Genomic DNA, 144,179 nt, shown 5'->3' on the forward strand with positions numbered 1-144,179 from the left:
TATTTGTTATTATCTGGACTTAATTCAGATCCTAGCAGCTGTGACAGCGATAGTGAAGAAAGAGTCCTTCAAGTTAGTTGTTTACATTGTATTCTTCTTGCCAATACTTGTAGTCTACTCACCCAGTGAAATGAGGTAGAAATGTAAGGAACTTTTGTATAGGAATTAATGCACCAGGCATGTGCTGCGTACCTGTGACAACTGTTACAAGACTTGTTAAACGACGACAGGAGTGATGAGCATGAGCGTTAGACAAGGAGCGGGAGCCTAGCAACTGTGAACAAGAAGCCACAGAAACTTGTAAGGAACATCCAGACGGAGAATTCGATGTCACCACTAATGCGATTATGGCAGAATTCTACAACTATTTAGTGGATGTTGGTGGTGCTTATATGAATACAAAGAGTGCGCAGCAATATGAAGCCCAAGTAAGGAGTGTCATTCGCGTGTGCAAGATTAAATCAACTGAGCAGCAGGAACATCAAGAACTGCCTGCATGCTGTTTGCGGTAACTCCTAGGCAGGGCCGGAGTTAATTTCTTAAAGTTGTGGCTAAACTATGCAGTAAACAAGTACCAACCTGATACCGTGAGATCGTAGCTCATGAGCCTGCACCTGTTGTTAAGATTTAAGTTAAGACCAAATGTGGACAGACCTCGTTTAGATTTTCGGCTGCGAGTGCCTGGAACAAACTGCCAAGAGACATTCGCAAGCTCGCAACACTTACACAATTTAAAGACAAAACATTCACTTATCTCATGAACATGGACAGTGCAAATCACACGTGTACAATTTAAATTTTTGTATATATTCATAGTTTTTAGATTTGTAATTGTAAATTTAATGCTAGTAATTTTTTATGCTTTTAAATTTTATGCTTTGTAAATTTTATGCTTTTATACTGGTCACCGATTGATACCAGTCAATCTCCTTGATTGACTGACCGGTCAACCAGGATAAATAAAGTTATTATTATTTCTAGTTCAAGAGGAAAAGTCTGTGCCTTGAGGTTATCAAGGCACGGTGCGACTTAATGACATTGTGATCTTCCACCCAAAAGAAGGAAGTAAGAACTAAAAAGGAAGCTGGAGAAATCGATGAGGATTATAGAAAACTACTTTCCAGTAAAAACCTTCACCAAGTATGTCACGGTAACCTGCATGTAAATGCTGTTAAACAACTTGCGTCACCCTCACTGGAAACAAATCAGGGCGATGATACCACAAAGATTGTCAGTGACAAGTCACACTGTGAGGTGCGAGATTGGTTACTCACGCATTTGCTGATTGATAACAGTGGAAGAAGTGAAAATAGGGCCAACATGACGACCAGGGAATTCAACGATGCTGTGCTTTACAAAGGTACAAATGACGACCCGGCAAGATACGAAGCTCTTTCAAAAGACCACAAGACGGCCAAAGTGTATGGTTCAGAGGGAAGGTATAGAGGTTAAAAAAAAGATCTGCACTACTGCAGTAAAAAAACTCCCTGGTTCTATGACGACCTATACCTTTTAAATTTAATATAGGTAAGAACAGTGAGCAGTCCATTTCTCACAGCAGATTCTAACGTGGACAACGTATTCATATCAATCAATGGCCTTGCATTGACGTCATCGCGGGTGTCAACCTCCACGTTCAGGACCCTCCAGAGGGAAGGTATAGCGGTTAAAGGAAAGATCTGCACTATAACAATCAGAAAAACCCTCACCACAGGTGTTCACGTTAACATGCCTGATCAGCAGGATCATTTGGTTGGGCTTGCGCAACACAAACCCCAAACCCAGGCAAAGTACTACTGCGTAAACAACAAAGTTAACGAAACTGACTTAGGACGGCAAGCACTAAAGAATCTTGTTGCTATGAAAAACATAAATTTCAATCCGGCAAAGAAGGAAACTATGGTGACGCTCAGCGAATAGCCTTTTGACTTCGACTGGAGGAGACGCTGGCCAGAAATCGGTTCGACCATCTGCCCGTTGTCTGATGTGCCAAGGAAACCACAGCCTAGAAGAATGCCTGGATTATATGAAGCTAAGTGTCCAATAGCGAGTAGCCTTCTTAAGATCGAAGGGGGTGTGTTTCGGCTGCCTTGAGAAGGGCCACTTATCGGAGTCTTGTGTGGCGAGGCTCAAATGCAAGAAATGCGCGAAATCCCATCCTACGTCTTTACATGAAGATTCGAAGAACAAGAAAGAACCTCCCAAAGAAGGCGATGCAGTCAATGAATCCGGAGTCCAAGCAGTCAGCAACTGCGTCAGTACCTCAGACGTCACTGTTGTCAATTCCATGATTCTCCCTGTATGGCTTCATCACAAAGACCGCCCGCAAACCGAGGTGTTGGTGTACGCCCTTCTAGACAACGCCAGCGATACAACCTTCATTAAAACGTCAACACTCGAAGACCTCAGTGAAGAGGGTCCTGAGGTAAGGCTTAAGTTATACACCCTGCATGGAAATGCAGAAATACCAGTTCAAAAGGTCGATGGTTTGGTGGTTGAGCGCTTCGATAAGAAGGTACAGTTAGAGCTCCCCAAGGCATACTCACGCGACAGCATCCCGGCCAGAAGAAATCAGATCCCACGCTCCGAGACGGCAAGCAGGTGGCCACACCTGCAGAGAATAAAAAACAAGATCCCTCCATACCAAGAACAACTGGAAGTGGGCATTCTGATTTGGATGCAACTGCCCCGAGCTATCAAGCCACGTGAGGTGATAACAGGAAAGGGAGATGACCCCTACGCGATCAAAACGCTACTAGGATGGGGCATCATTGGCCCAGTCACCCCAGTCAAGGAACTGCTAAACGATGTCAAGAATGAGGACATTAAATGTCACAGGATCGTCATTCAAGAAATTGGAGAGAACAAACGTATCGACAGCAAGTTTGTAATCAACGCACAAACAAAGGAGGTCATCAACCCCTATCAAGTCAAGGAGATGTTCGAAATAGACTTCTCGGAAAGAAACAATGGAGGCCAAGCGCTCTCCCAAGATGACCGAAGATTCTTAGCAAGGGTTAAAGAAGGCATACGCCATTGGGAAGATGGACATTACGAAATGCCCCTACCATTGAAGGACCCAAACACGAAGCTTCCAAACTATCGAGAGATGGCTTTCCACCGTCTTAAGCCCCTCAAGAGAAGATTTGCGTCTGATGCGAAGTACTGAAATGATTACGTAACTTTCATGGACAAAGTTATTCAAAGTGGCTATGCCGAGTTAGTGCCACAGGACAAGGTGCAAGAAGAAAAGAAAGCAGTATGGTATATCCCGCATCACGGGGTATACCATCCCAAGAAGCCAGACAAAATAAGAGTAGTGTTCGACTGTTCAGCTCAATTTGAAGGCCAGTCGCTGAACAAGAAGCTGTTACAAGGCCCAGATCTCACCAATAACCTAATGGGTGTCCTATGTCGATTTCGCCTAGAAGTAGTTGCCGTGATGTGTGACATAGAGGCCATGTTTTACCAGGTCAAGGTACCGGAGGAATGTAGAGACCTGTTACGCCTCCTGTGGTGGGAAGATGGAGACACATCGCGTGAACCTAAAGAATATCGAATGACAGTTCACCTGTTTGGAGCGGCATCATCGCCTGGGTGCTCGAATTTCGCTCTGAAGAGCACAGCCGACAATTATGAAGAGAAAGTGGGATCAGCCACCGCTGAATTCCTGCGCCGCGACTTCTACGTCGACGATGGACTGAAGTCAGTGCCGACAGTCGAGAAAGCAGTGGAGCATGTGAGAAGTGTAAAAGAAATGTGCAAGCGCGGCGGATTTAATCTCCACAAATTCGTCTTCAATAGTAAGGAAGTCATCCAATGCATACCAGTTGAAGACCGAGCAGAAGATATCAAGAAACTAGATCTGGATCAGGATATTCTTCCAATAGAACGCGCGCTCGGAATTCAGTGGTGTATCGAAAACGATTCCTTCAACTTTCGCATCACGCTGAAGGACAAGCCATGCACAAGAAGAGGGATATTATCAACCGTGAGTTCCATCTTCGACCCTCTGGGCTCTGTGGCTCCCGTTCTGTTGGAAGGCAAGAAGATACTACAAGAGCTGTGTAAGGAAGACACTGGATGGGATGATCCTGTTCCGAGCGCAATAAGGGCGAAATGGGAAAAATGGAGGTCAGACCTGCCTCTGTTGCAAGAATTCTCCGTCGCAAGGTGCTACAAACCCAAGAACTTTGGTCATGTGACCAAAACAGAATTACACCACTTCTCTGACGCAAGTAACAAGGGGTATGGACAGTGCTCCTACCTGCGACTTACCAATGATCAGGGCCAAATTCACTGCTCGTTTGTGATTGGAAAATCCAGAGTCACGCCGCTCAAGCCAGTGACCATCCCAAGACCGAATTAAGGGCTGCAGTAACCTCTGTAAGAGTCGGTGACCAACTAAGAAAGGAGCTACCGCTCGAAAACGCCGAAGAAATCTTCTGGACAGACAGCAAGGTGATACTTGGCTACATAGCTAATGAGTCAAGAAGATTCCACGTTTACGTGGCCAATCAGGTCCAGGAGATTCATGACAAGACCTCTCCAAAACAATGGAGATACGTCGAGACAAGAGCAAACCCTGCAGACGAGGCATCACGTGGTCTTGGTGCCCGAGAAATCCAAAATTCCAAATGGATTTCTGGTCCAGAATTCTTATGGAAGGAGAAAAGTCAGTGGCCTGATGCTATGAGAACTGACGAGAAGATTGTTGATGAAGTCTCCGAACAAGATCCCGAAGTTAAAAAGGGCGTCTGCATGGCAACAGCAACATCTGTCCCAGAAGTAACGCTTGTGGATCGCATTGAGTACTTTTCAGACTGGTTTCGCGCCAAGAAATCTGTTGCACTTTGCATTCGCTACATACGGAAACTGAAGCGTCTAGTGGAAGAAAAAAGAAGATCATCGTGTGGAGAACGCCCACCAAGTCTCAATGAAAGAGAAGGGAATACAGAAGGTTACCCTTTAACAGTGGATGAATTGCAGCACGCTGAGACTGTTATAATCAAGATTACCCAAGCCAAGTGACTTGAAATCAAGTCACTGTCAAAGAACCAAGAATTACAAGATCTCCAGGGAAGATCCATGCCAAGAAATGCAACTTCACTGCAAAACTCGACCCGTTTTTAGACCAAAACGGCGTACTTCGCGTGGGTGGCCGTATAAGACGAGCAAACCTGAAAGAGGATATCAAGTTCCCCATATTACTACCAAGAGACGGTCATATCACCAAGCTACTGGTCCAGTACTTCCACAAGATATGCAAGCATCAAGGAAGAACAACAACGCTCAATGAAATAAGATCAAATGGCTACTGGATCATCGGCGGTACCTCTTCAGTATCGCGCTACATTCTTAGTTGTATAAGATGTCGCAAGCTTCGAGGCCCCGCCCAATCCCAGAAAATGTCTGATTTGCCAGAAGACAGACTCCATCAAGCTCCACCATTCACGTATCGGGCCTTGGATCGTAAAAGACAAGAGAAAGGAGTTAAAGAGATACGGCGTCCTCTTCACATGCATGGCATCGAGGGCCATACACCTAGAGGTCGCGCACAGTCTCGAGACAGATTCGTTTATTCACGCTCTACGCCGTTTTATCTGTCGTCAAGGTCCCATTCGACAGATGAGAAGTGACCAAGGCACAAACTTTGTAGGCGCCAAGAAAGAACTCAAGGAAGCCCTAAGCGAATTAGATCAAGACAAGATTGGCAAGGAGCTTCTCTAGGACAATTGTGACTGGTTCAGCTTTAAGATGAATGTTCCCTCCGCCAGTCACATGGGAGGTGTCTGAGAACGCCAGATCAAAAGTGTACGTAACGTACTGTCGGTGCTACTAGATAATAATGGAACCCAACTCGACGACGAGTCCCTCAGCACATTCATGTGTGAAGCAGAAGCTATCATCAACAGTAGACCCCTCACGGTGGATGGCCTACGAGATCCAGACTCCCTAGCGCCCCTCACGCCAAACCATTTATTAACTATGAAATCTAAGATCGTGCTTCCACCTCCAGGAAAATTTCAGGACGCTGACAAGTATTCAAGAAAACGTTGGAGACGTGTTCAACACCTCGCGAATGAGTTCTGGTGTCGTTGGAAGAAAGAGTTCCTCCAGTCCCTTCAGCTACGCCAAAAATGGCTGAAACCGCAGCGGGACCTAAGAAGTAACGACATTGTGCTGATCAAAGATGATTGCCTTGCCCGCAATCACTGGCAACTCGCCCGTGTCACAAAGACCAACCGTGATGAAGACGGCCATGTGCGCACAGTGCAGCTCCTCCTTTCAGATCCAAACATCACTTCAAAGGGAGTGCGTACAAAGCCAGTACGACTGCTAGAGAGGCCAATACACAAGCTGGTGTTGCTGATGACAAGCAGCGAGGCTGAGGAACAAGAACCGGGGTGTATCCCCACCAAGGAGCCATGAACTTTCTATTTTATAGTTTGTAAGCTAGTTACTATTTTAGTTAAGTTTGTGAAATTGAACAATTTCAGGGGAGCCATGTAACGACCGCTGTATGGTCTATTGTAGTCTAGGGTTAACCGCATATGTTTCTGTTCATTGATACAAAGAACAATTAAGTCGTTTGTTTGATTTCCTGCTCTAAAGCACGTATTCAGTTAGTTTTGTTCAGTTGTTTCCACGCCTTCGTATCGAACACTAAGAAGAAGTAAGAAAACAAGAATTAAGACAAGAAGCAAGCCACAAGAGGCAAGCGCAGGACTGATATGTAAGTGAGGAAACTTCTACCTTTAGTTTTCGATCAAGCTTAGAAGTTTATTTTCTCGTTTTATTTGCTTTGTAAATTATTGCATGACTTAGCCATAGTGATTCGGAAATAAGTCGCCATTTTTACTTTTCATGTTAGCTTCGTTTTTGCCTTGTTTTAGTCATTGGTTAGTTTAGTTGTTATTGCTAGGGCCTCCCGACTAGGCCGTCGCCTCTTATTAGACTTTCTAACTAGAATTAAGTTAGCTTGTATGCGTTTCGCTTCTTGCGGGAAATGCCACGTGATTAACTAGTTTTGCACGAATCAATGACTTATCTTTAGTTAGTTTTAAGCTTATATACTTTATGTTAATCGAATTTCAGTTTACGGCTTTCGATGGTTGTACAACATTAAGATGTCAAGGGAATAAAAAGACGTGTATTCTACATCTGAGTGTTTCGATCACGAGCCCGTAGAATAGTCCTTACATTTTCGAAATCAAGACCGGCAACGACACCTCTTGAAACTCTTGAGAGTCGTCCACCGCTACAATGGCGGTTGCGCCCTTCATATGCTCTTGACTGTTCTTCACTGTTTGACGTGTGTAGAAGGTAAAACTTATAACTCTTGTAAAGGAAAACTCGAAACTCGAAGAGGAACTAGCCGCAGTTAACAACGAGGTCCAAAACCTTAAAATGCTACTCAAGCAACAGAGACCAGTCTAAGATCGAATGTGTTGTCAAACCAACCAAGACCAATGTTGCTTGTATTAAAAAAATGTAGATTTTATCAGCGAAGACCATCATGAAGCTAAAGATTTTCGAGAGAAGACACTTAAGGAGCTTGGAATTATCGGCTGGTGGTGTTGGCCTATTTTTTGCCAAAAACAAACTTACTTCGCTTGTGTGTAACTGTTTGATCTGTTAAATAAAAGTCAAAATTAAAATTCTCCCAATCAATAAAGATTGCATCTTTCAACCAATATAATCTTGATTTTTTTATGTTGCAGACACCATCGTTCTGAAGAGAAACCACTCAAAAAGGGCCTACCAATCCTGCATTAGGCACGATTTTTACATCAACCTGCGTAAAGTCTTCGGTGACTGGGTTATCCATCCTGTTACCTTTAATGCCTTCACCTGTGGTGGGAAATGTGGGATATCCACCCACAGTTTCTGAGGTCCTTTTAAAAACCATGCTGTCATAAGCTACATGTAAATGAGGAACGCGAGAGAAGACACTCCAGGAGCTGGTGGTGTTGGCCAATTTATTGCAAAAAAGAAGAAATACAGAATTTTAGAACGTGCATTGCATTTAATCTTCTACCGTAGGGCCAGAGAACATGCAATTTCCCTATTTATTAAATCTAATTGTCCAGTATCATTTTTATTTTTCTAGCAACCATGCTATTTGATGTATGATATCAATGCACAAGTTGCTCCAATAAACGTTCTTAATCAATTTACCAAAATCAGAACAATACATAACTATAACACCAGATCGCCCTCAAATGAGTGCTTTGCTGTAAAAACTTCAAAAACAAAAAAAAAATAAAAAAAATCTTTTACAAGAATAACCCAATTTCGATATGTTAAAATTCAGCCTAAAACAATAGACATCACTACGAGGCTCCGGGGAATAAACCCCACAAACTCTACAGTTTGGTCCCCGGAGCCTCATCCTGAGGTCTATTGTTTTAGGCTGAATTTTAATATATCGAAATTGGGCTATTGACATATTTATCTGGAATTCAATCCCACAATCCCTGAAAATCACTAAACAAATCTGAATTTCAAAATAAAATTAAAAAAACTACTCCTTGATGTTTTAAACTGTGAAGATAACTCTATTGAAGTCTCCAAACTGATGAAACATTTTATAAAATTAACATAGTCTGTATTATATAGTTATTAGTTAATGAAAATGAATTTTTCAACAATGACACGAGCATGGGACAAAGAAAAATTCTGAGTCCCGACAGGAATCGAACCCATGGCCCATGGCCTCCCAGATACCGGTTATCCCAACCGGTATCTGGGAGGCCATTGGTTCGATTCCTGTCGGGGACTCAGAATTTTTCTTTGTCCCATGCTCGTGTCATTTTTGAAAAATTCATTTTCATTATTTGTCAAAAATTTACCATCTTTATTATTTAGTTACTAGTTATTGCCTTTTAGCTTTTTGTGTGTGTGTGTAATTTATTATATTGTTAGTTTATTTTTCACTAATTAATTAAATAGTTAACTAATCAATTGTTTATATATCTTTTTCCCTTTTGTATTGAAGTATGTAAACCTTGTTTTTATTTTTACCCTCGCCTTGATAAGTCGTCTTTACTACTAGCGGGGCAAGCAATTTTGTAACAATATATTAAAAACAAATAAGTTCACGTTGAAAGTCAAGTTGTGTGTATGAAGAACCAACATCTTCAAATGCTGTGGGATACTGCCACGTCAGGAGGGGAGAAAAGCTTTTTCAATGTAGTGGATTTGTCAGCGAGACAAAGGGTTCAAAGCAGAGAAAAATGTGCTCTCATGTTTAAGTACTTTTGTGCATAGGGGAGAAGAAGCCTGGTACATCAATGGCTGGACACTCACCTGCCTATCAACGTGTCATCTGATCCTGATAATAAGGCCGCCACACCACAGTAAGTAGGTTTTCTTGATCCCTCTCTTCCAGCCGGCTCTTCAACCATTGACTCTGAAAGACAAAGTTCAGGGGAAATAGCAAATGATTGTCTGCCTGGTCCCTCTATTTCTGGTTCATTGTCAGCTAATCCATTAGTCACTTCTGATTCTGGGATAATTTTTGGATTGTGAGTCATCAGATCATCATAATAACGCAAATGTTTTACTTACTTTTTTTAGAGAAATTGAAAGACAGAAGACGGGAATTGTCAGAATATGAAAAGTTTGTCAATAGTTACATGGCCTCTATGACAGACCAGGATAAGCTACGGAGCATGGACATTGAAGCAACAGAAGCCATTTAGTGCCAGAGTGAAAAAAAAAAAACAGAAGAAACAAGAAGACGAAATAATTAGTATGGGTTTCCCTGGTGACTTCACCAATATGGAGCATGTGGATTTTGGATTGGTATCCCCACTTGGTAGCAGGTTCCCCCACCTGTCAACCTGCCATTTGAAAATGCATCTCACAGATGCAAATGGTAGGTTGGATGAAGCTGTTGACTCTCTTCTTGAGACTCAAACTCAAGATTACGGTGGCTTAGAAGGGACATCAACTTCTTTTTTTCCGCGACTTTTTTTTTTATTTGCGACTTCTCTTTTTTTATTCCCGACTTTTTTTTTTCCGTGAGTTCTTTTTTTATCTGCGACTTGTTGGTGTATGAGTGAAAGACAAAAGATGTGTAGGGTCATGGACCTTCCAACCTCCATCTTGGCCTCTTTGTTTGCTGCTTTGATGTTTACCAGGATTCATAACCAGTTCCCTCTATTAACTATGATTAACTACATTATTATGTACAGCCGTGCTGTATATTCTCATGAATGTGGTATTGGATATCACATTTTCTTATTGGTTTAAAAATACGTACATGTACTACCAGAAGTATTTTTATGATGCCACAACTCTGTGTGATGAACATTTGGTATCAGTGAAAAGGAAATTTCTCTTGAGAACTGCATGTGTATAGGTTTTTTATTCACTTTCAGGTCTTTGTTATGCTGGGCATGTGTGCGAATGCAAACTTTCTATCTTTAAAATGTTATATACAAATGTTATGTTATGACAGAACATTGATTTTATCTCAGTATTTGAAGTGGGGCATTTTTCTCAGGATAAAAACCTTTTGTATGTAAATAAATCATATTTTAATATAACTGACACCTCCTTTGGTGCAGGTGCATGCTGTTCTGTAATACAGTTAAAAGATGCATCATCTTGTATTTTTTCAGTGTTTGTTTTTAAGAGCACAAGATGATTTTTCTATTTGTTACATTATTTGATAGATGGATTGCAATGCAGTGTTAGCTGCCGACAAAAAGACATTATCTGACATGGGCATAGCAACCAAAGGTGACCTGTTAGCACTAAAGGCATTTTGTGAAGAGAAGAAAGGCAAATAAATTATTACAGACCAGAGGGAAAGGAAGAAAGCAGATCTAGCCTCATTGCTGAAGGAATCCTATTATAATTCTACAAATGCTGGTGGGTCAAGAAGTTCAAAGAAAAGAAAAGTGGGGGAACCGAAAAAAGTGGAACAAAAGCGAAAGTGGATGGAGATTGGATGGCTTCATCGTCAGAGCTCTGAAGAGAAGTTCACTATGATTCGCAGCAAGGATGGAGGTGGTACAATAAAATGCAGAGATGTTTGGTTCAAGTGGAAGAATGGATATTATTTTGTATGCCAAAAAACTGTTTTTTCCTAGACGAGAACGATGTGATCTTCAGTCTGGGAAACTTTGCACAGGAGGAAGTTGGTTCAACATTGGTCTTTCCAGAACTCACCGCCCAAGACAATAATCTGCCATTGGGTCAATATCCTTCCCTCAGATAACATGCACTCCATATGGAACTCACCACCCAAATAAGACATAATTATCTAGCACGAGGCTAATATCCTTCCCTCGGATAACATAAGTTTCATAACGAACTCACCAAGCAAGTAAGACAGAAACATCTAGCACAAGGTCAATATATGCTGCCCTACTAAGAATTCCTTAAGGGACTGACCACCCAAGTAAGACATAATAACCTAAGAACGAAGTTAATATCATGCCTTAAGATAACAAGAGTTCAATAACGAACTCACCAAGCAAGTAAGACAGAAACATCTAGCACCAGGTTAATATGCTGCCATCACATAACATGAGTTCCATAAGCAACTCACTACCTAAGTTACACAATTATCTAGCACAAGGTCAATATGCTGCCCTTAGTAAACAAGACTTCCATAAGGAACTCGCTATCGAAGCAAGACATAATAATCTAGCACAAGGTCAATATATGCCGCCCTTAGATAACGAGAATTCCTTTAGGAACTGACCACCCAAGTAAGAAATAATACTAGCTCGAGGTTAATATCCTGCTCTCAGATGAGAAGAGTTCCATAAGTAACTCACCATCCAATTTAAGAGAGTATAATCTAGCACAAGGTTATTAGAGACCTTTTGATTCGACTCAGAGTATGACTACGAGTACAAGTTTTCCAATTTACATGTAAGCCTAAAACTGGTAGCTGGACTTTTGTTGACGAGAAGATTTTTGTGAGAAGTCGTTCCCAAGAGTACGAGAAGACCACAGCTTCAGAAATGAGAGAGAGCAGTCAAGAGGTCATCGTGTGACAAAAAACGAAACCAAACTGACACTGCTGATAAAAATGCCTCAGAGGAAGAAGTGTCACCCAAAAAGAGGAACATCTCAAACAAGCATGGTTGACATGGTGTAGGAATGTGTAGCAATGGAGCAGATATATCAGGAGAGATTTGGAATTACGAGCAGCTGAGCTGTTACAGCAAAACAGGCTTATTCAGCAACAACAGATGACCATGGCAATGTTCAATACTCTTGATGAACTATTCAAAAACACCAAAAATTAAATTTCGCTTGAAAAAGTTCAAGTTTACATTATGTGCATATATTCACACAAAGTGATCTATTAAGCATAGACAATTTTTCAAAGACAAGAAACTTTAATTTCGTTACTTCACATTTAATAAGCTACTGCAGAGAGAAACTGTTGAATCATGTTGCCTTATTCCATGTACATGATTGCAATGTATAATAGGACTTTGTTGCTATTTTTGGCTAATGAACGACATCGTACAGTATTGTGCAAAAGTAATGCAAACAAAATTCGTCGAAATTCGTTTTTTGTTCTCGCGAATTTTCGTCGAAATTTCTTCGAATTATCGAGACATGTTTCGTTGCGCTCCACGCGAAAAAATCGCGAACTTCGTCGAAAATTTGAGACTGCGAAATTCGAAATAGCGAATTTTCGAGGTAGACAAACAATGACTTATCGAAATTCTAAGCAGCGAAATTCGCTGCATGTAGCTTTCACTCGACCATAGTTAATAAACTAACGCGAAGCGCGTTCCATCAAGGTCATAACAATTTAATAAATTATTTGAGCCGTGACAAAGTAAAATATAACTGAAACATTGCTTGGGGCAAATGAAAGTTCCTAAAACTTCAAAGAACACCACTGTAGAGGCTATATTTGCAACATAAACAAGCGCGATACTAATGTTTTCAGAAGCCGACTTCGAAGAAACAAGACAGGGGTTAAACAAATAAAAGGTTTACCACTGAAAACTTTTCAGCCTCTTTTGGATGTGAGAAAACTTTATTTATACCTTCACATAACTCAAACGAATTGCCTTGAGTAAGATTCTTGTTTACAGCTGTACATATTACGGTATATCAGTGAAAGCACATGGCGCGGCGACCACAAAGTTTACAGGTCGATCGTACAAGAAACTTTTCGAACATCTTACCTTGTAAAAAAGGTCCTACTTTGCACGCAAAAGTATCGAGAAAGTAAAAAATTTTTCACCGCCTCCATATCTACTCTTTCCTTCGATCTAGTGGCTCAATAAAATGGTGAAACGTACGCCAGCACACGCTCGCCATGTGACTTGTCCGCCATGTTGAATGTTGACACACTTGCTTTCGGCACGTGGAAGTCTGGGTTCAAGTATCACGGATTCAATATGGCGGATGTGTTTACATGTGCGATCGAAAAGAAGAGTATAAACTTTGCCACTTAAACATAGAAAAGGAGGAATCAAGTTTTATCTTTGAATCACAGACTAAGGTAGGGGGCTAATTGCTTGGTTGAGTTTTAAAAGGCTTTCTCCGGTAATGCTTAAAGTGAAATAAAACGATCTGTCTTAAAACAATGGTCATCGTCTTTTAGTTTGAATAGCAGCACCTCAAAGAGACATTCTTTATAGTCATGAAGCAGGGCAGAGCCATAGCTTTAGAAAAGGCCAATAGACATTCGAACACAGCGAAAACAGAGCTCGAAATTTCGAAGGGTGTATTTCGAACTAAGCGAATTTTCGAAGTCAATTTCGAGGCAAGCGAAATATGCTCGCGAAAATTCGCGACGTTTAAAACAATAGACGAAACGAAAAGTGCTACTTTTTCGCCGAAAATTCGCTTCGAACGAAATTTCGCAATTTTTTCGTCGAAAAGCCCCGAAAAGTTGCGAATTTCGACGAATTTCGTTTGCATTACTTTTGCACAGTACTGTAATTCCAAAGAACCAACAAAGCCTTCAAATTTTTTCGCATTTATTCACTGTCTGCTACTTGAAGGCAAGCTTTGTTGAACTATAGCCTAGTACATAGTCTGTCCTTCCCTGCAATTTTGTTTGTTTCTTTTGAATTGCAAAAGAAAATATCCTACCTAGCACACTGTCAATGTGCTGTCTTAAGGTAACATAATAATCTAGCAGGAGGTAAACATCCTGCCATCAAATAAGATAAGAAGAGTTCCATAAGGAACTCACCACCCAAGTAAGACAGAAAATTTAGCATGAGGTCAATACGCTGCCCTCGGATAACATGAGTTCCATAAGGAACTCACCACCCAAGGAAACCATAATGACCTATCACGAGGTTAATATCCTGCCCTCAGACAAGAAGATTTCCATGCGGAACTCACCACAAAAATAAGTTAGACAGTAAAATGTAGCATAAGGGCAATATGCTGCCGTCAGATAACGAGAGTTCCAAAAGGAATTCACCAAAAGAGTTCTATAAGAAACTCAGCACCCAAGTAAGATGGAATAATCTAGCACAAGGTCAATATGCTGCCATCACCATTGGTGAGTTCGTTATGGAACTCTTCTTATCTTAAGGCATGATATTAACTTCGTTCTTAGGTTATTATGTCTTACTTGGGTGGTCAGCCCCTGAAGGAATTCTTAGTAGGGCAGCATATATTGACCTCGTGCTAGATTATTATTACCTCTATCTTGGGTGCTGAGTTACTCTATCTATCTGATGGCATAGTATTGACCTCCTGCTAGATTATGTCTGTTGGATGCTGAGTTCCTTATGGTACTCATGTTATCTGTGGGCAGTATATTGACCTCATGCTAGATAATTGTGTCTTACTCGGGTGTTTTGTTCCTTATGTAATTCGTCTTATCTGGGGGCGGGATATTAACCTCATGCTACGTTATTGTGTCTTACTATGGTGGTGAGTTCATTATGGAACTCTTTTATATTAGGGCAGTATATTGACCTCGTGCTAGATTATTAAGATAACACGAGTTCCTTAAGGAACTCACCACCCAAGTAAGACATAATGACCTATCACGAGGTTAATATCCTGCCCTCAGATAAGAAGGGTTCCATAGGGAACTCACCACGCAAATAAGTTAGACAGAAAAACGTAGCACAAGTCAATATGCTGCCATCAGACAACAATAGTTCCATAAGGAATTCACTACCCAAATAAGACCAACAATCTAGCACGAGGTCACTATCCTGCCCTCAGATAATAAGTTCAATAAAAAACCCAATAGCCAAGTAAGACAGAAAAATCTTGCACAAGGTCAATATGCTGCCCACAAAGTTTCGCAAGAGCGATTATGAAGTTGAATTTGTGCAAAAAAATATAATTCTGCTGCCCAAACTCTAAATACTTTGCAGTTGTAACTAGCACAGATTGTTTCTCTGTTAATGAATCATATGTTTCATATGTTACGCCACAAAATGTTATAACTGACACAAAATGTAATAACTTTCGACGCAAAATGTAATAACTTTCGATGCAAAACGTAATAACGTCGGTATCGCAAAATGTAACAACTTTTGACGCAAAATGTAATACAAAAAAGTAATGCAAAATGTAATAGTGTTTGTGTTGGTGTATGTTTGTTCGTTGGTATATGTTTGTTTGAAACATTCAACATTCAACTTGGAGATTCGTTTCTTGATGCCTTAAGATGTTCCCAAGCAGTTTCAGGAACAACATTCAGAAGGCTCAAAATCAAAATAAACTGGCAGCCCAAGTCAACTCCAGAATTAAAATCTTGCAAGCGATGTGAGATTGCTGAACGAAATGTCACTGGTGCAGAATCGAAAAAGCAACTCTTATTAAATGTGGAGAAATGCATTTCCTCAACGTCAACATTTACTGGAATAAATATGCCAGGCTCTAGTGAATGCTCTTTCACAGACAGCGTGTTAAACTGCAGATCACCGCCATATAAACAACAACGAGCTTGAGTTACAAACGCGCGGCCTGATACATCTGTAAACTTTCACGGAGGAATCACAACACCGCCAGTAAATATAAATTCTCCTGATCAATATCAATCGCCGTTAGATCTTTTAATACAAGACAAGCAAGTTGAAGGGGAAAAAGAAAAGAAAAAGTAACCGAGCTTCAGCGGGAAGTGGAAAGAATTTTGGCTGTTTACGGTAAAAGCCCAGATGTTGATTATTCTAAACCAGCGTGTACAAATTGCCACCGCAGAGAGGGACATAACAGAGTAAACTGCCCGTATAAAGGCCATCCTTGTCTTTCTTCAATAGACTGCAGTCCGCAAAGAAATGCCTGCAGAAGTTAGAAAACACTCTGGCTAGGAAAACGGCTCTGAAAAATCAAACCACCAACTCTTTTTCGAGTGTTGTACGACCACATTTAATCAGTGAATGTAGAGCTCGCTATCTTACCTCTCAGGGTTTTGAGAACTGGCTACAAATTAACCTGGATCTGAAAAGGCTTGAAGCTCATTTCAAAGGCAAAATTCCGGGAAATGACACGAGCTTAATTGCAGCGCTGGACAGTGTATTCTTCGAGGGGTATGGTTTGGGGGGTAGACGTTTCTTTTAACACCAAGAAGTACAGAACCGTAGTTAATGGACTGCTTCACAAATGAAAACATTTATTTAGAAGACCAAGTTCTATCTCTTTATTTGTGTGTCGCAAAGACAGGGAGCTGGTTTGGACAAGAAATACAGAAATGAAAAATTCCACAACCTTTGAAGATGGCTACATTACACAAGATTATGTAAAAGTGATTCAACAAGAACAACCCATTCTGATCAAAGCAATGAAAAAAGCCGAGATCTTGGTTTTGAATCCACAGTCTATCGAGTTCTTATTGTGAGCAAAGAAAAATTCACCAGTGAAACCATTCCTGATTATTTGAGAGAAAGTGCCATGGAGATTGTAAAACAATCTCAACCTCTTGGAACTGGGCTTTAAATCCATGACTTAGCTCTAGCTGTGATTTTTTTTACGTTTTTCTAAAGCTTAACTTAAGGTGGCTCCATAGCATAATTACTTATGTCATACTTTGAAATGTGACTTTGCATTCGTTTGTAGTAATAGTTCACAAGAACTTAACAAATGCAATCAGCAATGATGAAATAGTATCCTACAACCATCTCTGTTAAAATAATGGGTTCAAGGCGAGAATTAAGACTACCCAAAGAAGTGCGTCTTTTTGTGTTTAGCTGGCCTTGACTGCTATTTTCTACAATTTTCTTCAGTGAAATCATCCAAAATTTTTTCAGTACATGGATACAACCTGGAAAAAAATCGTAAACAGGAAAAAAGTAAGGGTTGTTAAGGCAGATTCCTTGCTAGCTGTAAATTTGTGTATTTTCCCTCTGCCTAAAAACACGTCTTATAGATTTTTCTAAAAAACAAGCGCCACGTAAAGTAAAATAATTATAACCCCTCTGCCAACTTTTACAAAATTTCACAGAAGGAAACTCAAGAAAAGCTAGACGAAAGTTGCCATTTTTCCCCAGACATTTGTAACAAAAATGTCAGCAGAATAGAAATTATCCAAGATCGCTATTTGAGCATGCAGCAACGTTGAAACCACTAGGTGTTTGATTATAGTGTTACTGAGCGTTTGATGCAATTTCATGAAGAAATTAAACAGCATTGTACGGCCTTGGAAATCTATTACGGATAAATATATCCTTAGAAATGTTTAACCAGAGGATCAAATTACAAAAGGGTGTGCAAATTCATGAGAAGCTGAGCAAGAATTTAACGCATTGCAAACTTTGGGGGAGGGAGGGATGCTCAAGGGTTTTGTCTTGTCAACCTTAAACAAGCTTCCCCAAGTAAAACCCGATTTGGTGAGAACAGACAAGGGGTGGGAAGATTGGAAGATGGAAAAGTTTCATTCTTAAGGAGACCTTAACTCGAAAATAGGTATATGGAGTTAACATGCTCGCAATTTTGGCAAACAACTCTCAGAAACATGGTGTCATGCTGTGTTCAGGTTAATGACCAAGAAGCCATCCACCTAATCCAGACATATGTTGGTCTTACCAGCTTCGGGAATGCATGATATTAATCTTGTGCTAGATTGATATTTCTTTGTTATGTTGATGTCGAATCATCTAATAACTGCAAAAATGATGAGAGCAAGAAAACCAAGAGCTTTGCAAGGCCATGCAAAGCAAACGATGGAAAGGAAAAGAAGCCCTGTGACAATGGAATCTCCACGAAAGGATTTTTAGTTAAGCCTAAGATAAGCGAGTTGATTAAATTAGTAGGGGCAATCAGGCAATGTTTATAAGGAAAAATTGACGAGGTTAACTTGTAACGTTCGTTTAAGTTTAAGTGATTTAAGGTGGCTTGGTAGTTATTCAAGGCGCACTTATCCATGTCAAACATTTGGGCTTTAGCGTAATGGCTATGAAACTTTAGGAAATCAACAGCCAATAGCCAGCCTAGAGCAAAGCGGATCATGGAATTGTATCAAGCGAAAGAAAGGAACTGAAAGAAGGTAAGGGTTACCTGAAAGCAGATTACTGAGTGCACTGACGAGAAGGTGAGAGCCCATGCCCAGACCATTGTGGACATTATGCTCTTACTGATCCCCAGAGCACTGACTTCGAGGCTTCCTGCAACCACAGACACTATGTACAGTGCCATCAATGTGAATCACTGAAGATTGCAATGATCTCCGTATCAACCCACAGGATTCAGGTCATGTAAATTACCGTAAACAGTTGTTTTCAGGATAGAGTGCCAGTAAAAATTGAACGTCTTATAAATGTTAGAAGGAGCAAATACAATCTGCGAGGTGTAAATGTCTTGTCCCTCGAAATGAATGAATGAATGAATAAAAGCCCAAAATTGCTGGAGCATGGAGAAGTGGCATTTTAAAAAAAGTGAAAATATGCTGGTGTCTGACAATTAAAATAGATACTCACTTTTGACCACCCCTGAATATTTTACCTTGATATGGCAGGCAATTTTAATGATATTGCCTAAGAGCATATACCACCCCCTTTCCACATATTACCAAAGAAGGATGCCTTCTTTTTATCACTTCATGAAAAGAAATAATAAAATATGCATTATTTTTGTTATTTTTGAAGATAAAATGTAGTCCTCGGATCAGGGAAAAAAGGCTGCCCAATTTCTTGGCTTATTAAAAGCAGCTAGTCAAACTTTTATGCTCATTGTAAAAGACACATGTAATGCTATCATTCCACAAAAAATAGTGTGAATCAAGGATTTCGAATTTTATAACCTCCATACATAGATGGTCGGTTTTCTGTGACAGATGCACTTAAGGTGAATAGCACCAAATACGGCCTTAAATGTTTAAGTTATTACGCCGCGAAACAATGGAACACACTTCCTGAGAACTTATGCAGCCTAGGTGGAACTAAGGATTTTATATGCAATGTTCGAAATTTGACGTTTTTAAATTGTAAGAGTTATTTTGTAGGGCTTTTTACAGTCATGTCAATCAATTAAGGATGTTTTAATTTTTATATTTTTATTTTCAATCATGGTAATAATATTTTTTATAGTAGTTAGCATTTTTATATAGTATATTTTAATTAATTTAGTTTTTAAGTTTTAATTTGTGGAATAACTGTAAACTAGCCGTAAACCAAGCTTATTTCACGCTAACAAAGATCTATATTTCTATATTGTCAGAGATTGAGTCACCAGAAATCAGCTTGTATGAATAAGAACAAAAGGAACACCTGAATACCAAACAGGCACAGGATATGTTTTTTTTTTTTAATTTTTCTTTATTGAAACATACAACACTACATCACACTAAACGAGAAAAAAATAAAGAAATAAGCTGCACTTACATGAATTACAGAGGTACACTTAAGATATACACATGAATTAGCAACTTTCCATTATTATAAAATAGTTAAGTAAATTAAGCAAAGGGCATTGTTGAGATAGCATTCCAAATAAAACGTTTTGCATGGATAAGGGTATTTGTTGATTTGATAAAGAGTGCCAATAGGATTCAAAATCGGTCCAAAACTGCTTGTTACGGCCTGTTATAGCCAAATTCAGCTTTTATCGAGACAAGGAGTTTGTTTGGTCTTAAGGTAAAAATCTAAAAGGCACAGGAATTGGAATATCACACGATTTTCCCACAGAAATAGACAACATTCATGAGAAACTGTACCCGGTACTCCAAAAAGTAAAGCAAGCCAAGCAATCGGCATTCTTTAAAGTGGACAAATTAATTATTAACGGACAAGTTTATAGGGGTATCGAAACTGAAAACCTTCCTTAAATTTTTTTCAGGTCTTCAGTAGTGTAAGGCCGCATTTGCATTATCATATATATATTTCATTGCTACTGCTGGACACACATTCATTTATTTCACATATACTTGGGCCGAGTATCATGTCCACCATAAAGGGATTACCCATATACGACCGCTCTCATGTGGCTTTGATAGCTCAGTGGTAGAGCATTGCACTGGCAACGCAAAGGTCGTGGGTTCGACTCCCGCTCAGAGCCTGAAAATTTTTTTCAGGTCTTCAGTAGTGTAAGGCCGCATTTGCATTATCATATATATCTTCCTTACTATGGTTTGATAATGAATAGTAATTCTAAGTTTATGGAGATGGAGGGCTGAAAGAGCACATGGAAGAGTCAACAGCAAGGCACGCTACACAATACTATACTACTTTTGATTTATCTTTTTTAATAGTACATCTTATCAAAATGAGTTTAAACTTGTAAAATTCCTCAGAACCATTATTCAACCTGACAATAATATTATTGTGTGGTTTCAAAAAATATCCATACCGAAAACATTTTACTGTCCATACGGACCACTCATTGAGATCACAACAGTAATATTGGATTGTGTGAAATTGAACATAATGACAGTAATTTACATGGTAAATGACACAAAAATGGCCTTACTTACTTCCACCTTAACATACTGTTTTTAACTTTTAAGGCAAAAATGAATTCTTAAGAACACTTGTCTTTTGCTTTGTGACATTGATTTTCTTCAATGCAAACCCGTTTTTACTTATGAAACTGTTTCTTTTCTATATACAGCAACTGCACGAATGAGTGCAAGCAGCTTTACTGAAAGGAATCTAGCTGGAACATCTCGCCATCAAGCAAACACACCACGTAAGTATTATATAAATCAGTCTGGAGCCGAAACACCTTTCCGCACACATGTTTGAAAAGTGAAAAAAGCACACAACCATAAAACATATACATGTACGCACCAAACAAAGATAAAGAGCTCATTACTACTTTAAAAAATTAATTTAATAAGGGGGCGATCGCGTTACATTCCCTGTGTGGAAGGCCACAACTTGAGATGACGTTTGAAATTCCCAAAACAGAAAGAGAGGAACTTAGTTATGTGACAAGGAGGCAAACACTGGCTGAAACAAATCAATAATAGCTTGATGGTCACATTTCAGACTGATGGACGTGGCAGGGGGTTAATGGACATAAATGGAGAGGGGAGGCTTACTAAAAAATCTGCCTTAAAAGGTGTGCTTAATATTTTTCATGCACCTTTCAGTGAAGGCTTCAGCAACAGATGCAATATATGGTATAACTTAATAGGAACTACTGTACTAACATAAGTTTTAGTTGACATTACTGCTCTTATTTGTAACCCTTTCTGGACAACTGTACTTTAACTACACTCAATCTTAAACTACTTTAATGCATGAAGATTTCATTCTCTAACCAATTCATGTAAACATGACAAAGTTTGAGGTTTTTCAACCAAAAAAACCCAACAGCAAATTTTTGACTTTTAGATGCATTCAAAATTATTAAACCACTTTTTATCTATTATTGCTATTCAGGAACATCCAACGAAAATCCAGGATCTGGATTTCACTGCAGCATGTGCAGCTGTCAGCACAACTGAATGGGCTCACAAATCAGGTCAGCAGAATTGAATGCCTGCTTGCAAGGCCTTTGCCGCATCTACCTGTACTACATGCTCCCCAGTACAAAATAATATAGCACCTAGGCCTGTTGTTAATGTGCTCATTAAAAAGAATTCAAAGGCTTGCCCTGAAACCTTGAGCCAACTAAAACACAGGCACCTGAAAATGTTGGCAGTGGACCATCAATTCATCCAGTGGATTCAAATGACAGCATCATAGTTGGTAATCCCCAGCATGGTATTTATGTAAGTCAGGCAAGCATGGAAAAAATTCCTCGTAAAGAGGCCAAGAACTATGCCCTCAAATTGTTTCAACTCCTGTTCAGCAGGGAGGAAGCTGAGACATCTAGCGTTGAAGGGAAAGGAGACACGCTGAAAAAGTTGAATCCAAACAGGATGGATGCATTACGAGAAAGTACAAAAACACAGTTTCATAGCAAATGGGCAGAAATTGAGGCTTCCATCAATTGCAAAGGTCGAATGATGGTGAATGGACGGTGTTTAACTTGGGCTTAAAGACTTAAGCTCATGTTGCGAGTGTCAGTGTCAGACTGCTGCCTGGAATTAAATTGCCAGACATCAACAGCTAAGTGTGAGTTATCATTTTTATCTTATTTTCTGATGTACACGTATAATGGATCATATTAGCGGAGCTCCTTAGCGGCCCGTAAGGGCCGCAGAGCGGAGCACCATACTCATAAAAAAAAACACATGAAAAAAAAAACACATGAAAAAAAATAGGAAACCGTGCATCCGAGTTTTCATGGTCATCATGGCTAGCGGCATGACTCTCGGGCGCGTACGGCGGCGTACGTACGGTGTTGCGCACATCCGGGATCTTGAAAGGTCTTGACAACTCGCGCAGTACTGGCGCGAAATAATTTTGCAGTGTGAGGTCTATTGGCAAAGAAATTTTCAAAATTACTACGTATTTTTAAATCCTATTCAGCTAGTCTGAAAGTTAGAACTTGAGACAAACATATTTATTTTGGCTCCTTTTATGCCGATGACTACAAACGAGAGCAGGGTAAACTTAACTTCGAGGAAACAGGGTTTAAGCGATTTGCGACGGGAAAGAGATCGCGAGAGATCCAGAAAACCCGGACAGAAAGCAGGCGAAAAAGTATAGCAAAGCGCCTGTCCAACCTGGTAGCAAAGTAGCGAAGAAAAGCGACTAAAATAGCAAGAGAGGTGCCGAGAAAACAGGCAAAGAAATAGCGGAGAACAGGGGAACGGAGATAAAACGAGCAGACTAGTGTACCTACTGCGGCCAACTGGTGAAGGTGAGTACAAAACTGCAGTGTTTCCGTCATTTATACGCAAAGCTGTAAGCTTATATTTACGGCACATTTTACTTGCTTTCGCCACTAAGCATTTGCTTGTGACATGAACAATGTTGAAAAATACTATTCGTTAAAATTCAGTTTTACCAGGTTTTACTGATCAAATAGGAGGATTTGATTATGTAAACAAATAATTGTTGGGCCTTCGAGTAACGAATTCATAAAGAATATTACTTCAACACATCTCGAAGAAAATAAAGCTTACGATTTTAAAATGCTTGTGATATGATTATTTTGTTTTACAGTGCTGGAAGAGCAGCTGAGATGAGAATGAAAGTGATGTCAGTTTGCACGAAGCACCTGGAATTTCGTTAACTCCGAGTGAAATAGATCGATTCAGTGTATGCAGTTTATTGATATTCATGATGGAGGTAAAATTACTGTTCATTTAGTCAGAGTAAATAAACTTCAGCTTCATTACTTAGCTCTTTCGTTCCCAAATATATTAAATAATCCACTTGTCATGTAGTTCTGTTCACTATTGAGCGTTCATGTGGATTACATAATAATGTCAACAATTTTGAGATTTTGAGGTCTGTTTTGCTGGTTTCATTCAGAATGTCAACAGTAAATGTTATATTTGTCATAAAAAAATCGCAATCTTGTTGTGTAATTTGGAAAATGCACACAACAAAGGTTAATGACTACTGGAAAACTGGAATCTTTGTGAGTAAATTCATGCCATTTTAGACACTGTATGCAGCTGTGCATGCAAACTTATTATTAATTGTGTATCTTTAAAAATCTTAGTATTACTGTTAAGAGAAAAGCTTTTAAGATGTGGCAATGTTTTTCCTATGCATGTACATGTATATATAGGGGTAGAGGGGAGGGGGAGTATTTAAAGGCCAAACCTTTTAATTAAGAGGGGGTGTAAGGGTTTGCAGTGATGCTTTGAGTTTATTAAAATATTTACAGTAGAACCCTGCTAACTCGAACTCTGAAGGGAAACGAAAATGAGTTCGAGTTAGCGGGGTTTTTCGAGTTAGCGGGGTTGATTGAATATTTTATTTGCCAAGTTAATAATTGATAGTTTACTGATTTTTAAGCACTTCAGTATACAGTACTGTGCAAATTGAACTTATCTTGCCAGAAACTCTAAAGCGACCACACATTCTTTTGTTAATAGTGGAAAATGACTGTCAAATACATGATCTGTTCATTGCTATAATCAATGGGCAACCGTTGCGAGTTGCAAGTTCCGGAATTCGAGTTATCAGGGTAAAAAGTTTGACCCAAATTTTGTTAAAGGGAAACAAAATTTAGTTCGAGTTAGCGGGGTTTTCGAGTTATCCGAATTCGAGTTAACCGAGTAAAAATGACTGAAAAGTGGGGTCAAATCCAAGGGAAATGGAAGTGAGTTCGAGTAAGCAAGGTTGTTTGAGTTATCCGAGTTTGAGTTACCAGGGTTTTTTTCTGTAGTTGACTTCGCAGTTATCAGTAAAAAAAATAGTCTGTGCTGATACATCTCTGTTAAATATATAAGGTATCCTTTCGCATCCAGTAGTTTTGCTTCACTTTATACAAGCTTGCGTTAAGTGTTTTGTTTATAAATTATTGATATTCATGCCAATTAATCAATTTTAATTTAATCTGTGGCATTTGACTTTTTTCAGGGTTAACATGAGTTTCAGAGACACAAAAACAGAATGTGGACAAGGACATCAAAAGAAAACAGGAAGGATTAAGATTATCCAGCTTGATGTTTGGGTGTCTTCATGATGCCATTTTCAAGAGACTAGTAAATTACATGTAAATTGAAATCAAGAAAAGCTGCAAATGAGCAAAGTTTATATTTTAAATGTTAACGTATTTACAGTGTACTTCAGAAAACAACTTCTTGATTGACCTGTCTCTTTCACATCTTTTTAGATGTAACAAGGGCATTATGAAGTGATCTTTTTAAGAATATGCAGCCAAAACAGTAACAGCAGAAATGAATGGGAGTTTAAAATTTCTATTTTCAATGTTTTGGCTGGTAAGAAACCACATGTGACCAAGCTAAAATCTCTTTGGCCGGTTAACATGACCTGTAAGTGTCCAAATATTTTGAGCCCTCGACTACACAGGACTTACATGTAGTTGTCTAACTACTGTATATCATAAGATCTTTGGTTGACCTTGGGAGAGGTAGTGGAGTTAAAAAGCAATGTAATAATTTGAATTTGGATTGGTAATGCTGAAACTGGTGGTACTGTAATTCTAAAGTATAGACGTTAAAATCGTGATTGCAAGCAATATGCAATACCAATTTCATTCTTATGTGTTTTATGCTGTGTACAATTTATAAGAACAGCTATAATTATAAAATTAGTGAAATATTCTAAAGCCAGATAAAATTTGCAGTATCCATTAGGTACCATGAAGCAACCAAATTGTGACTCATTTGCTTACTTTGTGAACTCCATGACGAATGGGTAACATGACTCCACAAAAATGTGTACAATAAAGCATACAAATTTTTAAAAGAGCAGTTAAAGTATTGATGCTATATTTTTTTCTTGCATAGTTTTATACACAAGCAAACATGATTCTATTTTTTCTGCGTAATCAAAGAACAAAACTGAGTTTGAGACTCACAAACAATATTCTATCTTCCCCGAATTTTTGTTTTTTTATTTCTGTAAGTGAAGTGAAACCCCTTAAGAGGAAGGGGACTCAAAAAGACATGTAAAAGTAAAAAAGGTGCTATCATCCTTTTTTGGGGGGCGGGGGGGGGGGGGTGGGATGGGGTTACAGAATGTCCCTTCTTTGCTTCCAGTTAGTTTCACTCCGGTTTGCTTGTAGTTAGGTTCACCCCTGTTTGCTCGCAGTTAGCTTTATTCATCCGGTGTGCTTGGGATTAGCTTTTACTCTAGTTTGCTTGTGGTTAGCTTTCACTCCGGTTTGCTTGGCATTAGCTTATGGCAATATGCTGTAAACCCTTTGCTACATGTATGACCTCTGCCATTTCCATTCAAAATTAAAATATAGGCAAATAGTGAAAATAAAAATGAATGAATGAAAAAAAGAAAATTAACCATATTCTTAATGTAGATGTATATTATTTCCTTTATACTCTAAATGTTAAGTGATTTGCTAATTTACCACGTGATATGCCTATCTACCCCAACATGCAGCCCTACTACCCCCTCCTTATCTACACGAAGGTTACATAATTACCCGTTTTGCAGCATAATTTCCCATCCAGACTTCTGGATCATAATGCTGTCGGTGGAATTAAAACGTTTTGATTGATTTTGTTTGTTCTCGGCTTATTTGGTGTTGCTGTATACGGTACTCCCATATAAGGGCTATACGGGTATGTGCTGCTCAACAGGGTGTGCCTTTTGCCTCTCTGACTCTGAAACAGGGTATACAAATCACCCTTTTGACTGTGGAACACTATCAAGTTTAGCTATGAAACTCCGCTCCTCTCATTGGTTTTTCTCCAAGCCACAGACAAAGTCAAGTGAGCGCTTTGTGATGTATGCTAGTGTTTTTATATCTATCTTCATATATTTTTCATTGTGGATATTGTCTGGAACAGGGTCGCAAATTGAGCCGTTTTTCTCTGGAACAGGTCCAGAGTCTCAGCGACTCAGTGGCACACCCCTTTAGTAAATTTTAGGGAGTACCTCTTTCCCCCCCCCCCCCCGGGACACGGTAAAAAAAAGTAAGTAACAATATTAATATTTATAAAAAAAAATAAAACGAATATTATATTCTTAGCCTTAAAATTGTACAATGGCTTGAATTCAGGTTTCAATAAAGTGCAAAATAATTAACTGGGGTGCTGCGCTTTTAGGCTTGCCTAAATCTATATATTATCTATATATCCATAAAAAAGAGTCCGGAATAACTGGCATGTGATTGAGACGAGTCCTTCAAGTTAGTTGTTTACATTGTATTCGTCTTGCCAATACTTGTAGTCTACTCACCCAGTAAAATGAAGTACAATTGTAAGGAACTTTTGTATATGAATTAATGCACCAGGTATGTACTGTGTACCTGTGACAACTGTTACAAGACTTGGTAAACGACGACAGGAGTGATGACCATGAGCGTAAGACAAGGAGCGGGAGCCCAGCAACTGTGAACAAGAAGCCACAGAAACTTGTAAGGAACATCCAGATGGAGAATTCGATGTCGCCACTAATGCGATTATCACAGAATTCTACAACTATTTAGTGGATGTTGAGTGTGCTTAAAGGAATACCATACGAAGCCCAAGTAAGAAGTGTCACTCGCATGTGCGAGATTAAATCAACTGAGCAACAGGAACATCAAGAACTGCCTGCATACTGTTTGCGGTTACTCTGAGGCGGAGCCAGTCTTAAGGCCTGTGCCACATCTACATGTACTACAAGCTCCCCAGTACAAAATAATATAGCACCTAGTAAATGTGCTCATTAAAAATTATTCAAAGGCTTGCCCTGAAACCTTTAAGCCACCTAAAACACAGGCACCTGGAAATGTTGGCAGTGGACCATCAATTCATCCAGTGGATTCAAATGACAGCATCATGGTTGGCAATCCCCAGCATGGTATTTATGTAAGTCGGGCTAGCATGGAAAAAATTCCTCGTAAAGAGGCCAAGAACTATGCCCTCAAATTGTTTCAACTCCTGTTCAGCAGGGAGGAAGCTGAGACATGTAGCGTTGAAGGGAAAGGAGACATGCTGAAAAAGTTGAATCCAAACAGGATGAATGCATTACGAGAAAGTACAAAAACCCAGTTCCTAGCGAACCAGTCAAATGGGCAGAAATTGAGGCTTCCATCAATTGCAAATGTCGAAAAGTGAGGAATGGACGGTGTTTAACTTGGGCTTGAAGAACTATGAATTTGATGTCGCCACTAATGCGATTATCACAGAATTCTACAACTATTTAGTGGATGTTGAGGGTGCTTAAAGGAATACCATACAAAGCCCAAGTAAGAAGTGTCACTCGCATGTGCAAGATTAAATCAACTGAGCAACAGGAACATCAAGAACTGCCTGCATACTGTTTGCAGTATGTCACGGTAAACTGCATGTAAATGCTGTTAAACAACTTGCGTCATCCTCACTGGAAACAAATTAGGACGATGATACCACAAAGATTGTCAGTGACAAGTCTACACTGTGAGGTGCGAGATTGGTTACTCACGGATTTGCTGATTGATAACAGTGGAAGAAGTGAAAATAGGGCCAACATGACGACCAGGGAATTCAACGATGCTGTGCTTTACAAAGGTACAAATGACGACCCGGCAAGATACGAAGCTCTTGCAAAAGACCACAAGACGGCCAAAGTGTATGGTTCAGAGGGAAGGTATAGAGGTTACAGGAAAGATCTACACTACTACAATTAGAAAGTCCCTGGTTCTATGACGACTGTAATGTAAGTAAGAACAGTGAGCAGTCAGTTTCTCACAGCGGATTCTAATGTGGACAACATATTCATATCAATCAATGGCCTTGCATTGCTGTCATTTCAGGTGTCAACCTCCATGTTCAGGAACCTCCAGATTGAAGGTATAGAGGTTGAGGGAAAGATCTGCACTATTACCAATCAGAAAGTCCCTCACCACAGGTGTTCATGCTAACATGCCAGATCAGCAGGATCATTTGGTTGCGCTTACACAACACAAACCACAAACCCAGGCAAAGTACTACTGCGTAAACAACAAAGTTAACGAAACTGACTTAGGACGGCAAGAACTAAAGAATCTTGTTGCTATGAAAAACGTTAATTTCAATCTGGCAAAGAAGGAAACTATGGTGACGTAAGCGCCTTGGTTGACGCACTACTAAGTATACGAACTATTTCGAGAAGAACTGGATACGGGTGCCATTCAATAACAAGACATTGTTAAAAAGCTGAAGGAAATAAGTCTCTTTCAACGCGCACCCAAAAAGCAGTTGTTTTGAAGCTTCGTCGTATGAGACAGGAATGCATGGAGAATGTAGAACTTCCCACCGAGCAGATCACAAATAACGAGAAGGTTCTAAAGTTCCTTGACAACTGCCAAACAAATGCACCATAGACATAGAAAGCTGCTTCCCTCTTCAGTGAGTCTTTGCGCTTTTGGCACAAGTATTCAGACAAACAGACTTGCCATCTGACTAAATCAACAGAAGACCTAGTGACCAACAACGTGGTGAAGGAAGAGACTGTGTGGGAAAGAGTGACCAGTGATCCATGAGCTGTATAACTGTATAACATTACTGGAACTGAAAACGAAGAAGAAGTAAGAAAGCAAGTAATAAAAAGTAAACAATCGTTGAATGAAAAAAGAACATAAACAAGGCCTTATTATAGTTCTGAAATAGCATCTCGATCTGTGAAATACACAAAGTATTATTATAATAAGTATAAGTTTCAGCTAAAGTTACAATTAGTTAATGTCCTCTAAAACTCTGTGTTAACAAGAAAAATGATTCGGTTTAACTGTTACTTCTTTATCCATCATAAGAAATGACGAGAAAGAAGGTGGAATGGTCTTACATAACCCCCAGGCTTTCGGGCTAAAACTGCGAAATTCCCAAATGAATGATTATTTGCACAAGAGAATTTATTGAAAGAAAAAATAGAAAATGGACAGAAAGCCTTGGTACCATGTTTAAATGTTAATGTACCCGCCGAAGGGATTGTTCAACATACTTGATGTTTAATTTATATCATTTCTAATGCGTACAAACTCATACAAAGGACAGTAGATGTATTGTTATCATCCGCGAGGTGTCATCTCTCAAGCAGTCTAGTCTCCAAAAGTGTAAAAATCTTAGGTCGACAGTTTTTGTAAACAGTGGTAGACCAGGGGTGCTTACCATTTACACCGAAAAACCGGAATCTCCGGGTGGAAAATTAAATGGTACGCACCATTCAGTTCGGAACTTTTCGGGAAAAGTGGGCGGTCGTGTGAGGCGATCCACATTTCCCGCTCTTTTTGGGTTTCCCGGTCGGTGTGCGAACCATTTCAACTTCCCACTCTTTTCAAGATTTTTCTCGCAAGACAAAACAAAATGGCGGACCATGGGGGAAACGAAGGTGAGTTTGAAAACTGCTAAATAACATCTGTGAATGACCCATTTAAGTTAATATTACTAAGAGTTATTATGAGTCCCCTTCAATTAAAGCATTTTGATAGAAATAAAGACTGGCCTTTTCGCCTAAAATCTTAAAATGTTCAATGATTTCTAAGTATTCTCACAATTTCTGCCATCGTATCCGTACTAAAATTTCCCCTCGATCTTGTCAGTTTTATCAGCTTAGTTTTGTTCCCGACATTTCGCAGTGTATCATTTTCGGTGTTAAGGCTGTTAAGCTTAAGCCAAATCAAGCACAATTACATTCAAGAAAGACGCAAAAACATCAAACCGACAGGCCTAGGCCGCGAACCCTACAATATTTCTTTAAGTTCAAATTTAATACAACTTAAATTTAGACTTGATAACTTTAACCTCTGTAACTTTTAAGTTTGGTCTATGTCCTTGATTCGACTCTTTCTTTTAAAGGATGTTTTGTCATAATATTGATTATCAAGTCAAAAAAACTTCACGCTGCAGTTACAGGGAAGTTGAATGAGACTATGCTCACAAATAATTTGGAGCAGTATACTGGCACAGTGAACGCATATTCAATAAGTTGAAGGTTACATGTATATTGTTCAATTGAAGGAAGGTCGGTTATAAACATGCATGTTGATATAATAAATGGGGACATTTAATCTAATTATCATGCAAATCATACAGTACTGATTGACCAAAAGTAAAATTTAGCTTGTTTTAATTCATGTTTTTCTTTTTCTTCTTGAATGTTAAATAGGATCATCATCATCAACTAATCAGAATTTAGATCGATGAGAAGACAGACACGTTAATTTATTGATTTGTTGCTGGAAAGAGCACAAAGGTTTGTTTAACAATGGCAAAACCACAAAAAAGGAAGTATTCCAAAAAATCTCTGCAAGTTTCAACTCGAAAGCAGACTTGAAAGTTTCAGCAGATCAGTGTGCCCGAAAATGGGCAAAACTGGAAGCAAAACTTAAAGAGGTAACGGATCACAACAACAAAAGTGGTAATAGCCACAAAAATGGAAATATTACACTGACATACAAAATTGCATTGGCATGAATGCTGCAGTTAAGCCCACCTACACTCTGGAGTCCTCAGTAGTGCCAACTACTGAGGGCGATGAAAGTGATAGCTCCGCTGTTCATGATGGGCACGATGAGGACTCAGCTAGAACATCCCAAAAGAAGACCCACAAGAAAAGGCCAGCCAGAAAGAGGAAAAGCAGATCGTCTGCATCCGAGATGCTTTCATTCCTCCAGGAATACCAAGAGAAAAAAGAAGAAGTGGAAAACAAAAAAGTTAAGATGATGGAAGAGATGAATGTGGAAAAAAAATTGTTTTGGGCCAATTTCAGTGTTTGTTTTTAAGAGCACAAGATGATTTTTCTATTTGTTACATTATTTGATAGATGGATTGCAATGCAGTGTTAGCTGCCGACAAAAAGACATTATGTGCCATGAAAATAATAATAATAATAATAATAATCATTTCTATAGCACTATTTAGCTAGTCTTTCATAGCGCTTTACAATCACTATGCTAAAATATAAAAATAAAATATAAAAATACCTAACTAAATTAATCTATTGAGCTAAAATATCTATACATGCAGAGAGTGAAGTTTTAAAAGTTAAAAATTTAAAAACTAAAAATATCATGATTATTTAACTGGACTTAAAGTAAACGTGTATAAGAAATAAAAATTAAATGTCATAAGCTTCTTTAAAAAGATAAGTTTTTAGGTTCTTCTTAAAAATGTCTTCTGATGCTGATTTTCGGATGCTCAGTGGCAGGTTGTTCCACAGCCTTGGCGCAGCAGTGCTGAACGCCCGGTCTCCATAGGTCTTGAGTTTAGCCATGGGCTCAGTTAGCAGTTCTTGGCCACTGGAACGTAGTGACGGAGAGAACGTTCTAAAACTTAGCATGCTAGAAACATAGGATGGTGTTTTGTCGTTGAGTATGCTTTGTAGACTATTAACAGTAGTTTAAAAATAATACGGAATTGTACGGGTAGCCAGTGTAGCTTAAACATTATTGGGGTAATATAATCATATTTTCTTGTTAACGTGACAATGCGAGCAGCTGTATTTTGAACACGCTGTAATTTACAAATTAACTTTTTCGGAATACCATACAGAATTGAGTTGCAATAGTCGAGCTTGGAACCAATTAAAGCGTGAATGAGAATTTCCGCAGAGTCCTGAGTGAGATATTTGCGAATCTTTGATATGTTCCTGAGATGGTAATTTGCCTCATTGCATATCTTTTTCACATGTTGTTCCATACAAAGGCAATTGTCAATGATGACTCCTAGGTTGTGTGCAGAAGACTTAGGGGCAATGTACTCATCTCCAACCCGAATATGTTCAAGATCAGGGCAATGTCGAAATTTGTAGCTAATGACGACTAGTTCAGTTTTGTCCTGGTTAAGTTTCAATAAGTTGTTACACATCCAACGATCTATTTCTTCAACACAGCGTTCAACACGCAACTTTGCTTCTTCAAGGTCAACACAGCAATCAGTCTTGAAGGATATATAAAGTTGCGTGTCATCAGCATACAGATGATATAGCAAGTTGTGCTGCTTGATGATATCAGCAATCGGTGCAGTGTAGATGAGGTACAGCAGTGGGCCCAGTACTGACCCCTGAGGTACCCCGTGAAGCAAGGGTCGATTTGACGACAGGCCTTCCTCTACTTTAACAAACTGTTTACGTGAAGTTAGGTAAGACTTAAACCGGGCCAATGCAGTTCCTTTCACTCCAAAACGATTTGAGAGTCTAGATATTAGTATTGCATGATCAACCGTATCAAATGCTGCAGAAAGGTCTAATAACAGCAATATGACCGATTTGTTTTTAACAAGAGCACACGAGATGTCATTTTGTACTCTAAGAAGTGCTGTTCCAGTTGAGTGAAATTCCTTGTATGCTGACTGAAACGTCTCGTCAAGGTGGTTGGTCATAACATGTTTCGTTAGCTGAACTGCTGCACACTTTTCCACCAGTTTAGAAATAAACTTTAAATTTGAGATTGGTCGAAAGTTTGAAAGCTGCTTGAAGTCGGCAGTTGGTTTCTTTAAGGTTGGTGAAAGCGAAGCAATCTTTAGGGCATCAGGCATCATACCAGTTGCTAATGACGAATTAACAATCCTGGTGATAGCAGGAAGGAGTATAGAGAAGCAGCTCTTAATAATAGATGCCGGAAGCGGATCAAGAAAACAGGACTTGCTTAGAGGCTTATAAGCAAATTCTTTGACATCCTCTTGACTGACCTCGTGAAAGTTGTTTAATTCAGCAGCAATTGTAGGCAATTTATCATCATCAGCTAGCAATAGATTTCTGTTTCTCGCTACAAGGACGGTGGGAATCTTTTCAACTTTGGCAGTGAAAAAGTCAGCAAATGAATCAGCTAGTAAAGCATTGCTACGGGAAGGCGGGTATCGTGTCTCATGGGACTTCTGCATAAGCTTGTTTACAGTCCTAAACAGCATCCCTTGGTCTGAAGAATGATCATTAATAAGTGATGTGTAATAAGTAGATTTAAGGGAACCAAAGGTGACCTGTTAGCACTAAAGGCATTTTGTGAGGGAAAGGAAGAAAGCAGATCTAGCCTAATTGCTGAAGGGATCCTATTATAATTCTACAAATGCTGGTGGGTCAAGAAGTTCAAAGAAAAGAAAAGTGGGGGAACCGAAAAAAGTGGAACAAAAGCGAAAGCGGGTGGAGATTGGATGGATTCATCGTCAGAGCTCTGAAGAGAAGTTCACTATGATTCGCAGCAAGGTGGTAGAATAAAAAAAAGTCGCGGATAAAAAAGAGGTCGTGAGGAAAAAAAGAAGTCGCGAAGAAAAAAAAAGTCACCAATGGAAAAAAGAAGTAGCAATAAAAAAAAGAACTTGTGAAGAAAAAAAAAGTCTATGTCCCTTCCAGGCAACCGTACAAGATACAGTCATGTCTGTCATCAAATTAGGTGCCTAGTTTTAATATGAACCAAACTCAGGCTGAAATGCTCGTGCAAATGTTTCCCCAGTATTATAGGGAGGGAATCCTGGGGGCCTTTAAATTATTATATGTACGACACTGTGGATTTGCTTTTAAAGCTTCTGCCCAAGCAGAGCAGAAAGCAGCAAGATTCTACTGTACTTTCATTTTCTCAGACTGCATCTGTTGCTGTGGACAATATTCCAAATACCCAGGTAAACCCTTTTGCAATCGACTTGGGGTCCACATCAGGGACTGTTGTTACTGGAAGGAAGCATCGCTTTTGTAAGAAGTGTAGGCACCATGTGCTTTCAAAAGATGCCTTGATACTCATCTGTCGGCCAAAACCCTTCCTGTGGATATCCAGTGCCCCAAAATCTACAGATGAAAGGCAGTAATTAGAGCAATTTTTGTTTGACCTTAACTGATTTCTTGAGTGTTTTTATTTGTTTCATCTGTCAGTTAATTGAAAGGATAAATTTTCTTGCTAAAAATATCCTTAAATTGAGTGAGCCTTATTTGACTGACCTACTGGAATGCAGCAAAGCAAGTTTGTTAGCTGTATATGTGCATTTGCACATAATCCATACATTTTTTTCCCCTACACTAAGCAAACAAACAAACAAACAAACTAAAATCAGCATGCATTTGCTTTCATCCATTTGCTAAAACAAAGTTTGTCTGTGTCCACGTACAATCACTACAAGGTCACAAAAATCGCTCTAATGAAATAAGCCAATGGTGTTTGTTTGTTGTTGTTTTTTTTTGGGGGGGGGGGGCAGCATTGATATACCCAGTGGCGGTTGTTTAGGTCCAAGGTGTGAAGTGTCATGAGCTGTTGGAGACAGGAGAGGGCAGTTCTTATGCTTCAACAGCACTCCTCGATCGCCTGCAAGTTCGTCCTTATCAACGCCAAGTACACCAAATTGAAATGATGCTGAAAGCGGTTACCAAGCAAGTTGAAATATTTAAAGTGCAAGTGAGTTCTACCTTTGGGGACTTTTGCTAAAACACCAAAGTAACTAAAGTAGACAAGCATCAAGTACTCTCTTTGGAAAACCTGCACAGCATGCAGTGGTTTGCCAAGTATGCCCACCTAAAAGAAATTGAAACGGAAGATATGGTCACTAAGGATATCCCAAGGCTGTGCTCTAAGAAAAATTACAAGGAGCCCAAACGTTTCAAACTATGAGATCCAGGGTGCCCAGCATAAAGCGTATATGAAAGAAATAAGACTATCAAGTCGCCCAAAGGCAAAAGTTAGTCGCCTGAGGCACCCGGGCACCCTTAGAGCACAGCCCTGTATCCTACCAGTGCATCTCATCTTGGGAGCCATTGACTACACGAAAAACAAGACCGAGACTGCACCTTGTGGTGGAGCCCTTGGTGAGCCTACAGGAGAGAAGACCAAGCTCGGTTGGACCGTAATGTCCCCTGGAAAGGAAGTGGATTTATCTCCAATGTTCTTCACACAGACCTCACATGTAGACTGGTAGTTTGTGCAAACTGGATGTATTGGGGCTGGTAGATGCTTCCACTAGGGACCAAGCAGAGTTTATTTAGAGTTCAAAGGGCAGTTTTCACCACCACTACAGAACCAATTGAGGAGTTCTTTGGTTCCTGCTCGCTTCCACCCCGTTGCTATTGCAGGAGATATCAAACAGGCCTTTCTTCAGTTCAGAATCCGAAAAGAAGACCACAACACATTCAGATTTTATTGGTTAAAAGATAGGAACAACAGTCACACAGTAGAAGCACTAAGGTTTACCAGGGCCCTCTTTGGCCTCACCTGTTTTGCCATTTCTCTTTGGGGGAGTTGTGCAAAGTCTTCTGGAAAGCTGCAGAGGGAAGTACCCAAAAATTGTTTGTGAAATTGAGAAGAGCCTCTACGTAGATGATCTCATCAGTGGAGGGCCCACTCGAGCGTGGGCAGAAATAATCATGGAGATATTTGCTTAGGGGACATTTGAGTTGCACAAATGGAACACATGGTGATCACTTAACGCTCCAAGCAGCAGCTGATATATTTAATATACAAATCGTTGTGCATTCCACTCTCGGTGCAACGGCTACGCAGACGATTTCCCCTACGAATGGCTGTCCCATTGCGACATTTTATCTAGGTCACTTCGCTGAGGGAGCTGGAGAGTATTATGTGTGCTTGGCAGACAAAACAATTTCTGATCGCTCCGACACAGAGTACAATTGTCTTTCCCCCGTCCAAGATGAACAGTCCGATTTAGGTAGCAGATCAGGTTTAAATGCACCAGGGAAACAGTCCCAGAGCGATGCAGATCAATACGCTCCTGACATCATTACAACCCATGGTAACCGAACCCGTTTAGATGAAAATGAAGAGCAAGATACAAATAACCAATGTGGATATGAACAGCAGGGAAACGATCGTGCAAGTCAGTTTAACGAGTGTAATGCAGACTATGGTGCTGACATTAATCCTGATGTTTTGGAGGACATTACAGAAACAACAGCCTGGGGAAGTTCTCCAGAAATGCGAAGTTCTGAGCCGCCCTAAACAGAGTGTCCCCCCGTCCAAGATGAACAGTCCGAATTGGATGGGGCGGATCAGTCCCATACCAAAACAGATCGACACGCTCCAGACGTCAACACAGCCCATGGTGACCGAACCGGATTGCATGAGAATGGAGAGCAAGATACCAATAACGAATGTGGATATGAACAGCAGGAAAATGCTCATGCAAGTCAGTCAAACGGGTGTAATACAGACTATGGTTCTTTCCTTAATCCTGATGTTTTGGAGAACATTATAGAAACAACAGTGGGGAGATATCCACACATGCGGCAGACCCTGAGAGCTGTTTCCAGGTTTTTCAAACGGATTGTCGACAACATACAACATGTACCTTATCCACAAATTTACCTCCCAGAGCTAGCAGATGTTGCCGACATACACCATCTAAGTGTACGAAAAATAATAAACATAAAGGGAAAGAACAGTGAAGCAGTAATCGCTCTAAAACACATAATAAATGCTAAGAACTGGACAAATCCTTGGATTCCCTTTGTAGCTTACGGCTATGGGTGGTACGGCATCTCCAAGATTTACTGGAGAACCCACAATTAAAAGAGCCTTGAAATAGTTTAAACTTTCAGTTTACATTTTCAAGTTACATTTTTCCTTCCTCAGAGTTGCAGTCAGATTTCGTTTGAAATAAGATTCGCATCAATTTAATATATACTATCGAATTAGGTAGACTGTTTTTTCAGAGACGTGCAAAACAGTTGCCGTTGGTGACAAAGACGTGTGTTTTGGGTCACGTGGGTTACAGCTGTCAAATGAAAAGGTAAACGCACGTGAGCACATTTCCTTTGCTGACCTTTGCTCGTTGTCTCGCTCGCGCTTCAACCAGTTACGAGTACAAAATATCAGCAGTCGATCTTTCGCTTTCGTTACTACAAGTACAACATGATTCAGTTGAAAGTTTTTATAACATTTCTTTTTCCGAAGATAGGTGTGAAATAATAACGACCGATGAGAACAAGGTGGCTACCTTCGATGATCTGATGCAAATCTTACGGAGGAAATTAGAGTGTCTTCAATTTATTCCAGATGATGAATTGCGAATCCAGTACAAAGACGACAAAGATACCTTCGTCAACTTGAGACTTGGAGATTCGTTTCTTGATGCCTTAAGATGTTCCCAAGCAGTTTCAGGAACAACATTCAGAAGGCTCAAAATCAAAATAAACTGGCAGCCCAAGTCAACTACGGAATTAATATCTTGCAAGCGACGTGAGATTGCTGAACGAAATGTTACTGGTGCAGAATCGAAAAAGCAACTCTTATTTAATGCGGAGGAATGCAATTCCTCAACGTCAACATTTACTGGAATAAATATGCCAGGCTCTAGTGAATGCTCTTTCACAGACAGCGCGTTTAACTGCAGATTACCGCCACGTAACAACAATGAGCTTGAGTTATAAACGCACGGCCTGATACATCTGTAAACTTTCCAAACACCAAACAACCGAAAATACAATAGCTGGTGTTTGTGTTTCAATTAAAAAGTTAAAAGAGACGAGTAGCAGGGTTTAATTCCCGTTCTTATGTTACAATAGAACGTGACCTTTGTGTTTTCGCGCATTCTTCAGTTTGCAATATGTCGGATCCAAACTTTCCCTTTTGCTACCCTCCGGGTTATTTTTTCCACAACTTATATGAGTCGTATCCGTATCAGAATTCCCCGTTGACCCAAGCTTCTACTAGTTCTCCGCCAGGAGTCCCAGGACAAGTCAATGGCAGTCCGAGGCAGGAAGCAGTGGCAGTGGAGCTAGCACTCCAACAAACGCGGGGATTGCCAGCACGTCCAGTGGGTCCACTTCAACTGGAAGAAATAAGAAGCAGGGCAAGACTACGACACAAGACAGATGGACAGAGGAACAAGTGAAATACCTTGTTGATCTGTGGGAGGAAAATATTTTGAGGCTGGAGAGCCAACAGGGAAGGAAAGTGTGTGTCAAACGATGAATCGGTGGGTTGAGGGAGAACCCAAAAGTATGGATGCCTAGCGTGATTTCGTCTTTGCCTTCTAACCTTGTACAGTCAGAGAAAAGCTTGCCCCTCTAGTTGTATTTGGGCAAGAGACAAAATAATCAGCATCATCCTCAGCTAAGCATACATCTGAAAATGTAGGGGAAATGCTGCAGCTACAAAAAGCAGAAAACGTCTTGGGATCATGTTGTTAGACTCTTGTTATGAAATATGATTTCCCGCCAAGTACTGCAAAGTTCACAAGTTGCCGAAATGTAAACATTTCGGCTTTGTCAAATGTAAACAAAACGCTAGGGCGATAGCGTATGCACAACAGACAAATTGTTGGCGGACAAACTTTAGCAAAATCCTGTGGAGTTTGCCTTGGGACATTTGAAATGTCTGGCTCTGATGCGATTCGGCCCTAAGAGGGTTGAATGATTCTACCTAGACTAAGTTTTGTTGTTGTATTTGTGTTTTCTTACTACTTTTGACAATCTTCAGTTTTCTTTTTGTCTAACTACCGGTTGTTTCTTGCATACATTGTACATGTCCAAGTACATGTACATGTAGTGGTCGGGAACGTTTAGATAAAAATTCTCACAGGACCATTTCTTTGGTATTTTTTTTTCTATTTTCTCAAGATTATGAAAGTGAGTACAGTCAAAAAAAAAAACACAACCTTTTTTGAAAAAATGTCAACTTGATAGAGAAGCTGTCCCAAATGCTCCCCCGTTTAAAATTTATATGGCTAATGCCGTTTACGCCTGTACTAAAAGAAATGGTGAAGTAGCCTGCTCCCGATGTCACACTTCAGTCTCCAGAGAAAGACATGTACCTACAACTCTTTGATCCGAGAAATGTTACTCTGGAGTACAGTGGAGCTTCAGGAATCACAAAGGCCTTTTAATTGGAGTCCGTGTGACTCTTGGTAGTTACTGTGTATGTGAGACAGCTGTTGAATATTTTTTATTAACAGTTCCTTGATGTACGCTTGTTAAGATGAGTTGTGTCAGACAATTAAGACGGATTGTTTATTGTTGTGTTTAAAAATAGGTACAAAAATGTTATGTAGTTGAAATGGTTTGCTTTTTGAATTGAATTTTTTGAATTGTTTTTTTTTTTGGTAGGGGAGAAAACAGTACAAGTATCTCACAGAGATCAAATTTGTGAAGAAGGGAAATTCATAAGTTCCCTGGACCTACTTCTTGAGTTGCTTATTGGGTGTTGTTCATTTCCTGGTTGCTTAAAGGTAACAAAAGTAAAGTTTCATTTTCTCAGGATGACAGTTGTTGTAAACAGCTCCTGAGCATGTTATCATAAACATAGCTTCTGGGGTATGCACAGGCGCAGAGGGTGGTGACACGAATTTTGGACTGAAGCGAAGCTTCCGTCCTCTATCAGCCTTTCCTCGGTTGACTGACAATTTTCTGCAATTATTCACACAAATTAGCACAGAAACAAAACTCTAGTTCTATTATGATGATGAACGCAAGAATATGCATGTCCAGTTTGGTTACCTCACCTATTCAAAGTTAAATGAGCTATCAAAAAAGTACCAAGAGCATCAAGAATTACTCGGTGAAAAACCTGTGTCATAAAAAGAAAAGTGAAACACACTTCAGCATCAAAGAGGGTATAACTGTCCTTAGTTTGTAGGCGTGGAGCGTGGTGCAATTTGTGGAACTGTAATGGTGCTACCGCTGACCATATAAATTTCACTGTCAACAAGCTTAATGGCATAAACGTCAACAACTATTTTCCCAAAGGGTCAGAAGTGAACCATTTCGCAAATTACAGATCGGCTTTTTCAGAGAACAAGTTCTCCTTACGTGACAGACTTATGCATTACTGCTTTTCTTTTTCTTCTTTCGTTACCAAGATGATGGGGCAGATGTTACTGTTTTTCTTACTGCCTTGTAAAAAACAGCTGTCAAAAGCTGATCTGTAATTTGCAAAACAAAGCACTTATAACCTTTTTGCTCAGAGGTTTTGGGCAGAAATAATGTCTGCATCAAGTTGTATTTAGGAGTGTGAAGAAATAAGTTACATGACAGTCTACAAAGAGCTTGTTTTGCAAAATACAGATCTTGGAATTGATAAATTCTGCACTTATGGTGTTTTATTCCTCTTTTAGTTTATCACAAAAAGAAATTTGACTGTTGCAATACTTGATATACTATAAAATGTTTTTACTGTGGCCAGCACTGGTCATAAAATGCTGTCCAATCCCTTCATTTTTTCAACCTCTTGTTTCCAGGGCACCACTTTCTACTTTGACAAAATCCTTGTCAGTGACTTTACTTGCTAAGATTTATCGCTAAATCAGTGATATCTCTGTGGGGGCGGGCCCCCCCTTGCTCCTAAGGTTTTTGTAGATTGTTCATTAGAGCCTGGGACCAGCAAAAGGGCCTAGTTTTAAATGGACTGTGTCACAGATTTTAGCTACATTTAGGCATGGAAAATGACCACCAAAGCGCCATAGACGTGCCCATGAACCAAGCTGAATTTCACTGCGATTTCTAAGAGGTCTCAAGAACAAGAGCAGCATGTTGAAAAAGATTGTCTTTTTAAAAGGATTTTGTCGATTCTTATACCGAAGTCCTCAAAGCTGCATCACTATGTCAAAAAGGTTAGAAAGCTTTATAATACACGTCATATTTATGTAATCATAAACACGATCAAAAGATATTTTATTTAATAAAAGTTACTGTACCCAAGAAAACTTATTTGTTGTCTTTCAGTAGTCAGCTTTATTACGTGATAATGAAACTTAAGTGTAAAGCATGTTGATATTTATCATTGTTTTCTTGTAACAGTGAAAGTTATATGACTAATTATTTGAATTTCAAACTAAGTACATACATGCTCCTATTAAGCTCACTTAATTTACCTACACTCAAGCAAAAGATAAAATTATCGTCAATGACATGACTAACATTAGTACTCCACAACAGAGTAAATATTCATTTGTTGGATTGCAGACTAGATTATTATTAAGTTCGAAAGCAAAAAGGATGCTGCTCAGTCCACGGAAGAAATCACCAGTAAAAAAGCACAAGTGGACTTGCCGAGAGGAGCAAGGACTTGTAGAGTTTGTTGGCTTTGCCAAAATGGATCCCTCTTTCTGGAGTGAGGCCCAATTTAATAAACCTCCAGACTGGCCAGCATTTACGAAAAACCACAATTACTGGGCAAGTGCTGTCCAGCATATACAACAAACAACTTCTTTCAATATTCTTTTAACTAGTAAATATGAAAGCTTGAGTTAACTCAATTAGAACGACCTTGTTGTACTTATACACTGTGCTCATGACACCACCAATTTTATAACTTCTTATTTGATATTCATTTTAGTTAGTTAATTATTGAATTATAAGACACATTATTCATTCAAAATATTTCTCTGTTTCTGATTGGCTTTCAATCCCTGGTTATTTCCAGCTTACCGGCTAGCACCAACCAAGTTTGGAAGAAGGTTCTATTATACGACAACTGACGTCATTTTTTAATGATGTCAATTGTTCTACATCAAAAATTAACCGATCACAACCTGTTCCCCCGGGGGGGTTCCCACAGCATTAAATGATCGCAACTTGTGTAGTATGACGAGCAGAAAAATACCAACTTATTAGAGGACAAGGACAGTTTGAACACGAAAAAGGCAACAGAGGTGAGTCAAACGATCACGGAACACAGCAAGATAACCTTAGCTCTTTTTTGCAGAACAAAGCATAAAAGGATTATTGTTAAAGTACATGGCTCAGAATGCATCGCTGGAACAGTTGCAGGCTTGCGGCCTGAGTAACATCGCCTTGCAACTAGAATTTCAACGTCTGGTCAAAAAGAAATCGCTAGCCGACAGTTCAGGTGGTGATACTAACATAGTTAGCTTGTCCCCCTCTCTGACCTCAACTTGTATGTTAAGTAATGACTCCAGAGCAGATTCTAGTCTCAGTGGCCGCGAGCCATCATGAAAAGACAAAAACTATGAGCCTTCTTGATGCAAAATTTACAAGGCAAAGTAAGTTGGAGTCCTATACGTTTTATTTTATTAATTATATATATTTAGCTTGACTGTCTGCATTCAAGAAATAAGCAATCAAAGAATAGAAAATGCAGGTAAAGAATAGAAATGTGCTATAAATGTTGGCAGAAATATCTCAACATTTTTGCTTTCAATTAGTTGGGAAGAACGGCGGCAATAAACAATTGACACATGGACAACACATTGGCCACTGTGGTATGGCCACTGCAACGGAGTTTTTAAAATAGAAGAACATGTGCGTGTGTGGTACAGTTGCTGATCAACATGTCTCATCAAAATATATACAAGAAAGGTGTGATAAAAAGAAAATAATGAAAAACAAGGAAACACCTCTGCTACTAAGCATGCTGACAATAACTCAAAGCCCATTCCAAGCCAATATTGTATTCTTCTTTTTAAAAAAATAGCCTCTTAATTAGCACATTTTTACTTCGCTTTTGTTTTTCATTATTTTCTTTTTATCACACCTTTCTTGTATATATTTATCCATTTTGTATTCAATTTTTTTATCCGTCGAAGGCTGTAGAGCGACAGTCGAAAGCTCATTGTTTTTAATATTTTTAGCCAGTGAACGTTTGTTTTTATTATGTCTAATCCTGGCTGCGCTTCAATCTTTAAGTCTGTCTTAGTGTCGGCAAACTCAAACGAACTAAGTAGATCTTAAGTCTGTTGCAACATGACTTAAAGCTTGCTTAGGAAACCTGATAGCAAAAAAATCAAAAGCTCGCAGAGTTTTATCAGATACAAGTTCCCGCGCTGTAGGCACGAAAGCCCTAAAAGATCACGGCACGGCCACTTCTCATGAACAAGAATCAATTCTGAACATGTATCGCCGAGAAGAAGACACTTTTGAAGGGGCAGCACACAATTACACTACGGACTTTTCTCCTTATGCAACGTAAGTCGAGTGGCTTTGAGTGTTTATTCTTTTTTATTCTTTTACGCTTATGCCATTTTCTTTTCTTATGACATTACTTTTCCAAACAGGTCTGAAGCACGACTCCCGCATGTTTTTAATTCAGCCACACCACCACAATTTAGTCGGTCTCCTTCACCATTTATGCCACCATTTGGACTGTACTTTCCACCGATGATGGCTCCCGTGCCAGCTCCTACAGATCTTGCCAGTGACTCAAGTCCGTCTTCGGAAGGGTTGAAGCGAACGAGGACTGACTGGAACAGAGAGGAAACAAGCATTCTGCTCGAGAATTGATGTTCCCTCTACGATTCCCTGAAATCTGCTTCTACCAAACAGAAAAAAGTCCTTTGGAGTCAAATCCTGAATAAGTTTCTCAGCAAGAACAGCGGCAATAATATTTATCGCTAAATCAGTTGAATGGTAAGGTAAGGTAGGTAAAACTTTATTTTGACACGATAATAATAAAAGCTTAAAGCTTGTGGGGTCGTGTATTTAAATTAACTAAGCTAAGATTAAAATTACAATTCTTATATTTACAGTAAAATTAATTATTTAATTAAATACTAACTAGACTGTTGCTATGTATACTAAATGATTACAATAAACTAACTAAAAACTAATTATATATAAAATCACTGTGTCTGTGGCGGGTTGTTGAAGCTGACAGCTGCTGCAGATTGTGACTTAGATGCTGGGCCGCCAGCTGCGAAAAAAACAAGATCTGCTGCTCCTAAGGTTTGTGTAGATTGTTCATTAGAGCCTGGGACCAGCAAAAGGGCCTAGTTTTAAATGGACTGTGTCACAGATTTTAGCTAAATTTAGGCATGGAAAATGACCACCAAAGCGCCATAGACGTGCCCATGAACCAAGCTTAATTTCACTGCGATTTCTAAGAGGTCTCAAGAACAAGAGCAGCATGTTGAAAAAGATTGTCTTCTTAAAAGGATTTTGTCGATTCTTATACCGAAGTCCTCAAAGCTGCATCACTATGTCAAAAAGGTTAGAAAGCTTTATAATACACGTCATATTTATGTAATCATAAAAATGATCAAAAGATATTTTATTTAATAAAAGTTACTGTACCCAAGAAAACTTATTTGTTGTCTTTCAGTAGTCAGCTTTATTACGTGATAATGAAACTTAGGTGTAAAGCATGTTGATATTTATCATTGTTTTCTTGTAACAGTGAAAGTTATATGACTAATTATTTGAATTTCAAACTAAGTACATACATGCTCCTATTAAGCTCACTTACTTTACCTACACTCAAGCAAAAGATAAAATTATCGTCAATGACATGACTAACATTAGTACTCCACAACAGAGTAAATATTCATTTGTTGGATTGCAGACTAGATAATTATTAAGTTCGAAAGCAAAAAGGATGCTGCTCAGTCCACGGAAGAAATCACCAGTAAAAAAGCACAAGTGGACTTGCCGAGAGGAGCAAGGACTTGTAGAGTTTGTTGGCTTTGCCAAAATGGATCCCTCTTTCTGGAGTGAGGCCCAATTTAATAAACCTCCAGACTGGCCAGCATTTACGAAAAACCACAATTACTGGGCAAGTGCTGTCCAGCATATACAACAAACAACTTCTTTCAATATTCTTTTAACTAGTAAATATGAAAGCTCGAGTTAACTCAATTAGAACGACCTTGTTGTACTTATACACTGTGCTCATGACACCACCAATTTTATAACTTCTTATTTGATATTCATTTTAGTTAGTTAATTATTGAATTATAAGACACATTATTCATTCAAAATATTTCTCTGTTTCTGATTGGCTTTCAATCCCTGGTTATTTCCAGCTTACCGGCTAGCACCAACCAAGTTTGGAAGAAGGTTCTATTATACGACAACTGACGTCATTTTTTAATGATGTCAATTGTTCTACATCAAAAATTAACCGATCACAACCTGGTTCCCACAGCATTAAATGATCGCAACTTGTGTAGTATGACGAGCAGAAAAATACCAAATTATTAGAGGACAAGGACAGTTTGAACACGAAAAAGGCAACAGAGGTGAGTCAAACGATCACGGAACACAGCAAGATAACCGTAGCTCTTTTTTGCAGAACAAAGCATAAAAGGATTATCGTTAAAGTACATGGCTCAGAATGCATCGCTGGAACAGTTGCAGGCTTGCAGCCTGAGTAACATCGCCTCGCAACTAGAATTCCAACGTCTGGTCAAAAGAAATCGCTAGCCGACAGTTCAGGTGGTGATACTGACATAGTTAGCTTGTCCCCCTCTCTGACCTCAACTTGTATGTTGAGTAATGACTCCAGAGCAGATTCTAGTCTCAGTGGCCGCGAGCCATCATGAAAAGACAAAAAATATGAGCCTTCTTGATGCAAAATTTACAAGGCAAAGTAAGTTGGAGTCCTATACGTTTTATTTTATTAATTATATATATTTAGCTTGACTGTCTGCATTCAAGAAATAAGCACTTTTCATATTATAAGAAATGCAGGTAAAGAATAGAAATGTGCTATAAATGTTGGCAGAAATATCTCAACATTTTTGCTTTCAATTCGTTGGGAAGAACGGCGGCAATAAACAATTGACACATGGACAACACATTGGCCACTGTGGTATGGCCACTGCAACGGAGTTTTTAAAATAGAAGAACATGTGCGTGTGTGGTACAGTTGCTCATCAACATGTCTCATCAAAATATATACAAGAAAGGTGTGATAAAAAGAAAATAATGAAAAACAATGAAACACCTCTGCTACTAAGCATGCTGACAATAACTCAAAGCCCATTCCAAGCCAATATTGTATTCTTCTTTTTAAAAAAATAGCCTCTTAATTAGCACATTTTTACTTCGCTTTTGTTTTTCATTATTTTCTTTTTATCACACCTTTCTTGTATATATTTTATCCATTTTGTATTCAATTTTTTTATCCGTCGAAGGCTGTAGAGCGACAGTCGAAAGCTCTTTGTTTTTAATATTTTTAGCCAGTGAACGTTTGTTTTTATTATGTCTAATCCTGGCTGCGTTTCAATCTTTAATTCTGTCTTAGTGTCGGCAAACTCAAACGAGCTAAGTAGATCTTAAGTCTGTTGCAACATGACTTAAAGCTTGCTTAGGAAACCTGATAGCAAAAAAATCAAAAGCTCGCAGAGTTTTATCAGATACAAGTTCCCGCGCTGTAGGCACGAAAGCCCTAAAAGATCACGGCACGCCACTTCTCATGAACAAGAATCAATTCTGAACATGTATCGCCGAGAAGAAGACACTTTTGAAGGGGCAGCACACAATTACACTACGGACTTTTCTCCTTATGCAACGTAAGTCGAGTGGCTTTGAGTGTTTATTCTTTTTTATTCTTTTACGCTTATGCCATTTTCTTTTCTTATGACATTACTTTTCCAAACAGGTCTGAAGCACGACTCCCGCATGTTTTTAATTCAGCCACACCACCACAATTTAGTCGGTCTCCTTCACCATTTATGCCACTATTTGGACTGTACTTTCCACCGATGATGGCTCCCGTGCCAGCTCCTACAGATCTTGCCAGTGACTCAAGTCCGTCTTCGGAAGGGTTGAAGCGAACGAGGACTGACTGGAACAGAGAGGAAACAAGCATTCTGCTCGAGAATTGGGGTTCCCTCTACGAATCCCTGAAATCTGCTTCTGCCAAACAGAAAAAAGTCAAATCCTGAATAAGTTTCTCAGCAAGTGCCGCGAACTCGGACTTTCATCGAGCAAGAATGTTGAGCAGCTCAAGAAACGAATAAAAAACCTTGAGTATGAGTACCGCCAGGTCAGAACCAAAATGGCATCCACTGGGGAAGAGGGAGCAAAGAAGCTACAGGCTAACTGTTCTTTTTACTCAGAACTTGACGAAATACTAGGAACGTGCGACGCCATAAACCCCGATCGCATGACGATTAGTTCTTCACAGGTCATTCCCAACAAGAAGAAGTCAAACTCGGTTGTGTCAGTCACGGAACAGGGAGAAAGCTTCCAAACAGCACTACCTGGTACAAGTTCTGATTCTCCATTGCCTAACACAAGTTCTGCCTGGGATGACTCTCCACCAAAGTCGCAGGAGCAACCAAAAAAGGCAGAAGGCAAAGCCCCCAAGCGCAAACGAAAGACGCTGGCTTCCCCGCGTGATCAAGATGACGACCCCTACATGAAGGGGATTTGCGACATGTGGCGGTTATCAATGGAAAAACAAACCGAACGGTTTAACAGAACCATGGAGCTACAGCAGGCTGCTATACAGAGCCAAACAGAGCAGACCACGTCTGGACTTAAGACATTTTAAAGGACTGCTTGAAAAGTGATTGAAACTTGCAGCTGTTGCGTTTATTTGTTATCTCATTATACATTTTACATTTGCTTGTTGTGTTTTTGTTAGAAAGCTAGCCGGCCTCGGAAAACTCACATTGTTTATAATATTTTGGATAATAGAGAGACATGTGGTCAACCTTTTAGTGTATTTTTGTATTGTAATGCAGTAATTGAAAAAAAAGGGTAAATCACGCTTAATAAATGTGCAGTATATAACAGAAAACAATTGTCAGGACACTGTATAACCTGTATTAGAGCACGCCCTGAAAAACTAAATAATCTAGCACAGTTTGCCGTGTAGCTGATCCATCTTGTGCTTCATCATCGTCGCCTGCGTCATTTTGGTCGTCCGGAGGTGGACGATCGTTAACTGTCCCCTGCAGGTTGATGCTATAGTACTGTTTTCTGTTATAGTAATCTTCCTTGTTCTCTGGAGGTGCGTTGATTTCTATGTGGCAGCCGTCAATCGCTCCTACAATTTGTGGAAACTTGTATTCTTGTTCGAATTCGTCCATTGCTTCTTGCACTTCGTCTTCAGTGTAAGGGAATTGAATAAATTGTTCTTTTCTTTGACACAAAGCCTCTTCAAACTCTTGACATATCACTTTAGCAGTAGATTTTCCCAGGCCAAACTGCAGTCCACATGACCGATAACTGTTACCAGTGGAAAGTCTCCAAAGACCAACAGCAACACGCTTCTCTATGGATACAGGTTTGCGCATTCTCATTTCCTGTTTTATCAGATCACCACGAAGAACTCGGCAAAGTTCTTCGAACGTTTCGCTTTCCATTCAAAAGTTGGGTTTCAAAGGGTATTTAGCCTGGGTGATGCTAGCATAACATCAAACCAGTTCTGCGGTCTTGGCCAGGCCCACGCTCTTCTGCCTATACGACGAAAACGTTGTCTTTTATGGTGTACACTCAACAGAATTGCGGTCAAAAAACAGCAGGCTTTCGCTCTCTTGGACAAAATCTTCCACTATTCTTTCACGAAGGAACATAAGGTTTGTAAAGTGATTTGATTAATCAACCTTTGTAAATTTAATAAACACACAACAGTCGCAATCAAAGCGATGTTATGGCTTCTCGGTCTCATCTTGATCTTTGTCAAATCGCAAAAAATAGTTCGTGACTAAATTTACGGCAAGTTGCTTACCTTATCTGTGATTTCTATCGCTAATGATGACAGTTTTGCACGCAAAGAGTTTGTCTCCCAAAATACGTCTGAACGCTTAAGCAGACTTAGGCTAACTTAGCTTGACTAAAGCTAAGACAGACTTAGTGTGTAGTGTGAACCAAGTTTTCCCGGCTGGTCGTTCGGCTTCCCCATTTGTCAGTCGATGCTTTCTTCCCCATATTATTTTTGTGGGTCAACTCAACATTTCATTAAAGATTGTACTGAACTTCATGAAATGAAGTCTGCCAGGGCGCTAAACAAGACAGCTTAAATGTTGGGCTCAATGTTTTCGTGCTGCTGAAAAGTATTATATTTTTGTGGTTTCGGATGAATAAAGCTTTTCTTTGTGTGTGTGTTACATGTATCATTGTTTCGTTTTCCACCTCACTATAAATTTGTCATTTTTCTCCGGTACCAGTTTGGGTTAAATGTGGCTTGAAATGGGGTAAACTCTCCTCCTGGTTTATCTGGGTCAGGCTGTCATTCCTCCTTTTCTAGTAGCTGTAGTATCGGTGGTTCTTTCTTTTCTTTCTTTACCAGTGTTTTCATTTTCCCCTGTTTTTATGTTTTCTTTTGTAGAAGAAGCAAAGGATGTTTCCTCCTAGTTCCCCATGCACTTTCGATCCGATGCCTTGCGTCCAAGTTTCACACACAAGGGTCTCCCGCTGGGTAACCATGGATATGCAGCCACCTGATAGAGGAATGACAGCTCCATGTTTTGACCACGTTTTCGTTCAGGATATATGTGCTGAAAAATTTCTTCCTGATATTGCAAAATTGCCTTTTCGAGATACAGACATGTTCATCCCTGGTCAGCTTCATCAGTTTCCTGAGGTCTGGGAGCAGATCGCCACCTTTAGCTTATATGACAGAGTGGACTGTTTCTTTTCTTTTTTTATTCATTTTAGCCTTTGCCAGTGGTTCTAAAGCTTTTTACCCAATCAGTATCTTGCCCTTTTGTGTTCATATCCACAGCGGAGCAACTTGAAGCTTAAGTTAGCCCTATGTGCATCTACGCCACATTCTGGATAAAAAGCTTTTGTCTGATAAACTTCCCTCAATCGAGATGTTTGTTCTCATGAGAGACCAAGCCTTTCTTAAAACTCTGTTTTTCAGTGGGGATAGAGCAGGTGACCAGGGCAGGTGAAAACTCCAGTAATTCTCCATGTTCCAGATGGCGATGGTCTTCTGCTAAGCGAAATAGAAACGACCTTACGGGTGGTTTTCTGTTCCATTCTACGTCTTCAGATAGCGCCATTATTGACAAACCTTTTACGTCCTCGGCTGCAGATGCCCATCTGCCTGAGGGCGAGATTTGTGGGGCTGTATCACTCCACAGCTTCAGATATGGCTGTGCTATAACCCTTGCTCTTTCAGCTTCAAGATATAATGGGCCATGTTGGTTGGCAGAATCGTTCCACTGCAGCGTATTACCTGCAACTTTCAAAAGTCATGTCCACTAGTTCTCCTTCTTCTGTCTTTATTGGACAGACAGTAAACATTGAAGATCCGGGAATTTTCTATGACCGGTGCAATAACCTCAGGCATTTCACCCCAGCCTTTCCGCATTGATCTTTTCCTTTGAAGAATGGGAGAATAGTCTGCTTTAAGGCCAGCTTTCTTTGGAGATACAACTGTCTAGAAGTCGAGTTGGTGGATTTGGGGAGCCATTTTCACCCTTCCATATATATTCTTGTGTATTGCAGTGGAAATATTTTATTATTCAAACTGGCCAATACTTTCATGGAAGCTGATTAAGTGCTAAAATGTGAAAAAAAGTATGGGACTCGCACCGCAATACTATAAATATGAATTGTCCCATAAAATGGGCCTCTGTTTTCCCTAAACCCACAGCCACTTGTTGGAAGCATGTTGCTCTCTGTCTAAAATGGCTCGAGTTCCTGTACCACCACAGCTACCGGCACAGAATGCTATGTTTATGTGCGAAGACAGTGTTACATTTAAAAGGTCTAAAAGTGGTGGCTGGTGCGAGTGGGCTGATTTTGAATTGCAGCTCGTCACCCAGGTGGAACAACAAGAGGGTAAAAAAGGTAGCTGGATCGTTGCACGTGGTTCAGTATTAGGTCAAGAATTAGTGACAAGGTATTTAATCTTTATTTTTTATTTAATTGTAATTTGATAAAACTGATTTTTGGGTGTTTGTTTCAGCTTATTTTTTCCCTTTCATTCCCTCTTACATTGCAAGACTCAGTACGGCCCAGCAGCATCTCACTTCATTTCACAGGGATCCCCTTCCTTGCCTCCACCAGAGCTGGTAGCACTCCATCCGGGTTTGGAAATCTGGCTCATTTGTGCTTCTTCGACCCTGGTCACTTTAGGGCTGGCAATATTCATAATAAGCTGTCCATTGGTAGGATCTTCTTGATAAATCGCCTTTTTCTGAAATTGACCTGTTGAAGATTATTGGGGACGGAGTTCGTATCGACTGCTTCTTCAAGCCTTTTAGAGGGAATTTGATATCCTCCAGCTGTTATCATTAAAAATTCGCCTACCACAACCGGGTCTTCCCAGTTCATCTCTGATTCCATAATACAATGGGTGACAGAGGGGGTTTTAGCTGTTTGGGGCCCGGTAGATAGTGTGGCGCTCACACGGTTATTTTTGCCCTTGACTGTCAAGCCTTCAAATCCCCGGTTGTGTGATGATGAGTGATATTACAATTTATGGGTCAAAAATCCATTCTAATGAAGTTGTAGCATGCATGTCAACAAATGTTTTCACACTGGTGACAGAGATCACTGACCCTGGCAGACACTATTCTCAGGTAGACACTTTTCTCCAGCAAACAGCACTAGAAATCTCTATTCATACATGTAAATATTTTTTTGACAAAGGTTGTTAGGAAATCAATTTTTCCTTTGTTAGGCAGTGCTCCCGGGTACTTCCAGTGAGCAACAGCAAGATCCACAGGTAATTAAAAACTATTTCTTTTCATTTTATTATTTGAATCATGCCTTAAGATCCATTGGAAACCCTGTGCCAGTATCCACCTGAGGCTCCAAGGCAGTCACACATTTTTTAGTATTTTATCTATTAACTAGTGAATATAACTTACGTGTATTAAATACTAAATTTACTTCTTTTTCTTTATAGAGCAATTTATACCAAATGGTGGAAACACCAATAAACCCTTGAGGGATTGAAAGTCTTGTTTTATCATTTATTTACACATGCTGAAGTAAGACTTTTCTCCCTCAAGGGCTGTGCAACACGCAAAGTGCCTGGGGAAAAGAGTTGTGGTCAAGGGCTTCAAAGGCAGAAGCTTGACCTTATTTACTGTAAGTGGTAGACCTAAATAATGCAATACTGGATGGATGCAGGAAAGCATTTTTTAACATCACAAGACAAGAAGTGTTGCTGTTGAGTGCTGCGGATGGGATAGAAACAAAAAGTAAAGGAGCAAAAAGAACAAAAAAGAGGCTCCAGAGAAATGTTATCACAACAAATCAGCTAGCAGTAAATATCAGGCTGCTTAATAACAACTCAACTGCACAATACAAAAAAAAAAACAGTGACATCAACGGAGAATCTACAATCAGAGCATGCCAATGCAGGGCCATGGTCCCAACCCCCCCCCCCCCCCCTCTCTCTCTCCTTTTCTTATCAACTGCAAATAATTGTTTTCAACTAAATATAATTATATTTTAGCCTACAAATGTCTTCAATGGTTCACAGATCAGGTAGATGACACAGAAACCAGGATAGAACAAAGGTCAAAGCTTCAGTCCTTTCATTGTTTGAAATGAGAATAAGTCAGTGGATCCTGTGACCCCGCAGTCCACACATGATAGCTCCATCAAAAAGCCTCCAAGTGTATTCAGTATGGACTTTGCTGTGAATTTCTCTCAGGATGAAAGGGCAGTGGTTACGGTACTGGATTATCTGAAGTCATTTCACTATCAATTTTGTCAAAAAATTAATCATCTTTTTTTAATCTTTGACTTTGGAACACTTTTTCCATTTTTTTAAAGAAAAAGTCCACAAAAAGTACAAATTTTGTGAAGTTAACAGAAATTTTACATATATGGAATACAAACAAAACCAAAACAGCTGACATGTTCACCATTTTCTTCAATGTCTTTTATCACCGAAACAAACATATCAAAAGCACAGATTCGTTTGAGGTTGGCAAAAAAAAACCAAAATGACCATTCAAAGAAAAAATTATTCAAATGAGAATGAGAGATTTAGCAAAATCTCTTGAAACCAGAGAGACTTAGATACAGCTTGTTGAGAGAGACATCCAACAACTTGTAATTCATCTTTGCAGGTATGCTTCAGATATCACTTATAACTGACTTTTTAGGGCGCCCCATAAAGCAACACTGTAAACTCGGTGGCTCTTCTATGTACAACACAATGATAAAACCTCCCTGTTGCCGTCAACCACAGACAAAGGAAACACTCCGCATTCTATGGCTCTTTTGGGTGAAGGGGAGAGATACAATCACATTTCTCCTCTCTTGCCTTGGAAGTGTGGTGATATAATGCAAGGGTATTGTGTATTTGGCTGGGGTATTATTGCTAACCACAGTGTTGTAACACATTTTTAGTATAATACTTAGAAGATTTGTTTGCTTAAGTTTAAGCACTTTTTAGTAACTGTGACGCCCTCTCAGTCTTAAGTGTTGTGTTACGCGTCCCATGGTCCCCTGCCGGCCTCTCATACGGGACTTTGCAGTTAAAAGCGCCTCAGCGATTGAGAACGTTTTCGCAACGTAAGGACATTTTGTTTAGCCTATGTTTTGTAGTCTTGGCTAACTGTTTACTAAGCTTCGCCCGAAGCCGTACGCATGTACTATCCTCCACAGTCTTTGACAATCTTATCCGGAAAGTGTGGTAAGGAAATCCTGTGTCATGCCTTACTTTAAACTTGAACATTCAAGCTGTGATACTGTAAACGTAGTGGGATAAACCAGAGTAGAACTGTTTAGACGTCTGGATGGTACCTATGTTTCTCATACCCGATCTACCAAGAAAAGCGGCCGCTACAGTAACTTTATTGCCTTGCGAGGAGAAATTTGCATTTAGTGTTATAGCCACATCCTGTGACAAATATGAAATAGTTTGATTATACGTAATTGTCACGAAAGGGTACACCACAATGGTGTGAGGGCTACATTAGCCAAATTGCGATCGAAGTACTGGGTGCCAAAGGGCAGACAAGAAAGGAGCTAAAACTTTAGTTCATATTGGCAATAAAACAAGTGACTACTAGAAAAAAGTTGAAGAATGTTTACCTTGCTAACAATTAGCGAAGAATAATAAGCTGAAAAAAAGCTGCATTCAACGACATAAACAACATACTTCTGACATGTTGCCATAGTGGTTGTCTTCTGAGAAACCATGCATTTCGAACAAGAACTCTAATACAAGATCAAAGAAATATGGTTTATCAAAAACCATATAATGAGCAGAATTACCTCTTCTCCAAGCTTATGGAAAAAAAGGTGACAATTAGACGAATACAGAGAATGACTTACAATATACCTACACTGGGAAAGGTATGCAAGACTGCATTTAAAAAATGCTATGGATTGTCTTCGAGCAGAATAAAAGTGCTGTTGAAAAAGATCCATCTTAATAATCCAGAGGCCAGAGGGCACTGAGGCATTAACGCCAATATCAGGCGTGTTGCACATTATTATAGAGAGTTTGCGACAAGCAAAAAAGGTACAAATTTGAGTTTCTCATTGTTCCAAAGTATTATTAACAGTGAATTGAAATACTTAGTTTTAGAAAATCGAGGTAGGAGAAATGTCAAGCTTGCGACCAAAATAAAAATGAATTGAATAAGGAAAAGAATAAAACTGGACAGCACAGGTCTGAAGATAAATGTTTGGTCATAAAAAGTGTAAAGAATCTAGAATGTGCTTTAAAATGAAGTAAAAAAAACTTACAGGCATTTCAGTTTGTTTCATATAAATTGTTTCGCTTGAAACTATAATTTGGAAAGGTATAATGCTGTTATTCATCATAGATTTAAGTTGTGAATAATTGTTTTAGTGAGGGCATTTGCTTTGGTCAAGACATTAAATTAATGCTTAGATGATGTTTAGTTTGATGTTTATGTAATAATTTAATGTTTATATAATAATATAAACCTAGAATTGATCTGGGTTTAATATTTATGCGCTGCTTTTATCTTTTGTTTTTTAGTTTTGGTTGTAATAAAGATCCAATGCATAATCATGGCAAAAACCATAATCATAGCAGAAAGAGGGAGTTTTAGTACCAGCAAAGAGATAGCCTGTGAAGGAGGGAGTGTTGGTGATACTGTAGAGACATCCATGGAACTATGAAGGAGGCACTGGCTATATTATAGGGAGTCACTGCTAGAATATCTTATTCTAACAGTATATTACTTTCTTTTTTTAGAAAACCAGTTTCATACAGAAGGAATTTAAAGAAATTTACAACCATTTTATTTTCCAAAACATCGGTTACTCTTTGCTCACTCTTCAGTATTAATAACAAGCAAAGTGGAACAGCACCGCCATTGACCAGTTTTGAACCGAAAAGATTAAAGTTGACCCAAAATTTAGGAACAAACAATGGTAACAATAGCACCCTTGTCAAATTAAAAAGGCAGGTCCCCTCTCAAATGAGAATGGTGAGCTCCATAGGGTAGACTGATCTATTCTTGGACATCACATTTATACATTTGTACAATTCGTGTTTTCTTTCAGCATGAAAATGGCATTGGAGGTGGAGCATCCCTCGTTTATCCCCCAGAAGTGGTTGCCACCATCAGGCAGCTATATTCGGGGGATATAAAGGACTATCCTCCTAGAAGTGGCAAGGTAAAGAAAACTGACCATGTCTGAAGTTACAGAACAAGGTCTATAAAGTTTAACATTCTTTCTTTCACTATCCTACAGCGGAAGAACTTCTATGAAGTAGAATTTGAAGAGCTTCTCGAGATATACCATGAGAAAGAATTGAGGGAGATGGCCAAAAGAGTCGTTGAGTCCATTTCAGCAAGTACCCTTTGTAATATTCTGTCACAGTCAGTCTTGTCTATTCGTGGTGGTAGGGCAGGGGGATATAAAACTACTGGCTCTTTGCTTTGTTATGCTAAAAGGTAGGCTATATTTTTACCCCAGAATTCTATCCCAGCTCTGCAGGAATTGGGCAGCGAAGACGCAAATACAAGCAGGGAAGCTTCATTGTCACCTAAGAAGCAACGAAAGTAATAATTCGAAATGGAGAGCCATGCTTGGATATGCTGGAGGGTTTGCCAAATCTACAAAAACTACAAATTCAAACTTTACATTTTTGGATTGATTTTCATCAGATTGAGAAATAGGTACTAAAAAGTTACATGTAGATACGATAAAAAAAAAATTCCATAGTTTTCTCTCTTTCACGATTTTTGACCAATTGTTAGAAGTTGTTTAATAATTCATAATTGTCTGTTTTACAGTCCGATGAAAACCACTCCATTGTTTTTAATTTTCCAGATGAATAATTATTATTCAAACTTTACATTTTTATAATTTGTCCAAAAAGGAGATTTCAATTCAAAATTGATGCATGGGTGGAATGAAGTGAATTTAGGCCAGAACTACTTCAACTCAGTTAGATTTGCATTTCATGTTACAGTTTGTCAGGCAAATGGAAAACGTAATCAACCTCATGGCTGACCCATATTGGGAACTGTTTCGATCTTCCCAACAAACCAAGAGCCTGGAACAGGCTACCCTTCTCCAAGCTTATGGAAATAAAGGTAACAATTAGAGGAATACGGAAAGTGACTTACAATATACCTACGCTGGGAAACGTTTGCAGAACCCAAAAAAATGTGGTTTTTGCTGTTGAAAAAGATCCATCTTGATAAACCAGCCAGGATGTGATAATCTATTAGCATATTCAGTTTTAAATAAACAGTTTAGCACGCAAAGAATGATTACATGTTAAGTTTCGGCTTTGTGTTTCTAAGCTTTGTGCAGCATTTCTTTAAAACAGAAAACTGGTCTTGTACATTGTAGTCTTGCCGCTTGTGGTCCTGAAGCAATATTTGTGGGAAATACGGTGCAGAAGCTGCGGGCTCTTGAGTATGAAATAAATTTATCTTTGTCACTGACCACTATCATTACAACATACATGTACATGTTAGAACATTAGAGAAAGACGATTTTGTTTTCAACTAAGTAACAAGATTTTGCTTCTATTTAGAATCAAACCCTGAGCATTTAAAAGTATTTGAAGGGGCCAGAGATCAGTACCTCGTATATCTGCTTGATGTTGGTCTGAATCATGTCCATCCCTCGGAAAAAGAAATTGGTGCAATGACTGAACCAGACTTCAATGCCTGGCTAAAGACTTGCCTACAGGAGCAACATTAATTACAAATTTCAAAGATCAGCCCCAAAAAGGGAGCACCAAGCAGCAACACAAACAACTGTTTTACTGCTTTCCCTTAAGAACAACACAACTATTACTGGAATCGCTGCAATATTGGAACACTTTGGGCAAGAATTCGCCATTCCATGTGATCATGAAAAGGTGGTTTTGCCATATGACGAAAGTAAAAAGACATTTGATGTTGCAGCTGCCAGAAAGCACCACCAATTCTTGTGTTCCCTTCAAGAACACAAGGAGGAAATGATTGTTCTTCAAGAACACGTAACAAGCCTTGAGAAACATCTCCCTGACATTGAGGGAAGAACAAGATGTTGACGAAGAAGAACCACCATCTGTAAGGGGAAGAAAAAAGATTTCCGTGGCATGTTCCAGTGGCATTGCCTGCACAGTGTACGATCCTGGAGTTGCATCTACAGTACACTCCTACTATGGTTTGGGAATTGCAGGCCAATCTTTGGGTCAGCTAGTGGAGCGATCAACAAGAAATGTTGTTATTGTCAAAGTATCGATTTGGGACAAAGCCAGCATGTCAAGTTAGCAAATGCTGATATTCTCTCTGGTCAATTTTGACACCTTTAATCAACACTCAAGCACCCTTGCCTTTGCCCTGAAAGAAAAATAGCTGTGGTCAGAAACCAAAGTCATGATCCCAAACAGTACAGTCAGCTGTACCTCCTTTGTTCCAAATGTGTTTATATTTTTTCCACCTATTGCATGCTTTTATTATAGTTTTAAATGTAAATTGGACATCGTTTAGTGTGTTAATTTTTTGGGCTCTACGAGCCCAATTCTTCCAGTGTAAAGACCATTCACGAACTCTTAAATTGTGTAAAGACTTGTTATGTTTGTGCAGATACAACACAGCATGATATAGCACGTGATACCACATGGATATAATCAATCGTAAATAAGACTTTGATCAGTCCTTTATGCAAGCGAAGACGAGAACACAAGATCGCGTTTCTTATGAAGTTTTATGTTGTTGATAGGGACAAATTTCAAATTAAACAGAAATTATTTCAAATACAATCTCAAAGTTCATTATTTGGCACCCAACGTGGGACAATGAGCTCCTCGACGAGTGAAGTGAAACATCTATTATGACGACTACCGAAGGAAAGTAAGAGAGGTTGACATGATTGTGAGCAATATAAGGAAGTCACCATTACATTGTAATGAAAAATACGACAAAGGTTAACGACATTGTGGAGGATGAAACACTTGCAGCTTGTGAACAAGTTAAAAAAACTGGAAGTTATACATCGATTGTTGGAAACAAAACTCAAGGCTCTTGGAGACATAGATCAAGCTGGCTTGTTTAACCTCGGCGTTAGTAAGGTGAAAGATATGACTGTGTGCCCAAAACACAGAAACAATCTTGGCAGATACTGGCAGTCCCCGAGAACCTGTCAATACCCCGAACATTTTGGAAAGCTTAAGAAAGTTGAAGACGGAAAGGTGATCAATTTCATAGGAAATTGTTGGATACCTGGAGGGTGAGGGATTCCCTTTCATGGAGTACTAATACACATGAAGTTTGGCAATCGGCTACTACTCTTTGCACCAGCCAATTTGTTTGATGTTAACATCTATCCCATTTCAACTCGGGGTCCAGTGGCGAGCCATACTTCTCAGCCTACATCCAGTGACGCCATGGGCACTATTCACCTTGGCCACTTTGCAAAAAACCATGGCGGGCACCATGTCAGTTCGCCAGCATCATCCCAGAGCAATACAAGAAGCACATCAGATAACTTAGCCGATTGTTATGTTGTAAACTACCACCATTTCTTATATAGCTTATATTACTTACAGCAGTTTGGGAATACCATGATACAAAGGTAGACCTCTTGGCCCATCTTTCCTGCAGGTAACAACAGTGACATTATGATAATGAAAGATAGAACTGAGAACGAATTTTGTGACAGGTTAGTAGAAAGGCCTGGTACAGCAACCCTCCACCCAATTAAAAAGAGATGCGTCCGACCTGGAACAGACATCCACTCTGATGACTAAGCAGTTTACAAACCTTGCCAGATCAACAACATTGGCACACACCAAGTTGTATTACATTGTAGGCGCTTCATCAACCCAAGAACTGGGATCCATATGCAGGAAGAGTATTCCTATTGGAACAATCTTAAATTGGGCCAAAAAACATAGAGGGGGCAAAAGCGAGAGGACATGCAGTCCTACCAAGACAAAAGGGTGTAGTGAAGTGGAGAGGGGGATTTGCACCAGCAGATAATGCCATATTTTGGCTGTAGTCCCTTCACATTACCAATCCAGTGCTATACTTTGATAACAAGGGAATTATACACTCAATTTATCTCACTGGATTTTTTTTTTATGGATTTATTATTTTATTATTATTATTATTATTATTATTATGTTTATCATTTTTGTTCCTTTTTATTCATAAGAAGATAACTTTAATTTATTCGTATTTTGAGGCCATTTGTACGAATAAGTTTTATGCGTGTTCTTAATCATTTCCTATTTGACTCTTTCCTTTTTTAGTCTTGTGTTGCATGACGTCACGTGTCATGAGAATAATGCAGGGGGAACTAAGAATTCTTGCTGTACATGGTGTAAGACCTCACATAAGGTAACAAAGTGACAAAGTGACAGAATTTATTTTAAATTGTCGTGGTCTTATTCCAAGTGCAATTTGTAGACATTATTCTAAATGTTTGGGGCATTACATGTGGTTTTACTCCAAGTGCAGTTGCTACGCATGTTTTCTAAATGCTTGGGACATACTGTGATGTACTACACCACCACCGTCTTAAGTAAATGCCCAAAAATGCGATTATCAGATTTAAACAAAACAGATGCTTTTTGAATTTCGTTGACAGTTGCGTTTATTTTTAATCTTTTTGTTTGTTTTTCTTAGTAATAAAAGCCATCACACAAGAATTCCCGCCATTCCAGTCATATTGGTCAATCAGATAACAGCTACCATTCGTGACTGTATTGGGAATAGTGTGTTTGTGATTTTGGTACAACAATAGGGAAAAAGCGTGTCTTAAACAGGATTGTACCTTACAAAACTGTAGGTAAGTCGACAATTTGTCGGAAAAAGCTTTTTTCTCGTTATTATTCATTAAAATTATTCATTATAACATATTTACAATTAAAATTTAAAAAGAAAATACATCGACGTAAGATTATATTTAAAAAGACTACAAAATTTAACTGCTAAAATTATTTATTTTACCTTTGTCATGGTTTAGACCCTGCAATTCAAAAGAACGAGCAAGCTTCTATGCAACAACATTTTGTTGATTGCTTAGAAAATGGCACAGTGGTGCCATTTCCCAAGATTTCAAGAAGAGTACCTCTTTATTCGGGTAACAACAAATCATCTGTTGCTATTTACTGTGTATGTAGACAGCCCTACGCTAAAAAGGAATATGTTGAGTGCAGCAAATGCAAATCATGGTATCATCTTGGCACCAGTGTCCAAGTACCAGCATGTATATATAGTTCTAGAAAGTGGAGGTGTAACGAATGTTCCAAAATGTTATTACTGTCAAGTAGTGAAGTCTGTTGAGATTTTTTGTATTAAGTTGATAATTTCAACCCCTCCCAAGTTCAAATAATTTGTTTAACATTTGATGTAACTGAGACAGAACATGGAAGATTAGTCTAGTGGCGATTTTCAATTGTTGCAATGATTTTATTAAAAGGCACTGCTGCCATGTTTGTCTTATGACATAATTATCGGTATAATTGTAGAGGAGGTTATAGTACATTTGCTTTAAGAAGTGGTTGCAAAGAAAGCTTGAGGTGTAATATTGTTATGTTAAGGCCCGTTTACAAGGGTGTATTTTGTTGTGCAACTGCATGCAATTTTTCTCACGCCGAAATTGCATCAAGTTTCAACAATTTCAAATCCTGTGGTCATAACCACAAGATGTCCATTCGAAGTCTCTTGCCGCTTTTGTCAAGCAGATGTGACTTTGCTTGAGAATGCCTCAGTGAGATTTTGCTGTTTACCGCTTCCTGGTGGCAAAGACCGATTGCCCCCATGCGAAGTTTGTACGAATCATAAAGTTACATTTCTACCATTTTGTTTATTTATCTGCTTCTATCATGTAGATAGCTTCCACTCAATTTTTTTTTCATTTATTTGTTATCTATTTTGTGTGTGTGTTGCCTTTTAGTGAAAGATTTATTGTGCAGTTATCCACTTGTCAATAAATCCCAGAACTTCTCTTTAGTAAACCTGTTGACCAGGGACTGCTGAACAAGTTGACCATTTTTGTGTTTTGGATGTTGGGAACCATTTGAAGGACATAGCTAGTTACTAGCTAGAGTTCTTGTAAGTGTCCTCACTTTATTAGCTAAGTTTACTTGCATTGTATTGTGATTTTTGCATTCCTGTTTGACTGTAGAATGGTTCCTTCATGTGAGTGAATTCATGTAACCTGCTTTTATGTGGTAATGCGCCATGTAATATTCTTTGTTTTCACCCACATGACCTCCGCCTTAACAACGGTTGCTATCCGCCATGTTGGTGTTCAAACAACTCACTTGATAGAGAGATCACAGTGAGAAAGTAAGCCTTGTTTTGGATGTGGAAGTAGAAGTGACTGAGATAAAGAGATTGGATTTTATCGAATACCTTCAGTGATTACCAACAAAGGAGAATTTGAACAAGAACTGACTAGAGTGGAGAGAAAAATGGATAAAAGCGATCTGTCACGGAGACACAGAAGCAAAAAAGGTGCTAAACAGCGAACGGGTATGTGGAAAGCATTATGTTTCTGGGAAGCCAGCTCCTTACTGCCATAAACATGACGTAGATTGGGTGCCCACATTGCAACTTGAAAAATTATTGTCCTAAATTAGACCATCAAGCAAACGCAGAGAGAGCTGAAAGGACAAAGAAGCAAGAGCAACTTGCGGTCGAATGACAAGAACGCGAAGTGGCAGAGAAACATTGAAAGCTTCTGGAAAGCAGCCTTCCTGTTGCCCAAATCCACTTAAGTAAGCTAAGTACTTCAACAAAAGAAGAGGGAAGTTGAAACAAAGGGAATGAGGATGCCTTTTCTTCTGATTTGGTGGCCATAGCAGTTAGCGAAGGCAAAGAAATTGAACAGGAAACTGTTAAGGATGCTGCGTGCCAAACCACCCAGTTTGACTACGTGTTTCAGACAAGCAGATATCAAGCTCCAAATAAGGATTTCTTTGACACTGACGATAAAATTCGCTTCTACACTGGGCTACCATCTATGGAAGTATAAATGGTTTTTTTTGAGCATGTCTCTCCACATGTCACACGACAAACACAGTCTCTTAACCGATTTTAAGAGTTCATCATTGTACTAATGAAGCTAAGACTAAATGCACCATTGCTGGATCTCGCAGACCGGTTTGTTGTTTCAGTGTCAACAATTTCCAGAACAGTTTCCCACTGGATTGTTGTAATGGACATAAGGTTATTTCGCTTTGCGTACTGGCCAGACAGTGACCAACTGTGGAGAACGATGCCCTAGTGCTTTCAGTATGCATTTAGAAAGAAAACAACTGTCCTCATTGACTGCTTTGAAGTATTCATCGAAAGGCCTTCAAACTTGCTAGCCAGGGCACAGACATTTTCAAGTTACAAACATCACAAAACAATCAAAATTCTGGTAGGGATAACACCACAAGGAACTATTTCATTTGTTTCTAAAGCCTGGGGAGGTCGTGTCTCGATAAATTTTTAACTGAGAACTGTGGCTTCTTAGACAAACTGATTCCTGGAGACAGGGTGATGGTAGATCGGGGATTCACCTGCACTGAGAGTGTTGGACTGAAAAATGCTAAACTGGTTATACCAGCTTTCACGAAGGGCAAATCTCAGACCATGTGCCCAAACACATTAAGCATAAGCACTCCAATGAAATGAGTATGAAAAGCAAAAAGGTAATACTGTTAAAGATTACTTATAAGCTTGAAATAATTCTAATGTTTCGAATCCTAGAGAGGATGGATTGAAATAACAAAAACTTCCTTTTTTAAGGGCTTTAATTTAAATTACTGGTACTGGTACCCATAAAGAAGGGAATCCCCTTAGGCTAATTACATCTTGCTGTGGGACAGCAATAGAAACCTTTTCAGCTTTCACTGAATTCTATCTCGTGCCTCTTGCGCAAAGTTACCATCCTTCGTCAAGGATACCACCCATTCATTACAAAAGATTGAAGATCTCAACAAAACGGGTCCTTTCCCAAAAGAAAGTCTTTTTGTATCTTCGGGTGTTGTTGCCATGTTTCCTGATGTTGATAACCATTTAGGAATTAATGCCATAACAGAAGCCCTTAATTCCTGAACAACAAATTTTCCATCCACTATTGTAGAAGCGATTAAAATTTGTCTTCAACACAACAGTTCTCAATCATTTCAAAGATGAAAATTTTCTCCAAATTCATGGGATGGCCATGGGGCCCAAAATGCTGACATACATGTAGCCATGGGGGTTATAGACAAAAAATCAGGGATTAACAGACTAAACCTGTGGTGGAGATACAGGGATGATATTTTCGATCTATGGTATAAATACAATACTGTTATTTTTACCCGGCCAGGAGTTGTTTATATTTTTTATTAGTAAATAAAAGATATAATACTGTTATTTTTACCAGCGAGGAGTTGTTCCCCCTAAATTATTTATTAGTATATAAATGTTGTTTTGTTATTTTTTTAACTGATTAAAGTTTTATGCACTATTTTTCTATACAGTAGTATTAGATAGTAAATAATAAAGATGGTAAATTTTTAAGCTTGGTGATAAATAATGAAGAAATTGTTCAACATGACACGTCCTGCATACTGCTAGAATCAGCAATGTCGAAATCATCAAGTTTGTAGTAAATAATAAAGATGGTACTATTAGATTTTTTCATAAAATTTGCAAAAGTAGTAACCATAAAATTAAACTTGGCTGAAACACAATTCTGGAGGCACAATCCATTGGAGAGCTTTAGCAAACTTTTGTTTCACAAACAAAAGGTTTAATGAGCGGGAAAATAGCTGTGCACGAGTTCTATAACTCTTGGCTAATTTATTTGCCATCTTCTGAAAAACAACAACCTGTGTTTTGAACTGGATAATAATTTACTGAATAATCTGTGTACAGCCGTCCCCCTCCTAGAAACTAAATGTTTAGCAGTAGTAGTAGTAGCATTCTGCCCACATTTCGTATAAAGGTCGCATTGGTTTAATACAGCTAATGGTTTAATAGTGGGTAAAAGAGAAATGAAATAAGCTTACTTCACAGACTGGTTGGTTCAAATCATGCTTCTCCATTCTTGAACGTTTCTTTAGCAAGGAAGGACTGAAGACAAAAAAAAGCATGTTATAAACGCACTGAAGCTGTTGTTGTTGTGTTGGAAAACGACAAAACTTTAGAACAGAAGGCTGAATGAAGAGTTCGAGATATCTGACACTCCCCGCCTGCCTTCACACGTCAAACGATCGTCCGAGATTTTTTATTCTATTGGAGATAAAATTCCAAAAGAAAATGGTCGAGACTGTTTTCGAGTATGTCGAAGACTGCAATAGAACACAACAGAACATTGTACAGCTCACCTTATAACATGAAACCTTGCAGAGAAGTGGCATAAACATCGTTCGCAGACACTCTTCCCGGATTCTGTCGCGTTTCGCTCTCACTAGCACGTCATGTAAACCGACGCTAATATTCCCCTGCTTGTAAAATCTCGGATCCAGGTCCACCCGCTGAGAAGAGAAACAAGGGGGCGGAGGAGGGGGGGGGGGGACGAAGGGGGATATCATGCCCCAGTCAAACGTCTCAGGCAGTTTTATCCTGTCTATTTCAGCGAATTTCGTTCATATTGAAATGTTAGTATGAGCAAGGGTAGATAAAATAGTTATTTCATACGGTAATTTTTAATTGTAAATAATGCGCCAGATGGTAGAAAATTGTCTCCAATCCAATTATTTTGGAGACATCCGAGTAAGCATTCCTCACCCTCGGAAGGACAAAGTAAATGTAAATTAGAACAAAACGGTAGATTACGGTGAACGTCCTTGCGTATTTTACGGATTGTTCAAGTGAAAAGTAAGAATATAAGTAAGAAGTAAGAAAATAAATGCAGTATTCCTTCTTATTCCGACTCGGGTACGGAAGGTCGTGGGTTCGAGTCCCATCTGCGAACTCAGAATTTTTTTCTGAGTTCATTCTCCCCACACATCCATCCATTATTATTTATTCCTTCTTCGTATGTGAAAGGTTACCATTTTTCCATATACATGAAAGGTTACCTTTATTATCGAAATTGGTATATTATGAAAGGGTTCGGAGCTTGAAGCGGATGCTGTTTGAACTTTATGAAATGAAAGCTTTTGAATAGGGTGAGAACTGATATAATGAATCTAATAAACAATCTTTCCGCTTCACATTTGGTTTGTTTGGTTTTATTACAAAAAGAATCAGATACAGCTGTTTGAGTGAGTTTACATTCTTTATTCTTAATCTTAAACACAAGTTCGCATTTACGTTGGGGAAGACAAGGGAAAACGGGTGCTCGGATCCCACTCTACTCTAGCCTGCGTAGCAGGCGTCGAAAGAGGAGAGTGAGGGAGTTGAGAAGAGGGAGAGAAAGAGGGAAAAACGGGGGGGGGGGAGAACGCCTGCCACGCAGGCTAACTCTACTCTATCATACCCCTACTTGTGTCTACATATATCCTACATTCAGTCACGTGATCATGCTATTTATAATAGAATGCCAAAGATGAGTAGGTCCATACTCTTGTTTTACGAACACAGGTTATCCCAGGAAAAGGCTTTCAAATTAGAATGTGCTTAATAATTGTTCAGTAGAAAACAGTGAAAGAATAAATCGGATTTGTTGTTTTACGACAGAACATTTATAAAAAACAGTTCTGTACAGTTTATCTGCCATTGGATTCTCTTTACTGTTACACAGCATTGTTGCGTTAAAACTACACACTATTTATCTGCAGTCGAATCTATACTGTCTGTTTTATAGACTACTTCGCCAATGATAAGAAAGAGTTACCTCCATCTTGGGGACTAGTGCAAGCCTCGTCATCGCCAGACGACTTTTAAAACCTAGTAGCGATCCTTACTACCATGTCCATCGGTTTTTGCTTTTCCCGTAAATTTCGGATGCGGGTGTGCCGCGAAGGTTGTAACGCTATTTAAGGATAAAGAAAGCAAAAATTGATACCTTTTTAACGCCTAAAACCGAAAAGTTACACTCTATTCAAAAGGAGGAGAAGCGTTCCGTGACGACCCAAATAACAGCTTACCTCGCACGGCAAAACACAAATCTTCAGTTTATAAAAAACGCTTTACTAATACTTGAATGGATAGTTCAGTTTCAAGATCCCGTTTAGCTGGGCGTTTATTTGTTTATTTATTTATTTATTTATTTATTTATTTATTTATTACAATTTATGGCTAAGACTAAGGCTAAGAAAAACAAGGCCAAAGGATGAACTGCAAAAGAGTCAAGGACCCCATATTAAAGCAGATCACCTAAGATACTAAGATAAAAAATACAAAAAAGAAAGTGAAATTATAATAGTAACAAATAAGTAAACAAGAAAAGTATTTAAAAAATTTGCTGATCCATAAAAAACTTTCTAACTAATGCTTTACAGTGCGACTACTCGAACCGGGGCACCCTGAACAAAATTAACCAATCACAGTGTTAATTGAAAACAAAGGATAGTGACATTTTTTTGCAACGGACCAATAACGTTCTAGAACGTAAACAAAAGATTACCCACAAAATTTGAAGTGTCAACAACGTTACAAACAGATGTGGACCTCTCAGGAAACTTGCCTTGTTTTTGATTGGTTAGTTTTGATCCTTAATTTCCAAAGGTCATGGAGTTCTCGCGATTACATTTATAAAAATGCTTACAAATCAAACCATGAATCGTGAAATTTTGTTCACGGCCAGGAGGTGTGAATTGAAGATTCCACGCTGTGTTTACTAGTTTCACTCCTGGGGAGAAAATGAAGACCGTGAAATCAAAATCATGCCGTAATTATTTTTTATTTCGCTCCGTCTGTTGTCGTGAAATTGATGTGAGTCACCATGTGAAATGTAAACATTGCGTTGAATTATGTTGCGTGTTAACGGACTCATTTTCTGTTAGTTACTGCTCACAACATGCAATTCCATCCCATTTACGCGTCGTCGCTTGTCGTGAATAAAAACGTTCTTCATTATTCTTTACTGTGCTATCACCAACGAAGAACCTCTGAATAATTCTTTAGCCTGTGAATGAAGACTTTTGATCACAGTTTTTGATCGAATAATAAAACGAGCGCTGAAATTCGGTACACTCAGTGAAAATTTAGGATCGAAGCTAACCAATCAATACAAGGCAAGTTTCCTGAGAGGTCCGCATCTGTTTATAACGTTGTTGACACTTCAAATTTTGTAGGTAATCTTTTGTTTGCGTTCTAGAACGTTATTGGTCCGTTGCAAAAAAAATGTTTCTATCCTTTGTTTTCAATTGACACTGTGATTGGTTAATTTTGTTCAGGGTGTCCCGGTTCGAGTAGTCGCACTGTAAAAGAGTTCACACTTGTTGCATTTCAGCTGATAGAATTAAGGATCAAAGGATCACACCGGGAAAACAATGCCAATAGGAGCAAAAATCATAGCCTTTTTAAGGACCGAGAAGCACAAAAACCATCTATCCCGCAGAGATACCTATATAGCGGGAGTACCGGACTTTACCGGTACAATAATTTAAAATATTGTTAAGTAGCTTATTTAACAAATTGCAAATAGTTACTGTTATCAGCAGACGCACTTATTAAAAATATCGTTAGGATTAGCGTAAGGGTTAGGGTTTTATATTAGATACCAGGCAAAAGGGTCCAAAAAATGCATAAGATATATATATATCGTTAAATAATGTCAATCTTCGGAAGCTTTAGACTAGGATTGAGTTGTTAAGATTTATTACTAAGATTAATATTAATCCGAGAAATATTAATCTTACATAAGATTAATATTAATCCTAATGGATTAAGGCACGGCTCAAACCTCAGTAATAGATTAATTTTAATTATAATAATCTTTTACTGGATTTTAATATACAATCTCCGTTCACTGTCCAAAATCCACGCGCGCCATTGGTTAAAATCGATCACGTGATTTTGCTTAACCTGTCGTCAGCCAACTCCGACAGTGCGACTGCACAAAAATCATGCATTATTGAAAATGTCTTCAGCTTCAAGGCTTGCAGAAGTAGAAGAAAAAGATATTCCTCAAATTATCAACGATTCAATACAAAAAAATACCAAGAAGAAAACAACCTGGAGTGTTTCCACTTTTAAAGGTAAACTGTAGCTGAACAATTAAAGTTTTGTATGCGATTGACTTGCTGGCTTGTAAAAGCGATCGAGTCGCCTTGAACTAACCTGAGATCATGCCCTCCCTCCCTACTTACCACTCCCTCTCTCATCTTTGCAAGGGAAAAAAACGCCTGATCGCAGGTTACCTTGAACCAGCTTCTCGCTGATTGTATTTATCAACGAATTTATTTACAACTTATTTTGGATTTCTATAACTTACTATTGATCTTACCCTGTATAATTATATACTTCTCAAATTCTTATTCATTAAAAGTCTAGTTGAAAGCGCATTTAATCGTGTTTAACTTTTGCTTGCAGTGTACTCAGGTTGTATATTAAAAGGGTTAGAGACTGTTAGTTCGTGTTTTGTTTACAAATACACGCACGCGCTGGCCGCACAATGAACAAGAAATTTTCAATACTGTCTCTAACCCATAAAAAACAATCATTATGATTAATATTAATCCGATTGAGCTGAGCTGCTACTATCCACCCCGTCGGGGGCGGGGAGGGGGAGGGGGAAGACTATCAAAGCGTGTCTCTGGGGCGCGGGTTTGAGGGAAGATTCAACAGGGTTACACGAAGGAGTAAGTGAAAGCATGCGCGAAATCTGACTTGGAGTGAGCGAACCTACTCAGCGACTGGTCTTCAAATCTGAGGTAAGTGTTCTTATATTTTTCATCTTGTTCCGTATTCCAGTGTGTCAACATTTCGTGAAACAATCTTTTGCTATTTGAAAAGAAGCCGTTGTTTTTTACTAGCCTGTTTTAACCCTGTAAACCGAAGCGAAAAGGCCGAAGGTTCGGATTCTCCGTTGAAAAGTCTTGCAGAACGTTCATCAGTCAGTGATAGAATTTCAAAGAACTTTCGGTGTATACTCCTGACTGCAATTCTAGTACCTTTCGCAAGTTAGCGAACTTGTTAGCCTGCCGTCAAATTTTGTGGAAGAAAAGCATGTCGAATGAGTATTTTCTGCAAAGTGCTCTGACAAGTTATAATTCATGTAAGCTTTACGCATGTGAAGGTTGAGTGTGAACTCTTTACTGTACGTGCTTAATTCTTATAAATCCCGCTGCATTTTTGTGTTTCTTCGTAACTGACTGTGGTTAAAAGGCGAATTCATGAATTGTATTTGTATTTATTTTCAGTGACGCAACCTTCCTCTGTAGAAAGACGGCTCATCTTCGGCTGTCTTCGGATATGTAAAATGAATGGCGAGCGACATTTTTTCCTGTCCTACGAGGTAAGAGCTTTGTACCGTAAGCTTAGTTATCTTCTATAAAAGAAAAAATTAAATTAATTTGCTTCACACATTCTGGGATATTCAAAACTTGTTAAGCAGTTATTCCCATGGTAGTCAAGTGATATGGATATTCGACACGATTTGATTAAAATCGATAACAATCGATCAATTATACCGGAATTTGTTAAAAACTGATAAAAGATTTTGTTGTGCGTAATCAATAATAATCAATTTTTTAATGAGCGTCATCTATTTTATTGATGAAAATCCAATTTCTTGATAAAAGGTTATGGCATACCAATGGCTCTGTCTCATAACAATTTACCTCCAATACATCACAATATATGAATATGCAATCACCTTGGGAGCAAATTCGTCAAGAAGGGAGTGAAAACCTTCTAGGCAGCTTGTTTGGGCAAAACAAACATTGTTTGATTTTCCATTAAAAAACAAAGGAAAATGTTGTAAATAAAATTAACATTTCAAGTGGTGGGCGGGAGAAAGATTGAGAATATAATTGATCGTACTCAAGTAGAAGTAGTTTCTCTATCTCTAGTTTCACTATCTCTCTACCAACCTTAATCAAAGTATAAATTAATGTTATGTTAGTACTCATTCTTTGTTAGTATACAGTCTCTAAATGGCAGTCTACTGCTTAAATGATTTAAATAAATAAAAATAAATAAACTAGTAATACGTGACTCGCAGGGCCTCGCGAAGCTCTGGGTTGGCTCTTTCTGGTTCGTAAAGAGGTATAAAGCGTTGGGAAGCGCAGGCTATTTTCAAAATCATCGAAAAATTATTGGATAGTCGCATTTTGGATATTTATTTGAGGGCATTAAAAAAAAAAAGAACGAACGGCAGGAGGATTCGAACCCTCCGCCCGCGGGCCCCTGATATGATAGGTTTATAGCCTAAATATAGGCGTTGAGGGAGTATTGTCTGGAAATCAGTGTTATTTTAATCCGAAAAAAAAACTATAAAAATGAAAGGCTCAGGATTCGAACCCACAAAAGAATGAAAAAAAAAAAAAAAAAAGACATAGCTGGATTCGAACCCCCGGCCTCAGTCCCGAAGATCTGATTTGAAGTTCGACGCCTTACCATTAGGCCACCAGCGTGCGGCCGTGTGACGTCATTTCCGCCACACACCAAGCTCACAAATAAATAAAGAAATATATATATATGACCGTAAACTCCACACGAGATTTCATCCCGCCTGAGCCCTTAGAGGAACAAAATTATACACCCCGCTACGCTTGGCCTTCGGCCTCGCTTCGCGAGGAATCATTTTATTCAAGTCTCAATGTAATTAGCACTGTTGTGCTAATTGTGGACACTGTAAATAAATAAACAAATATTGCAAACTAAACATAAACGTGGTCAAAACCTCAAGAGCAAATTCTCCTATCACTGACCATGCTGGTTCAACCAACTTTTGTATTTGCCCACCATGGACTTTTTTTTTTGCATACTTCCAGACATTTACTTGTCGGTCTATAACAAAAGCTGTCAATGATACCATGACCCAGCCATCATTAGGTAGCTGCAACTGTTGAAAAAGAGCCCTGTTTTAATGTTACCTACTTTTTGCATTAGCCTATAGGAAACAGCTTACCGTATTTAAATAAAAAACCCTTAAAAATGTTAAGCTTACTTTCAGTAGATTATCTTTTATATGACTATAGGATTCTAACACTGTTATGTCACTTTCACCAAAAAATGCCAATTGTTTTTTATCCTTAACTAGCTTCCATGGCCAATAATGGACCTCTGGAAGACCATCTGAGAAAAACCTACAAATATGAACAAACTTTTCTTGATGATTCTCAGACTTGCTTTTAGCTTTGACAAGCTTAAGACATCTTGTAAGTGTGAGCTTTTTGTGTTTTTTTTTTTTTCGATGCATTTTGTCTGTGAGGCTTTGTCATGGAATATAACTTACATGCCCAAATTTAAGTTCCCATGAAGGGAATCAGTCTGGGAAATTTTATGGACTAAATAAACTTCTTTGGTGTTCTTTATTTGATTTGTATTCTATTGTATAACAGTACCTTATAGCACTCTTGAGAGGTTGGGTTGCAGAAATGTCATTAAACAGCATGTACTTACTTGGATTTTAGTAAATACTTTGTCAATCTTACAACTCCCCAAAATTTGACTTGCAAAAAAATCAATTTTTGTGAATACATATTGCAAAGAAACATAAAGTTGACAAAAATAAATAGGATAAATAAAAAACCCTTTTTTTAACACAAACGTTTCAGTATCAGGTGCTACTATATTAATGAAAGGACCAAATAAAAGGCAAACAAGTAAGAAAGAATAGGCAGCCTCAAAAAAGAAGAGCATGTTATGTTCAGACATGCCAGGTGTTCCAACATTAAAAATTAATAGATAAATTCAAACTTTTTTATCCCTTAAAGTTGAAAGCAAGTCATGTCATGCACTGTGCTATAGATATTGTAAAGTTATTGCACTTTTACAAGGGAATTCTTCCTCTGATCAGAGAAAATGTTTTAAATTTAAACTTCCAGGGTAAATGAAATGGGCAGGAGTGGCAAATTTCCTTCTGTGCCCCACAACAAACAAGGTAATGCCAAAACATTAAAAATGAAGTGAAATCAATATGAAAATCATCTTTGAATATCATTTACCTGTTGAACTTTTTTAACAACTACAGTTAATCAAATGTTATCTTTAGAACACCATGCAACATTATCTTGTTGACGTACTTAGTATGGGATTCATGGTTTTTGACAGAGATGTTACAAATTACCACTTTGTGTGTAAATGAAATGGGCTGGAGAACCAAATTGTCTTCCATGTCCTATGACAAAGTAGATTATGCTGGAAAGAATGTGAAGATACAGTGTAGTCAATATAAAAGCCAATCTCCAATGACTTGAAATTATTTACATTTGCAGTTTATTAAATCTTACTTTACTATGTACCAAAATTGAACAAATAAAAGGAAATTGCTAGTAGGCCAAAATATTGAAAGTCTCTGAAGCAGATGTGTGCAGCCAATTTTGCAATCTCCTTGTTCTTCCCCTTAATCACAATAGTTTATTAGTTACCTTTGTCATCTCTTTACATTATTACATTGTTTGCTTTTAAATCATTTTGGACAATTCCTTTTGGTGTGGATGTGTTCCACAGTTTTTGCCATGTTTTTAAATACACTTACCATCAACTTCTACGTAAATGACATTTGTTCGTTAAGAAAGCTTTGGAGGTGTTCTGATCTGATGCCCTTTTCCCGCTTGCTATGGTACTTCAATCTCGCCCATGCTGATTCAGCTTCTTGAGTCTGTATGCCTGCGAGAGAATCCACAAAATTGTTTTGGTGTACAACAGTCCCGTGTACACTTACATTGGGAACGTGCCTGTCCAAGTTTCGATAAGCACCCCAGTCATCAGAATGGACTTCTTAGTCAGGAAGGAGGACATGCTGAAGTATTTGACAAAGTGCAGCTCTGTCTCGTTGTCTTACCACCTCGAAATTTCCTCTACAAGGGCTATATTAGGGACCTTTAGCACCGACGCCGAGGACGTGGACGAGACCTTGTTTGACCGAGTGGGTCCTGGGACGGGACCGTCATTTACGGCGGGAAAAATAAATATTTAGCAGACCGCGCCGGCTACGAGGACGAGTATCTTCCAGTTGAAGTCCACAGAGAAAATGATGTCCTTCAAAGAATTTCGTGAGATGCTCATACTTCTCTACGCCGACAACATTGTTTCAGATGAAGAGTTTTTATTGCTTTACGATACCTTCAGTTCAAAAAATCCAGATTTCCCTCATGGAAACTACGAACGATTCGATTTGGATTCTATGAACTCCGCCGAATGCAAAGCAGAGTTTCGTGTTGAGAAGCAAGACCTTCCTCGCCTTGTTGCAGCACTCCAACTACCACCAGTGTTTAAATGCGAGCAGAGGAGTATTTGCGATGACATAGAAGCCTTATGTATGCTTCTCAAACGAGTTGCCTATCCATGCCGACTCAGTGATATGATTCCGCGCTTTGGCCGACCGGTTTCTGTTATAAGTTTGATCACTAATGATGTCATGGACTATATCTTTGACGTTCACGGCCACCTCATAACCCAATGGAATCGAGATCTTCTGAATCCTGGGGCTTTACAGCGTTATGCAGATGCTATATCAGGAAAAGGCGCCCCGCTTGACAATTGTTTTGGTTTCGTCGATGGGACAGTACGACCCATTTCAAGACCCGGAGAACATCAAAGAGTAGTTTATAATGGACATAAAAGGGTCCATGCCCTTAAATTTCAATCCCTGTCTCTACCAAATGGACTAATAGGAAACTTGTATGGACCAGTTGGTGAGTTTTTAATTTGATTCTCTTTTTAGTACTTATAATGAACTTTATTATTAAAACACAATCGATCACAAAATAAAATATGATATTGAAAGTTGTTTTTATTGTTTTTAGTTATACAAACTTCCCAAACTATTTCTATTCTCACCTCCTATTTTCTTTGTTTTAGGGGGGCGTAAACACGACGCCGGGATGTTGGCAGATTCTGGACTATTGCGTGACCTTCAACAGTATGCTTTCTCTCCAGTAGGCCAACCCATGTGTATATATGGAGATTTGGCCTACCCTCTCCGTGTGCATCTTCAAACCCCGTTTCGTCGTGTCCCACTTGCACCCGCGATGCAGGATTACAACGAAGCCATGAGCGCGTTAAGAATTTCAGTGGAATGGCTTTTCGGTGATGTCATTAACTCTTTCAAATTTCTTGACTTTAAAAAGAATTTGAAGATCGGCCTAAGCAATGTCGGTAAAATGTATGTTGTGTGCACACTACTTCGTAATGCCATAACATGCCTTTATGGTAATACCACCAGCGACTACTTTGGTATTGAGCCCCCCGCCCTGGAGCAATACTTTCAATAAAGTAAAATAGCTGTATATTTTTTTTTATGATACAGCTTTATTTTTCTGGACAAACGAAAAATGTAATGGGGCATGAAATGCAGATTGTAGGGGAGGGGACATTACAGGAACAAATAAAAAATCCCAACATATCTTTTGATCCCAACATATTTTTTTTATGATACAGCATTATTTTCCTGGACATACAATACATGTTATGGGGCAAAAAATGCAGATTGTAGGGAAGGGAGCATTACAGGAACAAATAAAACATACCAACAAACCCCCCCCCCCCTTCTACAAAGAATGGTCCTTTAACCCTTATTAGCCTTGGCCTTTTTTAGACTGGGGGTGGACTGAAAGTTCCCCACCCCCTCTTAAAAAATAGGAAAAAAATGCAAAAAGGGAAGGGATCATTCAGGGGTGGATCCAGGGGGATGGGTTGGGTGGCTACCCACCCCTTTGATTAACCAGAAAAATGAAAATAAATACATTAAAATAGACAATAAAGACAATAACACTGAGTAAGGTTTGATCTCTTCTGGTATGTTCTTCAAAACTTCTAAAAGATAAAACACAAAAATATAAATTTTGGTCAACCCTAAAGGAAAACATTTGGTTGTCATGAAAATCACATGTTACACTTAAAATTGTAACAAAACATGAATATTTAACTTTTTCAGTTCTTAACTCGGCACCCCATGGGGTGAAAGGGTTTACCTAGGTTTTCGTAAACTTCAACTTTATATCTCTTTTTAATTTTAAAAATTGACCATTAAATAAAATGTTAACCACAACATAGTTCTAAAAGGCTTAAGTGTGCAAATGTTTTTCTAAACAGCTCTTTTGCCTTCCTCTTATGAGGACTTGGGCAGGACTCTTTCCAGTGAACCCATGAGTACCTGGCTCTGCTGTTGTTGCTGCTGCAAAAAAAAACATTTGGAAATTTTGCATCTGCTGTTCCTGTCTCTGCTGCTGTTCAGTCATGACCTTTAATACATCCTGGTATTGTTGCTGGCTGTGTCTCTGCTGATCCATCAGCATCTGTTGCTCGGCAGCTCTATTTTCTTGTTCTTTCTTCTTAATTTCCATTTCTTCCTTCCTGATTTCTTTTTCATTCTCATACTTTTCTTTCAGAATTTGCACAGCTTCAGTGGTGCTTTTTCTGCTTTTTGGTGGAGTAACTTGATCAGAGCTTGCATCAGCATTCCTCTTTTTGGTTTGCCCCAGGCGCACCATGGCCTTCAATCTACTCTCTTCTGCAGAGGCCTTGTCACTTTCATTCTTCTTAGTAAGAGTATTTGAATTTTGTTTCCTTTCCAAATTAGCTGCTTGCTCTTTTTCGATGATCTCAGACAATGCCTTCTCTAATTCGGTTTCATCGTCACATTCAATCCCAGAACCTTGCTCCTCCTTTCTCGTCTTTTCTTTGTATTTGTTGACTAAAAGAGTGAGTCTTTCCCTGACAGAACGCTTACTGACTTTGAATTTAGGATAGTTTGTGCCATTTAAACGTAATGCTACTTCGCCCCAGACCTCTCCTCTTTCTTTGCTTTGCTTAGGGAATTTCCATGGTTCCAAGACAAGGACTTCTGTGCAAAGCATGCAATCATGTTCTTCTGACCATTTCATTGCATAATTTCTAAAAACAAATACAATTGTTTTATTAAGTATGGAATTTTTTACGGCCTTATGTGCCCAAGGGCACGAAGAGGATTGAGTGAGTGAGTGGAATTATTTTTACAATCAGTTTATATTATTTAAACTGCATTGCAAGTAAAATATATTTAATCTTGAGGCCTCAAGTGTATAAACTAAGTTTTCAGTGCTGTAAGTTGTAAATAAACTTTTGTTTATTTTTTCGTCCGGCTAAAAGTAAAATAAGGTAAAACATGTAATACGTTTTGGGAATCGCTGAATTGTAGAAAAAAAAAGTACCCTCTGCATTGCGAGTAAAATTAATCTCGAGGCCTCAAGTGTATATACTAAGTTTTCAGTGCTGTAAGTTGTAAATAAACCTTTGTTTATTTTTTGCGGCTAAAATTAAAATAGGATAAAACGTGTAACGCGTGTTGGCAATCTTTGATTACTAAAATTACCCTCTACGACAATTTAGGCTTCATTCAGTATCAACGACAACTCAGTGAGAAATAAAACATTTCAGAAGGAACTTGGTCGATACGGTAACCGCAAATTTAAACGGACAACATTGATTTTCAAAGCTACAATGAAATGCAGTTGAAGGCATGCGACTTATATTTTTAGAAAGCACTTATAATATTTATGTACGAACCCTGTACTCTTTGTATCATCATCCGCCATCACTGTAAACACAGCTGCAAAGCTCAAAGCTCTTTCTGCAAGTGAAAAGAAAACAAGAAATTAATATGGTTCTTCACGGTTCGATCAAATAACTTATGGTACCTATCTTGTCCACGTACCGACACTTTAAATTGAAAAAATCCCCAAAATAAGTCAGCAAAAGACAGTAAACATATAAAACATACCTTCGTTCAACACTGTACGGCAAATGGCGGCAAACGACGTCCTCAACGAGGTGTGGACGACGAGTTCCGCACGAATGGGCATGCGTAGTAGCATCAAAGTTCATTTTCTGAACTTCCGGTCGGTGACGTTCACGTCCTCGGCGTCGGTGCTAAAGGTCCCTAATCTGTTGACGACGCACCAACCAGCCTTCAAACGTCTCTCTGTACCCTTGTCATGGACTGCATGTGTAAAGCAGTTGCTTGTGAAGTGTAGCGAGCAAACACTGAACAAACCTTTTGGATTGAAGCTGTTCCTGTTCCTGTGTTGTGAAAATGAAACCTCCACTCTAATGACAAGTTAAGTTGAGTTGTTTGAAATTGTGCCTAAATTCCAAATGTTACAGGTAAATGGAGAAATGACATTTAATAGTAATAAAAAATAGAAAAGATTGTGTCTCTAGCATCTGGACCAACTTTTTTGGTGAGAAGACAACACCCTCAGAACCAAATCAATTGACTCACATTTAGCATCGCAAACCCTTTTTCATCTCTTTTTCACTTGGCGCGCTTTTGGATTTTGGTTGGCATGGATTACTCAGTGGAGTGGGTGGCAAAGACTCACTGTTTTCATTTTCCAGTACTACATTTTTCTCCAACACAATTTCTGTGGTGAGCTCTCAGTAACTGGCTGGACTTAATTTTGATCATTGAGACTGAAAGTGTTTAGCCATGACACAAGCACTTCAAACTAGTTTGAAGTGCTGGTGTCAAACACACTTACACTTTGTTGCTCCTCTTGTCTAGAATCTGAAAACACATTCCTCGATGCCGGAACCCCACCATCCAAGAGCAGATCATCCAAGTCCACTTGGTGATACTTATTGGGAAATAGTTGGTAATATGGCGATAACACATTTCTTCCACTGCTGCTCCTTTTGCCTTGACGGCGTTGGATACATATTAAATGTGTACTGCTTAACCATAGGCAACTCTTTTGGCTCTTATGCTTCCTTTCCCTGTGATCCCGAGCAATTTTGATTTACAAGTTCCCCATGATGAAAAAGTTTATGGACAAGCTTTACAGAAAAGTTCCATGGAACAACTTTCCACCTTGAGTTTCACTATTTCCTCATAAATATCCCGTCTTCCTCCCCATCCATCCCCTTCAATGCACTTGTATCCTCCTCAGGTAGAACTGAATTTCCTCTTTGAGGAGAACCAAAGAGTTTGAGTTCCCTTATATACCGGAACATAACATGGCACCATATGGCCATCCTATATCCACATGCCTTTGAAATTAAATTGTAACAAAATTTTAGGTTGATATTGATTCTGGATCCTTAATGCAGCTTTTGACAGCAAAATGTCCACATGAAAATTTTCTTTTTCCAGCAGGAATCCCCAGCTTCATGTCTATTATATTTGGTCTGCCCACACTTTTTGTTTTTTGTTTCCTGTGTAGACACATCCCAGGGCATTTCATCCATGGTGCTAGTCCAGGAACCATTTTGCAAATTGTTCTTTAGCACTTGATGTCAAGTCTGTTATTAATTCTCTCTCCTAATTAGTACTATGAGGTACACATACCCTTCTTGTCTCAACAATTTCTGGCAATCCTTAAACTTGACAAACATGTGGCATAGTTTTCAAAGTTAATAATTCTAATATTTGACATAAAGATACGAATTGATACTGAACAGTAATACAACCTTGGATAAATGCTAACAAGGTCAAAATAGAAAATTAAAAACTTGACATAACAAGTAGTAAGTTGACATTTTGTAAGAACTGGCTTTGTATGCTTGTTTAAATTTTTTTTCATGAGAGTCTATGAGAGTTCGATGAACTCTCATTCTCGTTTGGCCCGAGTTGGCGATGGTCAATGAGAGTTGATGAAAACTCTCATGAGAGTTAACTTTCATCCTTGTTTGGCCCGTGCTTAAAATCTCTATTGTTTCCTTATTACCATTTAACAATTTCATAGCTGAAATATTACATTAAAAATACAAAGTTTTAAGAAGAAACTGAATAACCATGAATAAAAAGAAATGAAAAATTGAAACTAATAAAATGCTTGTATTTTAATCAATGTTTGAATATTAATGATATATGAAACCGTGTATCAGGGTTCAAAATAGCAGCCGGCTGTCGGCGGTAGCCGGCAGTTTGACGACACTTGCCGGCTACTTTTCACCGAAGAAATAGAAAATATCATGCCTTGATCGGCCAACTGAAATCAAAGTTGCTGTAATGTTGAAGTAAACATTTCATATCAGAAAATAAAGCAGCTACAGGGCTAGAAAGTGCGACTCACCGGTCGCTAATGCGACCAAAATTTCATCTTTGTCGACGAAAACTTCTGGTTTTACGGTTTAGTCGCCAACGTGGCGACTTCATGTTAAGATGAATAACGGGCCGCCCCACCTTCTCAGGTATTGTGTCCCTCCAAAAAATTATATTGAAGATCTTATTTGCTTCTCAAACATTCAAAATAAGAAAAGAAGTCACATTGCTTCAATCCATTCTTTTGCTTTGCCGTAAAATATTTTATTTCTTCGGAAAACTTGCAAACGGCCGAAGTGTGTTTGAAATCGCCCCAGAATGCATCTGGGTATGTCATGTATGCAGATGGATTGTGTCCCTTGAAAATGCATAGCTCTCTAACAGCCGGGAAAAAACGAGCCTTGACAAAAAAAAGCCGACAAATTCAGGCTTAAAACGAAATTTTATTTTGAACCCTGTGTATATTTTACTTGAATAACATTTGTAATTAATTCCACAAAGAATATCTTTCTTGCTCTTTGAATGACAGGTGCTGGAAATAACCACTTTCTGGATAAATAAAATGGGTTTGCGCACCAAACTTTCTTGCATGGCCTATTACAAACTAGATGCATGTAACTTTGATAAAAATTAAAATGTAGTTAATATTGAACTATTGACCAAATTGAGTTTATGAAATATTACTTAATTAATAAATGCCATAAAAAAGAAGAGATAAATGGAACATATTCTGTAAATGGCTCAGTTGCTGAAGTAAGGGTGAGAAAAGTGGAAAAAAACAAACCATCTTACATCCACATGCCTTTAAAAATTAAGTATGTTCTATTGATATTGGAAATATCTTCATTTAAACTTAATTATGTTGAATTGCATACACATTCAATTTGATACCTGGTAAAAAGCATTTCCTTTGAACTCTCTGCCAATTCTAATGCTCCCACTGTGTCTTATCATTATTGTGGTGTAGAACCTCCAACTAGTCGGCATGATCCTCCTTCATCATCTCCAAGCATTCACAGAAAAAAATTGTTTTTTCCCAAGCTGGGTTTACTTTGGCACTAACTAGGGTCCAACTTGGGTCCACATTGGGTGTTTAAACAATTCCCAAATTTAAATCCACTTTGGGTAATGGGAACCACTTCCCAACATGTACCCAAAGTGGGATGAAATAGGGATTTCTAATTTTCCCAATGTAAACCCCAATTTTACCCAAACACTGGGTTAACCTTGGGTTTTAGTAGTCCTTAGTTTACCCAAATTTGTCCCAAGGTAAGTACACTATATTGGGTTTAACTTTGTCCAACATGAGCACAACGTCAACCACAAATTGGGTTATTCTTGGGTTTTTGTAGGCCTCAGTTCACCCCACACTTGTCACAAAGTAAGCACACTTTATTGGGTTTCAATTGTGGTAACTTTTTTCCAACATGAGCACCAAGTCAACCCAAAAGTACTATAAGTCATATACTGGGTTAACACAGGTCAAAAACACACTTTCTAAGAAATGTAACTTTTAATTACTTCCATTTGTTGAGCTATTCCATTCTATTCCAATTACCATATAAGATATTGCCAGCTTGCTACTTAAATGATACAGAATTACTTGTCCTTATACTTTCAAACTTATTGTTGATTTATTACTAACGATTAACTAAAAGCAGGTACATTTTTCTTCCTATTCCTAATAGAAGGCTGAAATTAGGGAAATAAAAGGACCATCTACAAAGCTGAATAAAATTAGCATTTGGAAAGAAACACTTGTTATTGTAATATATTTCATGTGTAAACTGAACAAGGGAAGGTCAAAACTCAATGATACAAACATGTTCCCTGTGAAAGACATCCATGACTATCTTTTTCAAACCTTATGTATGACATTCATTAATCCCAGTAGGCAAACATTTGTATTATTTTCTGATATAAAGAGAGCACTTCAAGAATCTTTCCTGAAGGACAAAATCAAAACTTAACAATGCAAACATTAAGTTCCCAAACAGTTACATTATTTTGTGATAATATCAGAGCGCTTGAGATTTGTCAAGGTTGCCCCAGCCTTGATACTGACAAGTCCATGATTAACAAGCTTAACCGCAACTGCTTTAAAAAGGGCATCTCCTTGCAGTTGTTTTGCTAAAGACACTTTTCCTCCAAGCTCTTTAATTATCTGATACAAATATTCTCTGCTTATATCTTCTACAGCTGCTTCACCAGAGTAGGTCAAAAGCAATACTTTAGCACTTTTGGCACTTAAGTTAATTGCTGACACCTCCTGATCAGCCTTAAGATTTGAATTACTAGACTGACTTGAATCATTTTTGTTTTGTTTTTTTCCTGTGACATTTTTTTTCTTTGTCTTTTTGGCTTTTTTTAGTGCTGGCTGTGATTCGTCAGGTCCATCATGATCAGAGTTTTCACTGAGTGAATTAAGTATTTCAGTGTCCCCACTTTCATCACTACCCTCATTACTATCATTGCTTTCTTTATTTTTGTTGACCTCATCATTATCATACACTGACATCGTCGGCAGTGGAGGCTTTCCTTTGTCGTCTTTGAGTGACATCCTTTTGTCAGGCTGCAAAATATGGAATTTATCTGTTCAGAATCTTAGTAACTGAAATGCAGTTACATCAAATTCTCCAAATAAATTGAAGACACACCAAAAGTATTTACTGCAGACATTTCTTTGAAGCAACTATTATAAATAATGGTAATAGGACTGAGTGGAGTCCAATTCGGTCTGTAATCATACGAGTGATTAACAAAATCGGACGACCGCGAAGCGGGAGTCCGATTTGTTTAATCACGAGTATGATTACAGACAGAATTGGACGACACGAAGTCCTGTTACCAATTAATCAAAACTATAACAAAATTTGAGAAAGAAACTAACCTTCGGTTGAATAGTTAAACGTCTTTATGAATACTGAAAAACATTCTACACAACAAAATGCACAACAACAGCGCGCGCAAAATGACGCGTACTGTCCAATTACACAGGCATGACGCGTAAACTGTCCTATTACACTGTCCAATTACAAGCATGACGCGTACACTGTCCTATTAGTGCTCAAATCGGGCTGCTGATAACCAATCACGTTCGAGAATTTTGTTATAGTTTTGATTAATATATATATAAAAAACATTTTTTTTGAAAAAGTTGCATGTTTTCACTGACAGACTAAAGCAAAATTGAAATAATAATAGCACATGCAGTTGCATTTATAAAAATTTTCTAACTATGTAATAAAATTAGTCTCACCAGGTCATAATCAATCTTTTCGCGCTTTCTCGATCTTCTCCTTTCATTAAACACACTTTGAATGTGCTTTCTGATGCCCTCAACACCAAATTGTATTTCAGGAATTGAACATTCTTCTTTCAGGCTTTCAGCCAACTCATCCAGCTTGTTTTTATTTTCAGCAGTTCTAAAGTTAGGGAATTCATTCCCTGGCCAAACTTTAACGGCAGCTTTCTGTATTTGACTTCTCCTTAGAAAAAGAAAAGAAAAACGTAAGCTCATCACTCTTAAGCAATTTTATTCTTCGCTTTAAATTTCAATACAAACTAGACAACATTCCACGTCTATTCACCTTGTTGTCGGGTTGGAAAGTAAAGGCGAGTCAAAATTTTATAATGATGCTATTGAAATAAATTTGTTTACATCTATTTAGACACAAACAGCTGCAAGCGCTACCTTCCTATTCTTAGAAAGGAAAGTGACACAACTTCACAAGGAGATACAACATGCTCGTGCATGTGCATTAATTCACTCTACATATGGAAGAATACTTTTGACATTGAGCAAAATTGTGAGTTGTTAACTAAGCTTTTATTTCAAAATAAATATGACAATGAAATAAACACATGATATTTGTAATCCCAGGAATAAATGTGACATACTTTGCCTTGTACAGCATTTCCATTTCCTTTCCAAATGTAGCCAAGTCTGTCATGGACGGTTTGGAACGAACGGAACTATCCGAACGAACGAATGAAGGAGTGTAGCACCTCTTAAGATGTGCTGGCAAAAGAATCTCCACCTCGTTTTTGAATTTTACAATCTTTCCAAAAGTTGTTAATCCAAGTTTTGAAAAAATTGCGTCTTCATCATCTTTTTTGCTAAGCCGTATCATACTTTTACCATCTATGTCTTCGTCTGAAAAACAAATAAGTGGAAATCAATTTTAAGGCGATTTCCACGGCGGACAAAAAGTTCAGCATGTTTAAATTAACATCCCTCTTGTAAAAGAGGAAGATATCAGGTTTTAGAAAGGAAGAGTTTTCTTTGCAAAAGGAAATTTGTTCAAGCAGTCCAAACAAAACAAAAAGGCGGGAAATTGAAGGCATGGGAAAACCGAATTACACAGTACCTTTGAATTTAAGAGCGATTGCCTCTGTAAAGGTCTGACCAATAAAACAATACACGTCTTCGCCGTCCCACGAATGGAGTGGTTTTGCATCGGCAGGGTCTGCAGGTCCAGTAACTTTTGGTGAAAGGCTCACCCTTCGATCTTTTGCCGCCATTTTCTCCACGAAGCGTTGTGCTTCTAAAAGCTTAGTGACCATGCGCTGACTAAATTCGGTACCAGACTCCTCTCGGTCTAAGTTGAAAAATGGTGGCAAAGATGGCGGAAGTAGGTGGAAGAAAAAGAACTTTCGCTGATGCATTTGAATTAGTGGTTTGGGATCGGCAAGATATTTTCGCTTGCAGTTGCTCGGAAAAGTCTTATCGACACGTTCACTGTCCTTGTGAAGAGTGTGGTGGAAAGGCTACCTCGAGAAAAGTCGAAATCGAGCACTGGAAGCGCAATCAGCTTTTGAGGTCAAATTCACGTGAGAACTCAAGCTTCCACGAAAGCAACATGGAAATTGATTCCGTGGGTGCTACTGAAGACAGCAATGCAATCTTCCATTCCAATGATGAAGAACTAAGAGCTGAGGATTTCAAAACTCTCGAACCCGAAGACAGCGCTATTAATTCTTCAGAAAATGAAGATGAAATTCCATCAAATCGATTGGAGAAGATAGTGGTCAAAGCAGTTCTTAAAGCGTTGCAGCTAACTGAAAATACTAAATCTTCACATCACAGTTTTGAAGATATACTTAATTTTGGCAAAGAGTTATTCTGCGAGGGCCTTGGGGAAGAATGTGATATGGACATTGTCAATGCTGTTTGGCCAAGTTCGTGGGAAGAGGCCCAGATCATACTTAAAAGGGCGGGATATGAGGATCCCAGGGAGTACTATATTTGCTTTTGTCGGAAGAAAGCAAAGGGCAGAAAATCTGGTGGACAGAAACATGTTTACAGTGGAAAATGGGACATCATGGAGGGAAAAAAGCAAACTTGTAAACACTGTGGAAGAAAAGGCAAAATCAAGTACTACTATCTTGGACTAGAGACCAAAATAAAGCTTTGGTGTGATGACGTAGAAATGTGCCAGAAATTGATGGCTCATTGGGAGGAAAAGGAGCACTGGTTGGAGAGAGAGCATTGTCAGGATTCAGTGGACAATGAAAGACATTTCTTAAACAAAGAAATTTGGGACGGAGATCGCTTTTCAGAGCTGTCTTGGTTCTGGAATCCAGATTCTCAGTGGATCTTACCGGCAAGATGCCCTGAGAACTTTTGTAATGGAGTAGTATCTTCTGATGACATCGAGGCTGCACCACAAGTGGAAGGAACAGAAGAAAAGTTCATTGAATGCCCAAATTGTTTTAACACTTTTACCTACAAAGTGAAATATGCAAAAGGGGACCCTCGCAATTTGGCATACATTGGCCACTGGGATGGTTGGTCACCATACAAAAGTGGAAATCACAAATGTGGTGCTATTGAAGTTTCTCTAGCAACCATGTGTAAACAAGAAAGATGTAAAGTAGATGAGGTCTATGTCATTGGGTTTGTGCCTAGCAATCTAGTTCCTAAAGACAATCCAAATGCTCTTGGCTTTCCTGATGGGTAACACCTTGCATTGTCAGAAGGACTAAATTAATCATACCTAAGAAACTAAAAGGAAGGCAAGCATGACCCATAGTGAACAATGAAAATTTTGTGATTTTTAGCAGTGGGCAAGCAGACAGTTTTTGAAAACCAAGCACCAATTTGATAAGTTTGCTGTTTGTAACTGTAGATAAATTGCACTTGGTGATCTCAAAGTTGTTTTGCTTCAAAACTATCCAAAGTTTGGGATTTCCAATTCAACTTGTATAAACAAAGCTATCCCAATTATTCCACAGGATTGGGGTTATTTTGGGAAATTCTCTTTTCTGATTTTTGATGTGTTTTTGTTCAAAAATTTAAATACAATGTGCCCCCAAATACACCCCAAAATGAATAGTGGTTGGGGTGGATGATTCCCAGGTTTGACCCACACTGGGGTAAAGTAGTCCCACTGTTATTCACAACAACCCAAGTTAGCCCCAATTTATTCCCACTATAAACCTGATTTTGGATCTATATTGGGAAATACTTGTTGGGAAATATGAACCTGACTTTTGTTAACAAATTAAATACCCAACTTTACCCCTAAAAGAACCCAATGTCAGAAGTTGGGAATTCTCATAACCCAAGTTACACCCCAGTTAGACCCAAGTTGGGAACTGACCATTTTTTCCTGTGATTCTTCCTCAAACTTGTTTCTCCAATATTTCTCACGTTTTTCTGCATTCATCCTTTCTTGCCTCTCTGACTTGAGTTGTTAGGCAACATCAACTTTGGTCATATACCGTTTGTTCGTTTTGGGGTGCACCATTCCTCCAAATTCCATTTTTCTTTTATTCCTCTACATGCCGTTTAACTTTAATTTTGTACACTGGTTGCAACATTGCTTTCCTGAACTAGAAAGGAGGGCACAGTTGCTGGAGAAGGCTCTTTGCTCTTCGGTTTGCTCGTCTTGGTAAATTCCACTTTCATATGGAAGTACTGTCTAGAATCTAATCGTTATTAACTGGGACCCCCCTTACAGTAGGGAACGATTAATAAAAACAGCTTCATCTATAATTTCTTTCATGTCAATGATACATCCACGGGAAGCAATGGAGTATTGCCACAATTTCCCCTTGTTCCCTTTCTCAATTTAAATTTCCATGGAACCTCTTTGATTTTTAAACGACCAAGAAGAGAAACAAATGAAGGACGAACTTGTTGCCTGGTCGTCGATCAACAGCCAACCGCTTTTTTCCAATGTAGGACTGGTGCTGATCGCCGACTCACACAGTGCTTAACATCATTATCGGCCAATTTTCTTCTGATGATCAGGTTAAGGTAGTAATTCTGTGGTTGATTCCTCAGACCTCGTGTGACCGAAGTTAAAAATGTGTATCACAGACAGTGCTTCCTATGAAAAGAATAAATGTGTACTTTGGGGACCCCCCCTGAGTACATGTTTGTCACAAGGGAAGTATAATTTATTTTCCTGTGAACTATAACATGCCTACAATACAGCAAAGATAAAAGTTTCATCTGAAACATCTTTTAAAAAATCTACATTTTAGCACCTCTCATGTGGAATTGCCTGTCGAGAAAATATAGTTATTTTTACTACAAAATATCATTGTACTGATAATCTTTATACTTGTGGAATCGAAACCACCTCCAAGTAAATTTGCCTTGTGGGATTACCAAGGTTCTGTTATAACTTAAGTGTCCTTTCCTTAAAAAAATGAAAAGTGGCTTGCAGTCTTCTGGGCTGTGGTAGCTCAGTCCATGAAACATAGCTTCACTGTTTAATACAAATTACTTTAGTGTTACTGCTACACTGTCCTTCTCACCAAAATGTCTCCCATCTCTAAATTTCGTCCGCCATTCATTTAGAGGCAGCCACCAGTACAAAAAGTGCAATGTCTCCATGAGTATCACTGGACTTTACCAAACCACTTCAAACTCCCTGCAAAGTTTTGTCTTAAGGATGTTCACCTTGGACTCTGAGTCAAAATATTCTGGCAATTTCCATCTCTTTTCATGCAACATTTCTGTTGGATTTGTGGTGTCCTAAAGAATGAGCACCTAAATTGCTGACAAGTCACAGTGTTTATAATGATAGTTTATTTAAACTCTTTTGCAGTTAAAAAGAAACTGAATTATCGGGTGACTCTTTCATGAAATGATAAGTCTACTATTTACAATTAAAAGTATATCCAAAAAAAACTACACATAATATTAGTTACGAAAAGTAGCGAAATGTAAAAAAGCTTTCAGCTCTCTTTTTCCTAGATGTTATGACATTATTATACAGGTAAAACTTTAGTGCTTTCTGCCTTACATTTTACTTACACTCTATCAGGTCTATCTGGTCTTGGTAACAGATGGTGAATATGATGTTCATCTGACTTCATTTGATTCATGTATTTACCACATAAGTCATCTCTTCTAGTATCCATTCTCAAATATCTCGTAGACGCCTGCACATCTGAGAGATCAGTTTTGGGGTCATATGTAAGGTCTGGGAAATTCTCCTCTGTGAGTCATCCTGGGTGAAGTAAAATATGACTCGAAGAACTGTTCCAAGAGGCACCTTAGGGAATTCAGCAAAAAACTATTCGTCCTTAAGCTTCTTTTCTTTCTGCATCCACCACAGTGCCTACAATGGAAAAATGATATTTTGAAATAAGTAACAGATGCTACTGCATTGTTTTTGAATCAGGGAAACAATCGAGAAAATGAGCTAAGAGCTCAGGTGTCTGGCTGAATTTCCCACGTAAGTTCCGCCGTGCGTTATTAGCCTATATTCTCAAAAAAAGAGAAGAAACGAATAGAACCAGTTACAGTTATTGTTGCTTGAAAGAAGGCTTTTTATTTAGCTTTTGTTTTGACTTTAAGTATGCACCATGTTTAACATGATAAATCTTTTAAGTTTTCATGTCCCATTTCAACTTATATTTTTTTCCGCCTGAAGAAGAAAATAGTTTATGATTGAATTTGAGTTGTTGTTTTGGTCAAAAAAGGGTTTAGGAACAAATTTAGTTGAACAACTTGACCAAGAAATATAAAATATATGGCAAACAGGTAAACATCATCACGAACAACTGTCTGTCCATTGTTTCTTAATTCTCTGTCATCTGTTGGTGTCTCTTGAAATTGTAAATTCCCCATGGGTAGTTTCTGTTGACCAGGCAAGTGAGGAAATGAGCTGCTTCTGTTGGGGTTAGAGAGCACATGGACACATTTTCAGCACCAATATGTCGTCTAAATTCTTTCCAGATTTTTCCCTTTCTTTTACAACAGCCAAGCCCATACAATCCTTTGCTTTCAGCTGGCAGGTTGGCAATGTTGGAAAAGACAATGGATGTTGTTTCCTCTGCGACAGGGGCCTTCTTAACTAGGTTGATAATAGCTGAACTAATGCAAGTCATGACTTCAGTAACTGTGAAGAAATGTTTTTTTTTTAAAAAAAGTTGGCTAGGCTCCATCTGCACTACACTGGCAAACTCTTTTGTCAACACCTCACATGTTTTAGGTGTAGGTGCCCGAGAAGTGTCACAATATTTTTCTGTTCAATTTGGCATTCTTTATGTTCCCAGATACACTATAAGCACCTTGAATAACCCAAAACAAACGCAAATAGTGAAGTAAGGAAAGCAAAACCAAAACTGCAATAAAAAGCAACCCCAAGCAACACTGAGGACCCCTCTAAATTATGCAAGCACTGAAAATAGAGAACCAACACGGCCAACAAAGCCAAAACTTTTTACACATTTTGACAGAAACCTGCAAAGTACATCACAGTAAGCCAGTGAAAAGAAATCAAAAGAATCTGGCAAGAGAATTTACACCTGCCAACTGGCGAAGGTCGCCAAGCAATGATCAAGAAGTTAAATTCTGGATCAAAGCAACACCTTCACACTGAAAAGGAAAGATATGGATAACGGCTTGGCCAAGGGACACAGAACGACGCTGAAATTAAACGTTAATAATCAAGGAGTTAAACCTCCTATTATGGAGCGTGTTGAAGCAAAGTGTTTGGTGAAAAGGTGGATGTTTTAAAAGGACTTCGCTTGTCCCAGAGAAATAAACCAAATTGCGGGATCACAGGAACACAAAACAAGAAACAAATTTGACTCAAAGACAGTAAAAAATATAAAAGAGTACACACTTACGGTGTAGAGGGGGTCATTATCAATATTGCTTCTGCTTTACAGAAAAACACTACTGTATTCAAACCTGTGCAGGGTGATAAATGCGCCAGTCATATTCATTAGTGTGTCCTCTAAACTAAAGACAAAACAGCTATGGTTGCTTCCTAAAGTTTTGAGGGGTTGAAAGATAGGATGACTTCGCTTATTTTAATAGACACAAGTGTACCTGCTTTAATTCAGACTGCTTTTGTGTCAAAGTTACATGGAACTGTTGTACATGGGGGAAGGGAAAGTGAGGCTAAAACAGGTGTAGGAAAACTTTAATTTGGTTAACTGTGGCAAGGAGTAGGCAGGGTGAGAGTAAAAAGGGGAAATGCACTTGAAGAACTGGCCACAACCGGGAGTACTAGTTGTTTGGGACAGTAAACTTGACACAAAATTTTAAATGGGGTGAAAAAAGTTAAGGGGGGGGGGGGTGCTTGTTGATATTGGGAGCAAACAACTGGGCATACTGGTTATTGAGGACACTAAACTTCTGGGTAGAAAATTGAAAAGGGGTGCAGAGAGGGGCCACTTGTTGAAACTGGGAGTGAATAGTTAGGGAAACTCGTTATTGAGGGGCCAAGTTGGTTCAGATGTAAAAACTGGAGGTGGAACGGTTGGAAGGCAACCAACTTGCGATACTGGTAATTGGGGACAACAAACTTAGGGAAGAAGACAAAACAGGGGCGGGAAATAAAAGGTACTTGTTGAGACTGCAAACCACTGGGGACTTAAGTAGTTGGGACAGCAAATTTGAGGCAGATGAGAAATGGGGAAAAAAAATTAGGAGTACTTGTTGAAGTTGGTGGGTTAATGAAAGGACTGCTGGTAGACTGGTAAAATTCCAGCAAATGTTGACTGTCATATCTTGTTGAAGAGGCTGACGAATTCATTCAAGTTTATTTGGGCCGTGGACCCTTTTCTTTCCCTTGGCTTTAAGCTGCTGTTAAATTTCTTGTCGATTAAATGCATAAACATCAACTGATGTTTGTGGGTTTTTAAAGAGCGTGAGATTTTTTCCTAATTGCTGTCAATTCCTTGTTTCTACTTCCTTCTCCACTTTGAGAAACAAAAGCTACGCTGATTGTTTATTTTGTTAACCTGCAGTGTATTTCATTTCTTGGAAAAACTCCAAACAATCATTTGTCTGCCATCACATGGCATGCGCCCTAGGGCACTTTCGGTAATCAGTGACTTATAATTACATGTGAGCAAACATTCTGCATGATCGATTACTCTCTTATTAAAATATAGAAAGACAACATAGTAAGCACTGTCTTACCCATCAGTGGCCTGTTCTTACTTCTTTTAAAAAGTAAAACAAGTGAACCACTTTTCACCTCGTGTCGCGCGCGCTTATATAGCATAACGCTTTCATCTTACTAGTAGCTCTGAGCTTTTTCTTTGAGCAATCTTTCCTCTTCGGCTTTTTTCTTAACAAAGTATTCCGCTCTGGTAGGATGGTACTGTCCATCTACCGACTCTAGAGTGTGTGCATCTGCTTCTCTTAGCATACCACCTGCGACCCACTATGATTTTGTTCCATCAGAAATTGTGCCATTCTTACTTTCCCCTGGTTACGGCAATCCTCTTTTGGATGCACTTGGGCAAAATTATTCGAGTTGCCTGTGTCTCAAACTGTGTGGCGGTTCTTTTTCATAGAAATCATTTCCAGCTCTTTCTCCCATACATCTATGTAACTTGAAAAATCACACTTTTCTTGGCTTTGTTGTGCTGTCCTTTGTAGGATCATCAACAATGCCTTCCTCACTGTCTTTCCTGCTTTCATCTAATTTCAAATTCTTGACGCAAGCTTTCTTGTCCTTGCCGAATTGCTCATTATCTCTGCATGTTTCTGTAGATGGCCAAGGTCGTCTGGTGTATTAGTCTTGGTCGTTGCCCACACAATGCAATCCATTGCATACTCCTTTGAAAACAACAACGACAGGTATGGATTTGGGAGTTCTGAAGTGAAATTTGTATAAACGCACCCATCGCAATAATGTGTGCATCTCCAAAATCCATGTCGCTTTGGCAAAGGGATAAACATTGAAAAAACACATGTTCAAAGGTCTGGATGACTTGAATTTGTAGTCTGGTGTGCCATTAGTCTACCCTGAGTGAGCATCTTAAACGGGAAAACACTTTTTTCAATAAAAACAAAAGCAAGTGTGAAAAATATATAAGGCAAAAGTTTGCCAAAGTTAGGCAGTGTGAGCGCTTCGTCCATGGATATTATTTGGGTTTCTTCGTCGATTTGGGTTTTGTTGAAGGCATTTTGCTTGGTAATCATCATTGTGTACCTAAGGACAAAATGACGAACTTATAAGATCAGTTAGCTGAAGAAATGCCTTAGACGTGTAGCAGATGCAGAACACTATAAAAATAGAATTGATCGTGGCTACTATGTACCTGAGATCAAGAGGAAAAAATGACGAACTGATGAGATCAGTTGGCTGAAGAAATTTCTTAGACGTGTAGCAGATGCAGAACAGTATAAAAATAGAATTGATCGTGGCTACTATGTACCTGAGATCAAGAGGAAAAATTGACGAACTGATGAGATCAGTTGGCTGAAGACATTTCTTAGACGTGTAGCAGATGCAGAACAGTATACAAATGGAATTGATCTGTTGATCTTATACAGTGAAGTCCAACTGGTTCTATTACAAATTAAGTAATACACGGTGATAATTGTCAAATCAAGGTTTAGCAAACAAATATCTGAATGGGAAGAATGAAAAAATAAAATTTAAAATAAAAGGATAAAAATGAAAACAATATTTTCAACAATATGTGATAATATGTTTCACTTTGTTAGCAGTGGTAGTGACACATGGAACTTTGTTGCCATCTGTGTATGTGATTGTTCTGTTTTCCAGGAAAATACGTTTTTCTTATGCATCGTTGTTGTAAAACATAAAAAATGTCATTAACATACCTTGCTGATTGTCAAAGGACACTGGAAAGCCAGGCTCCTCTCTTATGCATTTCACCAACAGTTCAGAAAGTTTGTCCTTGTCAGATGAAGAGTTAAAAGCAACACCATAAAGGCGAAATAATATCTTGAGTTCCTCTTTCTTGTAACCTCTGTTGTTAAATATTGCTGGCTGCTTTACTAACATTGCTTGGAGCAATGTGTGAGAACGACTTTTTTCCCTCAGATTTATTGGCTAATACTTCTACAGAAACCTTGGCATCCTTTAACTCTTGCACTAAAGATCTGACAAGAATTTTTCTGTGTGCCTCGGTTTTCTTCAGTTTAGTTTCACGTCGGAAATCTCTCGAAAACTGAGCACCAGCCATGTTCATGTATCGGGTAACAATACCACGATACAGTTCATCAACAAGTTCAAATGTTTATTACCTCTCTCCTTTGATTGTGACTGTTTAAAGTGTCAGCAGAAAGGCCTTTTTTGAGGAACACTCACTAGAGGGCCCTTGTTGAGTGCTAGAATGGACTTGGTCAAAACCAAGAAGTCCTTGATAAGATCCAGAAGGCATCTGATAATTAGAACGAACGTTGATGAGATGTGACCAAGAAGGCATGTGCACTTGTTGAAATCCATTAAAGCCAGGATGCTCTTGATTAAAACTAGGAGGCCCTGCCTGAAGATAAGGCCTTTGTTGAAAATGAGTAGGCCTTTGCAAAACGACAGGAGGCACTTGGTGGGAACTAAAAGGTTGTTCTTCAAAGCAAGAAGCCTGTTGGCTTTGTTGGACACTAACACCTCCATTAGGTCTGTGGCGCAAACAACGAGATGTAGCGTCAGTTTGCCCCAAGTGTCACAGCTAACGGAGAACTATCATATAAAACAGAAAAGGAAGCTGAGAGGGCTAAGGGAGTTGACTATACATGCTCTTGAAAAAAGTGCTTACAAGACCCTTATTCTACAAACCAATTTATTTACATGAACCTAATAAATTTAACTTCAACATTTCAATAATTAGCATGAACTCATGACTAATCAACCACACTTGCTACAGACTACCCAGTATTGAACACTGGTGCTAAAATTCCCCACCTGTGTCTTAAGTCTTGACTTTATCTCTTGCTACAGACTACCCAGTATTGAACACTGGTGCTAAAATTCCCCACCTGTGTCTTAAGTCTTGACTTTATCTCATTTTCGTCTTATAGAAATTGTAAGAAATGTGGATAATACAGTCAGTGACTGTGTGGGAGCAGACAATTTCTAAATTTCTGGCAATTAACCGAACCAGTGTTATTGTAAAGGCATGGTCATTCAATAAGAGATTTAAAACACTTACTCCTTCTCTCAAGTCCAACACCTGAGTGCCTAATCACTACATCTTTCCTTTGAAAGGTAAAATGACGAGGCACACTGTCCTGTGAACCCACCCAGTCATAGACTTCCTGTCGTAAACAAAGAAAAAATCATGTATAAACATATAATTTTTTTTTGTAATGTACAGTTGTAGATATTGCATGATTCAGTGCACTAAGCACATTTCATTTACATGTATCTTACAAAAACTCGACAATGTGCACATTATTTTTTCTATGGAAGCAAGGCTTCCACTCGGGACATAATAATATTATTTTGGTTATTAATTTTTGGTAAACGCTTTCTGAAACAAATTCTTCCAACAAATAACATATACTTTGTTTACAAAACACCAGTATTCCAAATGACTTGGAGACTTGGATAACAATGTTTTTGATCACTTGAAAAATTGAGCACACAAATTTACCTGGAATGTGGCACTGGGCCTATAGCGTTGCCCAATTTTTGCATTGTTACTCAGACAGATTATTATCTTTACACAAGGTTACAATACAATTTTAATGGCCAATGTGCCACAGGCTCATGTTTAAAACGTAGGACTAAAGTACACTAAAATATATGCTACTAAAAGTATATAAAGTTTATCCCACCCATTAAAAATAAATGATAAAAAGGACAAATTAACACCACCCCCTCCCCTTACCCCATACTGTATAAGTAGTTTAAATCAATGGATCAAGTGATAAAGAAAGAAAAAAAACACACACACAAGGGTTAAAAGATAAAAATACATCAAAGGGTTATAATCTGTGTGCAAATACTATATCTCGAAGATTAAATATTATTAATTTGTTAGTAATTCTTCTTTTTCCTATAAGCAGTCCGTTAGTGGTTTCTGTCATTAGTCTGCAACTTAATGGTGTTTAGTCTTTTTTCAATAACGTTTGGTAGGAAGGTCGTCGTTTGGAGTAAACGAATCCTTCAGTTTGTCAGCATCATTTCCTTTTTTCTTTCTTGTAGAAAATGAATTTTTTCTTTGTGTCTGAAGTTCCACTTCTTGTTCAGGAGAGGGTACAGGATTCCTCTTTCCACGTAATAATATATTATTGATCTTTCTTAGCTTTCTCATAAGCCTCCCTCAATTTGTTTAGATGCTGCCCCTTGAGCTCTTCTGCTGCCCTAAAATAACTTTTTTTAAGGAGCCATTTGTATTTCCATTATGCTGACTGGACGAAACTTACCCATCAGATGGCGGATCTGTCACACAAGCTTTTCTTGCCTGTCTTATCAAACAAACCGACAAATCGAATTTTTCAATTTAATATTAAATGTTATTACATTTTGGTATGAAGCCTGAATTGTAAATTTAAACAACGACTTTCTTGTTTGATAGCAGTGTATTTCTCTATTCGTGATGACTAGCTCTAGCTTTAAGCAATGCACTTTCATTGTAAGTTATTGTTTCCAATAATTCATTAACTGGTTTCATTTACGCACATTACTCTCCAGAAGTATATTGTTTAATTATACCTTCCTTACTTCATCCTTTTAATGGTCTTTTCTTTCACCTTCATCTTTCTCACCATCAACATCCTGATCATGGCTCTGATGTTCTCTCATCTCAGCAGTGGACTGATAGTAAATACAATTTCAAACTGATAGTTAGTTCTTGTATACTTGGCTACTTGATATAAACTTGTGATACTATGTATGTCACAAGTGCGTAGAAACGTTGAACAAACATTTGTTTTTAATAAAGTAAAAATTTGTTTGATATTGGGTTAATTTACCTGAATTCTTACTGTAATGCCGTAATAACTTACAGAATCCGGAGAAATTCAGGGTTTGCTGTGAATGTTGATTCGAACTTTGCAATTTTTTAATTCAAAGGAACTGTGCAAACTCATTGCATACTGACTTATCAAAGGGAGCTACCCGTTTTAAACACTATGGGCTTCTGATCTACAGTATTTTTTTAAATAGCACCTTTGCAATAATTTAAAATTCAGACACCACTCAAATATGCAGCTTTGTGAAAATACCCTCTGCAGACTTAATTATTTTATTCCCTAATCTATTGGTGACGTATAGTCATTACTTTTCAAATTAATTATTGGCTGTTTTCATTTCAGGATTGTGTTTACCCGTGTAAATGAGCTAGTTTTTGTAGCGCGTTGTTTAAGGCGCACTTCCAAAAATTTCTCATCTACATGGGATAAAAAAACTTGTCCAGAACTGTAACACATCTCTCAGTATGAAAACAGCCATCAAGTGTTTTTTTTTTTTCATGTCTCTGAGCCCTATGCTTTTTAAATATAGACTAAGGCAAGCCATAAAGGTATAAAGGCTTGTTTTATTACACTATTTAACATTTAAACACTTACTTCATCCTCGCAAGTCATTTCCAAAATGACAACGTTGGCTTTGTTTTTGGGTGGGCTTAATGGTGTGCCCTGTGTGAGATGTATTCCTACATCTTGCTATGTTTGTCAGATAGATTCTGTGGGAATTCAGCTTCCAGTCTTCAGCTCCTCCAGAAAATCGCTCAAGATTAATAAATAATAATAATAAAAACAATATTTAGAGAGGAAGCGCCTGTCATGTAAATATGTGGTTTTCAGGGAGGTCCTCCACGGAAATAAAAAAAAAGTATTTAAATCTAAAAAGAAGTACAAATGTCACGGATCTAAAATATAAAATATACAATAATTGTAACTACTAAAACTACCTACTGTCCTAAAAAAGCTAATAAAAAAGTATTAAAAATCTAAAAAAGAAGTACAAATGTCAACTAAAATATATTTGTTCATTGTCTAAAAATGTTTATCCTTTAAGAACCTTGTAAGGTTTTTCTTAAAAACGTGCATGGCATTGGCTTTCTTAAAAATATGGTGAGAGACATCCAGTCATTTGTAAAACGGAAGTACACGGACAAATTCTACATTGTCAAGTCTGAAAAGCTTACATCTTTATTCATTAACATGAATAGTTTAATGGCTAATTCTAAAGATTCCTTTTCCTAGTTTTTGTACTCTGTTCTAAAATGCCATAAAAAAGAAAATTATGTACAGTGGACTTGCAATTCTCAGAATTGAACTTTTAGATCAACATAATGTTCGCTAGGATAATAAAATGTTTAAAAAAGGATAAAGGCTCTAATATGTACAAATAAAAATAACGGAACGTTTTTCGACTAAAAAGTCACCATCAGGGTTAATGTGTTTGCCGCGTAGTTTGATATTTAAATGTTAAGTCACGCCTATGGGAAACAGATTGATTGGATGAGCCAACAGCTTTTTGTATAGCTCTGGCTTTCTTGATGCGATTAGCAAAGCCTCCTTGATCTTAGGTTTTCGCAAATTGTGTTGCCCAGTGATTATATTCCAAGTGAATGAGTGCCCTGGGAATTCAAGTAGATGTCTCGCAGGTTCTGAGACTTTGGTGGTGTCAAAATGTTCATCGATCCGAACACCGAAATTTCTTTGTGTTTCACCTACATAATTGGCACCACAGTCACAATTGCCTTCATAAACCATGTGGGATTCGTGGACGTTTTTGTCCTTCAGATTGAAAAGGGACTTAATTTTCCTCGTCAGCCAAATTACTTCGAAGATACAATTGATCCAAGTAAAAATGTTCAGGTTGTTTATAAATGTGTAACTTGTAATTGTTAATAAAAGTTAATGGTCAGATTTTAATTAGTTAGTTGTTGTCACTGTTTTTTATGCACTATTATTATACTACCTCGGGAACAGACTCTCGTTGGGGGCAATGTGCAAGCGGCAACGCCGTGAGTCATGGCCTCTAAAGAGAGTCTAAATTAAAAAATTAAAAAAACAGCAGGCATACCTTTCATTTCCCCTTTTTAGTAGCAACAAAACACTTTTTCTGTTAGTTACCAGGTCGAAAGTTTAGATTTTCCCATAGTCAACCAGGGACTATATGAATTGATGTTCTACAATGAAACAACCAAAATACTTCTACAATGTGATTGTTCTTTGTATGCCATTTCGTTTTATGCCTAATTATAACTTCATTCTTGTAGACATTGTCATAGTATTTTCCTAATAATATATTAACCTTGTATGGCATTCTATTGTTTATATATTCAAAGAGAAGCTGCTACTGACGTGATAACTTAAATCCAATCAAAAAAAATTTATCAATAGGGACGAAGGGACAGATCGATGTTAACTAGGCGACCTTATTCACGAAAAATGACTGAACAATAACCTTTCCATCGGGAAGAAGACCTTGGCATTTGATTCTCCAGCCTTTTGAGGGCTGCTCTGGTGGTTTCTGATTGACATCAGAGCTGTTAAGTAGGAGGCGCGGGAACTTTTCATCTGAAAAGATCTCATGCGGTCTTTAGAGATCACCAACATGATCTGCTAATGAAAACATTGGACAACATACTCATCGCAGTACTTGTAGGAAAATGATTAAAATAATTGTGCCAAGTTTGCATATACACTGTTTTTATAGAAAGGAAGTCTAATTTGGGGGCTTAGGCTGCAAATTCTTATTTTTTATACGATTTGAGGCTGAAAACGTTCAAAAGGCGTTCTTAAGTTACATGTTATGAGTCCAAGTTGGGCTGCATGTTGTGTTAGCTTACATGAAGTATTGTTACAGTTACGGACGCAATGCATGTTGGTTATTAAAGATGGCGTCTTGAAGTAAACACGTGTAGTTCACTGAAGTGTAGTTTAGACCCAAATAACTCGACATGGTGGCAGCGGGAAGTTCCCAATAGGCTTTAAACTGAAGAAGAATCAGAAAAAACGACAATATGGGAGACCCAGCTCCAGGCGAAGCCGGAATTCAAGCTGAACAACAGCAATTAGTAGTTAGCCACAACAGCCTGCACAACCACAGATCGTAGCCCCAATACAACAACAAATGGTTCAACAAATATCCGTGGCAAATTACCAAGTTCCACCACCGGAAAAATTCAACTTTAAGCCCGAAGAATGGCCACGCTGGATCAAGCGTTTTGAGAGATTTCGAAAAGCGACCGGACTCGACCAAAAGGACGGCGATAGCCAAGTAAACACTTTGATTTATTCGATGGACAAAGAAGCTGACAACATCATGGTTGCATTCGGACTATCAACCGAAGAAGCGAAGCAGTATCACGTCGTGAAAGGCAAGTTTGAAGCTCATTTCGTGGTAAAGAGAAATGTAATATTTGAGCGAGCGAAATTTAACCAGAGAAGCCAACAGGATGGTGAGTCAGTGGATAATTTCATAACAGATTTATATTGCCTTGCTGAATACTGCGAATTTGGAACATTGAGAGACGATCTCATCAGAGATAGAATCGTGGTAGGGATAAAAGACAAGAAGCTCTCTGAACAACTGCAACTGGATTCTAAGCTGACTTTGGAGAAAGCAATCACAAAAGCCAGGCAGTCAGAGACAGTTAAGAAGCAACAACCTTTCCTACAGGAAGCCAAGTCTGAGCCTCCTGTACCAGCCAGTGTGGACCACCTATCCAAAGGAAAAGGAAAAGATTTTAAAGAAGACGTGAAGAAGAAAAAGAAACCACCCAAGTCGCCCAACTTTAAAAATGGGAAGACTCCTGAAGCACAGTGTTCAAGGTGCCTGGGTCAATCACACCCAAAGAGACAATGTCCAGCCAGAGAATCAAAATGTATGAAGTGTTCTAAAGTAGGACATTGGGCAAAGGCTTGTAAGTCCCTACCAGACAAGAGAGTGGCTGAAGTGAATTTCACTGGGAGACAAGATGAAGGAGGGTTATTCCTGGGTGAACTCACTGAACTATCTGCTGTCCAAGGAGGGGCAGGAGATTCATGGAAAGCACTCGTCTCGATGAATGGACAACTGATAGAGTTCAAAGTAGATTCTGGTGCAGATGTAACAGTTATTCCGCCAAGCTTATTTCATAGCCTGAAACCAACTCCATCACTTAGCAAGACAACCAGGGTACTCATGGGTCCATGTAAACAGAAACTGAGCTGTCTAGGAACTTTCACAGCAGAGTTGCGAGTTCAAGACAAGGCTACTCAGGAACAAGTGTATGTGATAGAAGATTTGGAGCGACCTTTGCTAGGAAGAGAGCCAGCTGAACATCTAAAGCTAATTAGCAGACTTGACAGCCTAAGCAGTGTGGACTACAAGAGTAAAGTGGCAGACGAATACCCCAAGTTGTTCAAGGGACTGGGTGTTATGAAGGACAGTTACTGCATCACACTCCAAGAAGATGCCAAACCTTTTCAAGCAACAGTACCAAGGAAAGTGCCCTTCCCTCTGTATCAGAAAACTAAGGAAGAGTTAGACAGAATGTTGGAGACAGGTGTCATATCCAGAGTTGACCAGCCCACTGATTGGTGTGCTCCCATGGTTGTTACTCCTAAGAGCAATGGTAAAGTCCGGGTGTGCGTGGACCTGAGCAAGCTAAACGAGTACGTAAAGAGGGAGAACCACCCACTTCCAGCAGTAGACACAACCCTTGGAAGATTGGCAGGCTCTAGAGTCTTTTCAAAACTTGACGCAAACTCAGGATTTTGGCAGATAAAGCTAGCGTGGGAGTCAAGGCCACTGACAACATTCATTACTCCATGGGGCCGTTTCTGTTTCAATGTATTGCCTTTCGGTATCAGTTCTGGTTCAGAGAAATTCCAGAAGAATATGAGTCAGATCCTCCAGGGATTAGATGGTGTGGAGTGCAACATAGATGATGTATTAGTCCATGGTAAGGATCAGCAAGAACATGATGAAAGGCTGGAAGCAGTACTCAAGCGTCTAGTCGAAGCTGGCTTGACACTCAACCTCGACAAGTGCCAGTTCAGTACAGACAGAGTTAAGTTCCTCGGACACGTCATAAGCTTTAGTGGAATTGAGGCAGATCCTGAAAAGCTACAAGCAATTGCTGACCTACCGCCGCCTCAGAATGTGCAAGAAGTAAGAACATTTCTTGGCATGATAAACCAATTGAGCAAGTTTTCCGAACACCTTGCTGACAAGACAAAGAGCATCAGAGACCTTCTTCACAAAGGGAACGAATGGGTATGGGGAAGTGAGCAACAGAAAGCATTTGAGCAGATCAAAGCTGACCTCACGCAAGTCCCAGTACTGGCACTGTACGATCCAAACAAGGAAACCAAAGTGGCAGCTGATGCTTCCTCCTATGGCCTAGGCGGGGTAGTTCTTCAACTCCAACCAGACAACTCCTGGCGACCAGTTTCATTCATATCAAGAGCGATGACTCCCACCGAGACCAGATATGCACAGATAGAAAAAGAAGCCCTAGCACTCACCTGGGCATGCGAACGATCCTGGGAGTACATTGTGGGGAAGTCGATCTCCGTTGAAACTGACCACAAACCCCTGGTGCCACTTCTGAGTACGCACACTCTAGACCAACTTCCGCCGCGAATCCAGAGATTCAGAATGCGACTAATGAGATTCCACTTCAAGGAGATCAAGCATGTTCCTGGAAAGAAGATGTACATACCCGATGCGCTTTCAAGACTCCAAGTCCGAAGCCAAGCAGTTCAGTCTACAATTGATGATGACGAAATGTATGCACACATTGGAAGCGTGATCTCATCACTGCCTGCCTCAGACACAATACTTCAGCAGATCATGGAAGCACAGGAAGAGGATCCAGTCTGCAGACAGATCAAAGTTTACTGCTATGAAGGATGGCCTGACAAGCATTCCTTGAATGATGCTTGTATGTGATAAAATATTCCTTTATGATTCGTTTAATATTTTCCTTGATTTTGCAATAAATCTTTTATTATTGGCTGTTTGCTGATGAAGCAGGCTGCTAGCAACACCATTCTATCCCTGCAGAGGCGACAGAAATCACATCATTAACATAGAACTGTTAAACAAACTAAAGCTTTTCTAAAAACCTCAACTTTAAAAGAGAGACACTGTGCCAAAACAATAATCCACCAGTGGCCTAGCCTAAAAATCATTGCAAAAAACTGAAATGCTCACTTCAAGAGCATGAGTGCACTTTTATTCACAAGTTCTGTAAATCAACTGGTATTATACAAATTTAACTGACTTTTAAGTAATTCTGTCATTTTTTTAAGTCTTTGCCCCTTTTTCAGTTAAATATATTGATATTCGTTATGCAGGAATTGACTCACTGCATTTAATGGCCGAAGAAGCCCCTGTAGATATGCTTGAATTTCTTCCATAAAGTCAAAGATATTGCTGTGATTGAATGTAAGCTACAATGAAAGTTTAAACACCTATTTAATGAATAAATTGAAACTGGCGTTTCTTTCTTCTAATAAGAGAGTTTCCTTAGATGTTGGGTGAAGGGTGTACATGCCACATTTACTTGGTACATGATGTCGTGTCCAATGAAGCATTTCCTTTGCCCTTTTGGGTGCCTCTTAGTGCAGTGTTGCAGTATTTAAAGATGTCATGTTTCCGGTTGATGGGTTCTTTTCTGGAAGATATCTTGACGCTCAGTGCTTTCTCTGGCCACTACTGGAAATATACTCCATTGGAAGTAGAAGTTTTAAGGCCTTTTTTCCAATTGATCCTTAGACTCCTATGCACACGTTCCTCCGCCAAATGGATCATGATCCCTTTTACTCTTGTTGAGCACGGACACAGTTTTTTTTAAGCAATGAAGGAAATAAAACCCTTAAGCCTTCACTTTTCTAACTTGACATTACAATCAGAAACTTTTTACCCATAGTTCATCTGCAGCCTGGATCACTCACCTTAACAAAAGGAGTTTTAAACTCTGATATAAAGCGTATACATTTATTTAGATGCCTTTTTGAACTTTAATTATAAACTTGGCTTGAATGTTTCCTTTTTGGAACTTTACTCATAAGCACTTTACTAAATCATTGTTATTACACTTCATTGGCATTATTAATTTTCAACCTCGTCCCCAAGGCTCTCTCTGCTTTCAAGACTGACTGATGAATATAACAAATATGATTCAACAACTACCACTCAGTGTTTTAATACCAGATACACCTATATGGAGCTGGAGCGCCAGCGTGGCGGACTCTGGATCGACGGGGTGGGCCGGGCCCGCGAGCCATGCCTGGGTCCGCCCGGCGCTGTGACCAGAGGCATCACGTTGGTTTCCTCCCTCCAGCTCGTATTTAACACTGATACGTAGCGCAAATACTAAAGTCTTGAACCTTAGATGTACAACCTAACTCATACAACTTTCATCACGCTTTTACCTTTGTTATGATTATTGGAAATTCTTTTACCTTATATCCTGTAGATAACCTGTGATTCCTTCAAGAAAATACATCTAAGGTTATTGCTAGGGTTATGAGGTTGCTAGAAACCTATGACATCATCCAATTAGGCTTTTAAAAACTAAGACATTTCTGTTGGAAACGAGGATTCTGGTGTAAGTGGGTCAAAATATTTAGGTAATGTGCCAGGGATAAGATCTTTTCTTATGCTGATGGACTTCATGATTGAGTCCTGGTCCGAATAAACGCTGCAAATCAGAGGGCGTTTCTAGTCGCTATCAGGACACGCTAGAAAAGTTTCTCCAGAGCTTCCTGGCATTTTCATCATGAGGAAAACAAAAAAAGGAGAGTTTCAGCCGATTTATTTAACTGTTTTAATTCTTACAGTGTTTGTGTTTTCAATTTTCCTGGCATATCCCCTGCAGTGTTCAAGTTCTTTCTTTACAGCCCAGCCACCCACATGGCAAGCCCTTCAACTGGCATGTCTGAAACGCTAAAATTGATTTGCTCTGTTTCCTGCTGACTAGTAACTTTCTCAGGCAAATGATGCATAAAGAAAGGTATCTTAGCACAGTGATACTTGGAGCAAGCCACGCAAATCCTGGCAGTACTCTAGTCCTCAATTTTGCTTAAGAAAACTAGAAGACAACTAAAACAAAAGATCAACTAAGTTTAAATTTTGATTAACCTAAATGTTTAAATGTGGTAACCGTGGCAGCAAAAGTCCTAGGCAAACTGACCAAATGCATTAACATTTACGCAAACCACTCAGTATAAACAGATACTGAAAGGTGCAACACCACGCATAAATTGCCTTCTTAAATGTCAATGGAACAAGTCTTCCACGATTCTTTTACGCCCTAAATCCCTGCTTGAAGTTTCTCAGTTTTTAATCCGATCGTACATTAGAGTGTTGAGTGGCGAAATGACTAAAAACCACTGACTTATTTGCGGAGCCCGTTTTTGCATAACTACGCTCCTACAAATCTGGCAAAGCACGAAACACTAAAGATTTCCCATAACCTGTTGGCAGAACTGCGATCTTTCTTCAAATATATACTTTCATACACTGTATCTGCTTGACCTTTAAAATTAAATTCTCATACCCAGCCGAAAGCAGTGCCGACTGCATGCAACTCAAAAACTCAAGTGCCATTTTTGATAAACCTGCTTCAATTTCTCCCTCCCCTAGATAGACAAAATTTTGTTTAGCGTCCACTTTCCCTAAGGTCTTGGCTGTCTATTTGGTCACATGACCAAAGGTTCCATTGTTTCATGGGTTTCGTGGTTTCATAGGTTCCATGGTATCATAAGTTCCATGGTTTTATGGTCTCATAAGATCGAGGATGCAAAAGTTTAAATGATGAGACTCCAAAAGACACCTTTTAAGCCTTAGTCCTTTTTTATAGAGGATATATACCGGTATAGTGTTTATTTGTTTTTGGCGCTTTATCAGGTGAGTATTCAGTATGGCGAGCTACCTGCCTATTGCTGATCCAACACTTAGCACACACATGTTGAAGCCATTTCCGCTCAATTGTTCAATAACTGTCATTTATCCATAGCATTTTGTATGCCATTTTGTTTTATGCCTGAATTATAACTTCATTCTTGTAGACATTGTCATGGTATTTTTCTAATAATATATTAACCTTGTATGGCATTCTATTGTTTATACATTCAAAGAGAAGCTGCTACTGATGTGATAACTTAAATCCAATCAAAAATTTTATTTATAGGGACGATGGGACAGATCGATGTTAACTAGGCGATCTTATCCATGAATAATGACTGAACAATTACCTTTCCATCGAGAAGAAGACCTTGGCATTTGATCCTCTAGCCTTTTGAGGGCTGCTCTGGTGGTTCCTGATTGACATCGGAGCTGTTAAGTAGGAGGCGTGGAAACTTATCATCTGAAAGATTTCATTCGGTCTTTAGAGATCACCAACGTGATTTGCTAATGAAAACATTGGACAACATACTCATCGCAGAACTTGTAGGAAAATGATTAAAAGTTAATTGTGCCAAGTTTGCATGTACACTGTTTTTATAAAAAGGAAGTCTAATTTGGGGGCTTAGGCTGCGAATTCTTATTTTTTATACGATTTGAGGCTGAAAACGTTCATAAGGCATTCTTAAGTTACATGTTATGAGTCCAAGTTGGGCTGCAAAACTGTTGATGTAAAGGGCCAACCCGAGTCTAAGAATCAACTTTGTCGATATGGAAACGTTTTTTGCCACTCCAATGTCTCCCTTGCCACTAAAAAACCTCATTTTGCGCATCAACAAGCTGCTGCTCCTGCTTCAAACGGAAACCAAGGGCATCTTTGCAAAATTGCAGACTTTGTCAGAGATTCTTCTGCATGCTGTGCAAGTAGATTGATTCTTGTTCGTAGTAGCCAATTTTCTGATTCATTTGCTTTAAATAAAGTCGTTAGGTTGTCCTGCCTTGACATAAGCTCTTGCTCAATGTGTACACCACAGGCTGAATGGTGTCTCGATGTTGGCCTAGCCTAAAAATCATTGCAAAAAAGCTGAAATGCTCACGTCAAGAGCATGAGTGCACTTTAATTCACAAGTTCTGTAAATCAACTGGTATTATACAAATTTAACTGACTTTTAAGTAATTCTGTCATTTTTTGCTCCTTTTTCAGTTAAATATATTGATATTCGTTATGCAGGAATTGATTGCATTTAATGGCCCAAGATGTCCCTGTAGATATGCTTGAATTTCTTCCATAAAGTCAAAGATATCGCTGTGATTGAATGTAAGCTACAATGAAAGTTTAAACACCTATTTAATGAATATATTGAAACTGGCGTTTCTTTCTTCTAATAAGAGAGTTTCTTTAGATGTTGGGTGAAGGGTGTACATGCCACATTTACTTGGTACATGATGTCGTGTCCAATGTAGCATTTCCTTTGCCCTTTTGTGTGCCTCTTAGTGCAGTGTTGCAGTATTTAAAGATGTCATGTGGAAGATATCTTGACGCTCAGTGCTTTCTCTGGCCACTACTGGAAATATACTCCATTGGAAGTAGAAGTTTTAAGGCCTGTTTTCCAATTGATCCTTAGACTCCTATGCACACGTTCCTTCGCCAAATAGATCATGATCCCTTTTACTCTTGTTGAGCGCGGACACAGTTTTTTTAAAGCAATGAAGGAAATAAAACCCTTAAGCCTTCACTTTGCTAACTTGACATTACAATCAGAAACTTTTTACCCATAGTTCATCTGCAGCCTGGATCACTCACCTTAACAAAAGGAGTTCGAAACTCTAATATAAAGCGTATACATTTATTTAGATGCCTTTTTGAACTTTAATTATAATGGTGAGAATGTGTCCTGGGAATTTATCACAAGCACTTTACTAAATCAGTGTTATTACACTTCATTGGCATTATTAATTTTCAACCTCGTCCCCAAGGCTCTCTCTGCTTTCAAGACTGACTGATTAATATATAACAAATATGATTCAACAACTACCACACAGTGTTTTAATACCAGGTACACTATATACATGTATAATCATGGCAAATATTAAAGTCTTGAACCTTAGATGTACAACCTAACTCATACAACTTTCATCACGCTTTTACCTTTATGATTATTGGAAATTCTTTTACCTTATATCCTGTAGATAACCTGTGATTCTTTCAAGAAAATACATCTAAGGTTATTGCTAGGGTTATGAGGTTGCTAGAAACCTATGACATCATCCAATTAGGCTTTTAAAAACTAAGACATTTCTGTTGGAAACGAGGATTCTGGTGTAAGTGGGTCAAAATATTTAGGTAATGTGCCAGGGATAAGATCTTTTCTTATGCTGATGGACTTCATGATTGAGTCCTGGTCCGAATAAACGCTGCAAATCAGAGGGCGTTTCTAGTCGCGAAAAGTTTCTCCAGAGCTTCCTGGCATTTTCATCCTGAGGAAAACAAAAAAAAGGAGAGTTTCATCCGATTTATTTAACTGTTTTAATTCTTACAGTGTTTGTGTTTTCAATTTTCCTGGCATATCCCCTGCAGTGTTCAAGTTCTCTCTTTACAGCCCAGCCACCCACATGGCAAGCCCTTCAACTGGCATGTCTGAAACGCTAAAATTGATTTGCTCTGTTTCCTGCTGACTAGTAACTTTCTCAGGCAAATGATGCATAAAGAAAGGTATCTTAACACAGTGATACTTGGAGCAAGCCATGCAAATCCTGGCAGTACTCTAGTCCTCAATTTTGCTTAAGAAAACTAGAAGACAACTAAAACAAAAGATCAACTAAGTTTAAATTTTGATTAACCTAAATGTTTAAATGTGGTAACCGTGGCAGCAAAAGTCCTAGGCAACTGACCAAATGCATTAACATTTACGCAAACCACTCAGTATAAACAGATACTGAAAGGTGCAACACCACGCATAAATTGCCTTCTTAAATGTCAATGGTTCGAGTTTGCCACGATTCTTTTACGCCCTAAATCGCTGCTTGAAGTTTCTAAGAAGAGCGTTGAGTGGCGAAATGACTAAAACCACTGACTTATTTGCGGAGCCTGTTTTCGCATAACTACGCTCCTACAAATCTGGCAAAGCACGAAACACTAAAGATTTCCCGTAGCCTGTTTGCAGAACTGCGACTAAGTCTTTCTTCAAATATAAACTTTCATACATTGTTTCTTCTTGACCTTTAAAATTAAATTCTCATACCCAGCCGAAAGCAGTGCCGACTGCACGCAACTCAAAAACTTAAAACTGCAAGCAGCTAGGTAAGGGTATCAGCCAACACCTCTATAACTATGGCTTCCGCAATTCCTGCATAAGAGCATTTCAGTACATTGCGTATGTCTAGCCATTCTGGCCAATAAACTAACATTTCAAATTGACAATATTTTCTACTTATAATATTGAAGGCAAATATTTCTAACTTCTTAAATAATTAGACTTAAAACATTAATACTTGTATTTGCATCACCGGAAAAGCTGGCACTGGGAAATTATTCCTTGTAAAGGAACTCTTTCGTAATTTTGTTAGAAGAGGAGTTAGTTGTGCGATAATAAGTTTAAGTGGAATTTCGGGAAAAGTGTACAATGAGCTTGGCGTGGCAGTACCAACAGTCCACGCACACATGAGGTTCAATCGGGCGATTATCATACAAAACAACGGTCTCCACTTTTTCTTTGATGCAGTTTTTTCTAAATCGTACTTCAGTTACCATAAGTCTGCCATTGCAACGTAGATTTTTAAAGCCTGAGCAACTCACGATGGTCTTACTGCTCACTGCAACTCTCCACTGCCCATCTCCTGCATCCTTAAAAAACACTTTCAATATTTGATCGCAAGTTTTCCCACTCTTCTTTAAATCCTGCTTGGTTGTTAAGGAGTCCATTTCTTTTCTTGAGATTTAGGAATACCTTTTTAGGTTTTTTCTCAATTCTCTTGTTCGACGTTTTTATGGAGTCTCCAAACACATCGCGCATTGCCCTGAAAATAACTCAAGAGCTTATGTGGTCATCGTCGCTTGTTCTCAGTTTCTCCTCCTCACGATTAACATTTGCTGTGAATTCCTCGTAAGTGGTTAAGCAATTCTCACTCACTTAAAAAATAAACTTATTAGGATAACTTTAATCTCTTTTAAGTATACGACAACAAGGAGAAGGAAAATACGAAAAAGAAAAAAGGGGAGAAAACACAAGGTATGTAAAAAATAAGTGAAATTATCGACATGCAGCGGAAAATATGAAATATATAAAGATATGTTTAGTTTTACGGACCAAACTAAACAAGCAAACAATGAAATCGCGGAAAGTGCGATAGATAGCCTTCCACCAATATATTTTCCTATTTGCGTTAACAGTAGATGCAAGAAAAACAATAGCTTCTAAAATTAAACTAGCTAGCTATACAATGTGACAAATTCAACCGTCAAACGTTTTTTCTTCTTTTCTTCCTGGATATTCTGCTGCTTCTTCCGGGTGACTACGTTTACATTTCGACAGCATCGTCTCCAGACACCCGAATCCACGTTACACCATGTTGTCACGCGATTTTGAGCTGGTTTTGGAATTTCAAAAGCGGCTAGTTGCTGAGAATGATGAGGTAGGAGCAAGCACGTTTTAAAGACGGATTTGCTTATCATCCTATCTTTAGTATTTGAAGTCAGAATATAAGTGGTAGCTTTTTATGTGTGCGGAATTCGAGCCAATTTGAACACATGTCGCACGCCAGTAGCGACCAAGGTTTCCTACCTTGTCATATTATTATGTACGATAAACATGTTGCAGTAAATCGACGTAAAATAGCTCAAAATGGCTTGCTTGTAACAAAAGCAAATGACACTATGTCATGTTCCGTCAACTTTATTTAAAATTGGCGCTTAATTTTTAAAGGCCGCCATTTTACTTTAATATATTCAAATTTCATGCTTGGGCCACCTGTGATCACACCACAAGAAATGGTGGAATGGTCGGTCTTGCTCGTGTTAGACTACCTGATGGTACATTTGACTTATGTCGCCAACCAGAGCTACTGTCTCTTTCCAGAACTTAATGATTATGTCAAACATGTCACATTACAGCTTCCGTGTTTAAACTCTTTTCTTTGATGGGCGCTGACTCGTCAAACACTACCGGTATATGCACTTTGGAAGTAGCCTTGTCTGGTCGCACTACTGGGAAGTGTGAGAGGAGCCACTGGCTGTCGGGTTTTGGTTCGTCATCAGGAACATGGCAAATGTACTTCTTGTTCAAGTATTCATTAAACACCTGTTTATTAAATACTTGTTTATCTTTCATAAGTTTTTGTTCGGTGAACACCAACCTCTTCTTTGCCAACGGTAAATTATCTGGCAGTGGCGTAATTTCTTTCTGTTAGACTTAGAAATGAAATTCAAAACGTTTCCTTGGTAACAGATTGACTGGTTGCTCTCGGTCCGTCATTGGCACTTTCTCTGGTTGAACCGATTGTTAATTTCTCAAAGTGAAGAAGAACTTCTGCAACCATTCACGTTACACTGCAGGCTCCTTGGACAAGACTTTTCCTGATGATTGTGTCCCAAACATCGGTAGCACAGTCTAGATTCCCTGGCTGTTTTCCACTTGTCGTCATTTGACAGTTTTTTTGAACGCTTTGCATTAAAATGTAAAATGTATTTATTTACCCACGTGACACGGAGGAGCTCAGGAGCTCGCTAAGACGTGTACGTGCATCCAAGGTCAAATTGGAATTTGGAGTGTTGATTTTTTTGGATGGCACCGGGCCGGTGCCATCCAGGCAAGCGCTCTCACCACTGCGCCACCCCTGCTCCCCAAAGATTAGGTGCAATTCAGCGCAGTAGTATTCACCTGTTGTTCGTTAGGGGTTGATCACTAGAAATTCCATTCCTGATTACAGCGGCCTGGATTTGGTATTCAGCCTCTTCGGGTAACCCAATACTTTAAAGTTTTTGTAGGGATTCTTCGTACTGCTTTTCTTTCAAGCAGTGTTAATACTGGGCCAGCAACCGTTCAGGAATCTTATCAAGTATTATGGTGTGTAGTGTTCTGCCTTCTAGGCTGATCACTGCTCGCTTGAGCTCGTTAGCAAAGGCTTCCAATTCCTTCCCATTGCTTTCACCAATCGGTTTCAACTTCTTTAGCTCTTCCAGCTGAGACTGCAGTTGTCTTCAACTTCCACTGTATTTGCGAAAAGAGTCGCATTTTGGCTGCCTAGTAAGCTTCCAGGAAGTAACCCAATCCCTTTATCGTATCTGCGGCTTTGCTGGTTAGGCACGCTTCCAGATGGAACATTTTGAATTGCGGAGAAAGCAATGTCAAGTCCACACAACTAGAAAATGCTCGTGGGTTTGTTAAGTTAAAAATTAAAATGGTTTTGGCAATATTTAAGGTAACGAAATCAGAAATTAAATGACAAATTTAGCAGTTTTGCCAAAACCGGTCGGCATGACTGTGAGCACATCTCGACCTAAATATACTGCTTCTAGAGAATGTTGCTTCACTCCACTGCAAATTTCAAGGTTTAAAGAAAGGGAAAGACCGACATTATTTCAAAGCAAGAACTTGACCCATACCTCACACAACAACTTGGAAACAAGGCACGATTTCTGGATACTTTTGCAGCCTGCACCAGGGCCATTCGTCTGGGGTACCATGTGGATAGCCCTGGGGATGAGGTTGCAGTGATACATGTACCACCCTTGAATCTTAAGTTCCAAATATGGGCAGTTGGCTAACGTGAAACCGCAAACCGGGGTAAGATGGCAAAACTGCTATATATGCACCAGCTGCAGTCTAGTAGTACATTAGTAGCTAAAGTACAACTAGCTAAAGGGCGCTGAGTGGAAGGGAAATATACTCATTAACACTGGTTAAATTGTGCAACATGTTTTTACACTCCATCAAGGTGGCATTATTCTGAACAAGATCTTCTCTTAGCAGATTTACTTCTAACTTCATTTCTTTTAATTCTTCTCTTACAAAGTTTTCAAACTTATTTCTTTTTTGGAGCCTGTTTTCCATCATCTGATTCATCAGTTGAGCTGTATTGGTTCTCATGACTCCTTTTTGTAGTTGAGTCTCTCCTTGACAGAGTGGAGTCACTATCCTTTACTGCATAGATTCGAGCACTTCCAGATTTAACTTTTGTTTTACAATGTAAAATAGACAGATGACAGTCAGATCGTGATTTAAATAAGTCAGCTATACGGGCAATGTTTAGTAAGGTACTTAGACTCTGAACATAGTAATTAAAGGGATAAAATTGTTCTGGAAACACTTTCTCTACCATTTTACATTGCTTTCACCAAAACCTGGATTGGTTTGAAAATAAAATGCTTTAATTGAAATAATGAAAAATGATTAAGGGACAATTCTTTATAGCCATCTCAGAGCTGTGCTCTAGCAGAGCCAGGTTGTGTACTTTACCTGTGTATATTACTCATAAAAAAAAGTTGTGTATAACTTTGCTATCATGAAGCTTTTAAGACCTGGGCACCCAAGATTTCTTTCGTAAGCTTTGCATCTGTTATCAGTAATAGTATAGAGGTAAGACCCTGCCTTGGGCAGCCCCGGGTTGTTTTAAGCAGCATTCGTCTAAATGTTGACAAATAATTAAATTATTTTTGCTAACAGCAGCTTTATATTAAAATAAGCCTTCTTACCTCTAGTGCTTTCTGCGTCTGTAAAAGAAAGCCATTTCCAGACACCAGTACTACTCCAATAACATTTTACATAGGTTTGGACTCATTGAACTGAGAAATCATGCAATGGTAAGGAAAATTACAGTCGGTTCGTTCCAACCGGAATCGCAGGACAACCTCTGAAGTCGCATTGGCAAGCAACTTTGTAACGACATTTAAAAAACAAAATTGAAATAAAGTGCAAGTTAACAAAGGTTAGTCGTCTTCATAAATATAAAAAGTTCACTTTTAGAGGAAAAATTAATGTCACAAGAGTAACTGTGTTGTTTCGTTCCACTTTTGTTTTGGTTAGAACTTGACTTTACGTCATGCAAACTAAGACTTCCTGATAGCTCTTTCATTTAAGAACTTTCAAATAATGGTGTTTTGATCAGTAATAATGGTCAGATTTGTGTCATCATTTGAATAAAACATTAAATTTAGCTTCAGATCTTGTGAAAAAACGACTTATCAAGGTGGGGGCAAGGGTCAAATTAAAAAAAGGATTACACACTAGTAGAGATATAAACAAAATTGTTACTTAACTAATTAATTAATTATTGAAAAAGTAAACTAACAATATAATAAACTACACACATACATGAAAAGCTAGAAAGTAATGACTAATAACTATAGATCTTTTTTTAATATACGATTGGCGTTTCTTGTCTTATTGAAGTGTTCACTTTTAATACAAAAGTATTTATCATGTTTGCCGGTCTGGAACAAACACAGCCTTTAGCGGGCACTGTCATGATATTTTTTGGCTTCTAAGTAAAACGGCACCAAAATTACGAAGTCGTAGTTGGTCGATCGCCATTGCAAAAGTTTCAGCGTCATTTACGAAAGAACGGCAAACTGATACAGTTTCAAGTCTTAAGTCGTATGACTTAGTACTTTCAAAAATGTGGAAGTGCTCCTATAATGTAAAGGAAAGGATATTTAGCAAATTGTTTAAAGAAATAAAATAAATAGTAAAAAAAATAGTTTTTATCATTTTTTCCAAACCACAAGGACAGAACTTGGAAAAGTCAGGCTGACGTTTTAAAGTTGAGTTTCTAAAGCTCCTGATGATATCACAGGGATATCACCCTTTATTAAATTCTTAACCACTGAATCCCGGTTATCAGCTCGTATACCTATGTTTGACCTTATATGAGTGCCAGTGTGTGATGGTCTCCAAGCACTCTAATTTATAGCTGCCCTTTAAAGCGCATGTTGTGTTGCTCCCAGTCCAATATGTTCCAGGTTGGTGGCTGCCGATAACTCTTCTTTGTAGACTCCCAGATCCTTGTCTTGCGCTATTACAATAAATTCCTTGCATGCGATTTCGATTGCGATTTGAACTGCAAAATAAGAGACATTTAATACATGATAAGAGATCGATATTAGAAACAAAAATTGTAACTTTTGAAAAAAACTCCTTAACATCAGCTCATCAATACATAAAGAATGAAACCTTAATGAGACTTTATTTCTTATGAACTGGGGTGAATGCGAGCTCTGGTGAGAAAATTGACACAAAAAATGCTGTTATATGTCTAGGTTAGAGTGGAAGATGAGCATCTTCCCTTGGTATTATAACAATCAGTTCTTACCATGTAACGTTGTATCAACCACTGTGTCAAATGGAAACACACACACTTGCAAGAGGTCTTGGAATGATTGAAAATAATTGTACACTGCACCATCCAGTGGTAAGTTGTAAGTTTGCAGAACTGCCGGAGAAATTTTCTTCAAAATTGCCACCAGCCTCACACCAGCTAGAAATGCTTTGTCTATGAAAACAAGCAATGAAGATAGCATGCCAATACGCTTTTTCCGTTCGCATTAGCCAATAAATAAATAATAAACAATTATTCACCGAAGTGGAGATGGAAAGTGGTGGATATCCACAGCTTTCACTGACACTGAGGTAAATAAGTGTTTTAGTGTATACGCCACAAGCTGAATAATTAGAGGCCCAAAGCAGACTTTCATATATAAAAAAATGGTAATTCAGGCAATAAATTTAACCATAATTCATACATTAGAAAATTATGCTAAAATTGTATCGTAAATAAAGTTCACATGAAAGTTCTAAAAACTTCAAACCTGACATACCAAATGAAAAAATGGCTTTCTGTGTCCCCATTTGTCTGTTTGGGTTCACAAAATATTGTGGTAAAATGTAGAGCTGTATTATATGGTATGTTAGGCCTCCAGCAAGTGATGCTTATGTAACCAAGTAAATATATACAATGAAATAAATGAATGAAAATAGATTTCTTAGTCCTTACAGTGTGGCTACTGTTACCGGGGTCACCCAAACAAAGTTAACCAATCACAAAGCAGAACGGGGACATATATTCCAGCATTTCTACTCGAGTACAGAACAATGAAATTTCAACTTGTTTGTTTGCCACGAATATGAATAATTCTCTGGAAAACATTTCTCATTTTATTACCAAACCGACTGCATAAATGTGATGTTTTAGTTTAATATTAGTCAGAGATTTGCTTGTACTTAAAGTGTAATCTGGCAATCACAGTGAAAGTTGCTATGGTTGTCAATATTAGCAGGATTGCAAACCACACATTCCATGTGGTTCACTGGAGACAACAGTCACGTGCCACTGCCTCAGTACAAGGTTTATCTTCATTGTCTAAATCATTGTTGCTTTCGTGTATACTTCGAGTACCCCCACTAACCTGTTCTTTTGATGTGACCTTGATTTTCTTGAGGTTTGTCACAGTCACTTCAGATGGCTCACCCATGCTGTTGGGGTTCACAAGTTTGATTTCGTGGTTTGTATCCCCCGAACCCACTAGGTCCTTGATGGTTTCATTGTGTACCTCCAAACATGACACTTCAACCACATACTTTAAAGTTTGATTGTGATTTCAGATGTTTCAAGGTTTTGCAGACACTTGTAATATGTTAGTCACATTTGTATTCATATAGAGCCCCTTAACTTTTTTTATCTAATGTTCACTAGTATTATCTTGCCAATCTGAAGCAGTGTTTTAAATTGAGTACATTATCCCCTTTTAAGACCCAGCGAGTTGACCGGAAATCAGCCTACAACAAAACATTTTAGTACTAAACCAACTGCATAAATGTGATGTTTTAGTCAAAGATTTGCTTGCACTTACAGTGTACTGTCCCACAAGTCAGTAATCTGGCAATCACATTCCGTGTGGTACCACTGCAGACAACAGTCACATGACACTGCCTCAGTACAACGTTTAACTTCATTGTTACTAGAGTACCTCTGACAGTACACGCCAGCTGAGCAAGTCGTCATTTTCTTGCATTTACTGTTAATATCTGTGTAGAAAAAAAAACCACTATTATATATTGTGCTGAAGAAAAAATGCAATTATACGCGTCCCACACAACAAATTGTCTTGCAACATAACAAACAAGAGGAGAGTTGCCAGAATAGTATATACACTGGTATTTGTTGGCAACTTAATTGCAATGCAAAAACAGAAAAAAATTGCCTTGTATGACATGGCCTTTCCTTCAGTATGGCCATTATAACTTGGATCTTATATGTCATTTCTCAGCAAGACAAACAAAGCTATAACTTACATTTTTGCTTTTAAAATTCCATGTAGTTGCTCGCCAACCATTTTAAATATGACAATTTAGCAGAGGAACTACAGGCTTGGGGAGTTTCCCTTAGAGAAAAGAAAAATATTTAGATTGAAAGCTACATACGGATTGATTTTGCCTTCACAAATGGTATGAGGTGATTCACAATTAACTCTGATTAATCTTCTTGGCACAATTCCTTTGGTACCCAGAGGAAACTCAGCTGTAGCTATTTGCTTGTCCCTGGTGGTGAAACGGGCCTCTTGTATTCGTAAAACAGTGGTGACAGGAGTGTGATGGCATAATGTTGAACAGTGCCTAGCAATGCACCCGCAACAAAGACAACTTGAAGGAAACCTCTTTTTGGACAGAAAACCCAAAATTAACAATACATACCCCCTATGATCAATTCACACAACTCACAAGACTTCTCAAACTAAGTTAACATAACCTCCACATATAAAGCAACAAGAACCAAAACTGGACCTTACAATCAACCCCAAAACAAGAATGTTGGGGTTGACAAGTTTGATGTCATGCTTTATATCCCCAGAACCCAGTAGGTCCTTGATGGTTTCATTGTGTACCCCCAAACATGACACTTCAACCACATACTTTTCCATTTGATTGTGATTTCAAATGTTTCAAGGTTTTGCAGACACTCTGCAACATCGATACTGAAAAGGAGCTTATCTTGGAGTTTGGTACTAATTTGCAAATGTTGTAGGAGTCGGAGATAATCAGTTGGAAATATTAAATGCTGACTTCAGAGAAAACCATGTCGCTAAGCACTGACTTAAGGATTTCTTCTGTATTTTGTCTTCGCTTATGTTTGCATCTACTTCACCCTGTATTCTTTTCCGAGGAGATAGAAACCAAATCATACATACCAAGATCGAGCAATACCATAAATGGTGCACCATACCATTATGCAACGAAGTATTCCATCGACCATATCCTTTTTGTTTGAGGGGCTTCTCCCTCTACTGGAGGATTCAAACGCAGAAGCACTTTCTATCCCACTGACGAGAAAGGCACTACGTTCTTTGGGTGTTTTTCTCCAATAGCTTTCTCTTTTGGAAAGGATACTTCCAAACGCGATCTCTCTAATACATTCGTCTTTGCAGCAAGACGCTTCTAAGTCTTAAATTATCCTTGAGGTTGTACACTTGATACTTTTGGCTTTCGAAGAAGAATCTATAAAGAAGAAATGCCCAAAGTGAATTTTATATCAAATTTTAACATATACCGTAACAAACAAATGAGACAAATATATCAAACATTAAACCTGTGGACACCTTCTTCTTCTCTTTAAGATTTCTTGTAATATGTTAGTCACATTTTTATTCATATAGAGCCCCTTAACTTTTTTTATCTAATGGTCACTAGTATTATCTTGCCAATCTGAAGCAGTGTTTTAAATTGAGTACATTATCTCCTTTTAAGACCCAGAGAGTCGACCGGAAATCAGCTTACAACAAAACATTTTATTACCAAACCAGCTGCATAAATGTGATGTTTTAGTTTAATATTAGTCAGAGTTTGGCTTGTACTTACAGTGTACTGTCCCACAAGTCAGTAATCTGGCAATCACAGTGAAAGTTGCTATTGCTGTCAATATTAGCAGGATTGCAAACCACACATTCCATGTGGTACCACTGCAGACAACAGTCACGTGCTACTTCCTCAGTACAACGTTTATCTTCATTGTCTAAATCATTGTTGCTGAAGTACCTCTGACAGTACACGCCAGCTTGCATTTACTGTTAATAACTGTGTAGGAAAAAACACTATTATATGTTTTGCTGTGGAAAAAATGCAATTACACACGTCTCGCACAACAAATTGTCTTGCAACATAACAAACAAGAGAAGAGTTGCCAGAATAGTATATACACTGGTATTTTTTGGCAACTTAATTGCAATGCAAAAACAGAAAAAAATTGCCTTGTATGACATGGCCTTTCCTTCATTATGGCCATTATAACTTGGATCTTATATGTCATTTCTCAGCAAGACAAACAAAGCTATAACTTACATTTTTGCTATTAAAATTCTATGTAGTTGCTCACCAACCATTTTAAATATGACAATTTAGCAGAGGAACTACAGGCTTGGGGAGTTTCCCTTAGAGAAAAGAAAAATATTTAGATTGAAAGCTACATACGGATTGATTTTGCCTTCACACATGGTATGACGTGATTCACAATTAACTCTGATTAATCTTCTTGGCACAATTCCTTTGGTACCCAGAGGAAACTCAGCTGTAGCTAACTGCTTGTCCCTGGTGGTGAAACGGGCCTCTTGTATTCGTAAAACAGTGGTGACAGGAGTGTGATGGCATAATGTTGAACAGTGCCTAGCAATGCACCCGCAACAAAGACAACTTGAAGGAAACCTCTTTTTGGACAGAAAACCCCAAATTAACAATACATATCCCCTATAATCAATTCACGCACCTCACAAGACTTCTCAAACTGAGTAAACATAACCTCCACACATAAAGCAACAAGAACCAAAACTGGACCTTTCAATCAACCCCAAAACAAGAATGTTCATTTACATGTACTATCATACAATTTCATGAACGATATTTGTCAAGCTATTGCACTTACATATTAGGAAAAATATATAACATGAAATGTCAGCTAACCTGAATAAACTCCAAGTGTTTTTGGCCTCTCTTCTTAAACAGTTCTGCATTGTCAGACCTTCTCCCCAAAGAGAAGGTCCACTGCAGTATTCACAGAAAAATGTGGTGATGGCATCTCTATGATCAGCAAGGTCATATTTTTTAACAGCTTTAAGTAACAGAAAAAGCATCAATTAGTATAACTTATTTAATAATTGCTACTACAATCTTGGACAAAACTGTTGAAACAAAGCAAATTTCCACCAATTTTGCTAACAGAATTCAGTTTTGCAATTTTCAATGCTGTTAATGCTGTAGTGTTTTCAAAACAAAGCCTGTCAAACCGCAAACCTCGAGAAACAACATTGAGTAGGGGGGAGGGGGAAATACATTTGTTTCAACTAGTTTTGTTCAAGATTGTAGTTGTCAAAAACTTCCTTATAGGATATGCGTGCACAGAGGATGGTTAGGTTTACACCTGCTTTCAGTGTTACATGCATAGCAACTATCTCTCAACATCATTCAACATTCATTTTTAGATGTCACCTTTCAACATGCTGTTTAAAATGAGCCAATCACAACCCATGCATCCCAGCATTCTTTTCATGTCACTGCTATGCAAATTAAACACCAGTTCAAAAGGTTATGCCAGTGGGCTGTAATTGCTGGATTTTGATCCGTCTTATTTGGATGGTTGGCAAAAGATACCCGCTATGCACATAGCACTGAAAGCGGGTGTAATTAAATTAAACAAAAAATATTTTAAATATGTGTAAGGTCATATGTATGAACAAAGTGGGTGTAAACACACAAACAAAAAATAATAAAATTAACTCAAGGACTTCTTCCTGCCCAGTGTCTCTGAAATAATTATCTTATTTAAACTGTTTCCCATAGTCTTTATTAATGGAGAGGGAATATACGAAAAGCTAAAGTAGTAAAAATGACATAGCCGTGTATAATCACAACCACTAACCCAACTCTCAAATTCTCAGTAATAGATGGAAGTACATGTGTTGAAGGCACAAATGTAATAACTGGTCACAAATGTAATAAAGGTCACAAGTGTAATAACAATTGGTCACAAATGTAATAAATCACAAATGTATTAAGAATCTTGACGAAGATGAAAAACAAATGAAAAAACAACTTAACAAGTTGAAGAAATTGTTTGTTCAATAAGTGTTCTTGGAGTGCATAGATAGTTGTTTAAAAAAAAACACCAGACGTTTCGGGGAAACCCCTTCATCAGCGTAAATATGATCATATATATTTACATCATATTTACACTGATGAAGGGGTTTCCCGGAAACGTCTGTTTTAAAAACAACTATCTATGCACTCCAAGAACACTTATTGAACATTTATTGTAACTATTGAGTGCTACGCAGCAAAACTCTTTTTATGTGAAGAAATTGTTTTTCTCTCCACTTTTGTTATTATGAAAATAAATGAATGGAAAATTAGGCAGATTATAGTTTTAAACTTGCTAATTGATCCATGATGGTATGAAGTAGCTTGAAGCATAATTTTAAATATTTTCTGTAACAAGTTTTTATGTTTCAATATGGTTAAGATAAACTCTATCCAGAAGACCGGGTGAGGGGGGGGGGGGGGGGGGATGCCCGCGCTGACTTTGAGCGTTTATAACTGTTTAAATATTCAACCAAACACTGCCAAACTTTGCGAGTTTATCTAAAATTTATCTGGAAATAATTTGGTAAGACAGGTTGTCGTGTCCGGAAATTGATGTATTTTCCTCATTTGAAATTTTTGTGCTTTTATTAATTGAAAATAGCTTTAATGCAGCTATTTGTTTTGGACCGTTTCATTGTTCTTGGGTACATTTCAAGATGGCGACCATTTGGACATCATGGCGTAATTGTCACTTGTCACGTGGTGTGACGTCATCGTCTCACGTGACGTATAACAAAAGACAGATCTGTGGATGTTCTATATAATCACTAAGTTTCATTGTGATTGCTTAAGGGGGGAGACCCTTAACTACAAAATGCCTGCTAGGGGAGACTTCTAGCTGTCATATCTTGAGCTCCCCTATTATCCTGGGGTTTTGTCACGTCATAGCTTTTTCAATATCGTACATATAAACAAATCCATACTCATTAAATATTCTGGAAGTTACGGGGGGGGGGGGGGGGAGGAATCCCCCCGTCTGGAAAGATCCAAATAAGCCTGACCGTTTGATTCTTTTTATTGCTTAGATCAATCTCTGGAACAACTCTGACTTACAGCATTTAAGTAGAACTAACATTCATTTATTAAATGACAAGTTTTTCCACGTCGTCCTATCATACATGACCGGGAAACTACAGTTGTCAGTTTTGCAACTCTGTGAACCGGAGCATCAAGCCTTCAGGACTTACAACTCACAAGCTTACAGCCAGTTACAGTAAAATCAACCCATAGTTAAATCGTCTCGTAATCAAAATCCCATCTCAAACGAACAAACAAACAAACAATCAGATATGAAGGGGAATAAACATTAACTGAAACTAACATAACCTGATAAACATACTTTTAACCAGAACTAACACTTGGACTGATTGGTTGTTATACACTTTAACTGCAAGATTCTAACAACCAAAAAAGATTTCTATTCGCAAAAGCCATGTAAAATTTAGTGACAAAATCACAATACCCCTTATATGTTGTCTCCTTATCAGACGCTAATTATAGGAACAGCAGCAGTCATCGCAAAAGAAAAACAAAGTAAAGTTATGCTTTTGGAACCCAACACCGAACAGGTTTCCTTAGGCCACGCTAAAAAGCGACAAAATGTTTATTTTTTATTGTTTTTAGCTTTTTTCCAAAAGATAGCAGATATTGCAAACCAGCCATATTCTAGTGGAACTAATCTTACCCATGCGTGATACCATTTAGGTGAATTTATCACTTCTCGAAGACGTTCAACAGCACTACTGCATTTTCTCTTCAGAATTACCAGTTTTCGTATACTTATAACAATAGTTTCTTCAGCAAGCTCGGGAATGTACACTGTGGGGCAAGGTATTTTGTCCACGGTTTCTCTGAAGAATGTATTGACAGCTCTTAAGGACGATCTCATATGCGGGAAGGCAATCAAGGTAATTTTGATGATACTTTCCAAAACATCGTTGTTTAAAAACTGTTGTGAGTAGCCTGGTAGCTCATCCCTATCCCCACCACTGTCTCCATCGCCGCCTGTCTTGCCACGACTTCCGCCATCACCTGTATCTCCGCCACTTCCACCAGCACTTGTGTTCCCGCCACTATCGCCAGCACCTGTGTTCCCGCCACTTCTGTTTGTATTTTCGTCACATTTGCCGTCAGCAGCTGTTTCCTCTCCACTCTCGCCATTACCACCTGTGTCTCTTCTACTAATTTCATCAAAACCAGCTGTACAGGGGTCCTCGCCACTTCTACCAACTCCACTTGTGACCTCACCACTTCCGCTATCACATTCAGGCCTGTCACTTCCACTATCAGAAAACTATGGCAGAAGACTTACGTAATGCTCGCCCGCAGCGGAATGGCCGAGGTACACAGTACCTAAAGGGACGCTAGAAGAGGGTTCAAAGAAATGCTGTGCACCAGGTCCAAGCGTAGATATGACTTGAATGTTAATATTATATAGATTTGCTGCTGCAAACAGGGTTATTGGATCTCCAAAAGTGTTACTTCTGGCCATGTATCGTAAATATTCTTCCCAAGAGGTAAACTCTGGAAGAAACCAAAAGCGGAAAACCCTCGTTATCGACTGCATTTTTCTCCAGATAACCTACTATTTCTCTACGCATTGTTTCAGCGGATCTAACAATGCCTAAAGCTGATAGCTGATGTGCTAAAGCGGCAAATTGACAAGAACCATCGCCAGGTGGATTATATTCAACGCCGAAGCCCTGATCCTCAATTATTTTCTTGTAATCGCCTGGTTCCATTGGGATGTAATAACTACTACGATGGGCTTTCTGTCGTTTCTTTGACTGCCTTGCCGCTCTTTGTTTTCTTTTCTCTTCTCCGAGGGTGAGGCTTGTAATGTCGTCGACAGGCAACCACTTTTCTTCCTTTAAACCAGTTACAGGCGAAGTGTAGGCTACTTTATATACGTGTCGACGACTGTTCCTTTTCATTATTAGGGCTTCAATAACATAACGCTTCTTTTGAGCACTTTTGATGCCTCCTTTTCTTGGCAAGCGCACATAAACCTTTTCTCCAACATTGTATTTTGAGGGTGGATGGGCTCGCAAATGTCCTCTTACCATTCTTTACTGCATCGTTCACTTGCTTTAGCAGCCTGCCTCCTGATGTTTGAGGCATGTTTAGAGCGCCGTCTTCGGTATCCTTCTGATGGATTACATTTACCAGCATTTTCGACCACCTCTGTATCTGTCATGGCTGTGTTATATGAATTACAGTGGCGTGCAAAGTACACTTCAAAGGGTGTTTTGTAGGCCAGAACTTCTTTTGGATCTTCATTTAAGATGCGCTGGTGATTTGGCAGACTCTCAGCCCAATTTACTTCTTTCGCACCCATTTGAATGAAGTCGTACTCCATCTTGGATTGTAAGGCTCTATGGCTTTGTTCAACTTATCCTTGAGATTGCGGGTGGTACGGACGACTACAAATTATTTTAATTTCCAGCTGGCGGCAAAGCTCCTTGACAGCTCCTTTAAACTCACCCCCTTGATCACATTGAATTACCCGAGGAGGACCATGTTCCAAATATAAGATTCGCAATTCATCCGCAATGTTCTTACTGCTTTTTACGCTAACTGGACGGAGCCAAACAAACCGACTGAAAACATCCATTACCGACAGAACGTACCAATATGACACACCATTAAATTTGATAGCACCTTTTTGTCCCATATCCATTAAATCAATTTGGTGTCTCATTTGAACGTCTCTTGCCCGAATTGGCTTCAATCTTGCCTTATTACAGAACTTTGCATTCCTTTTGTAATGCTGTTTGTCAGTGTTAAGAATTTTTTGCACTTTGATCCTGCTGAGACCAGCAAAGTTCTGCTTGAGAGATGACACTAACTTTGCAGCCCCCGTTCCTTTCAGCCGTTCCTATTCATCAGCAACAACCTTGCACACTTCCGAAACTCTTAGTATTCGACGTCCTTTCGCTTTGGAGTAAATAAATTTACGGCCTCTTTCCTCCTTAACTGTTAAATCCCCATTCGCTCTCCAGTATCGTACTGCTGCTGATCGCTGTGCATGTGTTCGTTCCTTCACTGATGGCAGACGTTCACCTTCAATTATACTTATCAGAGCATCATAAATCTCGTCGGGAATGGCTGATTTATCTCGAACTCCACGTCCTTTGCCTTTGCTATTTGTGGCCACGGAAAGGGCTATGAAGCAGACAAAGAGAGCCAGAACCAGTAAACATACAGACTTCATCTTGGACGGAATTCCAGAACAATGCAACTTGGTCCAAACTATCTAAGACAGCGGGGATTCTGTGTCTAGACACTGTGTCTACGTGCTATTGCTATCTCGGTCGAATCTAAGAGTTGAAATTCCATTTACGAATCGATTTACTTTATAGTAGTTCCAATATAAATTTTCGTTGGTACGTGATGCAAAAAAAGAAGCACTGAAACAAGGAATGGTAGTTTAAATAGGGTAAACTTAACTTAAGTTAAAATGTACTAAAAGTTAGTACATTCGTGCAGTTGGCTCTGATCACATCGAAACACAAAAGTAAACCTGTCATCAATCACGTAAGCCAGCTTTTTAAAAAAATATAGATCCCGTGGCTGTTGTAGTCCTACGTTTTATTTTGTAGTTCTTGAAAAGTAAACACATACATCAATAAATTCTTGCTGTTTGTGCCCTGGGAAATGAAGGGTTAAGTAGGTTAAGTCAAGAAGTCATCCTCACTGGGAACAATCACTTCAATGATTCAAGAATAAACAATTACAGTCGAGCACCTATTTAACGGCCACCCATTAAGCAGCCAGTCATTAAGCGGCCACCCATTAGACGGCCAGGCATCAAAACCGGAAATTTTTCTCAGTACAATACAGTAAAGAAAACCGTTATTTAGCGGCCACCTTTTGGCCTCCTTTTAGCCGCCCTGACAAGGCTTCTTCTATTGTTTTTACCCTTATTTAGCATGCAGCAAGAAGGTAGGGGAGAAAACCTGTGACAGTATAACGTATAACAAACACAATGAGACATCTTAAATAGTTCAAATTACCTTTCGGATTAATTTTTAAATCTGAGTGATCCTTATTACATTTGTGACCAATTGTTATTACACTTGTGACCTTTATTACAGTTGTGACCAGTTATTACATTTGTGCCTTCAATAACATATACATCCTACAGTATACATGTATACTATGATGTCAACAAAAATGTTTTTTTTCTCAGCAAACACTTATAAAGTTACTCCTTTTTGGCAATCTTCAGTACTACTTTGGATGTTGTGTTGTATGTGAAGATTACTGTTCGAAGATTTAACAAACTGTCTGTGAGCATTTCCTCAGTTATTGTTGATAAAAGGCTTTCTTTGTTTTGAATGGCCACTATCTGCTTAATAGGCTCCTCAAATAGTGTAAGTGTGATTTTCTTATCATCAGAGTACTGTCCGAGTACTTGGGCATACCAATGTTTAGATGTAGGTTTGAGTTTTTGCTTTAAGTGGCAACTGTTGCACTGTATATATGCTGCCGCATTAGATTGTTCTAGTTTCTTGTTGGACTTAAAGCAAGAGAAGTACGAGTTGATGGAAGTGATTCCCATATTTCTCCTTTGATGGTTGTGGCTGAATGGCTGAATAACTGGAGTCTGTTGCAAGAATTCTGCCAGAGATCTTATGGCATTGTATGGCAGCTGTTCTTGAGAGCCACCTTCATTAGACTCTGACAAAAGCTGACTTTGAAGGCATTGCCTTGCTCGTGGTGCGGTGTCGTCCTGTCTTCCATGCTTTTGTTGCCGTTCTTCAGTTGCACTTGGGATTTCCGCTGACTTTTTGCCTTGCTTAAACCTACCCAAACTTTCCTGATCTTTAGGGGACTTCAAACACAAGTCCTAAAATTCTGCAAACTGTTTCACACGGCTGTAGCACCTTCTGCATATTTTCTACTTTGATTATTTTGAGCAATTTTTCATCATAAATACCAAGGCAAAGCTGCAATAAAAAAGGGTTTTTAGAAAGTCACTTACTGTGTTTCCTGCCTGAATTTCATTTTTAAAAATATGACCAGGGAGAAAACCACTGTCAACTTGTTTCCCTAATGCATACACTGAAAAAGAAATGTGATAAGGTGCACCAAACAGAAGTGGACAAAATAGAGTTAATTTCTTTGTTGCCAAGGTCTCTGAACTACATTCAAGGTGAAAGTGTAGCATGACTCCAGTTTTCCCATGCTGTAGGTAAACTTCCCAAGGTGAAAACTCTGTTTTAGACATCGATATAAACATATTAGATATGACTTCATAATTATGTGATGTGCTACTGCTTTTCCTGCTAGCCCTGTTACCTTCAGAGTTAGAAAATAATTAAGATAAAGGGAATGAAATAGGTTGACTTGCTGCAGATGTTTGAATAGTTGCTTCATCTTTGTATTCTTTGTCTGACTCTCTATCAAACCCCATTTTAGAATCATTTTCTTTATCTTCCTTTTTCTTTTTCAATTTTTTTTGAACATCTTTAATAAAAATTATATTTTTTTTTATGTTCTTTATTTTTCCCTCCCCTCTTTCATCTAGGCAGTTACAAGCAAACATATAATACTTTGATGACATTTTGAGAATATGTTTTGAACATGGTGTTGTTTTTGTCACAACAATACTTTTCTTACATGATGTACATGTTTTCTCATCAAGCTTAGACAAACAATCATATGTTACTTTCTCACTTGTAAAGAACATTTTTTGCATGCTGAACACTTGGATATAATCGTTTTGGTTTATGGCCACGCTTTTGTTGTAAGTTATAGTGATAGTTGCAGATAAAAAAAGATAGATCATTTACTCGGCCAAGATTACCAGGAGCTATTTTTAATTCGTATACCCCAGTCAAACCTGTGATTTTTTGTGTGATGCTTCCTCTTCACACCCCCTGATGCAGCACTTATTGATCCCACCTAACAGCCTTCCTCTAATATGAATTGTGGTGAGATCAACAAGTTTTCCATGATTTGACATTTTATTTCCTCCTGGACCACTTAACCAATATTCAGTACTGGGAAGTTTGAATTTTGCTAAAATCTGTTTCTGAAGATCTGATACAGTGACATTCTGTATCAGTCGAAATATGCCAGTCTTTTACAAAAAATACATGTAGGGCTTAAATGGTGAAATAAAACATAATAAATTTCCAGGAAGAGATAAAAATATGTTAAATAAATCAACAAGTGTAAATTCTAGGACTAAGAAAATACACAACAGAGTACTTCCTGACCAAAAGTTACAAACTGAAAGAGATTCCCCCTGTAAAGTGAAATAAAAAAAAAGAAAAATATCAGTATAACATGCCATAATCGTCTATATATAAAAGCATGAAATAAACACATGTAAAGCTTGAAAAACTGTAGAACTGTAGGATATCTTGTACTATGGGATTAATTGAAGTTTAAAGTATGTATGCACCACTGAAAGAAGGAGAGTTTTCCAAGAGTAACGCAGTAAAAAACTATTTAAAGCCATGTTACCAAAAACAACAGAAAAGATGTATAAATAATGATGTGCAGAAAAGAAATGTGAATGAGACAATAAAATATTTCCCAAAAAATGATCTGAAGGGTTGTACAGACATTTAGACACATTTGTACTTTATTTCTCGAGTAAAGGTAGGTTTTGGGGTGGGCTGGGTTGAGGTAGGTTTTGGGGTGAGTCAGGTAGAAGTAAGGTAGAAGTAGGTTTTGGGGTGGGCCAAGAAGAAGTAGGTTTTGGGGTGAGTAGGGTTTTTTGGAATTCAGATGGAGTTTGTGGGGGATGTAGTGAAGGCCAGTCTATATCATTAAGTAAGAAAGTGAAGGGGGAATGTTCTGGGGAGGCTTCAGTCTCTGGCTTGCAAATGCTTTGCTCTGAGGCCGTTAAATGATGAAACCACTTCACCAGAACTTCATTACCGTTGTCCGTAAGGTGTACCTTATCTTTCCTGTATTTTTGTTAAAAAGTGAGGAAGGTAAATCATGAAACACAACAGAATGGGAAAATAAATCCTGAATCTGAAAAAAAAAAACAAAGAGTAAGTGCAGTGTACTTGTGAGTGTAGCCAATCGAACCTTGGCAAAATAAGAAATAAATAAATAAATAACAGCATTAGGGCATTTTTCTAACGAAGAACAAAAAAAATTCGATGATAGTTGCAACAATGGATTCGGAGGTGTTAAAAAGTAAATTGTTTGTTTCACAAAGAAGGGTAACAGCGGTAAAGAAGAGGGAAAAACATGGTTTCTGCTTGGTAAAGAATTGCCTCCACAGTGTCGCCGGGTATACCGGCGTTTACAAATGTGGAAGCTGGAAAATATTGCGAATAACACTCAGCAAACCTTTCCATACTTTTTGTTATCGAATCTCCGATAAGTACCATCTCCACCCCCTCCTTCAACCTTCCAGCAATCTATGTCATTTTATTTGCTTTTCCTGGCCTTCTCTTTGGCTCCAGCGCACCAAAGGAGGAAGATCAAAAGAAGAATTATACCACATTAGTGTTCGGCAGTATTTACAATCAATCACAACAGAACAAAGTTGCTCTTGGCTGTCACATTAGTGTGAACAATTTTCAGAAAAAAAAAACGAGGGTTAATTAGGTTTGCTATATCTTGAACTCTCACTTTGGTCACTGGGTTCTTACAGCAGTCGTTTCCTCTTCCCCTCTTCCTTTCCCTCCCCTTTTTACGCCTGCCACACAGGCCAGATGGCTCCTTTTGTTGATGCCAGATGACTTGGAGTAAGATCCCTCAAGAGTTTTTTTGTTGCCTTTTCTAGTCGCTTTAATTGTCCATAGTGATCTTTTTACATCGCATAGTAAACTCTTCTTCAGAAAACTGCACTTGTAGAGTTTTATACGTGGCATCGCAGTGGCGACACTTCTTTCTTGCTCCTCCAACACTCTCTTTAAACCCAGCTCCCACGTTGCCAGCAGGTGTGTCGGCTAGGAAAACAAGCACGGCTCCTCTGAGGTTGATAAATCCACCATAAACATGAAAAGGGTATCCCCTGTCAGTTCCAAGTGTCTTTAATTCCTTTATATTACTTTACAAGCGGTTCGAAGATGCCGTTGATCCAAACCTTTAAATATAGTCGGTTTTGCACACTCCTAGCAGATGAATAGAATTAATTCTGGATAAATATTCAATTGGAATGTTCGCTAACTGGTAGTATAGCAAAGTAATTTTGTGTATTTTGTTTGTCAATGGATTGCAAAGGTTAACGTCATCGTTGTACAACAAAATCTTTAGGGCAGTGTAATCATTAGCAAACAACTCGTGGCTTTGAAGAAAAGTACCGTCGCAGAAATTGCTGGGAACATTAGCATCGCCTGAAGGCTCCTGACCATTCAGCCCCACGTTCAATACTTTGTCAAAAGACAACTGCATTTGCAATGTTCCAAGTATGAGAATATAATAAAAAAACTCTTCAACCAACAATCTCCGTTTTTGGTGTGATTGCGTTTCCTTTCTAGTCGTTGCTTTCCAAGTAATACTTTTTGAGGCTCCTGAAACAGATAACAGAAGATTAACGTTTATTTTTGTAGCTTTAGAGGGTAGAAAGAAATTTACATAAGTATCATTAAATAACTAAATAGTAGTGCTGGCTATTAAAGTAACATTTGCCATTTTTGTTGTAGTAAAACAACTGATTTGAGCGGTGTTTGATTTAATTCATTCTAGCTGTATCTCTAGCTATGGTTGTCTATATTAGCAGGATTGCAAACCACACATTCCATGTGGTACCACTGCAGACAACAGTCACGTGACATGTGGTACCACTGCAGACAACAGTCACATGACACTTCCACAGTACAACCTTTTATCTTCATTGTCTAAATCATTGTTACTAAAGTACCTCTGACAGCACACGCCAGCTGCGCAAGTTGTCAAATTCTTACATTTACTGTTAATTACTGTGTAGGAAGAAAACACTATAATAGAAAAAATGCAATTATACACGTCTCACACAACAAATTGTCTCCCAACATAACAAACAATAGAGGATAGTTTCCAGAATAGTATATACACTGGCATTTTTTTGGTCAACTTAATTGCAATGCAAAAACAGAAAAAAAAGTTACCTTGTATGACATGGCCTTTCCTTCATTAAGGCCACCATAACTTGGATGTTATGTGTCATTTTGCAGCAAGACAAACAAAGCTATAACTTACATTTTTGCTATTCAAATTCCATGTAGTTGCTCACCAACCATTTAATTTTAAATGTAACAAGTTAGCAGAGGAACCACAGGCTTGGGGAGTTTCCCTTAGAGAAAATAAAACTATTTAGTTTGAAAGCTACATACGGATTGATTTTGCCTTCACAAATGGTATGACGTAATTCACAATTAACTCTGATGAATCTTCTTGGCACAATTCCTTTGGTACCCAGAGGATACTCAGCTGTAGCTAATTGCTTGTCCCTGGAGGTGAAACGGGCCTCTTGTATTCGTAAAGCAATGGTGACAGGAGTGTGATGGCTTAATGTTGAACAGTGCTTTCCAAAGCACTGGCAACAAAGACAACTTGAAGGAAACCTTTTTTGGGCAGAAAAGCCCACAATTAACAATAAATATCCCCTATGATCCATTCACACAACTCACAAGACTTCTCAAACTAAGTAAACATAACCTCCACACATAAAGCAACAAGAACCAAACTGGACCTTATAATCAACCCCAAACAAGAATGTCCATTTACATGTACTGTCATACAATTTCATGAACGATATTTGTCAAGCTATTCCACTTGTATATCAAGAAAAATATATTACATTAACAAATGTCAGCTAACCTGCATAAAGGAGTGTTTTTGGCCCCTCTTCTTAAACAGTCAGACCTTTTCCCCTTAGAGAAGGTCCACTGCAGTATGCACAGAAAAAATGCGGCGATGGCATCTCTATGATCCGCAAGGTCATATTTTTCAACAGCTTTAAGTAACAGAAAAAGCATGAATTGGTATAACTTATTTAATAATTGCTACTACAATCTTGGACAAAACTGTTGAAACACATAGCAAATTTCCACCAATTTTGCTAACAGAATTCAGTTTTGCACCCCCCCCCTCCCTCCCCCATTTTCAATGTTGTTAATAATAATAAATAAATGGTGTTTATAGTGGTCATGCACTTAGCTTCATATCTCTACGAGATAGCAAGAACAAAAAGGTATTGAATACAGTAACCCGCGTGTAGAACCTATTTTTGAGTTTGGCAAACAGGTTCTTGTATTATGGGGTACTTATTGACAGTTTAGGCTAAGTGGTTCTTTCAGGTTCTATTTCTACAGAGTAGACATTGTTGTTGATATCAGAAAATAGTATAAAATCTGGTCTGTTCTTCATTATAAATATTTATTAATGTACCCATGTTGCCAAAAGACCAACAACAACTGATACCCCAGTAACATCACCTTCTGGTTTTGGTAAAAATACCTTTATAATAGTTAAACCCTACATGTAAGAACCTGTAGGAATTTGGCTAACAGGTTCTTATATTTTGGGGTTTAAAAGCAATCGCCAGAAGGTCTAAATGCCTAGGTTCTTACACGCGGGTTTTTACTGTATATTGTGGAACAATTGAAATTAGGTTTTGCTTTGTTACACTGTAACAAGACGTGGAAATTACACAGCACAGGAATATCAACTGACTTAAAATCCCCGAAACTTAAATGCCCAAAACTTAAATACCCATAACTTAAATGTTAGCTGTGGTCATAAACGTGTCTGTTTCCTAGACTGTTTACAGTTCAATCTCCTTGTCGACCTTTTGCATAGTGCTCTTCAGCTGACTGGTATCAATACCTTCAGGGATCTTAACATACTTGCCCCTTGGAAACTTTTTACAAGCCACTTATAACAGCTGACTTAGAGTGAGTGCAGTTAGATTTCTTGCTGACACCCCAAATTTACTCTTCCGTAACTTTATGCTTTCTTCTCTATCCAAAATCTTTCCACAGACAGACTTGACAATCATCTTGCAAACCTTAGGTGTCAGTTGAATAGTAATGTCTCCCTCTGAAGCAACATTAGGAGACTGGGAAGATTGTATAACTTCCATGTCCCCGGTTTCAGAGGTAACTGAGAGTGTTGATTTAGTGCTATCGTCATCACTGCCGCCATTCTGCAATTTTCAATCAGTATACTTCAAATTAAAAATACTACTACAAAGACAACTACATGTATATTGGAATCCCCCAGATGATAACGAGTATGACCAGATTTAAATAACCTATTTACAACCTATAGTTTTACATGTATAATTATCTTCTTTATAAAGCACTTAATGACTGGCCCCAATATTTCCCTCTGTGGAGGATTGATTGTACTAAACCTTTGAGAGGTACAGGAAAAGAGTGATTCTGGGAATTGAGGAGAAAAGCATGTACTTATCACCTACCAATTTTCCTTTCTTGTACCTTCTTTGCTCATTGAAAAAGTCTTGAATGTGCTTAGCAATTCCTTTCTTACAAAATCCAGCAGCAGGAACAGCACATTTCTTTACTATGCTCTCAGCAAATTTGGCCAGCTCTGGTGTGTTGGCATGTTTCTTATTTATTTTCAGGCTTAACAAATTACTGAATGAAAGACATTAGCACATGTACAGCTAAATTTAAAAGTGATGAGACTAGAGCTTAAAAGGGTTAATTCAGTTTCTCAAATTTCTAATTTCTACAGAGCTATAATCACCTCTGAAAAGTTCATCAAGGTATTTGTCAGAGAATTTGCGAGAAAGTAAAAATAACTATAAAAAAAAAATAAAAACCTATATTTGAGTGTCAAAACTGAAATAGCAATAATAAAACCACTAAATGGGGACACTTTAAGGTAAAAGAAAAATAACAAAATCGACATATCCTCATAAGGATCAGTGTTGAGCAGTGATGAGGGATCACTGCTCTCATCATACTGTATGTGTGATCTCATTATCCTTTCATGGGAAAGACTCTGCTGGGTTCAGGGAATCTTTCCAGCAACTGAGCTCATCCAGTTTTTTCTTCCCCATTCCCCTTTTGTTTGGTTTTTTTTTCACCTGAAGGTTTTCGCCGGTCTCCGAGAGGTAATGATTCTCCATGATATCTGGCCTATCTGGATCTGTGAATGATGGCAACTGGTCTTCTTCGTAGCTAAGGAGCTAATTTCAAATGGCAAGCAGTGTTAGTCATATTCAGACTGCAGAATGTTATAGAATTAAGGGATGAACCAATGTGCAAAGCCAGTTCCTGGATTCAAGTTGTGATATTCTGTCAGCATTTACTTCATCTCCTCTGTCCAAATCACTCGACCAAACCACGAACGAAATCCACAGCAGCCTGCAGGCAGACTATCAAGTTTTCAGCCATATTGAGATTAGCATGTGGATAAAATCTGGAACAATCAATCAAAAGGCGAGAAACAGTCTCCAAAAGCTCCGTTGTTGGAGAGCAGGTACAAACACTGAAGATAACACAGGTCACCACAAGAGATCTTACAATAGCCGCCATGTTTACATCACTACCAAGGCACTTTTCGATACCATCATCAGCTTTCGTGCGGTCATAAAACTATTGTGGGCCAAGGTCAGAGCGTGCGGTTATATCCGAACCCGATCAAACTGGTTAAACTGGCGTGTGGATGAGAAGGGGCTTGGGGTGAGACGAGAAAAGACAGACTAATGACTCTTTGGAATTTTTGAGGATATCCATCAGCTCTCCGTTGGTCCAGCAATGGAGTTGCTGATTGGTCAGTTCAGAATAAATATTAACGCTATAAAAACATGACGTTTTGGCGACGACATGTCACCATTATCAAATGCAAATTTTACATGCTACAGAACGATATTTAGAGAAAGAAAGTGTGAAACTAAATTACAATAAATGCGGCGTTGAAAACAGAAAAATGTGCATAACTAATTAAACAGTTTTGCTGGAATGGAGTCCTTTTGAGTGTTCAGGGATGGTTTCTTTTTCCTATTTAAGAGCATCTCGTAAATTAGGCACTCAAACTTTCCGCGGCATTTCTTTAGGATGGCAAATTGGCTGTGAAGGTTGATCGGCTTTTGATTGTGTTCTTGAAGATGTTTACCAATTACGGAGTATCTGTGCTCCTCAATGCGCAGGTGAAGGTGGCGGCTCGTGTAGCCAATAGACTTCGCATCGCACGAATTACATTTAAATTCATATACTACGCTTTGTTGGTTACTAGAGAGGGCTTTGTTTCCGTAAACTTAAAATCTTCAAAGATTTTTTTGCTTGTGAAGACTGGTGTTATTTCACGATTTATTTTTCTTCTTTTTCGTAGGTCACACAGTTCTCTACGTACGTAGTCAGCCGATTTTTGATCTTTGAATGGCAAGGTGATGCGTACAGGGATGTCCACTGGCGCAATACAGCTTTTGTTCTGGTCTTGAGAGGAATGAAATCTGTAAAGGACAGAGTCAATCAATTTCCCGGGATATTTCACTTTCAGGAATGTGGCCTTTAGTTCCCTACATTCTTGTGCGAAGAGATCTGGTGAGGAAGACAGGTGTTTGGCGCAATCAAATATAGTTCTTAAAAGTGATCGTTTATAGCGATTGTCTACGTGACTCTGATAATAGAGCAGAAGTCCTTTATTGGTCTTTTTCCTTTAGACAGATGTGTTAAGGCGGTTATCGGTCTAAATGATTGCCATGCCTACAAAGGGTAACATGTTGTTGACTGCTGTTTCCATTGTGAATTGGATTGCTGGGTGCGCCTCATTCAAGATTGTTAGGAGATCAGTTGCAGTGGGAAGCTCAGGTACTAGTGCGAAGGTATCATCAACATATCTCTTGCAGAATTTGGAAAGTTTGTTTTCACGTGCTAGTTTCTCTTCAATGGAGCACATAAAGGTGTTTGCCATTAATGGTCCCAATGGTGATCCCATGGCAACGCCGTCTATTTGTTCGTACAAATCGCTGTTAAACTAAAAAAGTTGATCTTTTGTAGAAATTGCAAGCAGCTCGATAAGGTCACCTTCACTGATGTTAAGATTATGTGTGTTATTAAACCAGTTCCCATTGAAGGCTTTCTTTGCCAAAATCTGGATTTTTTCTTCTAGCGGTATGTTAGTGAAGAGTGCTGTGACGTCGTACGACACCATGAAATTGTTCTCACCGATTTGTAGATGTTGGATCTCATCAGAAAATTGAAAGATGTCGGAGATCGTGTATTCATTGATCGACAAGGGCTTCAATTTCTTATCCAGCAACTTTGCCAGAGAATAGTTGTAACCAACTTGTCCATCCAAAATATCATGGCACTTCTACAGTTCGTCCTTTGTTGCACTCTGAGTAAAACTCTTCAATGTAAACAGAGTAACACAGGCTAATACACAATGATAACCCATAAAAAAAAAAACCAAGATTTTCTCACAGTAGGTAATCTGTGTGGAATTTTTGTGCAGTAGAAAACCTGTTTTAGCATACAATATAATTTATTTCTCTCGATGCAATTGATTATTGCATAGACATAGACATCAAAATGATCTTCCATATTTCGGCTCATTGTGCAAATGATCTTCTGAAACAGATATGATGCAATGAGTAAACTTGCTGAATGAAATTGTCCAAGAGAAACATGACATTACCAAAGGCATAACTATTAACATCACCTTAAACCCGATAAGGAATAGTTTACTCACCAGTTCTCTTTGATTCAGAGATGGCATGCACTGTAAGCAGAGGATGTCACTAAAGAAAAAATGGCGCGAAAAGGTTTGAAAGGTTAATTAAATAACTGAAGACGCAGTGCGACAGCTTCATGAAGAGCTTAACGTTTACTTATTGACATTACAATTTTTACCGAAGTGGGCGCAAATGTAATAGGGTAACAGTTCTCTTAAACCCCATGCAACAGGAAAAATCTTTTTATCCGTACCGCGCGAACACGTTCAAAGCTCGCAAAACAGTAGGCTGAACCTTACATGCCGGTAAACGTTGTACATACGTACGATACAAGAAAATTAATACTTACACTTTTCAGCAAAAGTATGACTGTTATGTCGTTAAAGTGATACTCTCAACATTTGAGCATTATGCAGTTGTCTTATTAAAAAAAACAATAATAATGGACGCCAGTGACAATTATCACGCGCTGAATTTTCGGAGACTGTCGTTGACTCACTAAGACTGTAAGGCAGATTGTTCTTAATTTGTTTGCAGCAAAAAGTACAATTTTGGGGTGAAAGAATGGCTTTATAATGTTTATATTTTAAAGAGAAACTTTATCCATCAATAGGGTGACCAAAAAAGCAGTTTGATAGTTAAATTTATCTTGTGTTCAGAGCTGATTCAGGGCTGAATCTACTACCATCTACGAGAACTGCCTTGCCGTCGTTGCCAAAGAATCGCACACAAGCCCTGTAAATTTCGCACTTTGTTTGCCCCTTTCACTTTTGTCTGCGTCCAAATATAAATAACTTGAAGATAAAACAGTTTTCCCGCGAAATAACCGGGATATAACCAGTTCACCAAAGAAAAATAAGCTTACAACATGCTTACAGTAAACATCATTTGATGCCAAAGTCAACAAAAATCACGACCTTTTAATAGTGGCTTCAGAAAAAAACGCATGCTCTGAATGTTCCAGGGTGAATCGCTTTCAGCTGATAGTGGAGCCCAAACTAACATGAAACGTAACAAAACATAACATGGTAAAGAACCGCTATCACACGATTTCAGTTGTCAATGAGTTCATCTTCGTCTCCCTCGCTAAACTGTGTCATCGCTGAGCTCACGTCAGTCCAAACTATGATTTGATTGGTCCAGAAAATGGCAGCCGCACTTTTTCGCGGGTATTAGATGTTGTTTGCTTCAGTCACTGTACAGTGTTCACTAGAAGATGGAGGCTTCCATTGCAATCCAGATTGAAGAAAAAGAAGATGCCTTACCTGGAAAAAGAATCCGGGCTGTTGGAATGTGTTTTTACAAACACAAAACCGATCTTGTCATTGGACAGAGATACCTGCTGCGCCGCAATCCACACAATCCAAGAGACTTTTCTTGTATTGAGGTGAAAGAAGGCCGTCACGTAAGAGCAACACTAAACAAAAATACTTCAAAGCTCCTTGCTCCGTATCTGGACGACAACACCATTGCGGAACCTTCTTAGTGAGTTAGGGTCCTAGCTTGCTGAAATCGTCTTGTTTTTGACAGTTCAGGCTATGAACGTTCCAGACGTTCTTGCAATACTCTTACTCTTACTACTGGTGTATTTTCATTTTCACCATTGTGAGATTTTAATACAGGATTTATGCTGATTTATGCTCCTTTCAGAAATTTCGGAAATGGAAATGGCGGGTCGTTTGTTGTCGCTGTTTTCCGCAGACTAGTCAGAACTAAGATTTTGATATTTTGTTTTGATCTTGACATTTTTCAAATTACTTCGAGCCAGTTAGTATAAAATCTACAGTTTGTACTCAGCCAGGCGGGTTAAAATACTGTTTTTCCCAGCCAGGTAGGTTGAAATACTCAGTTTCTCCCAGCAAGGCGGTCCAATACGCTGTCTTTCCCAGCCAGCTTGGCTGACAATGTGTTTCTCTCAGCCAGCTGAGAAGTGCGTGAAGAACAGCTTTTCTGTGGAACACCTCCGTTTCGTCCTCCTGCATTTTAACCGCTTAAATTTTTTCACGACAAATATAATATTGTTTTAGGTTTTGAAATTTCTCGAGTTTTAATTAGTAGAAAAGAGTAAACAGACCTAAAACTTTGTCCGTACACTACTCTTAACCATATATTTTTGGCGGGAAATTAAGCAGCGTTTCTGAAGCTTTCTATAAATATTTTGCCAAGATGCTTCTGTTTAAATCACGAAAAAAGCTGTCTGTTATTTTATTTTGCTGGCACTAGACTGGTCAAAGGAAAGAATAAAGAAATGGGCGGCTGAGGCGTTTGGTGAAGACGTTGCTGAGAAATTTTTAACTGAAGAAGTGACAGGGGAAACGTTAATCAGTGAAAGAATCACCAGTGTGGATGCAATGGAGCACCTTGGACTGCGTACATTAGGGAAGCAAGAAAGATTTAGGCGTGATGTTCAACAGTTAAAAGATTAGATTTATTTCAAGGTACTTTGTACATATTATAAATAAGCATGTATAGTTCTACATCACCCCAAGACAAGACTATGACGATTGTTTTGTGACAATTCCCACGAAAGCATTTCTGCTGAACTTGATAGAAAATTATGTGTCTGTACAGCATTTAAAAATAAGAGGACAACATGCTTAAGTTATGCTTGTTTGTTTCTAGTAAGATTAACGATTCTGAAGTGTTTCACAAACCATAGACTTTCATTTTAATCTTGAAAAGGAGATAAAGAATCCAGTCAAACCACCTCTGCATCTGTTGCTGCAAAAACTCAGCTTAGTAAAAGTGACAGGCTGTTAACTCACCAGGAGAAAAAGAAGATGACTTGTGAGGACAAACGAAAATACAACACAGAGTAAGACTTTTTACTTAATTTAAAAGCTTGGTGTGGAAAGAGATTGATTTTAAAGAACAACCTAAGCTGTTGATTGAGAGTAGAGGGAACAAGGAAGAAGGAAATGCAGTGTTTTGAGTTACTGTTATAAGCTACATGCATGTAATCATAATATTTATTATAATACATTATTGTAGGTAAACTTTACGATAATTAAAAATTATTGGATGAGGCTAAGTATGATATGAAGAATTATGCAGATCTTCGGCGCATAACACCCTCCGAGATCTGCATAATTCTTCATATCATACGAAAGCCGAATTCAAAAATTGTTTTATTATTCATTCAAAATATTTCCAAGAGCTCTAAAAACACAAAATAAATTAAAATGGCTACTAATTGTCGCCTACAGTGTCCAATTATTCCGGTGTCGCTGTTTTTTTTTTTTGTGTTTCTCTCCTGAAGATAAGCTTTAATAATCAATTGACTTCCCTTCGAAGCTTGTATGATGTTTTTGCTATCTCTATCATCTAATATTTCGTCGCAATCTTGCCAATAATATTTTTATGGATTTTTTTGGCAGAAAGAAGATGGTACTTGGAGAAATAAATAAAGAGTGGCCCATTGATGAGGAAATTCCCTCATTCAGACCCTACCAACTTGACCAAGTTGTAAAACTCAACGAATTTGTCAGACGTTTAAGTGAAGGCAAGGAGGCCACTAAGTATGTATTCCCAGAGTGTGCTTTTGGCGCAGGTGCGATTCGGGAAATGGTGATGAGTGAAAGTTTAATTCTTGAATCAAGGCAACATGGCCGCCATGTTTAGCTACATGTGTACAAGACTCGGTCCAGTCCTCTGCGGCTAGCACAACAAGAGCGGGTACTATGACATCCCCCTCCTTGAAAACTAATCAAAACTAGGATTACATAATGTGATAAGATAGTAACATAAATAACGCGGCTGTACATAAAGGTAGACAGTTTCGGTTCAATGCATAATAAATGTCCTGCTAGCCTTATGCAATAATGTCATTTTAACCACAACAACAACAAATAAAGTGCAAACAAGTGCTCCTAAGCCTACTTAGCCAATTAATGGCTACTAGGATCATTACTGAATGTTACTTCAACAGAACGGAACTAAGTGTCATTTCAACAAAGTGTTCTCAGTCCTTAAATTTGGCTGGGACCTGCGTCTGCCGCCTGGATCTCATCACTTGGCTTTTTGGCTGGAAGGAAATGTTTCAACCTCGAACAACGATGACTTCATCTTCTGGTTTTGGTTTAGCTGGACTCTCTGAGGTCTTTTCTGTTGAAGTAGGAATGACTGGGTTGGCGTCCTCCATTAGAGTTGCCGGTGCTACCCACACTAGTTGGTGTTGTAGCTGCTTGTTTGGTAAGTGACTCTTGACCAAGCGCTGCCCCAGAGGTAGGTCTGGGAAATGTAGGCGCTGGATTCTCTTCCAATCTACATGTAGGTATGGGTGGTCCCTCGTTGGTACCCTTCGGTCGCAGGTGCTCTCTTGTTCTCTGGAACAGCTTGCCATTCATTTCAACGATATATGTTCTTGGTTCTCTTTGGGGGTTCGGGCAGTTGAAGATTCTGCCCTGTTCCCAGATGTGCTTTCTTGAGTTCCATACGTACACTGGTTCAGAGCTGCTAAGAACACGCTTGTCGCAACTGGCTCTCTTATCATAAAATTCTGCCTGCTTGGTTTGCTTCTGGTGGTTGGCTTCTTGGTGACCACCATTGCCAGGATGTTTTGACTGGAGAGCAAAGTTGCTACTGGTGACTTGGGCTTCCGCCCAAACAATAGCTCATAGGCCGATGGAAGATGGTCGTCAAGAGGGGTTATTCTGTACATCCACAGGGCTGTTTCGAGGCACTGGTTATTCTCGACTGCTTTCTTCCAAAGGGATTTAGTAGTACCAACGCACCGTTCTGCTACACCGTTGGCTTGGTGGTGGTAAGGTGAACTGAAGGTTAAGGTGATTACGCTCTCTTTGCATTTCTTCCTGAACATCTCACTGACATACTGGCTTCCAAAATCAGCAGTTAGTGCAGAAGGTAGGCCATACTCAGCAAATACACTGGTAAAGTGGCTGGAAATAGTGGATGCTGACATATTAGTCCAGGAAAGTTAACGGGATTTGATACTGTAAGGTCAAAATGCTTGCAACAGAATTATTATTATCAGGGACGTTTTCGTCAAGGACTCTAGATAATCATATTGAAAGTCAACAAAAATCAACCCAGGCGAAATACGAAAAAAATAAAAGTTTTTGACCTCTATCATTTTGCCCTTTAGACGCCATGTTTTATGCAAATTAGCCTTATCACAGATGAGTTTTAAAAGGGCAAAAAATGCTTTGGTTTGCTAATCGAGGATCCTCGCTACGAAATAATACTATCACTATTACAACTTTTATTACTACTACTGTTACAAAGTCTTAAAATCATCTTTTAGCTCTACAGGGCACTTACATATAAAAAAAAATTAACAAATATCAATAAATGTTAGCATATGCTTTATAATGTTAGCTCGCTCCAGTTTTGCGTTGAAGCGGACGATAGAGTATAAGGCCGACACCGGTTTCCTAGAAGATTAGTAGGAGAGAGTTTACAGATCACGAGCAAGTCCCGCCAGTGCCTTTATCCAAACTTCAGACAAAACTATGTATTTCAAGTAATACGTTTTGATAACGCCTGATAAAATTATTAAAGAAGGAAGAAGAAGCTGAATATCACAGTACAACTATCCCAAGGTCCATCGGCCTCTAACCTATTATGACCTTAGTGCTTGAAAAGCAATTACTCCTAAAGGTGAACCAAAAACACTGACAGACACCTTATGAAAAGTCTCTCCTTTTTTAAAGTGGCCACGGTTGGTTGGTCAAATGGTACATAAGGGAAACCATCCAGGGAAAGCAATTGTAGTATTCCTGCCTATTATTGACTTAGATCCGTCCAACATGCCCTGTACTTATTCCACCCTATTCTTTCTATATCTTGTGGTGAAAGGCTTGGACTTTCACTACAAATGAGCTATTAAGCAGATATTTATTGTATGTGGTGTTACGAATTAGTAGTCTAAACACAGAAATGAGCTACTTCGGCTGCATAGGTCAACTTATGGAGAATATGCTAAGAGGTAAGGCACTAGCGAGAGCTCGCAGGGGTCGTTTTTTTGTTTGACGAAGCGCTTAATATTATTCTTATTGTAGACGTGCTTCAGGTTCGTTGCCCAAATATTTCTATGCCACAAACTGACAATTTAGGAGTATATTTTGAGGAAGACCAGCATAGTCAATCAAATGTGGATTTTCGACAGTGGACACGCTGCGGCCCTAGGAAGCTGCACTGATAACGTGTCGCCTAGACTACTGATTCAAGTAGTTTATTACACAAAACGAGAGACATAAGACAAGCAGCTGTTTGATGTCAGAATCGATAAAGAGTCAAGGGCTTCATTAGAGGATGTTGATGCAAGACTTAAGAAAGAGATGGAAAAAGAAAAGAAGTTTGGAAATGCGTGCAGCTGCCCTTAATGGAATAGCAAGTAGGCATTTTCTATTCTGTTCTTGGTTTGCCTGTAATGTGAACCCATAACAAATTAGCTGTATTTACATTGCACAAGGAGCATTCAACATCTATTTTGTTGGGGGGAGGGGGGAAGGGTACGAAGGTTTGAAAAAATTGGGGGCATTCTTGAAAATAATGCAGGGTTTGAGAGGAGTCAAAAAAATTTGAAATTTATATAAATTAAGGAGAAATCTTAAAATTTACATTGATTTTATAAACAGAAAGAGAGTGTAACAAAACTTGTATTTTCAGTGTATAATATTGCCCTCCCCTGATGGTAGATAGTAAAACCCTCACTTATGTAACATATTTTGTAAATTGCGCTAGAGAGGAGGAACAGTGTCATGGAAAGTGAGGATGAAAGCAGTAGTAGCTCTGGAGAAGGTTCTGACACCACCATTGCTAGTGCCTGTCCTAGCAGCAGCAAAGGCAAAAAAGGTGAGAGAAACATTGGAGGTTACTCTTGCAAACAGCTAAAGAAATACCCGATTCCCTCTATAGCGCGCGCCTGCAGGGGATCACGGTTTTGCTGTATAGGGCCTAGAAAGAAAATTCAGCCTAGAGCAACCAAGCAGTCAGCAATGGAAATGCTTGCAAACAAATACAACCAGAAAGCTGAGCTCAAAGAAAAAGAACTTGAGTTAAGGAAGATGGAACTAGAGTTTCAACAGAAGAAGTATGAGGCAGAGGCTGAAGAAAGGAAGGCTAAGATACATCTTGAGCTGGAGGAAAGGAAGGCCATGTTAGCACTTCTTAAGGACAGGCTTTAGCTTTCATATGTGTGATTTCTCATTGCTGAGTGCTGAGTTGTCCAGGTTTTCTTCATGCTTGCTAACATACAATCCTTTACAATAATCCAGCAAATGAGAACATACAAGTCTGCTCCATTTTTGTTTTGAGGAGAATTTAGGTCAAATGAAGTACGGTTAATTTTGGCCCATTTTTAGTAGCATTTCTACTGATAAAAGAATCTCTATTTTTGAAGAAGTTTGTATTACTTTTACTTGGTATTTATTGTGTAACACATTTTATATGAAAGACAACAAAGAGATCTTTATATTTAAATAGTTAACCTTAAGGAATTAAAGGTCTTGAAAAGTTGTGATAAATAAATTTGGCCTTAACTGGTATATCCTGTACATGTATACTGACCACATTGCTATTGCATTTTCCACAATTATGTAATTAACAACTACCTAGACCTCAAGTCATACAAGATCTAAAGTATCAAGCAAGCAGATTACTGAAGCGATCATGAAGGTCATCAACAATCTAGAAAAGAATCGATCATATTATGATTATTTACAGTCGTTGTAAGTCATGTAACTATGATTAACAGTGTATTTTCTGATTGCAATAAATCACCTTGTTAAAAATAAGACTAAGTTCAGACTCGGTTCTTCCAAAAATTGTCACTAGGTCACACCATCTATTAGGATACGCAAGTCTTCTCAAGAGTATCATGAGTGCTTCCATCCCGGTTGCATTGGTTCTTTGGCTACAAATATAGTATTCTGGTATTTCCAGCGCATCAAGGAGGCGTGGCATATCATCTTTTTGAAACCTAAAGAACACGAGCAGAAACAACAACAACCAATAATGAATTTTTAAAGAAAACGTGCGCGAAAAATAAGTGGCATCAGCTCACATACCTAAACATCCGTTCGCACTGGTCTTCGCTAACATCCTCGAGGTTAAGTTTCGGGACGTTATCACCACCGGTTTTCAAAGGAAACAAAAAACCAAATAAAAGTAAATCGAGGTCATCTTCATCGCTGCTTGAACTGTCGTCTGAATCATCGTAAAACATAACGCTCATGATGTCATTTAAATTCCGCCTGTTGAAAAAAGTCGTAGTAAGTTTATACTGTTATTTTTGTTTTAAAAAACGCATATTTTAAGCATGAATCCTATAAAAAACCTTCAGGCCAACGTACCTTGCTGCGGCCGCCATTTTCCTTCAGATTACCCAGAATTCCATTTTTGCCGTCACTTACGAAAACGCCAAGCTAAAAGCCCAAAACCAACTGTACCTCAAACGGCAAACACCTAACCGCAAACCGCAGTTTGTGGTTTGCCGTTCTCGGAAAAAACCTGGTGCTAAATGTCTCTAATGTTAGAGTACCTGGACTCGGTGTCAGTGAGTGATCTTGATGCCATAGCAACGATCTTT

The 144,179-nt window shown here is 38.6% G+C and overlaps 5 protein-coding genes, 4 long non-coding RNA genes and 4 pseudogenes across 12 annotated transcripts; 9 read left to right on the forward strand and 4 right to left on the reverse strand.

The window, feature by feature from the left end:
- LOC144648340 (uncharacterized) overlaps nt 1-1,920 on the forward strand; it is a 5,588-nt pseudogene extending 3,668 nt beyond the window's left edge.
- Nucleotides 1,921-3,187: 1,267 nt separating this feature from the next.
- LOC144648341 (uncharacterized) lies at nt 3,188-5,031 on the forward strand. Its single transcript, XM_078507933.1, has 2 exons — nt 3,188-4,238; nt 4,289-5,031. Exons 1-2 carry the CDS (start codon nt 3,188-3,190, stop codon nt 5,029-5,031), a joined length of 1,794 nt encoding a protein of 597 aa, XP_078364059.1.
- A 492-nt stretch (nt 5,032-5,523) lies between these two features.
- On the forward strand, nt 5,524-6,432 carry LOC144648343 (uncharacterized). The gene is made up of 2 exons (XM_078507934.1): nt 5,524-5,713; nt 5,843-6,432. Exons 1-2 carry the CDS (start codon nt 5,524-5,526, stop codon nt 6,430-6,432), a joined length of 780 nt encoding a protein of 259 aa, XP_078364060.1.
- Nucleotides 6,433-22,866: 16,434 nt separating this feature from the next.
- On the forward strand, nt 22,867-25,456 carry LOC144652356 (uncharacterized). Its single transcript, XR_013570500.1, has 3 exons — nt 22,867-23,157; nt 23,463-23,588; nt 24,834-25,456. It is a non-coding gene; the product is annotated as an uncharacterized LOC144652356 (long non-coding RNA).
- Nucleotides 25,457-29,999: 4,543 nt separating this feature from the next.
- LOC144648344 (uncharacterized) lies at nt 30,000-31,623 on the forward strand (annotated as a pseudogene).
- Nucleotides 31,624-47,224: 15,601 nt separating this feature from the next.
- Nucleotides 47,225-65,226, reverse strand: LOC144652347 (uncharacterized). Its single transcript, XR_013570494.1, has 3 exons — nt 65,176-65,226; nt 64,858-64,921; nt 47,225-47,363 (listed from the first exon to the last, which is right to left on the reverse strand). It is a non-coding gene; the product is annotated as an uncharacterized LOC144652347 (long non-coding RNA).
- On the forward strand, nt 62,835-63,493 carry LOC144652196 (uncharacterized; annotated as a pseudogene).
- A 4,332-nt stretch (nt 65,227-69,558) lies between the features above and the next one.
- Nucleotides 69,559-105,510, forward strand: LOC144652365 (uncharacterized). Of its 2 annotated transcripts, none has more exons than XR_013570508.1 (3): nt 69,559-69,612; nt 70,102-70,196; nt 105,195-105,510. It is a non-coding gene; the product is annotated as an uncharacterized LOC144652365 (long non-coding RNA). The 2 variants fall into 2 exon arrangements; XR_013570509.1 differs by lacking the exon at nt 105,195-105,510 and adding an exon at nt 71,946-72,227.
- On the forward strand, nt 73,860-75,140 carry LOC144648479 (uncharacterized). Its single transcript, XM_078508018.1, has 2 exons — nt 73,860-74,544; nt 74,711-75,140. Exons 1-2 carry the CDS (start codon nt 73,881-73,883, stop codon nt 75,121-75,123), a joined length of 1,077 nt encoding a protein of 358 aa, XP_078364144.1. The 5' UTR covers nt 73,860-73,880; the 3' UTR covers nt 75,124-75,140.
- LOC144648480 (uncharacterized) lies at nt 75,960-77,773 on the reverse strand (annotated as a pseudogene). Its single transcript, XR_013569701.1, has 3 exons — nt 77,610-77,773; nt 77,396-77,459; nt 75,960-76,744 (listed from the first exon to the last, which is right to left on the reverse strand). The product of XR_013569701.1 is annotated as an uncharacterized LOC144648480 (transcript).
- On the reverse strand, nt 81,390-84,868 carry LOC144648485 (uncharacterized). 2 transcript variants are annotated; one of them, XM_078508023.1, is made up of 4 exons: nt 84,242-84,868; nt 83,772-84,027; nt 83,131-83,356; nt 81,390-82,443 (listed from the first exon to the last, which is right to left on the reverse strand). In XM_078508023.1, exons 1-4 carry the CDS (start codon nt 84,537-84,539, stop codon nt 81,874-81,876), a joined length of 1,350 nt encoding a protein of 449 aa, XP_078364149.1. In that variant the 5' UTR covers nt 84,540-84,868; the 3' UTR covers nt 81,390-81,873. The 2 variants fall into 2 exon arrangements, with proteins under 2 accessions (XP_078364149.1, XP_078364147.1); XM_078508021.1 differs by having other exon boundaries at nt 83,131-83,359; nt 84,242-84,866.
- A 32,804-nt stretch (nt 105,511-138,314) lies between the features above and the next one.
- LOC144648512 (uncharacterized) lies at nt 138,315-139,768 on the forward strand. The gene is made up of 2 exons (XR_013569704.1): nt 138,315-138,443; nt 139,006-139,768. It is a non-coding gene; the product is annotated as an uncharacterized LOC144648512 (long non-coding RNA).
- A 3,505-nt stretch (nt 139,769-143,273) lies between these two features.
- Nucleotides 143,274-144,080, reverse strand: LOC144648756 (uncharacterized). Its single transcript, XM_078508220.1, has 3 exons — nt 143,944-144,080; nt 143,659-143,844; nt 143,274-143,570 (listed from the first exon to the last, which is right to left on the reverse strand). Exons 1-3 carry the CDS (start codon nt 143,958-143,960, stop codon nt 143,339-143,341), a joined length of 435 nt encoding a protein of 144 aa, XP_078364346.1. The 5' UTR covers nt 143,961-144,080; the 3' UTR covers nt 143,274-143,338.
- Nucleotides 144,081-144,179: the final 99 nt, after the last annotated feature.

This window comes from Oculina patagonica, chromosome 4 (assembly GCF_052425735.1).
Source record: "Oculina patagonica isolate OP01 chromosome 4, crgOcupat, whole genome shotgun sequence".
Classification (NCBI taxonomy): domain Eukaryota; kingdom Metazoa; phylum Cnidaria; class Anthozoa; order Scleractinia; family Oculinidae; genus Oculina; species Oculina patagonica.

Excerpts from the sequence above, each read along its gene's own strand:
- LOC144648343 (XM_078507934.1), top strand. The coding sequence starts at position 5,524 with ATGGCATCGAGGGCCATACACCTAGAGGTCGCGCACAGTCTCGAGACA. Across the intron at positions 5,714-5,842 it reads ATTAGATCAAGACAAGATTG|ATAATAATGGAACCCAACTC; the intron begins GCAAGGAGCTTC and ends CGGTGCTACTAG.
- LOC144648756 (XM_078508220.1), bottom strand. Across the intron at positions 143,571-143,658 it reads CAGTGCGAACGGATGTTTAG|GTTTCAAAAAGATGATATGC; the intron begins GTATGTGAGCTG and ends CGTGTTCTTTAG.
- LOC144648341 (XM_078507933.1), top strand. The coding sequence starts at position 3,188 with ATGGACAAAGTTATTCAAAGTGGCTATGCCGAGTTAGTGCCACAGGAC. Across the intron at positions 4,239-4,288 it reads ACACCACTTCTCTGACGCAA|GGCCAAATTCACTGCTCGTT; the intron begins GTAACAAGGGGT and ends ACCAATGATCAG.
- LOC144648479 (XM_078508018.1), top strand. The coding sequence starts at position 73,881 with ATGATGTCCTTCAAAGAATTTCGTGAGATGCTCATACTTCTCTACGCC. Across the intron at positions 74,545-74,710 it reads AAACTTGTATGGACCAGTTG|GGGGGCGTAAACACGACGCC; the intron begins GTGAGTTTTTAA and ends TCTTTGTTTTAG.
- LOC144648485 (XM_078508021.1), bottom strand. The coding sequence starts at position 84,539 with ATGCATCAGCGAAAGTTCTTTTTCTTCCACCTACTTCCGCCATCTTTG. Across the intron at positions 83,360-83,771 it reads GAAATGCTGTACAAGGCAAA|GAGAAGTCAAATACAGAAAG; the intron begins GTATGTCACATT and ends TCTTTTTCTAAG. Across the intron at positions 82,444-83,130 it reads AAAAGATTGATTATGACCTG|CCTGACAAAAGGATGTCACT; the intron begins GTGAGACTAATT and ends CATATTTTGCAG.